Source organism: Amblyomma maculatum, chromosome 10, assembly GCF_055883805.1.
Source record: "Amblyomma maculatum isolate TAMU_Amacu chromosome 10, ASM5588380v1, whole genome shotgun sequence".
Taxonomy (NCBI): Eukaryota; Metazoa; Arthropoda; class Arachnida; order Ixodida; family Ixodidae; genus Amblyomma; species Amblyomma maculatum.
Genome location: NC_139353.1, coordinates 18101528 through 18206470, shown reverse-complemented (window position 1 = coordinate 18206470; position 104943 = coordinate 18101528). Strand labels below are relative to the sequence as shown.

Here is a 104943-nt window from a genome sequence, read left to right as displayed (position 1 = left end):
GGACCAAAACTCCGAGAATTCCCATGCACTCAATAAAGTTTTCAATCAGTCAATCAATCAATCAATCAATCAATCAATCAATCAATCAATCAATCAATCAATCAATCAATCAATCAATCAGCGAAAAGAATGATAACAGTGCGCCTGACTGCCGAAAGTGACGAGTCTGTCCAGTGCCTTCTCACAGATGCGAGTGGTGCTTCATAGCGCTTCGAGCATCGATCGGCACTGAAGCCCAATGACAAGCCACGAGAACTTCGCGCAGAAAAAAGCGAGCACTGCTTGGTACCCGGGATGGTGACGTCGCCTGCAGACTAGTCAGGGAATCAGATAGGAAAAGGTTAGGAGTCGCTTATACTTTTTTAAGTCTTATAACTGCCGAAAGTTTTCATGTTGGTATATTTTCGGTATGATCTGACTTTTGTAATTTGCGCCATATGCCACTTGCTGATGTCGATGCAACTTATTCGCAGAGCGTTCCTTCAAGCCTTTTCGCTGTTATGTGTCGACCCTTGTTAGCAGCAGCATGCTACTACAGCTACGGTACAATGCCAATTGCTAAAACAAAAGGCTCATTGAAAATCATTGGAAACGACTGACAGCTTCCGGAAGTCCGGCAGCAACAGCATCATAACATTACAAAGAAACAAACTAAACACACTAAACACATCGTCCTTCGAGCGCTGTTTGGCCGTTCGCGTTCGTCATGCCACCTACCTAGTTCGGCAAACACAAACACTGCTATCAAATACGTGGTTTCTGCTGCGATCGGGAGCGTTTCTCAGCTGGAGCTTCCTTCCTTGCGCTGTCAAAAGCTGCGCCTTGTTGCGACGCAAACTCCCCAGAGCAGCGGGCAACGGTATTCCACGCAGTTTCTGTCGGAAGCAAGACGCGTAAGTTGTGTGTGTTGTCGTTCGCTCTTGACACCGCAAACACGCCGTACGTTGAACCGCTCGAACCACTTGTTCGTATGCATGTCACACTTCTGGTATTGGCATCGTCCCACGTCCCGTTTTCTGTTCGTGTTTCTTGCTCCCTTCGACCGGCTACCACTTCAGGAACGCGCCTTGCATTGGAATACGTTAGGCTATCAACCCACTCGTGACCGTCATGCAGAAAGTCGTGAAACTGGGGGCCGACGGCTGCGTTGATTAATCGCCGCTGGGTGCCCAATTACGACCCACTGAAGGCTGGGGCGTTTAATGCTTGTTGCAGCGCTCGTAACTAACGGTTCAACTCGCAAGTGAAGGACGTCGATGTTCAACGGACCTTTTGAGGGACCAGCAAAAGTAAATTTCGATACTTTACTCCGGCAAATCGTGCGAAGAGCGGTGGTGGTGGTTCTGTTAATCTGGGTACCGGTGTTGGCTCCCGCAAGTTTCGCGGACGTGTGTGTTTCCCATTTTCAGATCGCGGTCGGGGGCTGCATGCTGTGTGCTACGTTGGCCGTGCGTGATCCAATGTGTTCTCCGGCATCGGTGTGAATGGATCGAGCGTCGGTGCGTGTCCCCGAAGGAGCGTCGCACCACGAAACGCCGCCCGATGACTCGAGTCTGAGGTGAGGTGATGATTGCTTTGCCTTTGGGTGAAAGCGTGGGGATTACATGCGATGCGCTGCACGTTTGTTTGCTTTTGGTCTGCTTACCATGTACAAAAAAAAAAAAAAAAAAAGTCAGTTTCGTTCGCGAATACTTGGGATGAGTTTAGTTGCGGTGACGACGGGCAATCATAAATAAAACATGGGGGGCGTTCGCATGCCAAATTGTGATGGCAGCTAACTACGATGCTTTCGCGTTTTCTTTTTTTTTTTATATATAATTTGTGATGGCTCGTGAATGGGAAGCGTGCACATATGTAGTTCAATTTCCCGGCCTTAACCTCACTGCGCTGTCGACAACCGAAACTAAGTTGGCAGTTTTTGGTACTCTTCACTTGTATAGTGCACAAAATTAAAGTTCCCGATTCTTTGCTGCATGTGTTCTGCCGTAAATATTTGGCACGATGTTTCGCAAGTCGGGCGCAAATTGCTGGTTCAGAGTACATTTTAAACTGAAAAGTGAATCCCTGTCACGTATATGTTTTTATTGGCTTTGGTTCTGCTGTGTTCATATTTGCAATGTCCTCCTTATTTTGCACAACTCAATTTACGGTCATTCATTTTTGACACTTCTTGCCCAGCCTTGCGTACATATATTTCCTGCAATGAATTTTCATTGCAGTAACCAGTCACAACAACAATGCCGGCCTTATAGCAACCAGTCTGATATAGAAATACGAGCCTTCTAATTTAACCATAAGAATTATACGACATAAATTTATAAACTACCCACGATCTTACACTCACATTTAGTTTCAGTCTCATTGAAATTTTGTTATATAAAAGAAGATTGCACTTGTGAATGTTTTGCTCGCAACATTGCTTGTTCACAGCACATCCTCAAACGAGAGCACCGGTGCAAAACGAAATCCCCCAGCCAAGCCTCCTCGGCGACGCCACTCAGTGACATCATTAAAAGGTCAGTGACACGTAAAAAAAACAACAAAAAAAAGGTTCAGTATATTTTGTTCCTCGTGCTGCCTTTCTGAACAACCAACTGGTCCAAATTTGTGGTTTATTGGAAACTTGTTGTTACATGTTTTTATGGCAAAAAATTTCACAGCCCACCCATTTATCTATGCCAGAACCTAGATGAGTGGGTTTTCATTGTTTATGGCATGACTCTCTTAGGATGTAGTTTTGACCATTGAATGATGGCTCTTATAACACAGAACTAAAACTTTAAAGAAGCAACATGTAAGAAACATGTTAAAAATGTAGCCCCTAGATAGTATTATACAGTGGTGGAACAGCTGTGCCATTTGTACCAAGTGGAAAATCGTGCTACAAAAATGAATTTTGCCCCACTTTTGCACTACACCCACACATTGCCAAAATCACCAGTGCTCATGTGGGCTCACTCAGATAATTTTCATCGGCCTGCGGGCTCACTCAGACTCAAACACGGTCATGCTCACCTAACTTGAGAACTCACGATCATTTGAATTCATGACTCACTCTTCAGTTCAGTTCAGTTCAGTCATTCAGTCGTGTCCGACTCTTCGTGACCCTATGGACCATATCACGCCACGCTTTCCGATCTCTCACTATCTTCCTAACATCACATAACTTCATCTGCAGCGCCTCGAGGATGCCATCTAACTATCGCATTCGCTGCATACCCCTTCTCCGGTGACCCTCAACCTTTCCCAACATCAAATCTTTCTCTAGCGACTCTTCTCTTCTCATCAGATGGCCAAAGTAGCTGAGCTTTAAAGGGCCACTGTCCAGGGAAGGCCCTTTTAAGAAAAGGAGCCCAGTGTTTCGATCAGGTACCGGAGATAGTCTGTGCAAAATTCTACAGCGACACACGCGCCGCAAAGCATCGAAAATACAATTCAAAGCTCCCTCATGCTCTCCTTTGAGAAGCCAGCTTCACCGCTCCCTGCGCTGGCCCGACGGGCCCCGATAACGACGTACGTATCGGGAACGACGTCCATTGGTCCGTCTAGCTGACTGACGGGAGAAGGATGGGTGTCTACTGCTCGCAGCGCGCTTTTCCCTCGCCACGGCCAGACTGAATCCAGCGGCGCGCTCCCTCGACCGTTTTTTTTTTTTCGCGCTCGCGGGGAGCCACGCCCCACCTCCCGCCAAACGCGGAGGAGGAAGGGGAATTTGTATTGCGGAGGCTAGACGACCTCGGGCAGGAGAGTGAAAAACCTTTGCGAGGGAACGGAAGGAGAGAGGCAGGATAGAATCGGGTGATTGCGGTGGCTGTAACTGCGTTAATAGTTACTCTTTTCAAAAACATTTTGCGGCCTTGCGTTCCAGGGGCGAAGTCTCACAGTCACCGGGGAAGAAAATATTTTCGACCGGAGGGTGGACAGTGGGCCTTTAACTTTAGAATTTGACCCTCCAATGAGCAGTCAGGGTTTATGGTCGACAGTATCGAGTGATTTGATCTTCTGGCCGTCCAAGGAACTCTCAAGAGTCTCTGCCAGCACCACAATTCAAATGCGTCAATTCTTCGGCGGTCAGCCTTCTTCACAGTCCAACTCTCGCATCCATACATCACAACTCTTACTCACTCCAATTCATTACCCATCCTGAGTCGTGCACTCGTTGCGACTCACAACTCACTGTGACTTACGTTTAGCCGGAGCCGTGTTTACGACAGTTGCGCCGCACGCTACTGCGAATACTTTACGCTACATAAATCCAGGCATAGCAGAGCTAAGCCACTGCCAATCTTTCCAATGATGCATCCTTTGCGCCCTTTAGGAATAATTAAAGACAAGAAATACGACCTGTAGGCTTTAGTGTCAAGAATATTATTCTTGCGTTTTTGTATATTGTCCCACCGCGGTTTTGCAATGGTGAGATGCCCGACTACTGTGATGGAGTACCCGGGTCCGGTCCCGACCGCCAGCGGCTGCATTTCGATGGAGGCAAAATGAAGAGGCGTCTCTGTGCTGTGCGATATCAGTGCACATTAAAGATCCCCAGGTGGTCGAAATTACTTTATAGCCCTCCACTATGTCATGCCTTTCTATCTTTCCTCTTTCACTGCCGCCTTCCTCCCTTCCCTTATGGCACGGTTCAGGTGTCCACAAAACAAGTGTGACAAATACTGCGCTTTTCATTTCCTATGAACCAATTGTATTTATTTTTGTGTACATTTTTCCATATACTATTTGTTTATTTTTCACCTTGAGAGTTTTGCTGTAATGGAACTTAAATGTAGGGTTGGTGATTTTTATTGTATTGCAATCACAGGGAAAATATAACTTGCTAGCTCTAGTAACTGCAATTTTGCTATAACCCCTCGTTTTGTGCTCCTAAAGCCAAAATTTGCTTGAAAAATTTTTTTATGACATAAAAGCAAGAACATCTGCTAGAAAATTCTATATTTCCTGCTGCAAAATGTGAAATTTCTCTTACAAAAGTTGCTATAAGAGGCTGGTTTTCAGTTCCACCGCTGGTACAGTATGTGGGAAGTGAGTGAACGGGCACCGTGTGGAACTCTTTATCTCTCTTTTATCTCTCTTTTATCTTTTATCTCTCTTATGTGTTCACTTGTGTGTGAAATGACTTTTTTTTCTGACTGCTTGGTTTTTGTGCACTGTCAGAGTTAAGTGCAGGCTGTGTAGTGTGGGAGTTATTGGGGAAATTGCAGACATCTCTCTTCTACCTTCATTTAATCGCTGTTTTAATGTGCCGCTCGAGTTGTCTTGACCACACTTTGGCTCTCTGTGAAAAGCCTCATTGCTAACAGGTGTAGTGACTGTAAGAGTTGGAAGAGAAAGAGTGCTGGAGATTGTGGTCATTATTGCAGGGGCCAGGGAAGCACAGATTACATTCCACTGATGCCTGTCAATAAGCATCAGTGACTGAACCCACTTCTGGGTCCGTATTCTGATTTTGCGTCATTATCTCTCGAATCATCCCTACCCCGAATCATCTGATTGGTGGAAACACCAGAACCAGAAGTGGTAGTGACATCTGATTCCGGTGTTTCCACCATTAAGATAACTCGAGGTCGGAGTGATGCAACACTATTGATACGCAAACTCTGAATACGGACCCTGGAATGTCGAGGCATACAGGTGACGCTGTATGCCCGTATTTAGTCTTGTCACCAATAACGGTTCATAGTGCTTCTGAAATTGCTTTTTTTTCTCGATGACTTTGCCAGACACGGAATCCTACAGCAGTCTGGGTCGCCCATCACCAAGCACGGTTTCTGGCCGCCAGGGGCGTCGGGGTGATGGTGACCCGTGGGCCGACCATGGCCAGTGGATCCTGGACCCACCACCAAACTTTGGTGGGTCGCCACCCTGTTTCTCGCTGAGCTACAGTGGCCGCAATGGCTGCGGTGGAGGGACACCAACTCCGGACAACCGAAATGACTTTCGTTCCCTGCCATTGAGCGTCGCCCAGGAGCGGAAGTCATTCCGCTCAACAACGGTAGGTGCATTGCAGATGCAAAAGCTTTTTGCAGCGATACTTGTGTTACCTTTACAAATTGATATAAGAGGAGACTGGCGAGGTGTCAGTCATGCTGCTGGCATTAGCTGTGTGAACTGAGAATGGAGCACCCACCATGAGGTAACACTCTAAGAAAAAAAATAGAATAGGTGCATTGCAGCAGCAGCGACAATTAAAAATGAGTGCCGCTAATTCCGAGGATTCATCTGATATAAAAGTAGCAATGGATATCCTGCAGTTAGCACAATAGTAAGCAATATCAGCTTTGCTAAAAGATGTGCAAAATTTGTGTGCATGAAGTGTTATAAAAAAAACACTCTGCAAGGAGAAAATTTTAAAACTTAATCACTAAAAACAGAAGCACGAGTTGTGCTCATGGAGAGTCCCGTAATCGCAGAAAAAAGCTACGCATGGTGGGCAGTCATTACGCATGCTTGGAGGTTGTTTTTTTTAATGCCTCATGTTTCAAAATGAATTCTTGAAGACCTTCGATAGCAGCAGTTTAGGAACGTTAAGTCTGTTCTCTCTTGTGGGGGAGAGTGTGTGTCTTAAAAGGTGCCAACTGTAAGCCATTGTCGCACCGGCTTCATGAATGGCAGTTGTGCTTGCTTCTTGAGTCAAGGCTCAACGTCCTTTTTTGCATTGTCAGCACAAATTATTCCCGTAGAAAGCTTGTGTTGATGTGACGCATGCCTTGCAATGAACTTCGTTACTGTCACTGTGTGCCACTGACAATGTTTCTTAATTACTCCATAGCCCAGCCATTCAGCAGGTACTCCAGCGCGCAGCATTCCACATGCAAGGCCGTCTCACCTGGTGACAAGCGTGTACCCTGCGCACTATGCCAATTTCCCACCAAGTCCTGTTGGAAGCTCGGAACGGGACATTCCTGACGTGGTCTCCCGCCCTGTCCTGGCAGCACCCATGGCCACTGCACCCGCTGGCTCACTGAGCACTGCACCCTTTCGACGAGGTTGTGGTGATGGCGAAAGGACGATGGCAGGCATTGTTGGCAGGGGGGACAATAATGGTGCCGCCACGAGCTGGCTCGCAGCGCCCCCTGGTAGCCCACGTCGGACCCACAGTGACCCCGTCATCCATTTAGATGAGGTTGACGAAGAGCAGGCGGATAATCCCGGCATCTGGATGTGCAGACCCAGGTGGGCTTTTTTTGTGTGAGGTTGTGCATAGCCGGAATATAAAGGAAAAAACAAGGCAGTAGCATTCATGAGTAGTTTTGTCACGGACGACGATTGTGATGATGATCATTGTGTAGTATTCTTGTGGCGAGGCTCAGGACCACTCCTCCCTCCTGATTACCAGCCTTATTTACATTTTATTTGCTGTAATTTAACTTCGGACCACCTCATTTTCATAAAATTGGCTTCTGCCCAGACGCCGCAGTAGGCAGTGTTACGTTTTTGACACCCACGCAACACAAAAACAGGAAAGGGTTACAGGTGCTTGGCATCATTTTGGTTTTCATAGACGAGCAATTTATACTATAGAAACAGGCTGGCATGGGTATTATGCTGAGCACAGCTTGCTCGCTGCTATATATCGTTCTGTGCAAAAACGCGAGCAAGGACATGGATCGAACTACTACTTTTTAAGTACATAAGCAGTAAATGTAAGGCAAAATGAAAGTTTTCCCAGCCCCTCCAGGGAAAATATACTTCAGCATGTCACTGCAGGCCGCCGCGAACTGCTCCCTATGCTTACAGTGTGACTAGGCAGAATTGGTGATGTGAGAGCCATGCGTGACTGGCGATTGTTAAGTCTAGTTGCAGAGCGCGCACTGTGGCAAATGTGTTGCGGCATGTAGAGCTTAACAGATTATTGCAATGGTGGTAACGTGAGGGCCATACGTCACTGCGAACTGCTTGCGATGCGTACAGCGTGGCTGGTGATCGCGGAGTAAACGATATGCTAGCAGTGTGTAGTGTCCAATATGGCAGTCGTGATTAGTGTCTTCATATCATCCATAGGGGCAAGGGAGAGTGTTCTGATCATCCGAAATTCTGCACATTGTGCACAGCCCACTCCTGCCGAGGAATTTTATGAATTCGTATCATCCAAAAATTTGTACCAACCAGATTCTCATCACCGAGATTCTACTGTACACTGTTGCCCAGATAAGTTCTTAAGCTTAGTGCAGCTATACACTGTTGTCCGGATAAGTTCTTAAGCTTAGTGCAGCTAAGTCGAGTAAAACGAGGATCTGACCATGTGCCCATCATCTGCACATGCTCTCCTGGCCATCGTGATAGTGCTCCAGATTTCCTGGCTGGGCTTCGCTCCATATTATTTTTTTTTTGGCATTGCATAGAAATCATGGTTACGGGACAAACACTTGTGTTAATTGTGTCTACTCACTTTAAACTCTCATCCAGGTCAGGCCACATGGGCGGCAAATCAGACCCTGCGACTTCTTCGCGGACACGGGCAGTGATACCCGAGGAGCTAAAGGCACTGCAGGAAATCAATGGCAAGGCAAGTTTATGGCAGAACGATGCCTTCATGGTTGAGTCATTTGGCCACTAAGTTCATGTCTTGGTCAAAGGAGGAAACCGGGGTCAGTGACCAGAGCCACTTCTTTGTGGCTGGAACACTTCCTAGGCTTTGTTAATGTGTGTATATAGAATTCTTGATCATAGTTTATGTCACGTTCTTTTTAAACAAAGGAGTCTTAAAAGCTTTATTCTCTAGAAAATGTGGCGTCAGTATAATGAGAAAAAAATCACGACCGTCTTGTGGCAGTTGGTAATTGACAGGTGACATGGCCTGTTACTTATTAGTTGACCCCTTGTGTGACATTATCAGACCGCATGACATGGCCAAGTTTGCAGGCACTATAAACTTGGGTAGCTCGTTTGAGATGGGCGAGAGAGATGAGAAACCCTCATGGAACCGTGGCGCATTTCTGCAGCTTGGTTAAACCAGCGCTTTATATCTATGTCAGGTGGTTCTTCGCATAAAGTGGTACCTTTCGACTGTTATGCTAACGAGTATGTGTGAGATTATAGAGGCACAAAATTAGGGGGACGCTCCAGCTTTGCCTTAAGAGTAGATGCAATGGCGCCTTTAACACTGCCATTTCGTTCTGCAATTTTTAAAATATCTTTTTCTTTAGTTGTGGGGGTCTCAATTTTTTTAAACAAGACCGTCAAAATGTGCATATTATAGTCTTTTCAGGGCTCCTTCATCTCCACTGTCAAATGTGCCAAACCTTTATTGTATTCAAACTCCTCATATTAGCCGGGATTTGAAAAGGGGGATTTTGCATATATATAGTAAAACAAAGACAACAAAAACACAAGATTTTGAGGTTTGAAGTTCCACTCTTGGTTCGATCAAAGAGGTAAGGAGTCGGATGAAATGCCATTCGTAGCTGCAAGATGTAGCGCATGTTATTGGCTCAGCCAATTCTCACAACAACTTGTGGTTTTGTTTCGTCAACACATTTATGTGTGCTTTCACAACCATGCTGGCTTGTCAATGCTGTACATACCTAAGCACGGCATATTACATTGGCACCCAGAAACAAGCTTGGCATTTTGAACCAGCTTTTCTATGCAAACTGCATTATTAATTAGTGCCTCATCATTTTGATTTTCTTTAGCGGTTACAGCAGCTTGCCTCAGGATCGAAACTGACGTTGTGAGAATCGGCAATAATTGTATCACAATTGTTTTTTACTGTAACTCGAGCTGTGATGAGATAGCTATTCAGTATGGCTGTCGAATTAGAACCGAAACTGCGCACGAGGAAAAAAAAGTTTGCAACAAATTATTTGTTGGTTATAGGCAAATTGCATGTAGTGGACTATATTTGGATTTTTTTTTTAAGTGTTTATAAAGGAAAAGAGAGAATGTCATGTATTCCTGTGCAGCTATGGAACCAAGTCCAGCACTTGCAGTCTCAGTTGGAGTTGCTGAGAAGAATTAAGTCTCCGGACAAGCACCTTCCGGTCGGCTCAACCAACGGCGTCAGCTTTGCTGGTTTGTGGAAAGAAATAATTTCTTCTTGTTGGCTCTTATTTATTTTTTATGCCTTTCTGATATATCTAGTGTACTATTACGAGTTGGTATTTGTGCAGCTGAAACAACGGTCTTGCAAAACCTTAATAGAGGTGGACCATTCATCATCGTATCGTGGTTGGGTGCAGATAGCACTGGGAACCCAAATTAGAGCAATGGTGGTTAGCATATTGCTAGTTTTGCTTGTGGAGTGTGGATCAAACTAAGAGCCTGCCGTAGAAGGCTCGTGTTCCCTTTTTAAGGCAGTGACTTGATACCCTTTATATTTTCTTATTGCTTTTCTTATTCCACGAAGGCCGCAGCATTAGTTTTCTCAATGCTTTTTTGTAGTTAGCTTATTCTGTTTGTTTGTTTTGACAGTAGCAGTGGAAAGGTTAAAGTTATTGCAAGGTGCAGTGGTTCAGATGTGTGCATTCTTGAGTCTTGGAATAGAATTAGATTGTTCCTTGTTACTCGCTTTGTACTCAGTTCGAAAATTTTGTATTCCATACCTTCATGCATTTGGTTATGAATTTATGGTAGTGGTATGGCAAAAGCACCTGATGATTTATTTTTTCTGGTAGGGGGAAGGCTTTGCTTTTTCTTTTTGTGTTATTGTTGTGGAATATTCGGCTATAGCTTTCTGTGGCTATGCAGCCAAGGCTACGAGGGCGGAGCTTTCCTTGTGAGAATGTTACTTCACCAGGTATTCCAGACATATCAGGCCGTGTTAGTTTCGGTTTCATTTGTGTCTTGACATTGAATTAATAGTTTTCAACCAGTCCACTGCGCAGAAATGGGCTCTTCCACGCCACTGAAGGCCTGTGTGAACGTAAATTCGTGACTATTGTTATTTGCACGGTGTTTTATACTCCTCCTGTACTGGCTAGTTTTGTAATGTAATTGTGATGCAATAGTAGCATTAGTAATTGCACAGTAATGCAATATTACAGAGCAAGATCCACAAAATTTCTGGAGGGACTATACCCGATCGCAGTTCTTTTTTTCCAGTGCTGTTAACATCTTCCATTTCCAAGTTCACTTTTCCGGTGCTGTCCATATTAACCGTGTTTTCAGTCAGGCACCTGAGATTTCATGTGAGTTTTTTTTTTTTCTAACATTATTGTTGCATCGGTTATGATGAGAAAAAAATTTGATGGCCTTTTACTTATCTTCTGCCCAGCTAAGTTAGCGAATTTGGTTTAACTTCATTTGCAAACAAAATCATGTACAGGCGTGGCCAAAACAATACGGTACACATTTCGAAGCTGAAGCATTTTTTTTGTCGTTCATTTATGAGTGCGCCAGGGGAATTTGTCTGCATGTATGTAAAGTACCCTTTAAATTTTAGCAGGCATTGTATGAGAGGAGCCTGATCACTAAAACGTGCTCCATATTACTGTGGTAATGACCGTACACTGACAGATAAGAGTATTCACTCCCTAACCAGGAGGTGGAGGGCTTTGGTTCTCCATCCTTTTAGGTGCCCATAAATTTCCCTAGCAGACGTATACTGCCCTCTTGCCCAGTGGTTTTCTTCCCTTGCGTGAAATGATTTGAATATAGGTCTGTTAACGTTGCCTCGTGCGAACAAATAGATGCATTTTTTGGGGGTCATTTGTTAGATGGCACTCATGGCAATCATTTTATCTGGGTTGGCTTTGTGAAATTAAAATTAAAGCATCATCATCCTGGGTCACTTGTAGGAAATTGTAGAAAAAAATACATCAGCAAAGAAAGTAGCCTGCATACTGTTCCGTGCCATGTGCGGCCTACTAGAGTTTTCCCAGTGATGCATTCCAGCGTCTCTTGTCGCAGAACTGCTGGCGGACGTGTACTACGCACAGCGGGAACGAGACGACTCGATCAGTGAGCGGCTGGCTAGCGCCAATCAGAGCCTTGACATGTATCAGAAGGAGATTCAGAAGCTGTCAGAAGCCAGGTTTGAACACTCTTGTCATCTCTCCACTCTCGTGTGTTTTTATGTTCTTCCAAAGTTGGAGTTCTTTGGCAGGGCGAATCCTGCTGTAGTGATGCGTAGTTTCTTCAGGGACCAGTATTTTACCTTTTCTTTTGTGGACTGTCCTTCTAATTTAAATTAGCAAACCACATTCGCAACAACATAATTCCTCTGCGTTTGTAGACTGTCCATTTAATTTAAATTTGAAAAACCACATTCGCAACAACATAATTTTAAGTGCGTGCCTGTCATAATTTACCGAGCAGTGAATGCTGGGGTTGACTCACGTTTACCTTTTCGAACTTTTTTTTGGCACCAGAGTTTTGTTTAAATTATCAAAACCCTGCGTTATCCTTAGTTTACATTCACATTTGAGGCCAGAGCTCTGAATTCCAGCGCATTCGTGTAGGTACAGCTTAGAGAATGGCATGGAGATGCACTTGGCGACAGTGCACACAGGTCCCTTTGTAGATTTATGCCCGTCACCCTCTTTATTATTCCGTACTGCCAGATATTCACAGAAAACCTGGAAAAAAAAAAAAGAAATCATGTCCTACATTGTATGCACATGCTGACATGCTGTGTGTTGCCTGACTGAACAACATGTAAAAGTCTAGAACAGTTGCTACTGTTAAAATTGATACTCAGCCGTGTCTGCTGGGGTGGCGCTGCCCCTTGGAAATGTCCACAGATTGAGCTGGTCGGCCATAATTTCTTCGTAATGCGTGTTAGACACGCCACAGAAAACATATAGACTGAATTGTACCAAGTTCTGCTGTAGCTTCAGCTGCCAGGGTGGCCAGAAACTGTTGTAAATGTCGCCATACTTGGGCTAATGACCATGATGGTTGCACAACATTTATGGAATGTTTATGTCCCATGTTTCTTTAAAAGATTAAGCAGCACTGCTGTGCCTTAGCTGTGCCTAAATGTGTTAACTAACTTGTTAACAGTTAACTAACTAGATTAACTAAAAAGGCCACTGAAAACGAATGCACTTGAAAAGGGCTTGCTACATATAGGGCCTACCAAAATTTTCAAATTTAAACCAACCAAGACTCCAAGTCTGAAGCGAGCGAATTTTGTCATAAGAATGGCGCGGCAAGGCCTATATTGTGTTATTCTCTCTCTGTGAAAACTATCCTGGACTAGAACGAGTGTGGTGATAAGTAGCCATGCATGTTTATATGTAGTTAATTTTATACGTGCTTGTAATAATCGAAATGTTGAGCTTTATCGGACTCAGTTTTGCCCTCAGCTACATTGTTTTTCTTCCTCTCTGTGTTCACCTTCACATTCTCCTTTTTCTATTTTCAAATGTGTAGATTTGTTCACAGATGTAACCACTGTCAAGGAAATGTGTGACATCCCTTAGTTTGCGCTGTCCTATGGTAATGTTTGAAAGCTTTCGCAGAAATGAATACAACCTATCTGATGGGCTCATTTTAGCTTGTACCTGAAGTAGGTTGATTTCATTGGCGCATTTTTGTTTTTTCTTCTCAGGAGCGATGGGTCGGATGGTTCAAGTGGCGAGGAAGATTGTGACAACCTTGTTCTTAGTGTGAGTCACTCTCTGTGCGGCCTTTTTCTTTTTCTTATTTTTTTGGCAGGTGCGTTAGAGCGCTGTGACACTGTCCTGGAATCCCAATTCCAACTTTCTGTTGACAAATCCAGCCACACTTTGCACCAAACTATGCGCAGCTTTGAGGTGTAACATGGCTACCATTGTTGCACATCGAGCCCAGAAATGCTTGGGCTGAGCGCACAGCTAGTGAGTAACTTTAGTACTGTAAGCTGCTCCTTTTAGTCAAATTTGTTCCTGAGAATTCCACATGCAGCTTTTTTATTCATTTGAGTTGATTAGAATTTCGCCTTCGGCTAATAGTAGTTTGTGCTGTTTGGTTCAAGTTTAATTTCAGTTTAAATTCCATAGTTTGCACTATTTGCACCCCGTGAGTAGGGCATAGTGGAAAAGGCGCATGCTTAGCCTAGCCATACTGCACTGCAGAATTTTAACTAGCAACTAATGCATCAGTGACAATTCTGCATTACCTCTCTGTAGATTACCCATAGATAAAGTGGCAGAAGTGTTCGTTTGCTGCCTGTAACTCAGTAGTTGGTAGTCCTCATTAACAATGGCGCGTGTTTGGGTGTACGAAAAAAATCTTCTGTCTCTATCCGCAGGGCCTGGACAAGATCCTGCAAGGCTTGGAGGGCAGCTGGGCGCCCGCACGGTTGTTGCGGCACCAGGAGACACTGCTGGCCTCTGTTCACCGCCTGCGCGACCACCGTGGAAAGAAGGCGCGGCACCGGCTGCGAGCCATCCAGGCCGAGCGGGACGTTGCTCTCGAGAAGGTTGGTGCTACCGCTCCTCCTCTGGTGCAGTCAACTTGGCCTCACTTTAGGGCAGTGATGGTCTCTGGGAAATGGTTGCACAGATTTAGGCCCATTATTTTAATCGTTGTTGTTTCTCTACCGACATTGTGCTTGTTCATCCTCTACTCTGAACTGTAAGAAATTTCAGCAAAAACGTGTACAGTATTAGTCAAAAGTCCCGAAGGCAAAGAATTTTTGTTTCTGCCGCAAAATGAAGCCATCACTCCATTATTAAAGGCCAAAGGGCATTTAAAATGCTAGGAAATGATCTCTTAGCACAGTAGGAAAGTGTCTCGTAGCATTTCACGGCTCTGTAGTTTTTGATGGCGCCGTAAAAGCCTCATTTTGCGGCTGAGGCAAAAATCCTTCGGCTTCAGGACTTTTGACCTAGTCTTCACTGTATTCTTTGCTTAGACTTTGCTAGAGTTTCTTTTCTCAAGTGGCTTGGCTGTGGTCCCGTCAGTGCCTTTGCATATTTGGAGGACTGTACCATTCTGTCTGTGACAGAGACCCAGTGACCTAACAGCGAGTGGGTACAGTTGATGCCAGTTACTGCTTTAATTTTTAGCAGGCTTCCCCTGCTTGCAAGCACGGTATAATGTTCCTTTCTTTTCAATGCAAGACAATAGGGATGCCATGGAGGCAAAATCTGCCCGGCCCTGGCGTCTGTGTCAAGCTGAAGCCTCCACCTGCCAGCTGTGGCAGGTGACATCTAGGCCGAATTCAGTCTTTTCGCCTTCCATGGTTGGCAGGTGGGAGGTGGAAATTCCCTTTCTCCACCTATAGAGTTGAGACCAGACTAAAACGACTCAACAAAAATTAATAAAATAATTCATTGTAAATAGAAAGGAAATAAGGATAGAGTTAGGATTGGAATAAATCGGTGAGTGAAAGACACTGGAATCAGAATCGGGATAAATAATCGAGTGGAAAAGAAATTCCATCGTATTTCATCCACTTCAATCCACTTCATTACCCCTAAATTTTGTGACCATGTTCAATCAAGTCGTACTGAGAGTGCGTACTTGAAAAGGGGCACTGTACGGTGTTGCTGTCACTTTCTTGATTTTTTTTTTTTGTTTTGTTTTTTTTAACCTGGTGCTTGGGGTCATTTTCTGTCTAATTCATTTGTATTGTGGTTGTTTTATGTTCTTCCTTTCATGGCCATCAAGGTGAAGGTCTTGGAGAAAGAGCTTCAGGAGCTGCACATGAAGGCAATATGGAAGAGTGAAAACTGGGGCTGCTCAAGTAATGTAAGCAAGCTTCTTTGCAACTTTTTCTTGCTTCTTTCTCTTCTCTTGCACTGTAGTTTTTTTTAACAGCCGAAAGGGGATGCATAACAACAAGAAAGGCAAGAACAAGACACAAAACTGAGTGTCTGTTGTTGTTGTTGAGAGACGAGGCTGTTACGAATGTTACAGTTTGGAACCATTGGCAGTAGAGCCTTGCTGTTACATTTTTCGTGGGACCATGGGGAAAATTTTTCTTTCTTCTTGAAATCATGTAGCAGCACTTTGGGTTGCCTGTTGGGACGTAAGCTGTATTGCGTATGTTTTCATTCGTATTTAGGAAGGGTGCCATCACCTGTCTTGCTTCATCCTCGTGCACAAAATTTGAATGGTCGCATATTTTAAGTGTTGCCTCTTTGCTTTGAGCCATACTAGGAATGCAGTGGAACGCCCTCTAAACTAAACGCTACTGATGCAGTGAAATTTCCGCAGCAATGCAGTGTTCTTAACTTAGCATCAGTTACCAATGTAATTTAATGCAACTCATTTCCCCTATAATGAGCACTTTTTGCTACGGGGCTCCGATGTCGATGAACCTTTTGCAAAGAAGCAAGACGTAAAGAACGTAAGGCCACCGATGTGTTTAACTTCACGATCAGAAGACGTTTGCCGACTTCACTGTCACCACTTGGTTTTGCACAAAGTACTGTAGCTTCAGAAATTGCCATGAGCCTTAAATGGCAGCAATGAAAACTTTCTGATGAGTTGGGTCCACATTAATCGCATTGTGATACAGTTGAATCCCGCAATAACGAAATTCACGGTGCACGAAAAAAAATTCGTTCTCGCGGAACTTCGTTATCGCAAAAATTTGACCTGAAACGCAGAAAGAATTGCCCAAGCAGCAGCAAAGGCGTTTAATGCCAAAAATCTGTAAGCTTGGTTTGCTTACGCTTCACGGCGAGCAACGCCGTCACGCGATTTTCGCACTCGGTCAGCAAACCCATTGCAACATCGTCGTCTCGGACAGCAACGAAATTCCTGATGACATCAAAAGCGTCCATCACCTGTACGGCGGTTGCCGCAGCCGGCGCTTCCTGTACGTCGTCGTCTTCTTCATCGGAAGAGTCCTTATCATTCCAGGCAGCTTTTATGATCTGCTCATCACTCACATCTTCGTGAACAACAACACAAGCGTCAGCGCCGATGTATTCGTCGAGCTCGAGATTAGGCGGCACGGTTCCTATTTCTCCCAGCGTTTTCCAGGCGGCCGCGATCCCCGGAGCCGGTGACGCCTCTTCGTCGTCGTCTGTAACGCCTGGTGTTAGGCCAGCAGAGTGTACGGGTCGACCTTCGGCAAATCCGGCGTGCCTGAAACAGTTCACAATTACTGAGCGCCCCAGTGTGCTCCAGGCAGCAGACATAATCTGCAGTGCCACGTACAAGTCCACCTTCGTGTCTCGGCCGGTTTCAGTGTTAAAAAGCAGCCGCTGAATTAACCTCCCGCGGTAAGCGCGCTTCAGGCTAAGAATCACGCCCTGATCGAGAGGCTGTAAGACAGACGTGCAATTGGGAGGGAAAAACCTCAGCTCCGTGTTAGTGAGCTTGACTTCGTCAGAGTGATGCGCTGAACAATTGTCCAAAAGCAAGCAAACTTTACGGCCCTGCCGCTTCATGTCACGGTCGAATGCCATCATCCACTCGGTGAAAATAGCGCGGGTCATCCATGACTTGTTGTTCGCCTTGTACTGCACAGGTAGGCTACGAGTTCCCTTAAAACAGCGCGGCTTGGCACTTTTGCCTATGACTAACGGCGGACGCTTGTCCGAGCCATCCATGTTTGTGCAAAGCAGCACTGTGATGCGTTTTTTGCTGTGTTTGCCGCCGTGACAGCGCTGCCCCTTGAAGTCGAGCGTCCTAGGCGGCAACATCTCGTAGAATAGCCCGGTCTCGTCGGCGTTGTAAATGTCTGCAGGCGCGAAGTTGCTTAAAATTCCGGCCATGTTACTCGCCTTCCAAGCAGCTGCTCCGTCCACGTCTGCTGACATTGACTCGCCGCACAACACTTTTCCAACGATGTTATGGCGGGCCTTGAAACAGTTTAGCCAGCCAATGCTGGCTTTAAAATCATCAATGCCAAGTAGGCATGCATAGTTCAAGGCTTTCTGCTGGACGATGCTTCCGGACAGGGGGACGTTGCTGGCTCGTGCTTCCACAAACCACGCATGCACTGCTTTGTCCAACTCTTCATGGAGGGGCCGCGTCACCTTTTTGTGCTTCGAGGATGTGCCTGAAGCAAGTGCCATTCTCACGCTGTCCATATTGCCTAGAATCGTTGACAGCGAACTTGCAGGAATTCCGAAGTCTTCAGCAATTGCCGCTTTCTTCCTTCCGCTTTCTGCTTGGGCGATTATTTGAGCTTTTTGCTCAAGGGAAAGAGTTTTGCGTTTTTTCACTTGCGTTGCCATCGTGTCCTGCGGATGAAAACTCGTCGTTGTCGAAGAGAAAGGCAGCGAGTGAACAACGCGACCACGACACAAAGCCAAAATGGCGGAACTGCAATCACGTGATTTCATGCTTAATGTGGCTTTGGATTTGACTTGGACTTCTCGCCAATAAAACTAGTTTCGGTTTCGATTTTGAACGCGAAAATTTCGTTGAAGCGGAAACGCTCTGCAAAAATGGTTCGTTGTGCAGAGAAATTTAGGCCATTAATTCTTATAGGATACTCGCGGGGAATAAAAAATTATTCGTTGTCGCGGAAATTTCGTTGTGGCGGTATTCGTTGTGGCGGGATTCAACTGTATCACATAAATGTGATTGCTTATCATTGTGTCATTGCTGCATATCCTCTGCTGCTACTCTGTTGCAGAAATTGAGCAGCTGTTTTCTTTTCTGGCTTTCCCCCCCCCCCCCCCCCCCTTCCCGTCTTCTTTGCAGGATGCCATACAGCAGGCGACCAATGAGAGGAATGCAGCCGTTGGGCGACTGCATGAGCTTCAGGAGAGCTTAGCTGCTCAAGCGAATGGCAGGTATGGAATGGACGTGTACATCCCTTTGGCCTGGTGACCACCTGAAGTGTTGTAGAGCTTAAATTATTCGGAAGCCTTTCACTATGGCATCTATCTCAGCGCTGCTTTGGGACACTAAACCCCAAATAAGTCAAACCTCGGTATAACAAACATGGATGTTTTAAATTATTGGCAGTATCAAGTTCTCACTAAATATTTTTAATGAACTCTTGCAATATTTACTTCATATGTTGAACAAGGTTGGTCTCAAAACGGATATATCGAACTCTTCAGTGCAAAGCTGTACCCGCTTGAATGGCAGATGACAGGCTTTGCCGCAGTGCACACAATGACGGTGGTGATTCGCCACATCAAGATTCATGCTTTTAGAGTCTCACACTTGCAAGTACCTACTGTGATAAATAGTGTCGTGGAGGTTTGGTAGCCAGGTGGTCGAGAGCGTCCCGAAAGCAGCGATATTAACCTTGCACGAACTATCATGTGCACATGCCGGCTATGAGGGAGGTGGTGAAAACAGAAATATCTCTGACTTTGGTGTGCCAGTTTTCACATGACATGGCACTGTGCAAGGAAGCCAATGTGTCAACCACTTTATTTATTTTTGTGCCTTTGTTCAGTACCAGAACTTGAAAGAAGGTGTGTTTCTTTTTCTAGTAAGGCCTGCCTGAATTTTTGTCCCTTCACTGACTAAGTAGCGCTGGACTTGTGTGTGTTTTTGACGAAATGTTATTCTTAAAATTTTAATTCTGAACTGCTTTATCATTTTTTTTTACCTGTTTGCTATAATGAGATTCAGCTGTACCATACCAGAGATGGATACACCTGGCTACTATTGTTTTTAAGGCGAGAGCTTTTCTAGGCTTATGGGCTACAGAATTGTTCGCAGGAAAAGTTTGCACGAACTGACAGTTACAAAAAAAAAAAATCTAATTTCATGGGGAATCAAACTAGCTATCTCTCCGATTCCCAGCCAAGCACGCAAACCACTAGGCCATGGCTGGCTTGTGAGAAACCGGCCATAATTCTCATTGTTTAGCATAAGGATAATGTAGTAGTGATGGCAACGAGGATGCAGTTGGCGACAGTGACAATTATGATAGCGATGACAGTGATGGTTCATTTAGTTGGTAGTGATGATAGTAGTGATAGTGATGACAGTAGGGATGACAATGCCGGTTAACTTAGTTGATAACGATGATAGTAGCGGTAGGGATGACAGTGCCGGTTCATTTAGTTAGTAGGGATAGGGATGACAGTGCCGGTTCATTTAGTTGATAACTATGATAGTAGTGATAGGAATAACAGTAGGGATGACTACGACAATGCATTAAAGGAACCAAGATGCGCTATAAAAAGACAGCCACAGGAAAAAGCCAAGGAGACAGCTTTTTATAGCGCATCTTGGTTCCTTTAAAGCAATGCACCAACTCGCCCAACAAGAAGTTCTTCTATACGACAATGCGGTTAGTGGAAACAGTCCTGTAAAATGTCTTTTGCCATATTGATTTTTAAGCAGACTTGACCGCAGTCCTGTAATTTTTTTGTTTCATTTTGAAAGGCCTCAATGCGAGTACAAAACAGCAGAGGTTCAATTATTATTCCCCTATACCTCTCCTCGAGGACTGCTTCATTTTTTATATGAGATCTACATCATCACATTACCCACTGCTCATGTCTAATACCTAACGGTGAGACTCTGGCAACGTTAGGGGAAAGCTACATCATATGTGAAACACAGAAGAGGGTTCCCCTGTATTGTACAATGTCAGTGCACGAGGTTCCTAGGTGGTCGAAATTAAGTTGAAGCCCTCCAGTACAGCGTGCCTCTTAGCCTATATCATATCATTTTGTTTGCCTTTTCTCAGCAATGGTGACCGGGGCACTGGCGATGGAGGTGTCAAGATATCGGCGGAAGCACAAACGGACTTTATTGGCGTCGAAGAGGGTGCAGACTTGGCGACGAATTCGATACTGCAACAGCTCAGAGAGGAGGTTCAACGGATTGGCCAGCGGCTTGACGAGGAGATTGCGTCGCGGCAGGGAGCAGAACTCAAGTGCCAGAGGTGATCATTGCACACGAAAAGGCACCTTCGCATGCTTTCCTCGGTACCAGTGTCCAAAGCACTTTCTGGCGAAACCCAACGGTTCGTTTAAAAAGAACAGCCGTTGACATTAGGGAGGCATGGCTCGCTGCACGTTTTAGCGGCTGGCTGTATCGGGATTTTATAGTGAGGCCTCCAAAGTGCACGTCTGACGGTGTGGCAGAACTTAGGAATTATCTTATGCTTTATTTGATAATCTTTTCCACGGCTGACTTCGTAACTGCTCACCGTACCGTGTTAAGGCTCAAACGGTGGTCTTTCTGTCATGATGAGCTCCAGGAAAGGCATTTTTGTTGGTACTTTTGTTCATGAATTGGTACTACTAAACTCATTTTGGTACACTGAAGCTTTGTTCCTCACATTACATGCATGCACTTTTCTTGCATTTCAGTTGTAGTCGTGTCGCATTCAGGTAAATGAGGTACTTTAAAAAGCGGAACCACCACAGCCATTCATCAGAAAGTACCTAACATCCATCCCAAGCATTTGTCAAAGTGTATCGTTCCCAAAGAGCTTTGGTAATATAAACCAAGTTTCCATGGCGTCAATCTGATGACTTTGGAAACCGGTTGGTTAAAAAAAATCATAGAACTCGTGGCTATAAATCAGGCCATTATGACAATTACGACCTGCTAAGTTTCGTCTGTGGTGTTTTTGGGAAAGGGGTGTGGCCTGGGGAAAGTTTCGCAAGAGGTTTATATCGTTAGCTTCGTATAGCTTAAAGATATGGATGTGCTGCTAGAAAACATTTTTCCAAAAAATGCGCACTTGTTCTTTCCGAAGAATCATTGCAGAATGAGATTTGTACAGCAAGCAGTGCATACTAATTTCTGCTGTTCTTATGTCCGCCGTGAAAGTAATACAAACAACGCCACGGCAATACTCTGCTGTTTGCTCTCATATCTATTGTGTTCTGCTATAATGTATTTAATGGAGCTTCGTCAGGTAGTTTTGCTGCTCGTTAGGTCCATATAGAACTTGGGAGAGTACAGAGAAGCATGTTTTTATGTCAACGGAAAAGATCTTTCAGATACTAGTGAGCTTTAAGTGTTCCCTCTATTAAGTATTAAGTGTTCCCTCTTGAATTGCCTAAGAGTGCACTGTAAGAAATCAGTGCTGTACAACGAAATCCTGTTTTAATGAAGCCTGATTACACAGCTTGGTTCATTTTAATTCAAAGTTTTATCAATGGAGGTAGTCACGCAAGGGGAGGCTTTTTTGATATATCTCATTCCAAGTTTAATGAAATACTTTTCAGACTGGGCTTAATTGAGGTTTGATAAGTATGTTTGTATGTGGAGTAAACAAGTGAGTAAACGAGGTGAAAACTGCCCTTCAACATGAGGACATCGCACCAGAGTAGGAATAAATGGTAACGTCTTCCAGTGTATACATTCTCCTCAGTTAAACAACTTTTGGGAGGCCAGTACTTCGAAAGACTCGTTCATATTTGTTTACTTTCTACTTTTTTGAAATAGTGCATCTGTTTGAACCGTGCAGGTTAGAGGAGTTGGTGAACGGCTTTCAGAAGCGACTCAACGGGCTCAACAACGGCGGCTTCTGACAACGGTGAACCGTCGATCCGCCAATGTAGTCAACTACTGCATTTGTTAGGCTACTGCCAGCCTGCAGTGTATTGGGAAATGTGCGGCGAAGGTCAACATTCCAAGCAAATCGTGTTCTCTTTTTGATTACTCCCTAGCCTGATGCAACAGCTTATGCGCGTTTATGTTGAATCTGGAATAAGCTTTCTCAGTTGCTATAGCCACTCTATATGGTAGCCTGTTAGTTTGGTCTTTCCTAATACTAGGGGAAATGGAGCTTGCCTTTCTCTCATTTTATGTGGGGAGTTGGCATAAATCGTTGTTTAGATCGCTCAATTTGGCTAAACATAAAGTTTTTATTTGATTACTTTTGTATTTGTTATCTTAACCACCACATGAAGTGATCACCAACGGGGATAGTCTTTGGCACTCCAAAAGTAATCAATGTGTGTTCAAAGCTTTGTTTTCTTCAATGCAAGATGAAAATGCAAGAAAGAAGTGCTGTATACAGAGATGTTTTCCAGGGAAACACCTGTTTCCCCTGCACCTCTGGACCTGCAAATGCCAACAAATCTTTCAGAGACATCTTGCCACAAGCAGCCCTGTCAGATGGCAAAGCAGACATTGCAGATGGTTCGTGCTCATTTTATAATTGCATCATGTGCTTCTGTCTGTCTTTGTTATTTCTTCCATTCACAGCCACACGAGGAATGGTGTGTGCTTAGGGACCAAGCTTAATGTATAAACCTTGCACCGCGCTTTAGCTTGCCGATGTGACGAATAGATTTTGCTTTGTTTGTCGGCACTTGTAGAGACTCATTTCTTATACTCTCAGATAGGGTGCATATTGTATGTTTCTCCTCTTTATGTAACATGTTGCACAATTCCTCAGGTATATAACATACTCACTACTGCTTGTGAATAGTACAAAGCACAGCGGCTGGGCCGTTCTTTCTTTCTCCCTCGTAACCGTTTGGTGCAATAGTGGTCGCGCAGTTAAGACACACTCAATATGTAGCGCTTAACCTTCCTTGACTATCCTTGCAGGCGAAGGGACATGCTTTGTGATAGGTAGAGTATCTTTTTTAAAAATGCACATATGCCTTCTTGTGTGTCACTAGAGCAAAAGATATTGGTGCAATTATGTGAATAATTACCAAATCGGTTGCGGAATAGTTGTCACAACAGTTATCGGGGCAGTTAGGAGGCAGTGCTCTGCGGTCCCGCACAGCTGCTCATGTGCATCATACCTCTCGAGTAATGACAGTTGCCATCCTTGCTGAGCTTCCTAGCCAAAAAATTGTCTTTTTCTTTTTTTTTTTTTTATCAACTGTACCTTGTCTTTTGTCACTTTTTTAAATCATCTTTATTTATTCGCAACATATCATAAGAGACTGTTTTGGTAGACTGTTTTATCTCCCTTGGTTTTTTCTCATTTTCTTCGTTTTCTTTTTTTTTGACACTCAGTTCAGGTTTTAAGGCGCAGTAGATGAAGGCATGAGGATGTGCATTAAACGAGTGTCGCTGCCCAGTGGTGCTTGAGGACAAAATGGCCGAAGACTTTTTTTTTTTTTTAAGTTTCTCATGAAGAGTGAGGTGTACATTTAAGTGGAGAAGGAAATGTGGTGCTGGTTCTTTGTAGATCTCCCCAGTAAATCTCATTTTATTGACCTAATTGTCAAGGTTTTTCAGCAAGGCTTAATTACGATGTAATGATTGCTACAAATTATAAGCCCTTGGAGGTGAAGATTACATGCATACCTTTGTCAGCCACAAGATAAAATCTCTGACGTGCTTGCCAACGCTTTGAAGAATAACCGCCAACTGAGTACATTTCACATTCCTGTTTCAATGTCAGTGGTGAAATGGAGCTGTCAACAAATGATCTGTGTTAAGCAGAGTTGGTGGCTGGGACAAATGTTTCGGCAGGTAGCTCTTGCACAGCATGAAGCTGCACAAGTGTGCAATAAATTGTAGCAAAACTTGCATAGTACTCGCAACTTTTTTGATTACTATCATTTTTTGTCAATTTTGTACGGATCATTTCGGAATCAAAAACCAGAAGCCCAGAGTTTGTGCCCTGGAACATTTACTTGAAAGCTTCCTCTCAATGAGACATTCAATGAGAACAGACATTCAACGCCATCAAATGTACCCAAGGCGTCGGGCTCACAGTGTAGCATATCATTTATCTACAACTATGCGCTGTAGCTTCTGTTCTTGTGGTATTGTTATTCATTGTGGTGTCGTCTTCTCATTTTAATTTTCTTCCACATAGATTTTATTATATTTCTAACAACATGCCGGGCATGTGCACGTTGCCAGTGCATAAACAACAAACTGTCAAACGTCGGTTTGGCTTACAATCAACTTCTGAAGATAGCCATTTTAGCTGTATCTAATAGCATGGTTTGGCTAACACTTTCAGACCTGCCTTAACGGAATGTTGCTTACTATTTACCGCGCACTTAGTGCCTTTCGATGATTAGCTGTAGCATACTGTGCCTGGTCGGTGCCTACACCAAGTGTGGCTCTTGAAGTAGTGGTAGGCAGCATTTGCTTGTTAAGTGTGGCATATTTCCAGCCCTACTTGCTAGGAATAATTTGATTTGATCAACTAGCGCTGGAAATGATGCTTTGTTATGTGCATGCTGTGCGTATACTTTCCTTCTGTGACAATGCTGAAAGTAAGTGTTCTCTTGTCATTCCGTCCCGACAAATTTTTGAAGGCATCAGCATTTGTAACAGTGTCTGCCTTATAGTACACAAATTGGGGACAGCAATATACGTTTCATGCCGAATACTTGCCTTCCTTGCATCTCAACGAGCCATGGATGTCCATGGGAGATGTGCACGACATAGTAAGCTTCTCTGCCGTAAAAAATTGTCTGCAGAATATCCCTGCAACCTCCAGGTTTGGAAATCTCCATCAGAAGTTGGGTGTATGTCCTAACATGTCAAGCAGTGACATCTGTTGGTGCCTTTCTTTCTGGTAACATCGAGAACAGATGCTTTCCAGGTGCTATTGTGACATGAAAGCACTGCCGTCCATACTGGTGCCTGGAACCATCATTCAGCATCATTTGCAGTGTTCCATTGTTTTGTACTGAGTGCCTAACTATTGCATACCAAGAATGGCATAATTTTACTTTTTACATGTGACTTATGCACTTTTATATGTTCAGGGGCTTTGGAAGCACATTACTAATTTTTTTCGTAGACAAAATATGATGCATACTGCATTATACTTTTAGGATGTTCTTTTAGTGGACATGAAGAGAGAAATTTTATGAGCAAACGCATTTTGGTATGCCATGCAGTGCACAGTGTGAAACATTTAAGGCAGTGATCTTAGCTGCAGGTTTCCACTGTCGGTGGTAGAGGCTGTAAGCTTCTGAGCACTCATAACGTTGGTGCACGCCGATCTCATCTTTGCATCACGTGTTGCTGTCACGATACCTGTGCAATAGTTGATTGGGATAATGTTTCCTTATTTTTGCACTTCAGTCATTGTTGCAACATGACTGTCTTTTTCTCGTTCATTCAGCATTTCTCCAGAAACAGCATTTCAGTGATAAATTGGCATGAACATGGCCATGTACGTATATATTGTAGGAGTGTTTTGTTTTGTTCTAATTGGCCTAAAGTAAACATTTCGGCTGCCGAGTAGCTGTTTGGCATGGTGAAGCTGCTATTGCTCTGGGGCTCTGCACATTTGAGGGCACCAGTTTTTTTCTCTGGAGCCTCTAAGCCGTGCTGCGCTCCCTCATGATCGCATCAGTTAAATGCTGAGTGGTCTGTATACTTCTGGCAAAGGCTGTATGCTTTTCTACAGTGTTTCGTTAATTTGATTTTGTGATGTCTAGGCACTCGTGATAAGTGAGTGAGTCCACTCTTGCCATAGTGTTGAAGAGCACTTCTGCCATTGAGATCTGTACACTACCAGGGTCCAGAGGGAATTCACCGTGTATGTTTCTATCCAAGGTTTGACTTGTTTGCTTCTGTGGTGTCAAAAGTGGTGGCACATTTCACTATGCACACCGCTGAAATTTTTCTTGTGTTCTAGTAACTTTTATGGTTATTACATGTGACAGTACGGCTGCACCTTGGAGGCTTGCTTACCTTGCGCAGCATTAGTATTTGTTGGTGCTTCACCAGTGAATGCCCACTGAAAAGTAGTGTACTTGTGATCTTGTATACAGTGTATTCCAGATGACCCTGTATTGATAAGTTGGGGTATTTTTTTACTTGTATACAATCTATAGATTGGTAAGATGTTTTGCCCATTTTGTTTGTTATGCAATTGTAGGCTAATCATAAAATACAAACTGCAAGATGATTTGCTGCCTGCTTGCATTTCTTCAAATATTATTGTCGCCTGCACACATACTGCGCACATACACACCGGATCTTCAGCAAATGTGAGAGCACAAGTGTGCATCCCACTTCCAACCCTCTAGAACGTGGACCCAAACAATGGCCTCAAGAAATTGAATGGAAGCTTGTTCCACATCCGATTTTTTGTAGCTGGTGACGGTGAAGAAACTAATTCTAACGAGACAGATTCGAGAAGGTGACCCACAAGTTGTCGTTGCCAGTGTGAACATTAATGCAGTAAGTAGCCATCTTAGTCATCACTTTCAAGTTGTTAAAATCTGAAACCAATATTTGAGCTAGATTCAACAGCACCTTGGGGAAAGACAGTGCACACAAGACAGCTCACAAGAAAAACGACACAACTGAGAACAAAACACGGAGCATATATGCTGGAGGCGTGCATAAGGTAACAAAAAAAACGTAAGGAATCATGCAGTCCTGTCTAGACATAAAAACCGTCTTTTCATGGAGCGCAATTAATGAACATAACACAAATGAATTCATTCTTGCTGAGGCCTCTCGCTCTTCTTTGTAGTCAATTTTAACGCCCTCTTAAATACATCCAGCGCGCATGGCCCTGCTTGAAACGAAGTTGATGTCTAGGAACCTTCCACCGTGCTAGAAACTACAGTCGAACTGCAATTTTGTTTTGACATCCTACCTACCACTACCTACATGTGTTCGTGACCTATCAGTTGTCCTGCATGTAAGGAAGTTTTTATATCTAGACGCGTCTGTGTTATTTGTCATGGTGGACAAGTGCATGACCACGGTAATCACGGTGCATAACCACTATGATAACCACATGACTTCACTGATTGTGTGTCTGATAGCTTATTCTGAGCACAGTGATTCTGAGCATAATCTCACTTCTTAGTGAATTGTGATTAAAAATTAGACTTCTCACTATAGCATCAAGTCATATATCGTCGAACAGCTTATATGTCGAGTATGATTTGATTACCAGGTTGTACGGGTAGTGGACAGGTAGAATTCGAAAATGTACATTGTCGTACAGCTAGAGCTCCATAAACAACTTTGAAAAACTGTTGAATTCAAAGTATAATGATAAAATTATCTATTCAAGGAGTTGAGAAAAAAAAGTTGATTTTTAACTCTACGCTATCGCCTCCTAGTATTGCGACAACAGCATGGAAGTGCCAGCTGGTGCCAGGCCTTACGGTAGTCGCAAAACTGCAAAAGCGTTTGTTATGCTGCTTGCGAGTGAAAGTTGTTTCTGAACTGGTTGATTTTAAACTACTTAGGCTGAGTTCTGGTAAAATGCACGGGTAGCAAACAATAATCTGACTCCTGGGAACCAGAAAACTTCTAGATGCGATGGACGCGACTACTAAGTAGCATGTGTCCATCCTTCATCGTCTGCTCGAAGACGCACGTATTGCATGCAATATTTTCGCTCGCGCCGGTGCCGATGTGACATTTCCCGCATTTTCCTGTTCAAGGACCGATTACAGCATGAAGAACATCTATCATTACGGTAAGTAGTGTCAGCCTTTGAGGAGCGCCTTTGTTCGAACGTCTGGACCATCGTTCAGACCACTCTGCTGCTATGCAACTGATAGGTGTAAAATAGTTTCCTTTTATTTGCGGTTTCGCAGAGAGGAGCAGAACTCACTGCCCTGGACTGTACTGCGGCCGCATCGTATTCAGCAATGGTTCCTACAGTGACTGTGGGGTACGTAGGAGTGCTGTGTGCAACGTTCCCATGCTTGGCGGGTTCCCACGCAGTTTTTCCCCTGGAAATTTAGCGAGATGGGGCCGCGTTCCCTATGATGTCGCGGGTGAGTGCTAATCCCGTTCAAACTCGTCCGCTGGAAACTAGACAACTCCGGCAGTACGTAGTTTGCGACAGACGCGCCGTATCAACAAAGCAAGGTGCCTGCGTGTTTCCACGCGTGTTACCATCTCAGCTCAGTTAGGTACCCTTCCCATCTCCCGCGCCGCTTTTTTCCCGTTTTTTTTTTTTTCTTTTGCAGGATTGTGAATTTTACCTTACCATGGCATTGTTTGTAGCGTACTTTAGATGGCTTAGATTTCAGTTGATTAGTTTGGGTGTTTTTAAACATTCTTATTATTTTATACAAGTTAACTGCACTGCAACGTTTTTACACATTACCTGGGTGCTCAAAATGTCTGCATATCTTGCTTACTTCACTCTAACATGACAAGAATGCCAAACAGTTTTTGGTCACCCAGAGATTTTACTATATATGTACACTGATTTTAATTACCCTTCAGTCGAAGTTCACAGAATTTTGATTTGCTGTAGTGATCAGGCACCCCTGTTCGTTTATTACATGTTTTTGTAGTGCTAAGGTCACAGGCTTTACACGGGATAATTTCACAGGATTATATTTCTAAGCAGGCGTGTATGTGGAATACGTGAAAGGTACGAGGGAGAACATTCAAGTATTGTATGTTTCCTTTTGGGAAGAGAGTGATCCGGGAACCATCTTGACTGTGTGGCCAAGCCTTTGATCTTTGCCACGAATGCACTTGCGAGACAACCTGCGAGACAAAAGCATATAGCCTAGATGCAAGTATCCCTGGCGTAGGCTAAGGATTATGAAAAGTCATCAAATGGTTGCTTGTCCAGTGATTGATCATATGCTGGGAAATTGTTTGATAGGTATTGACATAAGGCATAGGATAATGCAGTTTATGATGTTTGCATGTTTTCAAAAGTTTTAGGTGAGTTAACATTACCGACTTTCAAGTCATTCTCTTCAATTTGCCAACAAAACCACTATACATTTATCAGCTTTTTTAGACAAATTGAGTTGACTTTAGCATTTGCACTTAGTAATTTTCAATATCATTGGAATAACTCACCTACCATGTAGAGAGTTCATTTGAAAGATTATTTTAAGCTAGCTTTCCATCTTGTGCATGATAGGTCATTCGTGTTGTATACTTTATACCAGCTTGTAGCCTAACGTCAACTAGCCGAAGTGATTTACCTAAAAGAAAACCGATGGACAAAAAGCAGTGGTTGTGGTTTCGACCGTGGATTGGCTTGGTTGGGACTGGTGTCTAGTCAAGAGAAATGGAGCCTGGCTTGGGCTCTTTGCAGGCCTGTCCCCGGGGGTTCCGAGTGCCGGGGGAGAGCAAGATGTGCTCGCCCTGTGCTGACCTGCCTCAGTTCTACGACTGGCTCTACTTGGGCTTCATGGCACTGCTGCTCCTGGTGGTGGAATGGTACATCATTGACAAGACCATGCGTCGCCGAAGGTTGGTTGGCAACTGGTGGTCAAGATGAAACAAAGTTACGTTAGTTAACACTCGTTAACTTAGGGGTAGCAATGACCAGCAAGTTTCATTGGAGGGTTGGTTGCAAGTTGCCATATCTTTCCTTTGCTTTTCATCTTTTTACAGTAGCAGTCTGTAATTTCTGTATTCCAGCTTTACCCCAGAGGTGCTGGCACTGCATGCGTGTGCCCTGTTTGAGACTGTGCTGGCAGCGGTGGCGACCCTCCTCTCAACGCCCCCCGTCGGTCAGGTGCTCCTCCACACCTGCCGTGTGCAGCGGCTCTCAGACTGGTACACCCTGCTGCACAATCCGACGCCGGGCTACAAGAATACGCTGCGCTGCACCCAGGAAGCAGTGTACCCACTGTGAGCACCGTCCCGTCTTGATGAAAAGGCAACTCCTTCCCATTAGAATCAGCCTCCATGACATTAGAATCAGCCTGCCATGACATTTGAATTCAAGTTACCCCTATAACACACAGTCACGTTCATACAGCTTACTTAAAGCGAGGCTTTTTATGTGGGCTGGCACCCTATGCTGTTGTGTCATACCCTTAAAGGCGGAGCTTAAGTGTGAACCATAAGGTACACTACGCTACCCTTGAGCATTTCACCTGTGCCTGAAAGAGTACCAACTTGGGCCTCTCCTTTCATGTGGGAGGGTGACATCAGGATCAGCCTGCCATGACATTTGAATTCATGTCACCTTTATTCCACGCAGGCACATTCATAACAGGCATGAAAGTGAGTTCTGCATAGAACACCGCTGAACTGCATTTGATGCACTGGTTTGATGCATTGAACGGAACGCTGATTATGTTTGATGCAATGCTCAGTCGTCCGCAGCCAAAGCTTTCACTTCGCATTCGGTTCAGCAGCTTTGAATCCCTATAATTTTGTACCTGATGGCAAAGGACACGTTTATTGCCGAGCCACTTGATGTGAACCCATGATGCCAAGACTTTTCTAGAAAAGAATCTTGTAATCACCATTTATAATTGAATGAACTGGATCCGTGCATCAAACTGTTGTGTACAAAAATCTGAAGGATTGAAGATTTTCTGTCCTCTGGATTATAGTTTGTAACTGAAGTGCTAAACAGCTTCACAAGACCAAGGAAAGCTTGGCTATGTTCCTGTGGTTTACTTTAGGCACTTAATACAGTTGTGACAGCAAGCAGCACTTCACACTACCCGAAAAAGCGACTTTCTCTGCACATCAGCATTGCAGAATGCCAATAATGAAAACTCATCACATTCACCTGCTGTTCTTAGATTGTGCTGTTAATAATGAAAACACAAGCGGGGAGGGAGCATAGTATGTTTTGCGCTAAAATGAATTGTTTTTGTCTGACTAATGTTACTGAATCTGGAGTACTTGTCCAGCGTTCTTTTACTTTTCTTACTTTCTTTGACACTTTGCTTCAGGCATGAAACAGATGAATTGTAGCACCTTCTGCTCGCACTTTATTTGCATTTTTTATGTATACTTCATCGCTATTACTGTCCCTTTTTATTTATAGTGTTTGAGAGGGACAAAGCCAGTGGAAGAAATGGAGAAGTTAATGAAGTTCTGCGAACACTGTAAGACACAGACTAGGTAGCTGTGTCGCATTTGTGAAATGAGGGGACTTATTTTGTAAATTTACTTATTTTTTTAACTCAGATCTCTCTTATTGTTTTGACAGATTTGCTTGCTCTACACCTGCTGAAGATTTGGTTATGTTGTCAAGTTTTAATTAAAGCAAGAATTTATCACATTGACATAAAACACACTTGTTCGTGTACATGCGTTCACTAAAGACATTTGAAAGGTAAAAAGCATATTTAAACGGTAGTGATTTTAATTGACTAGAGCTTAGTTTCCGGTGTAAAACAGAAAATACTGGATTTTTTTAGTACTAGATTCTCGCTCATTTCCTTGCATGATGTGATCTTTTACACCGCAAAATATTTCTCTTCATTGCGCAGGTTTTCGATGATATTTGTATTTTACGGCCTCTGCTTGGCCTCCCTGCTGCTTCTGCGGCCACTGCTAGTCTACAAGGTCTTCTCCGGCCAGGGGAAGAAGTCAGTGTTCCTGACCATGTATGCCATTCCTGCATTGGCTCTCATCCATGCCACAATGGGCGGACTGCTATGTGAGTGAATCAAATTGTCCATATGCCTTGGACCATCATGGTATTGTGTGCGTCCGTTATTGGCATTGGCTTTACTATCTCAGTTCATAATAGTAATGAGCTTGTACTTCATACCGATGCAAGTACCAAACCAATATGGGCACTTGTATTCATGGATTTAAATTCATACTGGTAACTATGCGTTGCTTGTTCCCGCTGAAATTTAGCACACAGATTACACGTGGCTGTCTGTAATTTCCACTATCACATTTGGATGATATACATGCCTGGTCTGATCAGAAGTGATTAAAAGTCTGCGTCGTCTGCAGTATCGGCAAGCAAAAACCAGCAGCTTTCACATGGTTGATGCTGGTGGCACCTCCTAGTGCATACCCAGTAACGATTTATTTTATTTCGGCAGGCACGAACCAGACTTGTTAAACTTTGGCAGTGAACATGCAGATAACGTTTTCTGGGCTCAGCATTGTAAAAGCATGCCAGAAAGCACCTTCAAACTAGCCGCTCAAGAATGTTGGCTCACTCCCAAACTAATCATAGCTGCTTCAAGGTTAAACAGTCATTCCGCGGATAGACACTGGATGATGTCATGAGTATATCAACTATGCGAAAGCTACTTGTGGGTCGCTGACACTGCAGACGATAAAGATTTCTAATTAATTCTGTTTGAACAAGGTAATTAAATTATTCAAACTATTGAAAATTATAGATGACTGTATGCCATCTGTGCACCAAATGAATAAGTGAGTGGCTTAACTGACAGAATCATTTTGTGGTTTGCGTTTTGTATCGAAACAGTTAGTATTAGACAGTATGGGATTGCAGCTTAAAATTTGGATGAGCTGTGTGCTATGGCTCCGGGATTTGATCTTACATTGAGTACTGGCTTTGATTTTAGCTACAATTGGAGGTGGTTAACACATGCATTACACATTTGGTGTTCACATGGTTTGAAAGAAGCCACTCACCAGTCCTGTAAATGAGGTGCATGAATAGGCATGTTACAGTTTTTATTTGAAGGCTTGAGTAAACTGCGGAGTAATGTTGAGCATAACTATGCTTTACAATGCACAATTATATAGATTGCTATATATTAGCAGCTTTATAAGAGCAATGGTTGCGAAGGTGTTGCATGCAGTACCTCATTTTTGTTTCAGATTATGCGTTCCCTTACATTGTCATCATTCTGTCTGTGGTGTCCATGGCTTCTCACTTTGCATTCAGGCTTGATCAGGTGAGCCCACTTCTCTTAGCACCTCTCCAGATTCACTGAAATTCGTGTCCCTTGCATGAAACAAGTGTGTTTTGAAGATTGTACTGTAAAAAGCAAAGACAGGAAGGTAACTGAACCAAAGTAACCAAAAAACACACACAGACATGCCCTCATGTGATTGTTTTTCAAGGTGTACATCGAAATATGAAGTTGTCAGCATGTTTCTGTGCTGTACAGATTAATTTTTTCTTGAAGTGATTCCTTCTTAATATAGCTGTCACTGGTTTACTTACAACTTCCATTTTGTGGGCAGTAACGATATGAGACTATGACACCTGCATATTTGCCTGCAGTGAATGGCAGCCAGTTTGTGTTGGTAGAGATGCAAAACTGTAAAGTACTTTGAATCGTCCATACAGTCTTTGTCGAGTGCTTGAATATTGCTGCTTATTGCAAGTGGAACGGGTAGATGTTATTGAGGGCATGAGGCTAAAAACAGCTAGCCTTGTGTGTGTTTTAGATAACAGATGAACTTATGTATTGCTTCTGGTGGTATGGTCTAGCGGAGGTATATGTACTAGTCAGAGATGTACACTATCACGCTGCAACCAGTGAGTGAGTAAAAAATTGCAGAAATGTTTTGATCAGAGGTTACTGAAGTTTCAATGGTAGCTGCTTGAGTGTAATGCTTCCTATCAGTTTTGTTCACAGTATGCTGAGGTGTTGCATGACAAACGATGATGCTGTTTTGCTAAAGGTTGCCACATATGCGTTAATTGCATTCCTTTTATGCTCCTTCTTTTCAGTCCATGTGCTCCCTGTTCTCACAGACTATCAAGGAATCGCGGAACCTGACGATACTGATCGGTCACTGGTTCCTCCACGCATATGGAATTATAGCCATCACCCAGTTGCGAGATCCGGTGTTCCACTGGGCACTGCTTGCTGTTGTTCCTTTCCCGTCGCTGTTCTACATCCTGACATCGAAGTTCACAGATCCTAGCAAGCTACATGTGGAGTGACATGCAATCTTAGTCTGTGCTACGCGATGCGAGTATTATCGAGCGTTGTTTATTTCGTGGGACTTCGTCACGACGTTGATTGCATGATCCATGGGATGTAGCCTGCTATGGATCTGGTGAGCATTATTTGCTTATTAAAGAGACGTGTTGTGCATTTGCATGCTGCTGAAATCTGATGCCTGGCGTCTTATTTTGTAATAAAAGACGTCACGGCCAATTCACAGAATTGTCATACGCGGTAAGAACGAGACTTGGCACTTCGTCGACGTTTATGAGCCTAATTATATCGACGTAAGTGTGGCGGAAATTAATGTAAATATAGTAGCTGTTCTTTCGTGATTATCATTGTGTGCCATTTAGAGTGTATATAATAAAGCATCCAAACGTCGACATTGTTAGTCGTAACTGTTTCTGTCGCTATTCAGCCTAGTGCTGTGATTTTTCTGTAATATCTATGCGTCTGGACGCGCGCTGCTGCAACGTGCGCGGCCGTGTTGTAGCAGACGACAAAATAGCGACAAACCGCGCAGATGGCGCTTGCGTCGCTGCAACATAAAAGATGGCCGCCTATCATTAAATTCGCGGCGCCTTTTGGGCCCCTACAAGGAACATCCACATTTTACACGACTTTTTCAAAATTCCTGCGGATGTTATCGGTGCCACCGTGAACCTCTGTGACGTAAGTTCCTGTGCATCGCGATACTGTCGTCGAGGACAACGAAGGCTTTTTGTTTACATTCGGTTTGCTTATCTCCGAGCCTGCTGGATAAGATTCGCTGCGTTGCGTTCTGCGGTCGATACCAGGCACACAAAAAATATGAGCGATGGACCGACCCCCTCCGCCGACAAAACAGATGGTCAGTCAGCTGTCTTTCATTACCGACGACTGCTTCTCGTCGCAGCTTTCGGTTGACAGGCTGCGGAAACGGTCATCATGTTCTGTCGATTTTGAAATGCTGCGTAGCGGAGAAATCCCGCCCTGACGTCGAGATGCTTTCATTTTATTCAAGGAAGTCGAAGCGTAAATGCGTCTCGCTCCTCTGAATCTCCCGCTGTTCAGAAATGTGGAGGTCGCCATCCAGCTCTTGTTACCTCCGGTTACGTAATGCCCCGTTGCGTTTGCGCAGCTACTCGGTTGGTAGCACGTGTACGCTGCGGACGAAGCGTTCTCGCGCCGTGACCTGTGGATGTATCGATCGCTGCAGGTCGTCTGCGATCGTTTACTACAGTGAAACTGTTAGCGGTAACATTGTTCGCATCAAGAAGCACCTCGGGACGGATCAGCGTCAACTAAAATGAAGTACGGGCGTTTCTCACGGTATCTATGGAATCCCTCGCAGTCTTCGGTGCCTGGTTGTCCCGATTGTTTTCTCCTTGCTCTAATGGTTTGCGATTTGAACGGTACCGGACGCCCGTGCTGGCTTCATTGCGACCTGCGTAGGCGTTTTTCTTTATGAGGTCACTGGCGTTTTTTAAATGTTGCCCGTGCTAGTGAAACCAGCTATTTTGCACTGCCGAAACCAAAAAAAAAAAAAAAAAAAAAAAAAAAAAAAAAAAAAAAAAAACAAATCGCGGAGACTATACCTAACAAAACTTGGGACGAGAAAAATTAATTTTTGAAACAGTATGCGCATTAAGGAGTTTGACAAACAAATAACACTTAAATTAGGTCCATTACCTTGAAAAGTAGTGCCTATTGGTCTGTCAGATTCGCATTTGTGGCGATCACAGGGACGTAATTGAAAGTAGAACATTTCAGCAGTTTTTAAGGACAGACATGATATTTCTCGAGGTTGGGGCACATGGCGCGAGTATCGTGAACTGGAAACTCACGAATTGTAGCTTGTAAAGGCAAGTTGATGTTTACCTTTCTTGGTATCAAAAACCATCTGTGAGCGAAAATCTGTCATTAACCTCCCACGTACACATCAATGCAAAGAAGTCTGCATCAAGCCATGCAAAAATTTGTAAAGGAAAACCACTTTTCGATGAAGGCAAACGGTGCAGTGTAATTCAGTGCACACTGGATAGAGCTTGAGAATAGGGAAGAAAAGTGAAGAAAAAGAGAAGACATCAAAGGCAAGACTCAGTAAAAGTAGCCAGTAAAACAAAGCTGGAATGCTGCTTTCGGTGCAGACGAAATCCTCTTGGTAAATGCTAAGCAGAGGATGGTGTAATGATCATATGTCACTCAGTATTAGGTCAGATTTCAGTGCTTGAAAAACGAACAGAACCGAGTTTGTGGGAGCTGAGGTCCTTCATTTTGTCAAGCTTGGATGACTTTTGGTGATACTGTTACTTCTAATGTGCATAACTGCGTGCTGTGGGCTATGTTCGTAACTGTAGGTTTTATCCAGGCAAAGCAGCCCTGGACAACCTCTTTTTGCAGCAACTGTGACGGCATTAGCAGAAGCCTGCAAGCAGCTGAACATGGCGTCCTCTCTTCACCCCATATAGAACTCCCTCCCTCCTTCCTTCCCCCCCTCCCCGAATTCGTGAGAGGTGCTGAAAATAGATGGCAGGCATTCAGCCCGGATTTAAAAGTGGAGGCAAGTAGAGGTGCTGTGCACTCTAAAGCACTGTCGAGTTTGACCTCTTTGTATGTGCACTGCAGTTGTGAACTTTTAAGGTGTGCTTTTCATTTTTTAAAATTAATTTTTCCAAGAAAAACTCTCAAAGTGATAACGCATGTTGCTGCTATGTGTGCCATGGTTGTAACACAGTGCCGGTAAGAGTAAAGGAATGAGAGCCTCAATAATCATACAAACCAAGGAAGCAAAGGGGAAGTAATTGTTTTTTGGTGTTATTGGATGAGGGGTGGAAATCAATTTTGTAATCATTCTAATAAAATTCTGCAGTGTCTTGCACTATTCTAAATTGATTACCAAAAATGTGCATTAAAATGACTGCACAATCCTCTTCTTATCAGCACCATCATGGATAAGAATGGTATCTTGTGCTTTCCTTAGTTTCAGTGACTGTCTGCATATTTAATTAGTATGGGGCATGTTTTTGCTAGATGAGAACTTCTTGCTACAGGCTTCATCTGCTACTGGGCAAACCTCATAAGAGCCCTAAAATTGATTTTTACTATAAGCAAGAATAGTGTAATCCTCAGTGGGAGAGGGGGGGCTGGCTGTGCCCGTCTTCTTTCTCCTCCTGTCTGCCTACCTTCATTGATTCATTGCAATTTTTCGGCAAACCTGTCCTCATCAATCTATTGCCTCTCTCCCTCTTCCTTGCCCCCTGGCCAATGCAGGCGCTGATGGCGGGGAGAGTGGCAACGCCAGAGCTGACGGAATCCCTCGGTTCGGCCGGGGTCGTGCGCGATATCGCCCCGTGCCAACCCCACAACACTGTCCACTGCCGCGAGTGCAGCCGCAGACGCCAGCCATGTGGCCCAGCGCCGCATGCCGTCTAATTCGGCCCCCTCTGTTTGTGTTGCCGTCCGCGGCGGGACACGGCGCCCTCCTCGCGCACCAGGCCAGCGCGTGGCATCTCAGTGCCGTGGTAGCTGCCTCTCCTATAGCACAAAGCTGGATCAGCCAAGGTCAGAGCCTGTGGAGGTTGAGCACTTTCTGTGCTTAAAGGACCCTTTGCAAAACCATGAAGTCAGCTTCCCTACAGAAGAAAAATCAGCATTACCACAGCGGCTCAGCTGCCATTTTGGCAGGAGTTGGGTGCAGTGCTTGCTGGAGTAGTCGGAATAATACCATGCGTCTTTCGGGCCTCTTTTTCAGTGTTTTTCAGTGTGTTGTTGTCAGCATAAAGGGAGGAACCCTTCAAGGCGGCATGTTTTTGTTTCTTCAAATGCGCCCAACATTATATGCAGGCCTCATAAGAAAAAAAGCCTTGTTGGCTTCTTTTTAGCATGAAATACTGGCAGTGCTTTTACAGGGAAGTGTAGATCTTGATCAGAGTGTTGTAGTTGATGAAAATAGCAACATCGAAATACAAGAACGTGAATAAACATCCGTAAAATCACAGAATCAATTTGTTTCAAAGATGCACATTACGCTTCATATTGGAAAATATTTATTATGTTATTGCTTGTGGCAAGTTCTGTCAGCATAAAAATGGTGGACGGCATGCTACTGTGCGCACTGGTTAATAAAATATTTACGCGATAGCTGTATGACATCGAAAACCAGGTTTGCAACGTGAAGGATTCTAAATGCACTTCAAGCGAACAAGCCGTTGTTAGGTTTACCACTACCTACAGAAAAAGCTGTTAGTTGACTTTGTATGCATCTGTGCTAGTTGCTGCTTTCCAGGTGTGCGCATGTCATAACGCTTGAATGACAATCGCTGCACAAAACTTCATTGCTCTTTGGGCTGGCCACGCTGCCACAGGAAGGAGCCTTTGCTATGCAGGAGAGCTGGCTTTCAGAGTTTTGCAAAGAGTCTACAGTGGTGCTGTTGTGCTCTGAAACCTCATGCTATGCAGTATGGTGTGGGATGTGGATATGATTTTTGTTTCATGCTATATCATTCTACTGAGAGATTTACTGTATGTTCTTCTGAGTGTTCTCATCTTGTGTGCCAAAGTTTGCTGTCAGGTGTTATTTTATTTTAGTACACATTAATTTTGAAATTTGCACATTGGGCCTAAGTTGTAACAGTTTCTATGTGCAGCTTTGCATGTGTGAGTTTATGAGCTGTCCGCCTGTAGATATCCACTCTTCACCTGCATTCTTCTGGAGAATAGAAATTTTGAGCTTGTTTTGGCTATTGCATGCAAAATAGCAGGTGGAATTGTCGCTTACTGTCGCCAGCTTCACTTATTACTGCATGCATGACATGGTTCTTGGTAGTATTTGTGACATTACAGTGACATTATGAACCCAGATACCGTCAATACAGGATACATTGTACTTGGTGGCGATTGCAAAATTGTTTGATATACAGGGTCTTGCATATTTTGGGACCTGACTTCAATAATTTTTTGTTCGTAATCTACTGCCCTATTTGAGCAAAATATAGTTCACGAAACAGCATGATATGACCTACATTATTTTACGAGTTAATTAACAACGCTACCTGGTTAGATTTTCCGGAATCGACAAGAAACTGCTGTGTGGCTTGTAAAAATCTCACTGAGGTGAGCCATGCAGAGGACCTGACTGGCTGCTCCATATGATGAAAGGTGAGGGAACTGAAATGATGCTGCAAATAAGAGTAATCACATATATTAATAAAAATAAATGGAAAGGTGATATCAGTACTAGCATCATTGGCGCGCTACCCGTCCAACCACCAATCTGAGCTGTCGATTGCCACGTTTGTCAAATAGCACAGCTTGCCAGACTAACTGCTTGGTTTGTCTTTGCGAAAACTTTGCACTCTGCTGAGAGCAGTTTTTTGTTGATTCCAAAAATCTAGACAAATACCGATGTTAAGTCAAGTCACTGCTCTAGTAACGTGGACTGTGATATTCCTCTGTGGGAACTATATCTGTGCTCCAATCGGAGAGCAAGTTTAGCATAGAAGTGTTTTGAAGTCTTGCTCCCAAATATGCAAGACCCTATATAAAGCACGGCAATGAATAAGATTCCGTGTAACCTACATGTAAAGGTATGGTGATAGCCCACTGGGTGCCTCTAGGCGTAGTTTGCTTTGTAACTGTTCTCTGCCTAGCATAAGAGCTTAAGCATGTTACCAGTTTAACTTAAGGGCAATATTTTTTATTGAGAGTAAGGATGCAGTAAGGCCAGTGAAGCTAACGGGGTGAGAGCGGCTGATAAGCTCTCAGTCAGGTATGTTAACCAAATTGCATGATGAGCATCGCACTGAATTCTGACTTTGCCTTATGGTACCAATGTGGCTTGCAAAATGGCACTGCAACAAAGGCCAACGCCTATTTCGTTACATATTCCTCTTGTCATGCATTTTTACGGTGCCCTCCCGTGTCTCGCCCGGCCAGTAAGTGCCCAAGGCCACGCCTGACAGTTCTCTGTGTGCAAAAAATGATTGCAGGAGCGCCATTAAGCGAAGCATGGAATTTACAAGGGAAGTCTGTGACTGTACGTTATAAGCAGTAGTCGATATATCCGAGTTTGACTGTCTATTGAACTTGAAGGCGGCTGCAAAATAGTTTTATGCATTGGTAATTTGATATATGAAGAGTTCTTAGGCAGTGCATTACCTGGTTTGTGATAGCATCTTCGTGAAGTTACGTCCGGTTTAGTCGCTTCCGGTTGGGCATCATTTCCACTATCGTCGGGATGCCACTTTCGCTCTGGTGACTTACGTGGCTTTGAGCCATGATTGGTTACGTGACTACATGTACACTAGATCGCTACATAGCTTCTGTACGTAGCAGTTACCACCAAACCAATTCATGACATTCTTGTCATGACCACGCATTGTGCATCATGCTTAGTCGTATGTCTCTCCATATCACCTACATGCACTCATTGCTGCACGCAGCAACAGAACTGGGCAAATGCCTTAAAGAGCTTTTGTATAAATTGACAGTAGGTAGCCTTTATAAATGATAATAGATAACTGCTCGCTGCGTGGAGCTTGACCTAACCTGCCTTACGTTGAAACGGCAGTGGGTGGCACTTCTGAATTATTATTAGTACACTGTAAATGGTATAATTAAACATAATTATTAAGGCGTACTTGGTTTTTGATGATGCCTTTTGCAGTGCAGCACGTCAGGTGAGCGTCACCACTAATCTTTCGTTAGTACGGCTTCACCACATGCCAGCAATGGGGCAGGGTTGGCCCCTAAACCTTCTTCTACCCCTATTGCAAATCAGCGAACATTTTCACTCTCCCCATATTCTCTGCCAGGCAGGGCCCAACTGCATGCCAACGTCCACACAATGGCCGCCAGGCAGGACTCGTTACCAGATGCGAGTCAACTCACTCTCCCCATATTCTCTGCCAGGCAGGGCCCAACTGCATGCCAACGTCCACACAATGGCCGCCAGGCAGGACTCGTTACCAGATGCGAGTCAACTGGCTCCGCCCTGCAACAAGCGCAGGCCGGAGCCACTAGCAGTCAGCGACGCCGCCGATCCCTCCGGGGCCCATCCCAAGCGGCGCTTCCCAGACCAGCCACCTGAAGTGCCCGTGGCGGCTATGGAGATGATGGTCAGTGACTATCACCTGGATGGCACCGCTGGCACCCCCGAAGTTCCAGCCTGCTTTGAAGCTTATGACCCTATTGCTGCCGCCGGTGAGTGTGTGGGGCATCTGTGTATTTTGCTCTGATACTGCTGAGACATTTATGCAAAAGCATACGGACACGGTCAGCAGTTCCAGTATTAAAGCAAAGAAAGAAATCCTGATAGGAAACTCTGCTTCATGTCCACAGTGGCTAAGGACAATACCAAAATGGCTTTTCAGGCTGGCAGCCTGATGGCTCGAGTTTGTCCTCGCATCGGAGCAGCGTGGTTGTTATTCATGTGTGGTGTCACAGTCGTAGCAGTGAAGGTCCAAAAGGGTCGGAAATCTCGTGTCGCATTGTACTTGGGCTCCTACAATTTTCTGTTACAACTGTGCTTGGGCAATGCATGGCTGCAGGAATAAAAATATAAGGCGCTTCTCCACGTGAGGCATCCGTATACATTGTTATAGCTACCCTATATGAACGTGACGGGGTAATTTGGTGATCCAATCTATGCTGTCTTCCCAGGGTGCCACTAGTTGTCTCTGCATCGTCTGTGAGCTTATGCATTTAGGTCCTTCACGTTGATGGCAAGGACTGCTTACGACTGATCATAGAACTGGGTGTTTCATATTGTAATGTCTGTTCAGCATCCACCAAAAAAATCCCAAGTGCTGTTAGCTTCCGCAGCAGTGGTGTTGAGGTAAAATCAGTCTATTGTGCAACACTTAGTGTCGACTGGAGAAGTTAACCGGAAGGTGAGGCGGAAATATGCTGCATCCTTACTGGCTTGTGATATAATGGACTGAACAGACAGGGGTTAAATATTGAAATGAGTGTTATGACAAGCTGTACTTCTAAGCCGGTTTTGAAGTAAATGAAATTGATATAATGTTGCTCTCTTGGCCAAACAATGCTTTCAATTTGACATCTGATTGGTTCTATCCGCTGCAGGTCCTGGGAGTTCAGGGCTGCTGTGATTTGAAGTGTGCCTGAAGTGATTACTAGTGGTGATAGTGATGGTGATAGTCTGTGCCACAAAATGCTTGCTAAATGTTGACCGACAAATATTTTGTGTTTCAGTATCAACATATTCTTACATCGCGGTTAGCTTGGCACACCAGGACAGTTGCTTTGCAGCCTGCATAACAGACAGCGCTAATCGCATGCAAAGAGATGGCGTTGCCTTGTGCATCCACAATGTTGTGGCCTCTTCCCAAAGACAGCTCTGTTCAAATTTTGCTTCCCGAAAAATTTGACTTCGTTTGGCTCTTTATGGCTACGTTGCCGCCTGTTTGACAGCCAAAGGCACAGCTCATTACCAAGAAATTTGTACTTGAAAATTGAGAAATTTTTCCCACATTTTGTTGAAACTTGTGACTTGAGTGATGCAGTCAAAAAAGCCATATAGTGCATGATCACTGACTGGCTAGAACTGGGGAGTGACGTGGTCTAGCCACAGAGCTGTGTGAACAAAAAGTGCCTGACAATATTGTAGCTTGCATGTGAAAATGGTCTTTGCACATCAGTTGTAAGTGAAAGTAGCTGCATAGCATAGGCCAATATTAATTTTTCCTCAGTATCCCTTCAGTGCTGAAGGATATGTATGCACAGTTTCTCTTCTTCCTCCGTATGTCCTGCACAGCAAATGTTCAGCGGAAGATTCGCCAGAGCCGGTACTGGGTGCCCACTGACCTGGGCCAGCTGCATGGTGGGCAGGGTGGCAGCCGCGGCAAGAAGAGCGAAGACATGGTGTTCACCGTGCTCTCGTACAACATCCTGGCCCAGGGGCTCCTCGAGGACAACCCATACCTCTACCAACATTGCCCCGAAGAAGTCCTGCGGTGGCCCCTGCGTCGGCAGAACTTGCTCTCCGAACTGTGCGAAGCCAATGCGGATGTGAGTGCACTGAATTCTGAAGAGGTTGTGGCCGTTTAGGCAGGTGTGGAAGAACCAGTGAGCTATGGATGGGGAAATCATAGGTGTAACGTGAGGTGACAGTAAAAGAGCAGAGTGGGCTGGGAGCAAACGCAAGTTAATTATTTTCTAGCCGAAATCAAGACAGAGAAATAAACACGGCAAGGGCATGCAGTGTGAAAGAATATAACCAATGGTTGTTAAGGGAAACTGACTGGTTTTCAAGAGAATGCAAGCACTGTAAGGGGCAGTAGGAAATTAAGTGGACAAATGAGATTAGGAAGTTTGTGATTAGGTGGGTATAGCTGGCACAGGACTGGGTTGACTGGAGGGATATGAGAGAGGCCTTTGCCCTGGAGTGGGTGTAATAGTCAGGCTGGCAACTATGACAATGATTATTGTTGAAGAACCGTAAAAATGGCAAAAAGAGGGGGGAAGTGGAAAAGCCCACCGGACGTCATTGCTACAATCTCACCCTTTCAGACGTGTGATTAATTCCTGCATTGGGGCTGTGACTGCTCAGTTCATGGAGTGCTGGTGGGGTAGGAGCATTATGTCACAGTAGGGGTGTGCGAATATTAGAATGAATCGAATACATTTGTTATTTCATTCATATTCGAAAAATTATTATTTGGAATATTTGAATATTCGAATATTAACAAATACACCGAAATTTTAACCAACTGCGTGCTTCCCTACACTTGTAAAAATCTCATATGCAGAAAACCAATGTGTAGGTGTTCATCAAATAAAAAGTTACTGTGATGCAAACAGTTTTCAGCAGTTTTTTCAGGTCCGTTTGGTAATTCAAGCTTTTTGGTTCCTTGGAGGCCAAATTTATTATAGTTCACTGTATTCAACAGCAATATGACAGCTCCAAATGGCTTCATGCAGGTCTTTCCTGTATGAAAAAAAAAAAAACTGTGTGCAGAATCCTGTAATAAAAAATTTTCTTGGTTTTTCAGTGGAATCTGTGCAATTCTAGTTTAATTTTATTTGTAAATACGATGCAAATTCCGAAGCAAACAAGACAAAGAATGTTTGCTTTTTTTAATTTCAGCTTTTCTTTTTCTCTGATTAAGTATTTGTATTTGGTTTGTACTCGAAAATTTCAATATTCGCACACCCGTAGTCACAAGCATTGTTGTTGAGCAGGCAAGCTGAAGGGATTAAGAGTTTCACACAATCTGAAGCGCCTGTTTGTGCGTGTAAACTTGCCTTATTGTGCAACTTGTCGAGCTGACTTTATTCTTGAGACATGGTTTTGCTCGAGTATTTGTGTGTATTCCATCAAAGGCTTAATGTTATGCTACAGCAGTTTCTAGTCGCTTTTTGTTAGCTGAGCAGACAAATTGGTGTGTTCTACTGTTCCGTGCAAGGGATTGCACAAGAAGATATGTTAAAGAAAAAAATGTGGATTTTAAACATAGCATTGGGAACAGTTGGCTGTGCGTGGCTTGCCTGCAGGGCAGCTTTGGTCCTTGTTTTCGTGTGAGTCCCTCTCATTGCTGCTTATTCCAGATCCTCTGTCTACAAGAGCTCCAGGAAGACCACTATGAGGAGGACTTTAGGCCTGAGCTGGAGAAAATGGGTCAGTGCATACCGGTTCCTATCGGTTTCTGGCATAGAGCTCAGGAGAAAATGAGTCAGTGCATACCGGTTCCTATCGGTTTCTGGCATAGAGCTCTGGAGAAAATGGGTCAGTGCATTCCGGTTCCTATCGGTTTCTGGCATAGAGCTCTGGAGAAAATGGGTCAATGCATTTCGGTTGCTGTCGATTTCTGGCATAGAGCTAAAAAATTTAGGGGAAGACTGCTCTCTAGCACAGTGTGATGTAGTGTGTCAGGTGTCTTGAGTGACTCAGAGTGACCACTCACATTCGAACGGATGCAAATTTAGAGCATCTGTCGTGGCACTGTTCTTCACAGCATCCGTTAAAACTCTCCCTATTCGATCTTGCTTTTGCCTCTAGGCTATGGCTGCCTATACAAGCAACGTACGGGTGACAAGCGAGATGGCTGCGGCATCTTCTTCAAGAAGTCCATGTTTGAGCTGGACTGCTTCGAGCCGATTGAGTACGCCCGTTCTGAGGTGCCCGTGCTGGATCGTGACAATGTCGCGCTCATTGCCATGCTGAAGCCACTCGGTAGGGACATCAGGCTTGGTGGAGACTTCCGGCTGTGTGTGTCAACAACCCACCTGCTCTTCAACCCACGCCGTGGAGACATCAAGCTTGCTCAGCTTTGCCTGCTGCTTGCCGAAATCGACCGGCTGGCAGCCTGTGGACAGTCACCGGATGGCACGCCACTCTATTTTCCGATCCTGCTGTGTGGAGACATGAACAGTGAACCGCACTCTCCACTCTACACCTTCCTTACCCGTGGAAGTCTGTGCTACGAGGGCCTTCTCTCTGGTGACGTGTCTGGGCAGAGCGATGGGGCGAACCGTGGAAGATATGTGCCCCTCGACGACTGTCTCCACCAGCTGAACATCTCTGGGGCATCACGGTACTTTCGCAAGGCTGCAAAGGATGTCGGTTTGGAAGGCATTACAGCTGCTGGTGCGGATGCGGCAGTCAAAGATGTAGTGATGGACAATGCGGTAACTGGTGACAGTGCGAAGAATGAGTCTGTAGGTAGTGGTGGCACTGTTAACAAGGACTCAGCGGTAACTGATGGGAAGGATTTGCCAAAAAATGATGTCAATTCAAACAGTGCCCCTACGGAGGGCTTGCATCCAGAAGCTCCTTCTGCAGAAGCCACCACTGCGGAAAAGGGTTGCAACACTAACTCCTCGCAGTCGCCAAAGAAATCTCGTAAGAGCAGGTCCCGCATCGTGAGCCACTGCCTGAACTTGGTCTCTGCCTACAAGCACAACATCCAGGGCGGCAACGCAGAGGTGACAACGCATCATCAGCGCGCGAGCTGCACAGTAGACTACATTTTTTATTCGGTGAAAAGGAAGGAGACTGCAGTGAGAGAGGGTCTGGTGGTCCACGATCGTGTGATAGAGGGCCCACTGCGGTTGCTGGCAACGTATCGGTTGATGTCGCAGAAGCAGCTCGTGTCTGTTGGTGGATTGCCCAATGAGGTGCAGTCATCGGACCATCTTCCTCTCATGGCAAAGTTTCTTTTGCGACCGCCAATCTAGCATCGATGTCTCAAGGCTTAGTGACTGCTCACCATAAAGCTCAACAGTCAGTGTACATAGTGTCACTCACAAAAGACTTATGCCAATGATTTTTCTCACCAAGCACTGTGGTGGCAGCAAACAGTGCTGCAAGTCGCGACTCTCTTGTGCAGCCGGTGGCATTAGTCGTGTGTTTCATTTTTTAATCACTGTTTAACTCTGCCATGCGAAGCTTCTTCAGCATTTTAGCACCTTTTTATTTTATTGGGCACTGCTGATCACTGACTACTCATCACTCTGAACGCACGCTTAGCCCAGATTGAAATTGATGATTACTTGTAAACGAAAATAAACAGGTAATCAGGGTATTTCTTTTTACTGGGGTTAGACGTTGGTGTTAGGGTGTTCAGTGAAGCTTTAGGTAATTTTATTAAAGCATGTTTTTCATGGTTAAAATAGTCTGGTTTGTTGAGCCATGAAAGGAAATCGTTCGCGTATATGAACGAAAAATTGTGAAACATGGCTTCGTCAAATTATTGGCTTCTTTATACAGTTAAAACTTGATTCAATGAAGTTGAGGGGAGCCATGAACTGTTTCGTTAAATCAGGAGCTTTGTTAAATTGAGTGAGGCATTTCTTGGTAACTTAATTCGACGTATTTGGTACAGCGGCAACCAAAAAGCTATGACGGCATCACATCGGCAAAGCGTAATTGCACCGAAAATGGTATCGCGTATGAAAAGAACGAATAAAATTGTTACCTCGAAAAAAGGTGCTCCAGGGAGCTAGGCCTTCATTTCCTCACAAAAATTTAGTGATCTTTGGTTAATCACATGTGCATTGTAAGCAACAACCGCACAGAATCCTCAAGTTTGAAGTGTGTCCAGCACATCTTTCGTCCCCTTGTTTGTTTTAGCTAACTGTCGCAGCAGGTAAAGGGCATCGTCCACTTCTGCCATCTGGTCAATTCAATTCAAAATTATAAATCTTGTTTTTCATGGTGCAGTTCGGCAAAAGAAGATAAAGGTGCTCTGTGGTGTTACTGTTGACTTGCAATCACTTAATTTTGAGCGTTCTCTACACAACAGGTCAAAAATTACCTTTTTCGGCTTCATTTATCTAAAAAGTTTTGCTAAATTGGGACAAATCATGAAATTGGTTTCGTAATTTCGAGTTAAAGCATTGGAGATAGTATGGACGCCTGAGAGGGAATCGGGATATATTCGTTAATCAGGTTTTGTTAAATTGAGTTTTGGCTATCTTTTACTTTCACTTTAACAATCAACCTGTACTTGACGCTGTCTTTGATTTTTGGAATGCAACTTGTTTCAATCAAACAAATTGCCAATAGTGCTCAGAATTGTTCAGAGGACAGGTCTCTTTACCTGAATATAATCATCATGCGGCCTCATTCAAGATTTGTCTGTCATTTTCATAGCGTTTAGAACCTTGTTTTGTTGAGATGCAAGCAAAGTTATTTTTCTTAAATAAATTGTTGTATGTGTTTGACCCTTGTACCATTCTTCATCTTGGAGTGCAATTTCTTTTCTACCTTGGTTGTTGTCCAGTTGGCTCAACATAAGTGCAGAAACAACTATCAAAACTTGTGGAAACTGGAGAAAAAGATTTTTTGCAGTTTTATTTGTGGGAGCTAAACCTTAATTGTAGCCCCAGAAAAGTCTATGAGTATTTGGTTGCATGCAGATTTTGCACACCTGCTACCATAAGCACTGTAAGCATCAATTGCAGTGTGTTGGTACTGTCATGCTCAAGCAGACCACAACCCTTATTTAGCGAGCTTTCAGTTCGTTTAAGTGCAGACTTATGCGTGAACACCTTTCATCCAAGTTCATGCATCTCGGTTAACATGTTGCAAAAAAACAAAAACTATTCCAGTGATGAACACACTATTGCTTCATATTTGATGCATAAATAATTTTTGCTACTGATGGGTACGATACTATACGGGCCATGGCAGAAACGTGCAAAATCAACGTGCAGATCAGATAACATTTTTACTTGCTTCAGCCGATATGATAATAAAAATGGTCTTGGTAATGAACTTGGTCAGAAAAACCTGTTTATACGTGTAGCGTTAGTGCCTACCGTGCCAGTAAAGCTCAAGCTCGGGACGCGACAGTCGAATTTTCGGAGTCTCGCACTGAATGCCTGTTATCCCGTGAGAGAGGACTGTGAGGAGGGCAGGTGCCACAGTAATCAATGTCAGTAACATATACAGTGATAAGCTGGGGACTTGAATCGCCTCTTTAATGCAATGCTCACGTTTGTCCAGCAGTAAAAACGCATGTATATTGCTGAGAAAAATGGGTGTAGAAATTTTCGCGCCAGTCGATTCAAAATCATATATGACGTCATTACTGAAAGTGACAGGTGCCTCGGTTCCATGCCCAACAGTAGCTAGGTGTCAATTATAGTGAACTAGTTCACTAGAGTTCACTATTTGCCTCTAGAACGCGCTACGTTATCAACACAAGCCACGCACGCGCGCGTCCAAACGCACACACATTCTCAATGTAAGATCACACTATATCGGGCATATGTTTACGCGCCGCCTCTTTCAAAATGTTACCGAGGTATTGAATCCTTGCAGCTTATTAGGGACCGGCTGCGACTGTCCTTCAAATGTTGACAGGAAAGGAAAGAACCATATATCTGTCACTTTAGTGAGCGGACACCTGAACCGCGCCGTAAGGGAGAATAGAAAGGTGGGAGTAAAGTGGAAATAAAGAGGAGCCGTTGTGAAGGAGAAGTAATGTCGGCCACCTGGGGATCTCTGCAGTAATACAAGTTTCGTCTCCATCGAAACGCAGCCACGCAGCCGCCGCCGGCCGCAGCGGTTTCTGGCGCTTATGTCCTTTTGTTGTGACAGCGTTCTCGAATGCCATGCCAATGCCCATGCGATGCCTCGAAACCGTTTCATCTTGTGACAGATACTGCGCCGTTCCCTTCCTCTGAACCAATTATTTATTCATTTGCCGCGCACGCGCAAGCCAGCCCTTGACGCGCACGTGATGGGCGCGACGACAGCGGCGAGTGGCGAGCAGCTGCAGCAGACCGGTAGTCGCGTCATCGCGCTGTTTGCGTTAACGCCCTATGGCCCTATCGCGCTATCGCGCGCGCCGAAACAAACAAAACTGACAAAATCAAAGCGCAGAGCGGGCGGGCGGGCATGACTCACTGTTGCTGCGGTGTGACTGAATCGGTTTCGACGAGCGGTGCCGCTTGCCACATCTTCCGAGGTGCTTTTGGACTACTACGACAGTGCGAGTGGGCGGCACAGGACTGCAAGTCGCGAAACGCGGGAGTTCGTTTCGGCATTGTTTCGTGTCGTGCGCGATCGCCACTATGACTATATTCGTACAACTTTCGGCAGCCCGATTCCTTAGGTTGCATGCCCGGAATGTCGCCAGTCGACCGTTGAGCAGGTATTCACTTTAAATAGTATGTAGAAACAAACAGCCTCTTCAGTACACGCCGACCGATAAACAAAAAAAAAAGGGGGGGGGGGGGGGGGGGGGGGCACCTATCTATCTATCTTTTTCTGTGTAGCTAAGCGCTCAGTTTGTGACAACGCTTGTCACAGCCCATGTTGTGCAAAGGTAGAATTAAGAGAATTACAAACAAAACCTGTGGACCGCAGGTTCAATCATGCAATTCTTGTTATAAAATAAGCAACTCGCTGGCCGGTGTGAACGCTGATTCTCGTGAGGATAATTGCTGAGATGAATATGTATCTTAGGGCAGTTGATGCACGCGCCCTGTAGTGCGTTAATCGCATAATTTAACTGTTATGGAATATACGAAAAATGGATACAAATTTGAGTACAGTAAGAAAATAGGAAGCAAAATTCTGTGCCCGAAAGGATGCATATGCTTTTAGTTTGCCTTCGTTCTGAGCTACTGCATGGGTAGCAGCATTCTTTGCTATATGCATGTAATGTACAACGATAGTCAAGATCGAGTTTGCGTAGATTGAATTGCATTGTATTGATGAGTATGTGCTTAAAATGACATATCTTGTACGAGCAATAATGGTATAATAATGTAATGCATTCAAGCAAGCGACGCATCCTGCCTACTTGTGGGGACTTGATTGATTTTCTGTAAAGAGAATACTGAAGGTGCAGAGTGTGCACTACACATACTGTTAACCCTGCATTCTAAACTTTGATTTTTTTCTGTTCACTGCACAGGTCACTGAGCTAGCTAACTTGTGATTTTTTCACCATATGCTTGTCACCGTGCATTTTTGGCATTATACTTTTGGCTGTGTGTTTTGCAACCTTTGCATTGCTCGTTAAAGACATGTCCTGAGCTATATGATGAAGCTTGGCCCTCTAACTTAAAGAAAAAAGCATCCCAAGCCCTCAATGGGATGAAACTACTCTTACGAAAACTCTGGGGGTCCAATAGAGCATGCCTTTTATATATTTACCATTCGTTAATACGCTCTAAGTTAGATTATGGCTCAATAGTACATGGCTCGGCAAGACCATCCTACCTAAAATGGCTAGATCCAGTTCATAATCTTGGTTTACGTTTATCATCCGGTGCTTATAGAATTTCTCCAATAGCTAGCCTCTATTTGGAAACTAATGAACCTGCTTTAAAAGATCGAAGAACTGCACTAACTTGTACATACGTCCTCAAAATTCGTTTTATGCCTAAACATCTCTGTTACTCTATTATCACGAAATGCCCTTCCCGAATACTCTTCAACAACAAGCCTCAAGCAATTAAGCCTTACTCTTGCACTTCGAAGAAAAATGCAGAGACCTGGACGTACCAAATGAAACTGAATGTATTGCACCAAGACACGAACCACTCCCTCCGTGTTATACTCACTCCGCAGTTTTTGACCTCACGCTAACACAATTTCAAAAAATGCATACTCCACATGAGCACATATTGCAAAAATTCTTGGCACTGAAAGAAAAATTTACGAATTACATTGCATTTTACACAGATGGTTCAAAAACGAGAAGCTATGTTGGAACTGCAGTAGTACAAAATGAAACAGAAGCAATAACAAGACTACCTCTTTATACATCAGTGTTCACTGCAGAGTGTTACGCTGTTTGTACTGCAGTAGAGAAAATAAGGAATCAAAACATCAAAAATAGCTTTATCTACACCGACTCTTTAAACGTCCTCATTGCATTTAAACTCTAAAAATGCAGTTGAACCCCTAATTGGCAACATAATACACAACATAGTACAGATAATGTCCCAAAAACATAATATAACATTCCGCTCGGTCCCCAGTCATGGGATTATGGGTAATGAGAGAGCTGACTCGTGTGCTGCACAGGCAAGATCCAGAAAAATAAAATGCGAGAACATACCCCACAGGGATTGTATAAGTTGATGTGCAGGAAACCAAGAGCTAGGTGGCAAGCTGATTAGGAAAATGAAGAAAATAACAAGCTACATTCTGTAAATCTCTTTTTAGGGGAATGACAATCGTGCCGACATCAGGAACATTTTATCGATGTTATTTTATGTCGTCTACACATAGGACACACGCACATTACTCATAACTTCCTCTTGATAAATAAAGAAAAATCAGTGTGTGAATTGGGTGGAGATGAGCTCACGGTCAATCCCATTTTAATCTCATGCATGCAACTTGAGAATCTTAGGAAAAGGTATTTTACTGTATTTTATAATGAACATATTCCATTTCATCCTACATTGCTTTTAGGTGAACAAGCATTTGTCGATCTTTCTCTAGTTTCTACATTTCTTAAGAAAGCCAGTGTTTTAAATCACATAGGAGTACCATAACTCTAAGCACTTCACATAACAAATCATCTAACCTTGCGTTTGGTGCAATATAGCCATAATTGCTCTTGTGCCATAAAACCTCATTAACTAACTAAGCTTGGCCCTCTTCTTAGCTATTCCATTTTTGTTTTCCTTTTCTCATTTGACAATGTGCATGCAGTCGGGGTCAGAAAAGTGTTTGCGACATAATATCTTTTACTGCCATGTAACTGGCAGTTTGATACACCTAATATGACCAGAAGGTCTTATGGGACATCGAGGGTTTTCAGATTTAGATTTATAGCTTCAGAGGAGCCATTGAGTTCTGCACAGTGAAAAGCAAACAGTGGGATTGTATTATTATTATTTTTATTATTCATGTGTTATTTATTTCTTCTTTTGAGTTCTATCTGTGTGTGTAAAACTTGTGTGTGCATTTTCATTTTTTTTTTCATTTTTTTTTTATTTGCGCTGCAGCACGAAGACCACATGGTTGTTCCTGCGCAAATTAAATAAAGATTGATTATTATTATTATTATTATTATTATTATTATTATTATTATTATTATTATTATTATTATTATTATTATTATTATTATTATTGTGCTTAAGAGGCAGTTAGAAAGGTTTAGCTGCATTTGAACAAAAGAGCTGATGTTCTTTTGGAAATGTATGATCAAAGATCATTTTGAGGCTCGAGTTCAGGCAGTCTAGCTAATTCACCATGGCATTTGCCGAATTACTATGCTTATCATGTGAAGGTCATAAACACATCAGTTTGCATGTAAGTCATGTACAAAAAGTGAACAAAATTGGGCGTTTCTTACACGTGCAGCCAACCTGCAGCCCACAAGAAGCTGCTTTCCAGCCACTGGCTTGAGCTATGTGCCAAGCCGTTGTCTCAAGATACTCTGGGCACATGCATCGATGCAGCTGCCCAAAAATGGGGAGAACGCCAGGGTTGGGCCTTTGTCCAGGAGGAGAAACTTTGCAGCTATGCCGAGTACAAGAAACAGGCAGGCAGCCTTATTTTTCTTTATTCATTCTGCGCATGCAAGGAAAGCATGGCATCAGAATGCCTTGCGACATCCTCGTTTGCCTAATATGCAATTCTCTCCTTTCACTTTTGCTCTATCCTTCGCTTCTTTCCTTGAGTGAAGGTGGTCAACCCTTTGTCTCACTTCTTTTTTTGTTTGTAATGAAAGGTGGCTCTGGTCATCGTAAAAAGAGTCAAGAAATAAAAGAATAATGGTATTGTGAGGTTATGGGTGGCTGAGAATGATTATGTGCACTGAACTTGGTGTGTGTGGGGATTACTCCTGAGTTTCACAGTCTGCTTGCAACACTAGTGTGAGTGGGTAATGTGAAAACTGTTGGCTGAAGCAGGATTAATCAGGCATGTTTGTTTTTTAATGTCTCATGACTGTTTGCTGTATACTGAGCAGAAAAAAGAAAAATGGGCCCCTGTGGGTGCACTTTAAAAAAGTAAAAAAAAAGTTCAGTGGTCGATCAAGTAATATGATTTTAGCTTTGGCATCGTCTCAGTATGTGGTGCGAAGAATAGCTTTTACAACGAAAGGTGTTCCCAAGTTGCTAGTTTATTCAACTTTATAACAGCGTCAGTCAAATCAGTTATACGACCTCCGAGTCATATGACCTTGCTATGAGATGATGTCATTAATACAGCCTGCAATCATGCAAGCATTGAAGAAGCTTGGGAGACGTGTCGAGCTACAGCATCTAATGATGTAAGAAAAATATGCTGCTAAAAAGACCAGCAGAAGTGATCGTGGCTCAAAACCAATTGTATGTCTAAGAACTGTAGCTCTTTGTTTTTCGGGACTTCGAAAGTAAATTTTAAGCCATGCCTGCAACTCTCAAAGACCCTCAAAATTTCTTCCGCATAGCCCTTAAAATCCTCAACCTCAACAAAAGTTAAATAATCATCAACATACTTGAAGACTTGTTTTATGCATTCAAAAAACTTAATATCGAGCGTAGCCATGTGGCATGCTCCGTAACTTCATGGGAAAAGAATTTTTGGTTTATGTGTAAAGAAAAATATGACATGCTCTTCACTGTCATCACTACTGCTGTGTACAACTAGCACGAATATTTGCCTGGTGTGTGTGTGTGTGTGTGTGTGTGTGTGTGTGTGTGTGTGTGTGTGTGTGTGTGTGTGTGTGTGTGTGTGTGTGTGTGTGTGTGTGTGTGTGTGTGTGTGTGTGTGTGTGTGTGTGTGTGTGTGTGTGTGTGCGTGAGAGAGGGAGAGAGAAAGGTTTTTGCAAGACCACACAGATTTCGCTGCTGGGTTTTGATTACAGGTGGACCAGTTGGCTCGAGGTCTACTGTGCGCTGGTTTCAGCAAGGGTGACCCCCTGATGATATGGTCTCCAAGCACGTTCAACTGGATACTCATGGCTGGTGCCGCTGCCAAAGCGGGGGTTCTCTCAGTAAGTGTCTGGTGGGTGTTTCTGCTTTGCATAGCATTAAGTACTCCAGGTATGCAATAAAATTGACCGGAGCAATTTAGTGAACATGGCAAAATAGGAATTGGAACAAGCCTTCCTTTGTTCATATGAATTGTGTCCCATCTCTTAACCAACCAAGGTTAACTTTCTTGCCGACATGCTGACCGCTGAATGAATCTTTGTTTGCTTTTAGTTCTTGTTTGGCTACGGCTTATTGTGGAGCTAATTGTGTGGATATGCAATTGTGTGAGTGTGTCTTTACTTGTAATATTTTTTGGATAATCTCTCTTGGCTGGTACAAAGGTAGGAAGTTCTTTACATCTTCTTGGGATCTAATTTCATCAGGAGACTTCTACTGTACCTCATAGTTCATATAAGTAATGCAGTGTAATGTATAATAAATGACGTGCTAAGTTGTAGACATTTATGGCAGCCCACTGTGATACATTTAGGTCATAAATTGTGGAATAACCTCACTTTTGTAACTCACTCTGTGAGTACTGATTTCTGCACCAAAGAATCACTAATAAAATTTTCTGTGAGAAGGGGCTTTTTTCATTCAAGATCAAGAATTCGCATTCCTTTAGTTACTGCTTGTTTGAGGGGTGGTAGAATTCACCTTTCGTGATTTTATTTTTTCATCTCTTAACGTTGTAATTGCGTTTTCTTAGTGAATTTGAAAAAAAAAAAAAAAGAAAAGGATTTTGAGGGGTTCAGTCGCTTTTGACTAATTTTTTTTGTCACCTCTTGCAGGCAAGTACTCATTTTGGATTCACACCGCCCGAATTCGAAAAGTGCCTTTCAGCTGTGAGTAGAGCACACTACTTGTTTGTGTGTCGTGCAACTACTTGTGTAGTGTTTTTTCATGAATGAAACTTGCTTTCAGCGTGAATGAATGATTTTATGATACACTTAAACCATCGCTAAGGGCTTAGTGTCTGTGTTTAGTACTGAAGATTTCTGCCAAACAAACTTTATTTTGTAGGAATTAACCGTTGGTTCGCCACTAATATGTGTAATGCTTTGCAAGGTTTGGTTTGCACCGATTAAGCTAGATTAATGTTGTTATGCATCATACATGGTTTTTCATTAATAGCAAGGCTATTGATGCCAGAGCTTATTTTGATTGCTCTGTGGCAGCTGTTCTAAACCACATATCAGAAATCCCAAGTGAATGATCATGAACAAGAATCATCAACTTAACCATGTAGTCAGCCTCGAGGGCATCATATTGGCTTCGTTAAAATTCCCGTCACAGAAGTTTTCACTCATGTGACAGCATTCCTGTTCACTTTTCTTCAATAACTATTGTTATCACTTGTCATTTATTTGCTTTTATTGCATGCAAACTGCGCTCTTTTCTAAAATGTGCATCTGGAGATGTAATTGAACTGTTTAACAAGCTGTGTGAGCTCAACATGTTTTATGGAAAGCCATTTACTACATATACATGCAGTATGTTTAGGCAGGGCTATTGACTAAATGGAAGTTAAACAAAAGCTATGAACATGCAACAGCTGGTGTGGAATTGCTGGTGACAGATGCTTGTTTGAGTGATGGGGAAATGCTGCAGTTGTTTTGATTCCTCTACAGCTGCGAGATAACTGGTGGGAATGTGGAACACTGCTTGTAGCTGTGTGAGTGCCTCACAGCCTCGCATTTTTGTTTTAATTTGCGCGCTAATCCTGCGACAGATCGTGGTTGTGTGTACATTCTGCTTGTAGTTTCAAGTAGACGTACACAAGTGTACGATGTATGCGCATGGTTTCTCAACTTTGATGCCTGTTGGTCAGGCTCGGAAGAAATATGTAAAAAAGCTTGCTTTCTGTTTTTGCTATATAATTGAGTTGTAGAGTAGCAATTACTCAGAAGAAACTGTCGGAGCTTCTAAAAACATAAGTAGAACTTATACGAGTCTGAATAGTAGTAGTAGCTTAAATTTGTTTTCAATTTATCCCAGTTGCACATTTGGAAGTTCCGATTGCCAATTTTCAACTGGGCATATGAAGAAAAATTTTATTTAAATAAACATTGCAAAAATTCACCTTGCTTTCCATGGGGCGTCCTTGCATGAAATACAAAACTTGAGTGGGGTCAAGCCAGCTTCCCACATAATTTGGAGCTGTCAGTGAACAAAGCTATACCGATTTATAATTGTGACTGTTAAGTTGTACAGTGGTTGGAATCTCTGCACTGTATCTTTTGATAAGGTAAAAAAAATGCAAGGAATGGATGGCAGCGATTGCAATGGTGTTGATATGCCAAGTGGCAGTTTAGAACTCCACTAATTGGCTTACTGACTGGCTCTTTATATTTTACCTGCATAGATTGTTCACTGCTGCAAATTCGAAGAAGTTTGGCCGTTATTGCTGCAAAAAGATACCTAAGCTTCCTTTTTAGGCGAAGCATTTCATTATCTGTGAATGAAAAACAAAAAAAGAAAAAGAAAGCTTCTGCATTAGGTTTTAATGAATGTTTAAAACTAAGTTAAAGTTATCTGGCATCTTTGTGCCATTTTGTCTCAGTACATCATCATCATCATCATAACCATCATCATCATCTGGCATCTTTTACTATTGCATATCGATATATTGTTGGTGTGAGACGTGTGGAAAGCAGATACTTGTAATTTGATAATCTTCTCAGTGTATCAGAGGTAGGATTTAGTTTAATTTTTAAAACTCATTTGCTGGCCTATAGAAAGCATTTGTAGGGCCCACGTTGTAGGCAAATTGTATTTTATGTTCTATCATAGCATCCTCTTCGCTTTGTGAGATAAAGCCCAGCATTACTTTATTCAGGGTTATTTGTATGTATCGTCACTGCTTGATACAAAGAGTGGCTATGAGCATGAAGGGAATTTCTATGCCTTCTCCTGAGCAGTGTGTTTTCTGGCAGGTGGACTTTAAAGGCATTTACATTCCTCGGCCATTCAAGAGTTTCAACTACTATGAAATGCTCTGCTCCCTAATTCCCGAACTCAGAGACTCACAGCCCGGACGGCTTGTTTCCAAAAAGTGAGGATTCCTCTGTTCTTTTTATATTTGACCGAAGGTAAACATCATCTAGTGCTGACTTCATCATTTTTTTCGGGCTTGATTTGGTGGGATTTCCTTTCTTTTAGACCTGGCATATAATTACACTGACATCAAAAATTCTGAGGCAGACACCAAGAGCATTGGTTCAATATATATGTTCTTAAAAACGTTGCTGAAAACAAAGGCAAAGTTTCGAGCTCTTTGAAAACATTTTAGCACATTGCAGATGGCGAGAAATGGTTACTTCATAGAGCGGGGAAGCGTCTTCTAGTTGATGGCTGTTTTTCTCTTCATTTTAAACCGCTCTTGTGTTTCAGGTATCCATCCCTTAGGACAGTCATCACTGACAGTGACCAACAAGTGCCGTGAGTGCCGTTCATTGATCGCAACTTTATTTTGTGAGCACAATTAGTCAGATATCCTGAACACGTTAAGAAAAGGTGACGGTTTATCACGCCAAGTACACGTTTACTCGCATTCATGCCTTAAAGTAGCCTTTCATGGTTTGAGGAATATGCAAGAGCTCATATTTGCTTGGTTTCGGTGTTCTTTTTCTCATTTTTTAAAAATGTGAATTCTTTCGTGTAATTCACATATGGGCCTGTGGCTATATTGCTTAATGCCTTGGCACATCTAAGGGTTGCAAATTTCAAAAAGCCCAGCTTTCCCACTTCATGCTCTATAGCTATGGCTAGTTATATGCAATGATTATGGCTGTTTATGTATGTTAGGGTGCTGTGATGGTAAATATTTTCTCGCTTTATGTTTACCATCGACTGTACGTTGGCTGCCTGTTCCTCAGAGCTAATTTAAAGCTAATATCCACAGACTAGTCTAAAGCAGCTGTAGAAATTCTCGCAAGTCTGTCTAGGAAAACCTATCACCAGCCATTTTTGACAAACGATGTCTACATCGCCTATTGAAATGCGCCGCAGGGCACTACACAGGTTGTCTCACATAACTTGAGTCAAGGTTTCAGGAGTGAAGGGCACTTCAGAGATGCGAATAAAACAAGAAGAATATGTTGGCACTGGCCTAGAGTTACTAGGGCTATTTTTTTAATTTTCATTTAACTTATTCAGTTCAGTTCAGGCGTTCAGTCGTGTCCGACTCTTCGTGACCCTATGGACCATGTCACGCCACGCTTTCCGGTCTCTCACTATCTTCTTAACATCACATAGCTTCATCTGCAATGCCTCGAGAATGCCATCTAACCATCGTGTTCGCTGCCTACCCCTTCTCCGGCGACCCTCAACCTTTCCCAACATCAAATCTTTCTCCAGCGACTCCTCTCTTCTCATCAGATGACCAAAGTAGCTGAGCTTTAACTTTAGAATTTGACCCTCCAATGAGCAGTCAGGGTTTATGGTCGACAATATCGACTGATTTGATCTTCTGGCAGTCCAAGGAACTCTTAAGAGTCTTCGCCAGCACCACAATTCAAACGCGTCAATTCTTCGGCGGTCAGCCTTTTTCACAGTCCAACTCTCGCATCCATACATCACAACTGGAAAGACCATAGCACGGGTTATACGGATCTTGGTTGGCAGACTAATGTCTCTGCTCTTTACTAGGCGGTCAAGGCTAACCATTGCTCTCTTTCCCAGAAGCAGGCGTCTCCTAATTTCATGGCTGCAGTCTCCTTCCGAGGTAATCTTGGCGCCCAAGAACAGAAAATCTGTCACAGCTTCCACTTCTTGTCCATTGATGCTCCAGGACTTGATAGGGCAAGACGCCATGATCTTCGTCTTTTTAATGTTCAGTTTAAGCCCAAACTTCTCACTCTCTTCTTGTACGCGCATCAGTAGTCTCTTGAGTTCCACTTCACTTTCTGCCATTAAAGTGGTATCATCCGCATATCTAAGGTTGTTGATACGTTTTCCAGCAATCTTCACTCCAGCTGATGACTCGTCCAGACAGGCGTTCCTCATGATGCACTCTGCATATAGGTTAAATAGGCAGGGCGACAGTATGCAGCCTTGCCTCACCCCTTTCTCAATCGGAAACCAATCAGTAAGACCATGCCCAGTTCTGACTGTGGCCTCTTGCCCTTCATAAAGGTTCCTGAGGAGACAGATGAGGTGAATTGGAACTCCCATCTCTTGGAGAGCTTGCCACAATCTGCTGTGATCTACGCAGTCAAACGCTTTCGCATAATCAATAAAGCAGAAGTAAATGGGTTTCTGGAACTCTCTTGCTTTTTCCATGATCCAGCGAAGGTTGGCAATTTGGTCTCTAGTTCCTCTGCCCTTGCGAAACCCAGCTTGCACGTCCGGAAGCTCCCGATCCACATACTGCTGCAGCCTACCTTGCAGGATTTTTAACATCACCTTGCTAGCATGCGAAATAAGCGCAATCGTGCGGTAGTTGGAACAATCTTTGGCACTGCCTTTCTTTGGAATGGGGATGTAAACTGACCTTCTCCAATCCTGTGGCCATTGCAGGGTTGTCCAAATCTTTTGACATAATGTACGCAGTGTGTTAACAGCGTCGTGGTTGAGGTTTTGAAGCAACTCAGCTGGAATACCATCAATTCCGCTAGCTTTGTTCTTAGCAAGGCTGACTAAGGCCCATTCAACTTCACTCTTCAGGATGCCCGGCTCGACATCAGTAATCACAACCGTCCTATGTTGGGTTTGCACATCCGGGTCCTTCTTGTACAGTTCTTCTGTGTATTCCTGCCACCTCTTCTTTATCTCTGAGGCTTCAGTGAGGTCCTTGCCTCGTTTGTCCTTTATCACGCCCAGCTTAGCACAGAAGCTTCCTTTGATATCTTTGATTGTCTTATACAGAGCTCTTGTGTTCCTTAATTGGCTGTTGTCCTCAACTGCTTGACACTGTATGTTCAGGAAGGCATTCTTATCTCTCCTTGCTATTTTCTGAAAATCCGCATTGAGAACCTTGTATCTTTCTCTTTCCCCCATACCTTTTGCCATCCTCCTTTCCTCAGCTATTTGCAAAGCCTCTTCAGATAACCAGTTTGCTTTTTTGCATTTCTTTTGCTTTGGAACTACCTTAGCAGCAACTTCTTGTATTATATCACGAACATCAGTCCACATCTCTTCGGGCTCTTTGTCTTCTAGATCTAATTCTTGAAATCGATTCCTCACTTCCACAGCATATTCTAATGGAATCTGATCCAGATCATACCTGAAAGGCCTTCTAGTTTTCTGCGTTTTCCTCAATCGAAGCTTAATTTTGGTAACAAGAAGCTGATGATCGGTGCCACAATCGGCCCCAGGCCTTGTTTTTACTGCTTGTATAGCGCTTCTCCATCTCTGCCGGCAAATAATATAATCGATCTGATTCCTGTACAGACCGTCCGGTGAAATCCATGTGTACAGGCGCCTCTTGTGCTGTTGAAAATGAGTATTCGCTATGGTCAGGTTGTTTTCTTGACAGAACTCTACTAGCCTCTGCCCAGCTTCATTTGGCTCACCAAGACCGAACTTGCCTGTAATTCCGGATATTTCTTCACTCCCGACCTTAGCATTCCAGTCTCCTATGAGAAAAACGACGTCTGATGATGGGGTGCAGTCTAAAAGGCATTGTAGGTCCGCATAAAATCTCTCAACGTCAGCTTCTTCAGCAGCAGTGGTCGGTGCATAGACTTGGATAACTGTTATGTTGAAAGGGTGACCTTGGATCCGAAGTGAGATCATTCGGTCGTTTTTGGGGTTGTACCCTAGCACTGCTTTGCCAATTCTTCTGTTTACTATGAGAGCGACCCCATTCCTTCTCTTGGATTCGTGCCCACAATAAAAGACATAATGGTCGCCGGAGTTAAATTCTCCCATTCCGGTCCACTTGAGCTCGCTGATACCCAAGATATCAATGTTCAATCTGTCCATTTCTCGCTTGACGATATCCAGTTTACCTTGCGTCATAGATCTTACATTCCATGTTGCTATGTGATATATCTCCTTGCAACATCGGACTTTCCGGTCGCTTCCCGACACATCCACAACTGAGCGTCCTTTTGGCTTTAGCCCAGCCGCTTCATTCGTCCTGGAGCTACTAGGAATCGCCCTTTGTTCATCCCCAGTAACATGTGGGACGCCTTCCAACCTGGGGGGCTCATCATCCGGCGCCATATCGATAATGGTATTGTGACTGGCCATAGGGTTTTCTTGGCAGGAAATACTGGAGTGGGTTGCCATTACCTTCTCCAGTGAATCACATTTTGTCAGAACTCTCTGCCGTGACCTGTCTATCTTGGGTGGCCCTACACAGCAGAGCTCACGACTTCATCGAGTTTCGCAAGCCCCTCCGCCACGACAAGGCAGTGATCCATGAAGGGGTTTAACTTATTAGTGTATGCTTAATTACTCACCTTTTTAAGTATAGGCTGCATACCTCAAGTATACTAATAATTTGCAAAGTTGTACCGTTACAAACCCCTCAGTAAATTGTTTTCTATATAATATATCTCATGAGGTCTTTTCTTCTAGATTGTTGCACAGAAAGCCCTCAAAATATATATATATATTTAAAAAAAAAAAAAAAAAAACATGGCAGGGCACTGCTGTTGTGTTGCTCTACAACATTCAACGGATGAACAAAGTTGGCTGCAGTGTACTGTTAGTATGCTGGTATTCCGAGCATCGTCTACTAGGCCGCGATCCGCTTTGTTTTCTAGTGACTCCTGCACGGCGGTACCGTACCGTTGGGCAAGGGGTGAAATCCAGACAGGCTAGCGTAATGTGAGCACAGACTGTGGTCCATCGCACAATTGATGCTATCGATGAACAGCCCTATGTAGCAGTGTCATGCATTGAGCATCATATTTTCCTGTTCGGAGGACATTGGATCAACTGACAGATTTTGAAAACCTTTTCGCGTCCCCCTTGATATGTATTCACCAGGCACTGAACATTTTCTGTGCCCATCAACATTGAATTAGACTTTTTCACTAACTTCAAAACTTTTCTACATGCTTATTTGATGTATACTTTCACCCCAATTCAGGGACTGCATATTTTTATTTCTCGTTTTAGTCATTTACTTCATTATTTTCTACGCCCTTTTCTTTTAGTCTTCCTGCTCCAAAATCCTCCCTGTATGCTGAATAGTACGTCAGTCCTGCTTCAGTGCGGACTAAGTTCTCTGTCATTGTTTATGGTGCTTCTTTGTCTCTTTTTCTTGTTGTTGTTAAAAGCCTGAAGGAGGGAACACAGGAAATACAGGGAATACAGGAAGATACAGGGATTTGATTAACTTGGACGTGCACTGACTGCGTATCTCCCTATGCCCTGATTATGCAGTGGCTGTGTTTCCCTCCAAGAACTCATGCACGGTGGAGAAGTCGATCTGCAGGCAGCTCAGGAAGCCGTGACTGCGGGTGATCCATTCACAATAGTGTTCACCTCAGTAAGTGGCTGCCTTGGATACATGCCTTTATGTTAGGAGTAACAGGGGTGAAAACTGACAAGGGTGGCTAGTAAAACATTGCCAGAGCCTGGCTGTGAATGTTTGAAGACGGTGTTGAGTGGTTAATTTGGTCTTCTGCAAGTGGTTTTATTGCTATTCTTCGCATAAATGGCTGTGACATTTTAATATGTGCATTTAAAGGGCAGAGTGAATGATGTCTAGTGACCGCAGCTACTAGTACGGTTTGGTTTGGTTTGTGGAGTCCCAAAGCGACTCAGGCTATGAGAGATGCCGTAGTGGAGGGCTCCGGAAATTTTGACCACCTGGGGTTCTTTAACGTGCACTGACACTGCACAGTACATGGGCACCTTGTTTTTCGCCTCCTTTGAAAAGCGGCCGCCGAGGCCGAGATTTGATCCTGCTTCCTTGGGAACAGTAGTCGAGCGCCGTAACCGCTGCGCCACCCCGGCGGGTGACTGCAACTAGTAGTGTGGGGACAAAAAGTGGTTGTGATGTTATTGTGGAGCAGATATTGTGAAAGTAGACATTGTGAAATTGAGCAAGCGTGTCTGACTTTAGCTTCTTGTACAAAGAACTGCATTTGATTTTCATGTGAAGAGTCAAGATTCTCACCGCATGTACATTCACTGACTGCCAGGACAAAACGAAATTTCCTGCAAGAATTACGGTGAAGCCTTAAAAATGTGCCTAGTTTTGTTTTATGGAGACAAAGTAATAAATTCGCTGCGATTAGGTTGTGTACAATTCATCAGGCTTATCAGAATTGAAAATATCTGATTGCTCTGTTATGGTTTTCCACCCTTGCTTGAAATTATAGTTTTCGAGCCGTCAATGACACAGAAATAACTTTCTATGGAATACTGAAGGCCTAAATGAGCATAAATGTGTGGTTAAGGAATATCGCGCGCTGCATATGTTTTCAAAACAAGTTCAGCGCGAAAGCGTGCAGAAACCAGCGGGTAGACGCAACAGGAGCAGCCAACTCATTCTTCGGGAGATTCTCGACAGATGGTGCAGCCATTCTGTTTGCTCGGCGGGCCATAGTGATTTTAAAATGCACTACAATAATGTTGTACGTGTTTATCTCGTAGTACAATCGTGATATATTAATAACGTCAATATTTCAGTAATTCCAGAGCACGTTCCGGGAAATTTACGAAGAGACTATATTTTTCTGCCCAGTGAGCTGATGCGTTTCAGCTCTGTTGCGTTGGCTGCTTAGCCAGAAAAGGTTGTTCGGGAGTATAGTTTTGCTCCATGCTAGAAAGGAAGGCCCTTTTTTTGCACTGAACTTTCACTTCTGCAATTTTTCACTTCACTGTTGCATGTGGGAATAACTGTGCTGCCTCTGCTACTTTCTGGTCCTGTCGGCCTGATCTTTGCAGGGCACAACGGGCACACCCAAGGCTGCTGTGTTGAGCCATGCCAACTTTGTCAACAATGTGCTCACCTACGACCAGAGAGCAAAGCTGACCCAGGTCAGTTGGCATTTTGGTTAGGTTTTTAATACTGAATCAGTTTTTGGTTTTATGTGTTCATCAGATGTCAGTCTGACATATAGTCTGTGATGTTTCTGTTTGACTCCCTGGGCAGCTTGATGAAAAGTTGGCTTTGCTGGAGTGCACAAAAATTCTTTTAGTCTGTGTTTTCAAGGATGGCTTTTTTTGTTGGCATAATTTTTCATGCAATACAAAAACTATGTGAGACTTCTGGACTAACTGAAATTTGTAATTATGCGAAGTAGTTCTGAGCCAGAAATTTGCACTGCAGTCATCACTTGCCTTTCTACACGGGCTGTAAACTTTAATGGCACTCGGCGCAAATTTGCGTGCAGTGATTCGGCATGCCTTTGTTATCTCAGCAACTAGAAAGGCATCAATCATGGAATATTGCGTGTTGAGTGCTTTTGAAGGGTTTTGCAAGTGTGGTACTATTAAGTATGTTTTGGCACTTAAAGTGTCAAGCCTTGCCCTTTCTTGTCTTCTTTTGTGGTAACTGCTGCTGCATTTGCCTGCAGTCTAAAGTTGAGGCAGTGTTGGCAATGTTAGAAAAAAAAAAATTTTATCTTTGTCTGTGCATGTTTTCTGGAATAGATTTGTGCAGCCTAACTGTAACTGTGTAAACAACGTTGTGCGCTTGTAAATATCAAACAGCTTGCATTTTTTTTATCCAATGAAATTGAACTTTTTTGTCAGAATTCACCTCATGTAAAGCAGAGGGAAAGCATGTGGAAGAGGGCTGTGTATTTGTCCGCACATGACAGTCTGTCCAAGCCGTCTTCTGTTTCCCATGATCCGGGAGCTACATTTTTACCCTGATTGTTGAGTTAACCTTATATTATAGATATTTACGGCTGCGCTCTAATCAGTCGCTATGGTTGGCACCACTTCACCCCATCGACACTGTCTGGTGTGTGGGTGCCTGTGCAGGAGACTGTGATGTGCAACCCTCTGCCCTTCTTCCACGTGTACGGTTTAAGCGTGGTGCTAGCCCGGCCACTCGTACTGGGCGCCAAGGCCGTAGTGCCAGCGCCCGCCTATGATGCCACCGCCGTCCTCAAGGCCGTCCAGGAACACAGGTGGGTTGACCGTACCCTAGCATTGTGGTGGGGCTAGCAGTCATTCAGCCTGTAAGACAGTTAGGTAGACATAGTAGACATATAAAAAATCACTTCGTCCAGTGGCAGTTGATTGGTCAATCATCAGATAGTTTCTTGATGTGATTTGGTCGGGCAGAGTTCAGACCTAGCCCGCAAGTTCAGTAGTGGGCCAGTAATACAGTTTCTTGGGGGATGCATTTGAAAAAGACTTTTATTATCAGTCGACTGATTAGTTGAAGCAATTGGTCGCAGGAATTTTCCAGCCGTGGCACTCTGGTGCAGAGCAACAGCTCTCAGCTGAGGTTACTATACATTGTGGTATAGTGTGGTATAACAAAGGAGAATCAAGAAGAATAACTAAAAAAAATAGAGAGAAAATATCCTTGCTTACTCTGAAGCATTTCTTAAGCAATCTGATTGATTGAAACGATGGAAGGTACACGTGACAATGACCCTTGTAAATTTTGACATGGCCTTGTGACACAGTGTGTAAAGCAAACAATTTAAAGCACATAAAATGTACTGATTCATTTACATAATAGCTTATTGTCACAGAGATGAGCCAAAAGAAGTAGTACACTTGAGATCTTTCAAATAATGTGTAGTCAAGAAATGGCGGTGTAACGATCCAACAGAATTAACGTGATTAATCACAAGAGAAGGGGGCGGGGGGCATCTGCAGTTCTGAATTTTGAAACTATTTTGTAGGAAGGGAATAATGTAATTACTGCTACAAGTTTCGAAGGAAATCTGATTAAGAAGCAAGAGGACCATGCCGAAAACTAACGTGTGGCATGCTTGTCACTGGCAGCGCATTGTACTGAGTTTTTATTGAAATTTTTGTTGTGCCCGAGCTAAGAGCAGTGGAGATAATAAACCTGCTTTTACTTTACTGCTTGCTACACTGGTATTACAGCAATTTTAGGCTGCCTGCTGTTATGCTGTGTAGTCGAGCTGTACATATTTCTGTGCATGTCATGCTTGCTTTATATGGTGCTGTGTTGGTGCATATTCATTAAGTTAGGCGGAAAAGATTATAAGGTTTAAAAGAAATAAGACAGGAAAATTTTACTATTTACTTTTCCTGAAAATATTTTTCTCACTGAACGGATATTTTTGGTATTTATTTTTTTTCGTACTCATATTTGACTCTTATCTGAAAATTTGCCATGTGGTGAATTTTTTGTGATGATATAGTTCTGTCAATAAATAAAATCCAAAGCATGCCCCTGGGATAATGTGGTTCCTCCAAAACAATGGTTCTAGTAGTGGATTTGTTGCATCTTCCAGGTGTACAGAGCTGTGTGGTTCTCCGACCATGTTTCTGGACATCATCAATTCTCCTCTGAGGAAGCAGCATGACATCTCTTCGCTACAGCAAGGTCAGCAAAGTGAAACCGAGACGAAGTGCAGCGCTTTGCATCTTTTATTGTGCGTATATTATGCGCACATGTTTACGGAGCTGAGTCGTCTTTGCAGGGGAGTCTGGTGGGAATGTTGTCACCCCTGCGGTGCGTAATCTGGTTCGGGAAAAGCTCAACATTGGCGTTCGGGTGAGTCGGCACACATTCCTTTGTACATTATTTCATAGCTTCATTGATTCAATAGCTTCAATGGATTGATTGATTTGTGCGGAAAAAAGTGCACCATCACAGTCTGTCAGGTGTGCCAAGTTAGGTTTGTTGGCCCCTGTGACATGTCACATGCCAGTGTTGTGAAGGGGCAGGAAGTTAGGTAACTCAGCATGCTTCTCTTTTGAAATCTGGCTCCTTGTTCTGATTCTGGTGTTTCCATTTTGCGTGTCCTTGTTAGGTGGGCTACGGCACCACAGAGCTGACCACAGCAGCGATGGTCACGAGCATCGATGACCCTATCGATAAGCAGCTGAACACCGTTGGCCGACCATTGCCCCACCTAGAGGTGAGGACTACTCTGTCAATGCTCTAGAATTTAAGCAGTGACGGCCACCAGAACTCAGATAACAACAAACTTCCATACTTATCGTCCTCTTTTTGGCAGAAGGAGAGATGGTTAGGTTAAGGCGCCAGGAAATGTTTTTTTTATTTGCTTGTGTAGGGCAGTTGCAGCTGGTGCAAGTTGTAGGGGTAGTTGGCGACCGTTGATTAGGTTTTTATTTTGCATTAAGATGTATATTGCAGAGGGCATTATGCAGGTTATAAAAATACAAAATGGTCGCCATACTGTGGCCTCGGTTAGTCAAAAGTGCAGAGGCATTCCCGACATTTCAAATCTTTTAAAATAAGAAGAAGCCTTGCCTCTCTGAAAACTGGGACTTCCACAAGTACTACAGGAACCCCATTACAGAGCCTAGAAGTAACTGAGCCTCTACGACCTTTACTGTTGACAAAGGTTGTATATGAGTGTTGTCCTGTAGTAACCATCTTAAAGGGTGGATCTGGGCCCGTACATTTTGGTAGGCAGTTTCTTCCTTAACACGGGTAACAAGGCGTGGGAAGGTGTACAGACACATGTACAGCCTGATGGTTTAGGTGTTTTTAACTGCTCCCCACAGTAGTTTCATTGTGAAATAAAACCACATGAATGTCAACCCACAAAGTAAAAGCATGCAACCCATTCGACCACCAGTCACACAGCCGTTGCTGAATCGTGACGCTCTGTAGCACTTGTGAAAGCTGGACAAAGGTGCTATTTTTTCGAACAGACAAATTAAGCGCCGAAGACAATTCTCATCGGTAACATGCTGGTTGGCTGCTTTGTTTGAGTAATACAGCTTGCACAGTGTGTTCCAAATGAGTTTCAGCAGAATTGTGGGTCATTCTGCAGGTGAAGATTGTCGACCCCTCCACTGGCAGAGAGGTGCCGGTGAATTCGCCTGGTGAAGTCTGGGGTCGTGGCCCCAACGTCTTTCTGGGTTACTATAATGACGATCGGAAGACCCGAGAAGTGATGACTCCTGATGGGTGGTACAAGACGGGGTAATTACGATTCTGAATACATACAGAAGTGTATCGGCACTCCCTAAATGACGGTTCTTTGCACTTTAGAAACAAATGTAACATTCACAAAACTCTTGGTAATAAAAAAAATCAAGCCCCTTTAATTTCTTTTTTAGATGACGAGGCAGTTGGAACCAGTGGAGCAGTTGGAACAAGCCAAATGATTCATGCCTGTTGAGTGAATTGTTTGTTTCAAAATCAATCATTTATTTAAAAAAATGGAGTGCCACAGTGCTTTGCCAGAGCGCGTTAGGGGTGAGCTGATAGAATAAATTGTTGTGGCATTTCTTGCGTTTTTGTTTTGTGCATGTCTGTAAAATTAGTTCTGTCACTTCAGTGTGTTGTTTACGGCACTTTTAGCACTGCATCTTTTCACCTCTTGAGCTTTTCAACCCTCTCTTCTTGACGGACCCAATATGTTTGTCGCCTAAAGCTGTTCCACTATACAAGATTTAAGGCTGGTATGCAACAATTAGCTTGTGCAAAAATTGGTATCATTCATCAGACTGAGCTACCTTGGCGGGCTTGTCCAAGTAATGGCAGCATTAATGTATTTAAGCCTCTGTGTCTCTTGCGCTACCAGCTTTTGTGCTGTTTTGTATGTTTCTTATTTCATGGACAACACAGGGATGTGGGGGTGATGGATGAAGATGGCTATGTTATCATCGTGAGCCGTCTCAAGGATGTGGTGAACCGCGGAGGAGAAAAGGTGTACCCCACTGAAGTGGAGGAGTTCTTCCATACTCACCCGGCAGTCCAGGAATGCCACGTGAGTGGGCTTCTCCAGTCATAGTGTCTGGGTTAACTCATCCCATAAAAATGGCACTCGTTGATTGTGGTTGCAAGCGTATATCTCATGCACACAATATGATTTCGGCAAGGGTGTACATGGGGGAGAAATCATGGCTGAGGAGAGCTGTAGCAGGCTAGGAAGAACGTTCTAATAGTTAGCCGAACCTGGCCTTGGAAACTCTGTGCTCGTGTTGTACACTTGCAGTTAGCTTGCACGCATTTACAGGGGTTAAGGGCACTGTAACAGGTGTTGTAGGTTTGTGATCTTAGTTAACCTGCTGTAAGAGGCGTTCGAGCTGTCAAAATTGGAGTAATGTAAACTATGCATAATCACTAAAGTTTAGCATCAAATGGTCGAGAATGGGCAGTGTTTTCGTTGATGTTAGAAAACAGCTGGTGCAAGTAAATGTGAGAGATATGGGATATACTAGTTCACTCAGCAGCCATCACACTAGCAGTTAATGACCCATGGATATACATATTTTACGTGCAGTAATGTGTTCACAGTAGCAGAGGTAATATAGCGACAACAACATTTTTTTTGCCTAATAATAATCCCGAATGTTTTTAGGTGTGGTGTGGCAAGGGAGTTACAGAAGCAAAAATAGAAGTACCTAAATGCTTTTTATTCTACACAACATGTCTGATATTTTAAGTAATATGGTTCTGGTTATATAGCACCTTAAACTGCTTGAAACAGTAAAAGTAAAACTAGACCCCTACAGTTTGTGTTCTATTGCTCAGATTCGACTGTTGCTGCAAGATGTGAATGCATTTCTCTGCTGTTCTGTACATCACCGAAGCACCCATGTTGATTGACGAAAGTAAACCTATAAGCAATGTACTCAGTACTCGCCGTGAGTAGAATTCTGGTACTGAAATTTATCAGTAATTGATGACGCTGCATTTTAGCTGAGATCTGACATTGTTATCACTGTAAAAATGAAATATTGGAATTCAAAAATTGCATCAGCTTCATACAGCCTCCTTTATTAAATAAAAAAACATAAACATGCGTGGGCCGCAGGTTCTGTGTAATTTTTAGAGGGTGCACTGCACAAGGAACACAGTTTACCCTATCCTCTGTTCACCACTGGCAGTTAGGTACTACAGATTTCACCTGTATCTCTCCATTATAACCCATCCAACACTTGTAGCAGATACAGCCACCCAAATCTTTAGCTAGCTTGCAAGACGGCCACCTTTTCTGTTCTCCTGGACATTACAAAGGAGATCGGCTGCAAAAAGATCAATCCTAAGCAGAAGCTTACCAAGCTCTTGCCTAATCTTGACCTTTCCGCAAGTTTGATCAGTGTTAAGGCTCTGCAGAGGCACAGAAAAAGCGGCCATAGTGTGAGCTAGTTAAAGATTTGGGCAGCTGTATAGTCAGCTGGGCTTGCAACCCACTCAAGCAGTTCATTTATGCATGGTTATTCTGACTCACTGGGTTTAGTTTTCTGGGAAAAAAAGAGAAAGAAATGAGGGAGTGTCTTTTTTCTGTGCTCTTTCCTGATCAGGTCATTGGTGTGCCAGATGAGCGGCTCGGTGAAGAAGTCTGCGCCTGGATTGTGCCCAGAGCTGACGCCAAGGTCACCGATGAAGAGCTCAGGGAGCACTGCCAGGGAAAGGTGTGTCCAGAGTGCAAAGCTGTCGCTACACCTTGATTCGACAAGGTTCAAGTGGGCTGCAAGATATCCCACATAATGGGGCTAGTGTTTGTCTATATACAGGCATTTGAAATGGAACTGCAGAAAGTTGTTGAATATAGAGATTTGTCAGTGTAGTTATGTTTGAGTCAGGTTTATCTACCCACTTCCTCATCTTCTGAATAAAGAGGAATAACTAAAAGAGTTTAGACATAATAAAGTATGAAATAATAATAATAATAATAATAATAATAATAATAATAATAATAATAATAATAATAATAATAATAATAATTTTAAAAATAAAAGTTAAATTGGTTCACAGGAAAGGAAAGGCGCAGTAACTGTCACACTTGCTCTGTGGACACCCGAACCGCGCCCTAAGGGAAGGGAGGGAGGTGGGAATTAAAGTGGAAAGAGAGAAAGAGGAGCCGTAGTGGAGGGCTACGGAGTAATTTCGACCACCTGGGGATCTTTAACGTGCGCTGACATCGCACAGCACACGACGCCTCTTCGTTTCGCCTCCATCGAAACGCAGCCGCCGAGGTCGGGTTCGAACCCGGGAACTCCGGCACAGTAGTCGGGCGTCTTACCACTGCACCACCCCGGCGGTGGAACACAAAAATATGATGTTTAAGAATTAGAATGGTTTGCATTTGACATAACAGTGATGCAACTCGCAAGTTGTTGTGCAATTGAAATAATAAGGGTAATCATGCATTGAGTTGATGGAAGAAAATAGGTGATATGGAAGATAATCTTTTCATGCAATAATTGCCACTGGTAGTGGTCACATTCCAGTGTTGATCATGACATGTAGTGTATAGGAAGATGTATTTTGATTTCAGCTGAGATTCGTTCCGAAAAATTCACGGTTTTCTTTTTATTCACATTGGAATGTATAACTTAGTGTGTTGCAGTATAATTTCCAAAGAAATATGCCTTCTTCAAGGCATATATTGTAAATATGAGAATTGTAAGGAACGTCAGAAAGAAGTTAACTGTCTTACTTTATTTGCAGGACAAACAACTTATCTAAGTTAACTGCTGTTGTAGAGCTCCGCACTAGAAAGTAATAACAGGAGGTATTGTGGAATATTCGTTGCATTAGCAACTATGTTTCTGCCATATGGGCCTGATAAAACCCCTTGCACCCTGGTGCAGTGATGTGTGACCTGTGGCAGTGTATTCTTAATACGAATGCAAATAATATTTTCCTCTCTCATAATTTCGAAAAGAAACGAGGTATCCAGATACTGAAGTAAATGTATGGAATAGCCTGAACAGGATGAATGAAGAGATTTAGCCAGCAGTTACTTGCAGTGCAATTAGTGTATTTGCATTTATTTGCTGTAATATACTGAGGTTGCCAACTGCTACGATGTATGTTCTGGCAATCTATAACTTTTCTTATGCACTACATTTGACCTACCTTTTAACAGGCAATAGTGGTACTCCTACCCACATGCAGCTCTTGTAAATGTAGCCACTGAATGCATGCAGCTTGTAACTTAAATTTTTCCTTTCTGCAGCTCAGCCACTTCAAGATTCCTCGCTACTTTATTTATGATGCCAAAGTGCCCAAGACTCCAATTGGGAAGCCACAGAAGGCATTAATGCGGCTGCTTGCAGCCGAAAAGCTTGGCCTTACGAGATGAGCAGACATGTTTTTGTGATCTGTAATCTGAACCATACGTTCATATTTTACATGTACAGCATGTTTAATAAACAAATGTGAATTGCTCATCAATGTACACTCCTTAAATGCTTTTGAGGCACTGAGGTGTCTTTGATTTGGAATATTCTACAAGTCCACTAGTCAGTCATGTTGATGTTTTGAATTTAATTCTTAAACCCCGTTTGGGAAGCATTGAGGTCTAAACACTTTCAAGAAAGACAGTTTTTTCTTTTTAGATATCTGTTAGTGAGGCTTGTGAAACTCTTAGCACTGTTGTAGTAAGGCATTGCAAACAAAAACTGAGTTATATATTGGCACCGACAAATGTGGCAAGAAGCAGAACAACCCAGCTGGTCTTTTTAATGAGGTGAAGCTCGAGAGAGATGAAGACGACGCTCGGCCATGTGCCAAGACATGGTTTGGCTACTTGGTGGCGCCTGAAGAGGGACAGCAGTGTGGCATTGCCCCCTCCCTTGCAAGAGGCATCACCTGGTGCCGCATACGTGGGAGAACGATGGGTAAGCGGGGCAAGTTATATGGGCGGGTCTCTGGCTCTGGCTTGGATCCTAGAAAGGGTTTAACGGCTTCATTCTGGTGACGTGAACTACTTCAGACTTTGGCTGTCGAAAGCAGCGGACAGTGCCTTGGAGGAGAACCTCATAGTTCACTGCACTGAGGTGGCGGAGAACCTCGTAGGGGCCAAAATAACGCTGAGGAAGCTTTTCAGAGTGCCCTTGCAAACAGATTGGGCTCCATACCCAGACTAGGCCGCCGGGCGTGTGTTGGTGATAAAAATACAAGGGTTCAACGCTGCTGAACCAAATATTGAGCGAAAGCATTAGCTGCGGGTGACCGAGCGTTCTTCTTCTCTTTTTCTTCTTCCTCAGCCCACATGTAAAGCCCCACTTTAACCAAGTCGTATGAATGTGCCTTAGCGGCCTATAGGTGTAACGTGAGTGCCAGGGTCCTAGCAGGCTGATTCTGACATAACCGTCCCATGTGAAACGACAGACCCCAGTTGGCAGCTCCTGTCAGCCCACGTGGTGTGTGACGTCACAGCGTCACGTGGGTAAGACGTGGCTACCGGCCGCGCTACGCTGAAGGCTCGAAACCTAGAGTAGTATTGCTTTCACAATAAAAACATTTATTGAGGGAACCAGGCTATATTGCAAGGATTGGGGCGGTTTCTGATCCTGGCTGGTGTCTGTCAGGTCGTGCCTGGCAGGGACCGCTTCAGCCTAGTCAACCAGCATCTGCTGCGTGGCTGCATCCGAGCTGGAGACCGCGATCTCCCAACGCTCATGATCCGTGAGGCCCCAATGGGGCGGTGGCTTGAAATCTTTGCATATAAACATTATGTGATCGAAGGTGGCTCTAGGTGCGCCACATAGCATGTGGGGCCATACCGGCCGGGTGTGCCAAGGCCAATCAAGCTGGGGAGGGAAAGATTTTGGCTTATAGCTGTCACCAGACTATTTGATGAGGTTTTGTAAGTCGCCTCTCTGTGGCGGAGGTTGTAGCCTCGGGCGTCATGTTCTTTTTGGTGCCGAATTCGCTGTCGGGCAAGTTGGCGTGCGGCTTCTCACAAATAAATTGGTCAGCACCCACGACAGCGGAGGGAGCAGGATTGGGAAGAAGCATATGGCATCCCAAGGCTTCACGTCCATGAATTAAGTGAAATGGAGTGAAGCGTGTATAGTTTCGTGGAGATCAGTGTTTTATGCGAATGTGATGTACGGTAGGATTTGGTCCCATCTCATGATCGTCGTCTACATACATCTTGCGATGGGTGGTGCCACTGAGTCGAAGTAACTCGCTTGTGAGCGCTAACGGAATCGTCGTCGGAGCCCTCCATGTGGCAGGGAAGAGGGGCGCGTGACAAACAACATCGCTTGCTCTTTTGGCCGGACTTATGCACGATAGTAATGTCAAATTTTTGCAACCGAAAACTCCATCGAGCAAGCCATCCCGATTGATATATAACGTGCAATGATATCGCACAGCACACGGACGTGCGTCCGTGTGCTGTGTGGTGTTACTGCACGTTAAGGTGTATTCTAGCCCTCCACTACGACTCCTCTGTCTCTCTTTCCACTTTCACGCCTGCTTCTCTCCCTTCCCGTACGGTGCGGTTTTCAGTCGCTATGACATAGAGCAACGGGGAGAGGGGCCAACCTTGTCGGACACCTCTTTCCACGGGAAAAGGCATTGAGATGCGCCCCTGTACAATGACTGCTGCTTGTGGTGCTGCATAAAGTGTCTTGCACATATTTATGTAGTGTACGGGAATGCGCGCGAGCTCAAGTGTCCTAAACAGGTACTCGTGACTCAGGCGGTCGAATGTCCTCTTTTGGTCCAGGGAGCAAAGAAAGCCATTGAGGCTGCGCGATTCCATCCATGTCAAAAGGTCTCTCAGAGCCCTGCCATGGAGTTCTACCGAGCGGCCTGGGACACAGCAAGCCTGGTGCGGGCCTACTATTTACGACAGAGCAGGCGTCAGGAGCAAAGAGAGACACTTGGCAATTGCCTTGGAGTCCGTATTTAGAAGGGTTGTTGGTCTCCAAGCTTTAAGTTCGCTGCTGGAGGTGTTCTTGCACAGGAACGTGATGAGACCTTCGTTCATACTTGGAGTTAGTTTCCCTCGCTCTGGGGCGTCGTTTGCTAAGTTGGTGAAAGCGGTCTTTAGCGACGGCCAAAACTTTATGTAAAAGGATGGCGGGAGTTGCTTCCTAGCAGCAGCGAGGCGACGCGTCTTCTCTTGCGGAGGCATGGCGATTGACAATTGGCAGACGGTGAACGAGAGTATATACCCCCGGCTCCGCCATCTACCTCTCTATAAATTGTGACATCAAAGCCAACGCAGCGCCTCCAACAAAAAACGCAATGCGCCGCGTGCCGCGTCTTCACGCCTGGCGTCTTCATGCCGGCCGTCGCTACGCGACGACTCGGACTTGCTAGCCGAGCTAGCCCGTCTCTTGCTCCTAGTATGACGTCAGAGGTCTATCGCGCAGCGTCTCTAGTGGGAGGAGCGCGGCGCGTCGTGGATACCGGCCGCCGCTACGCGACGAGCGACGACTCGACTTGGTATGACTCTCACTCTAGTATGACGTCAGAGGCCATTCTAATGGTCAAACGTGGCTACCGGCAGCCGCTACGCGAAAGGCCTTTCTTGGGTGTAGTATTTAGCCGAGCTAGCCCGTCTCTTGCTCCTAGTATGACGTCAGAGATCTAGCGCGCAGCGCCTGTAGTGGGAGGAGCGCGGCGCGCCGTGGCTACCGGCCGCCGCTACGCGACGAGTGACGACTCGACTTGGTATGACTCTCACTCTAGTATGACGTCAGAGGCCATTCTAATGGTCAAACGTGGCTACCGGCAGCCACTACGCGAAAGGCCTTTCGTGAGTGTAGTATTGCTTTCGCAATAAAAAAGTGCCGCTGAGGCGGCGCGTGAATTTTAACCACACGTGCTGGAAAGCCCACATTCGCAGCCACTCCTCTCACCATATGTCTGGGGCGCCGTGAGCAGGCTGAGGACTCGCGGGTGCACGACCGAAGTACAATGCTGAGTTCGAATATTTAATTCACGGCGAGATATCGTGCAAGTAATGCCCATGCATGCATGCATTGAGCTTCCGAGCATGCGACTGGGGCACATGTGCGCGGTCTAGCCTGCTCGCCGATGGACCACAACGCCATGTCCAACAGAAACGCGACCCATGTATGAGTTCGTGCGCATCAAGAAGCGCAAAGTTCTGAACCAGACGTTGCAGTTTACGTGCGTTGAACATCTGCGTGTGAGTCTACGACACAATTAAAATCGCCCACTGTTATTGCGTGGCGACCATCCAGAAAGTAAACATCCTTTTAAAGAAGTTATTTGTAAGGCTTGCGTCCGCCGGCGCATAAATGCACGAGATGCACAACCTCACATCCGAAAATGAACGATCGAACGTTAGCACATGCCTTAACCCGTCATATGTGAAGTGATGGTCGCGTAAAAGGCATCTGTTCACCACCACAATTCCTACGCCACTCGGGCGCGAAGTGGTGAACGAAAAGAAGCACTCCAAATGAAGCTGGCGCTTGAAAGCAGTGCATCAGAAAGAGTAGAATTTTTTTTTTCCTGAAGACACAAGATATCACATTTTGTTCTTAAAGCCAAATCTAATATTTCTCTCTGCTTCCGTTTGTTCCAAAAACCTTGGGCATTTAAAGAAAGAATTTTGAGTCCTAATACCATATCGGGTGTTGAGTTCAGGAAGCACCAGTAAGGCAGATGCGCGACCAGAGGGGGCACCACGAAGGTGCTTTGCACTCACATTAAGCGGGGCTCCCCTGTCCTCCAGGTGATGAACGGTACTCCTTGGGAGGACGTTCCTCCGGGCGACCTTCTCGTGCGATGTCCGATCCCGAGGGCGACGAAACACATCGCTTATTCCCGTCTCGCTGGAGCTCCATAGAAAGCGTCAGGGAGTGTCCGACACCAAGGCTGAAAGAGCCGCTGGAATCATCCATATCCCGTTCTTTGTTCACAGCCACGGATATGCCTCCGTTAAGTCTTTTCGCAATGTCGATAGCTTCTTCATGCGTCCCGTTTGCTTCTCCAAGGCTCCGCGAATCTTTGAGACGCCAGCAGTGGCGGGCGTCGCCGTAAGCTTCATGACACGTCCATCCGGCGTTCCAAGGGCACCACGGGTTTTTGGTGCACCAAAGCCTATAGACGCCGACTGCAACTTCTTTCCCCGAACTCCATGCTTGAACTGGATGCCGTGAACTTTAGACGTGCACAGCGGTTCTGGCTACGATGTGGGAGGAGCTACTTCGATAGCTGAAGGCTCACCCGAGGATCCGGGGTCAACCGTGGCGTCAGCTGTGGTCGCGCATGCAGCCACAACCTCGGTTGGACCGGCCGTGTGCTTGTCAAACGGCACGTCACCACTGCTGGCCGTTTCTTCCACCGGTGCACTAGGTGTAGAACTCAGCCCTGTTTCTTATGTGGCGCCCTCCCCAGAGTCTACTTGTATCTCCTTCTGGCCTTTAGCTGACTCAGCTGGCTTGGCAGAGGGGGCCAGCACTGTAGGCTTCACGGGTGTAAGCGTGGGAAACGCACTTGCCGCCGCGTCCGAATAGGAACGGCGCACAGGGCATATCACGGTCGGGTGGTCATCACCGCAGCGTCGGCAGGGCAGAGCACAACCTTCGCCTTGGTGACCATGGACATTACAGCGACCACAAAAAGGCGCTGAGCACTGCGCTCTAAAGTGGTCCAAGGAGCCACACCTCCGGCAAACACGCTGCATACCTCTGTAGTAAAAGGTAACGCGATGGCCAGCGACGCGTAGGTAGTTGGGTACTGGTGACGTGGATGACATCTACATCCGCACATATCTCGTCCCAGTCAGAACACCATTACGGGAGCCCATCTGGCCCGCAGTAACGGACAGGACTTTGCCATATTGGCTCAGGACCTGGACGAGCGTTATAATTCGTTTAAAGCATAGGACGGTAGGAACAGGCAGGCCACAGTGGTCACTTGTGGCCCCTACTGGAACAGTTGGATACTCTCGCTGCCGATGACGAGGTAGCCAGCGTCGACGATTAGCGTCATGGATGCCATGCTCTTCACTGTCACTTGAAAGGACTGGGCGCCCATATGCTGTATACAGTAGACTTCAGGTAAACCGACTATTGAGGCCGCCGCGTCAACGATGGTCTCGGGACTGGTACCCGCAGGGACAACTATATCGAAGGTCAAAGTCTTCGATGGATTCCAAGGCGTTGCAGGTGCCATGTCGACCAAACCACGGGACGCCCCCAACGTGAAACACGCAGGGACGCCCGCTCAATGCATGTGACAAAACCAATGACAGAGAATCAACAACCGATTACCAAAATCTAATATTGGCATAAAGTAACGAAAGACAGTTATGTTGATGCTGAGGAACCGTCCAGTGACTGTCTATGGAGTCAGTTCGGATAATTGTTGCGGCTGAAGGCAGAAGGAAAAGAAAAATTTGCCGACGATTACGTTACTTCCTAATGGGAAATTTGAGCGCAGATCGTCAGCTGTTTCTCCTTTTTCGATAGATTGAGGCAAAGATTTTGTGCAAGACATTTATGTGCTATTACAGACAACTATTTTATTTTTCACACATATTCCTTCAAGAAACACTCTACTAACAGTTCTTGACTGTCGTGAAGGAAGCTTTGTGGTCGGAGAAATGAGAGCAGTTAGCGGGAGGTTGCGGGAGGCAGCGCGTGGGCCCATAGAAACGTTGCGTGGCGAAGAGACTAATGCCACAAGCTGCAGACGAGAAGAAAGAACCTTCGCAAGTATCTTAAATTGGCTTGAAAACGCCGTAGCCAAAGTTAGCAAGTGTCGCAGTGAATTTCTAGCAATATATGTTTTAAAGGAAAATGAGGGCGGGATAGATCCGGGCCAGGCCTTCCTCGAAAGCCAAGGGACGATCGGCTAGAGATCCGGACTGTCAAACTAGCTGTATATACGCAACTACATCAAAATATGATGCTTTCCTCTGTGAGTGTGTGAATTCTCGGTTACTGCACATGTCACCCTGCAGTTCACTTCACTTCACTTCACTTCACTTTAATACCTTAAAGACCCTCATTAGAGGGTATTACATAAGGGGTGGGGCGCACAGAAATAAAAAACAGAATTGGTAACATATATGTGTAAGTAAGTTATACAAATACAAGATTTTCACTGCGCAAGTACACGTGTGATTTGTTCAAGAAATAAAGACGGACATGTGATAGCAGCAAGTTCTCGGGGTGTGGGCGCTCGCAATATTCATGAATTATCTTAGCAGTGTGTACCATGTGTTGTCACGTCTTCCACTAGAGCTTTGAAGCGTGCCTTTCATGAAAAATTGATTCACAGGAATGGAAAGGCGCTGTATCTATCACACTTGCTTCTGTGAACACCTGAATCATGCAGTAAGGAAAGGAAGGAAGGTGGGAGTGAAAGTGGAATTGGTTACAATGGAAAAGCGCAGCATCTGTCACACTTGTTTGCGTGGACGCCTCAATCGCGCCGGAAGGGAAGGAAGGAAGGTGGGAGTGAAAATGAAGCTGGTTACGAAAGACAACGCCGACGCCACGAAACCCAGGAATGGGAGCTGCGCTCTAAAAGAAAAGGGGGAGAAGGACGCGCGTTGCAACAGCCGTCGTCCACCGCCGAAACTGTAATGGGTGCAACGACGGCCTACAACAGATACAAATATGGTGGCAGGCTAGCCTCCGCCGCAAGCAGCAGCGATCTAAGCCTTGTACAGCCAGGATAAACCACCAAAAAATATTGGCATACAGTAACGAGAGACAGTTACGTTAACGCTAAGGAACCATCCAGCGACTGCCTATGGAGTCAGTTCGGATTCCCACATACATGTAAATGCCATGCTAAAACACGCGCGTAGATGCGCCACATAGTTCTGCGCCTGCTTTGAGCGAGAAAACGATCATCCCGGGCTAGTGTGACCACTGTGCACAAAAACTATAGCCTTCCAAGTATGTGCTCCTACGCGCCCCTCGCCCCTCGAATTGGCGAGGGGGACAGTGGCAGCACAATTGCTTATTATAGGTGGTGGTGGTGGCAGTGGCTATTTATTGAATAATCAAACAAAACGAAGGAAAAGAATGCTGCCGGCCGAGGCAACTGCTATCAAAAATCTGAAGCACCCGAGCTGCGACCGGCGAGAAAGCAAAGGGATAGGGAGATGATAGCGAGGGGAAGTGCGGAGGGGAGCGATAGCAAGAAAGGACTGGGGGAGCTTTGTACATCATTTGCAAAATACAAAAATAAAGGAAAACGAGCTCGCGTCGCTCGCGTGCAAGTGTCCGAGCCTATTATAGTGCGCTGGGGCGAAAAGTGCGCTTGGTCTATGGCGACCCAGCCTTTCGCCGTACTGCAAACATTTTGTGAGACGAAGCATCACTGGCAGTTTCCTAATGAATTTTGGTTGAAATCGACACTTTCCTTTCATATCCATCTTTTGAGCTGTTATCACTCTTGAAGTTATAGCTATTCTAGTAGGAGTCTCAACATTCTTGCGAGTCCTCTGGCGCAGAACTACTTGTATCAAACGTTATTGCATATATAATGCAATGTAATAAACTCCGTTTCAATCAACAGTCATCATACTTTTTTTCTTTAGTTCGGGTTTTTCCAACTGGACGCCCTACTCGATCAAAGACGTGGTGTTAGAAGCACGCGAAACAACTGGTTTTTAGCACAAGGAGGCATACCGTACCCACTCAAAATGGAAACATGAACAGCGCCGTAACAAAGGGATGATGCTTGACGGGGTGAAAAGGTTCCTGCTGCAAAGCTGAAGTGAAGTCTTGAAGACCATAAGTTGTTCAGTTTCCTGCATGAAATCCCAGCGGCGCTGCTTTGATTAGCAGCCAAATGTGGTAATTATGGCAGCCAAATATAGGAAACAGGTTTACTCTCCGCCAAAAGGCTGCAGGAATTAAGAGACATCAACACGATGTGTTGTCTCGTCTTTCCCCTAATCCTTTCACAAATATCATTTACAAAATACAAAGAGAAAGGAAAACTAGTTCGCATCGCTCGCGCGCAAGTGTCCGAGCCTATTATAGTGCGCTGGGACGAAAAGTGCGCTTGGACCATGGCGACCCGGCCTTTCGCAGTACTGCAAACATTTTGCGAGACGAAGTATACATCTCTGGCGGTTTCGTCATGGACTTTGGCTGAAATCGACACCTCGACTGTATACCGCATTCATGGCGCAGACATATTGCATGCAATTAGCGTCGTAGCGAGGCCCGATGAGACCGTGATAACCAGCACTCAAGCTCGAACATAACTATCAGGACGTGTTAGACAGTACGTACGTATATAGCTCTTAAGGGTGACCAGTGCGCACTTCGCAGAACGCGAAGGGTATGCGCGAGTCTCACGGGAGTTCGTGAAATTCGAATTTTCACGTTGTCTTCGCGTTACTGGTTACGTAGCGGTAACTTAAAAAAAAAAAAATGACTCGCTTCACAGCGACACAGCTTCGTAGCTAATCCCCCGATGCAATATCGTGTTCTAAGCTGCTGTATTCGTTTTTAGTTTGCCCTATTCTGTTCTCTCAAGTTTCAAGGGACAAAATGAGTTCTTTTTAGAAGGGAGACTTTTAGGCGGTTAAGCCTGACGAACAAGCGTTTGTAGTCGTCAACGCAATGATCCTGCAAGACCACGGGATAATTACCTGTCTCCTTACCTTTCATGCCTAGCTTCGGCTGCAGAGCCACAGAAAGCTGTCCGCTTTTCGCGCTAGAAACCGCACCACACGCGCCGTGTCACACGTATATGTAGGCTACGTAAAACGTTCACATGCGCCAATGTGATATGTGTACGTATACCCAACTAGTTAGACGTATGCGACGTACGCCGCGCACGGTTTCAAGCGCCAAAAGCGGACAGCTTTTCTTGACTCTGCAGCGAAGTGGAGGGCTCCAGAAATTTGACCACCTGGAGCCCTTTAACGTGTGCGGAAATCGCCCAGTATACGGGTATACGGGTGAATAAACCCTACGAGTCATAACCCCATACAGATTTCTCATATTAAACTCATACTAAACTCTTAAAAATCTCATGTCATACAAATATCATTCAACATATGAAGAAAATAAGAGATTGTATGATATATATACGAGATCCTTGGGTTCAGCAGTCTAGCGTTCAAACCACTAAGTCACCGCGGCGGGGCCTGGTGATTATTTAACGTGCATTAAAATCTAGAGCATGTTATTTATGCTGATCGCGCTATAGAAAAGCACGAAACTCTTCATCAGCGCGGACATGTGGGATAAATGGAACTCAGAATTTGCGAATGACTAATGGTTTATTCACGAGAACATGTTAAATGCCCTAAAATACGCGCAGGTCGCGAAATGGTCTCATGTCTATGAACAAATGTGTACGTACAATGATGCGCATTATGACTTCTACTAGCGAACTGAAGTCTGTACAGAGACAATCTGACAGGAAGTATGACACTTCTCGCCATTTCCTTTTCTTCAACACGAAGGAAATGCAAGTGCACACTTGCGTCACAGTCGGTCATCTCTTCCGCATCGCGCACGTTGGTTGTCTCACAACGTGCTGTCACTAAGAGGAACCACAGAATACGCATATACACGATGAAAATCAAACAGCGCACGACGTAATGAAGATGGGAACGATGAAGTGTGAGTAATATGGATTTGTACAATGAAGCCGGAACAAATGATTCCTTAGAAAGGTGCGCCTGGATAAGTCCACAACGTCACTACGATGAATGATAGTACACGGCTGCAAAACGCAGCAGTCTTCACTATCACGACATATACGTTGTGTTCGTATACTTGTGGATTCACACTTGGCACGAAAACCAATGCATCGGTGAAGACGACTAGAGATTCTACAGGGCGACCCCTCTGTTCAGCGCTGTAACCTGATGGAGCATGCCCATGCCGGAAGCGGAGCAGAACCAAAACACACGATGTTACAGAGGAGGGCGAAATCTTCGCGCTCTTCGAAGATTTTCCACGACGACGGGCCCATGATGAATTCTTGCGGCGTGAGGGCAAGGAACCTGACCAGGGGCATGAAGGGTTTCATGGCGGCCTTAATGTCTTCTAACGGCGTCGGGTCGTCGTCCCTGCGGTCTATCGTGAGACTCTTGATGACTTTTGACCTGGCCCACTCGTGAAGACCATGCACGACGCAACTCTCAGGAACGTTCTTGATGTTCCTGATCACATACTCAACCGTGTTGTCCGAGGCATCCACGAAACCATCGGAAGAGACGACGGCGACACCATCTTGTTGCAAAACGGACACTACCACGTCATCGACGTGACCTCCGTCGCTCATGGAAGTGTACTCAATGAGCCGGCACACGTTGCGGGCGTTGACATGCGACAGGATGTACTCTGAGCAGATCCTCTGCAGTTCGGGGACCATGTATTTCTCGGCCGCGGTGCGCGTGTACATGGCGTCCTCGATGCTCGCAAGTCGGGGCTTTCCTGCGTAGAAGTACCTGCAGAGCAGTGTCACTTGTCAGTTTATCCACTGCAACCAAAAGCCGGATGGTATTCAAGGGGAATACTTTAAGGGTGTGATGCGACAGTGTTGACTCGCTCGCATACTCTCACCCCTCACATCGACAAGCAGGGCACTTCACAACTACGTAATCGTCGGTAATTTTTTATTTAATTTATTTCAAGAAAATCCTGACGACCCTCGTAGTGAGGATATTGCATAGGGTGGCAAAGAAAATCAAACATGAAGATTTCCTTCACCGCTTCCTCGTTATCCTTTTATTTACGCCGCCCCAGTTCAGGTGCTTCAGATATCAGACAGCAGATACCGGCGCTGGCAAACAAGCAGCATGGTTTTGCTCGGATTCGATGTTATATTTTATGTAGGGTTGATCTGGGTCCCATGTGCAGAAGCATGGTCAATTTTAGGTAGAATTAAAGTAATATAAGCAAGTTTACGTATAGACGCCGGAGCATGTCGAAGGTTACGTTTTAAGCGGTCAAGTGAACCATTAGCAACTGCTAGAACGCTGCTAGAGTCAAGATATGCTAGAGTCATGTTAATATGATAGTTTCAGGTCAAGTCTGACTGAAGGTAAACTCCTAAATACTTATAAGAGGAAGCTGTTTCAATTATTATGTCATTAAGAGAGTGGTTGGCATGCGATAGAATTTCTAGTCATGGGGATGAGCTTTGTCTTAGAGGGGTTTAGGGTCATAACCACAATTGGCACCAAGTGGTAATAGACTTGAGGTCAGCTTGCAAAGATTGTTGGTCAGAGTCATTTGAAATGCTTTGGTACACAACACAGTCGTCAGCAAACTGTCTAATTTTGGAAAATGCGACTTGGTTAGTCATTAAATATTAGAAAGAGCAGCAGATCAATCACACTTCCCTGGGGTGCACCAGATGTGACATAGACCAATGTTGAGTTAGAATCATTAAAAGAAGTGAACTACGCGAGATGAAATGAAGCATTTGGTCTATGCTAGTGCCTGAGGGTAGATATTGAGATGCGATAGCTTGAGTTGTCTGTGGTGGGGAACCTCATCAAATGCATTAGAAAACTATAGAAACAAAGAATCGACTCGAATTCCGGCATCTAATGCAATCAATAAGTCGTTAGTAATTACGACGGGCTGAGCGTCGCAAGAAAATTCCTTGCCAAAACCGTGCTGATATTTAAATATGATGTTATGATCTTCAAGATAATTAATGACCAGAGTGTGTATGACGTGTTTACTTACTGCGACGAAAGCTTAAGAAGAACATTCCTTTGGTTTAGTTTATTGGGTTTTATGTCCCAAACAGACTCAGGCTATGAGCGACGCTGTAGTCAAGGGCTCTGGGAATTTCGAGCACATGGGGTTTTTTGACGTGCACTGACATCGCACAAACACGGGTGCCTTGCTTTTCGCCACCACCGAAAAGCTGCCGCCGCGGCCGGGATTCGATCCCGCATCCTTGGGCACAGCAGTCGAGCTCCCTAACCACAGCATCACTGCGGTGGGCTTAAAAAAAGCTTGGAAATAAGCTTATTACCTGTCGAGGATAAGAGCAGACATACGCAGCTCCTATAGAGTTATAGAGTACCTTGTGTAGCCCATATTCTCTTTCATCTAGCATCCTAATTAGAAAGATACTCCAGGTCTGAAAAAATTAAAGAGCATTGCAGAATCTGCACTGGAGTAATGCGAAAGCACGGATGCTGCTATTGGTTGCTTCTGGTTGCTTAATTCACTTCTTGTTTAACCATTCTAATCTTTGGTACTTTCAAATTGCGCGCCAATGCCTTCCTATGCCTTTTTTTCCCGGTTCTACTTCCGGTTGCGTGACGTCACATCCTTGACGTTACATTAATTCACTTCTTGTTTACCCATCTTATGTTCGGTACTTTCAAATTGCGCGCTAATACCTTCCTATGCCTTTTTTTGGCTCGACAGGTTGCGTGACGTCACATCCTTGACGTCACCTTAATTGACTGATTTAATTAACTATTTTAATATTTGATACAATCAAATGTGGCCATTGGCTAATCAGACCATTTTCGCCTTTACTGTTACATTTTTGCCTCTAGTTACCTAATTAACTTCTTGTCCTAATTATTTTTCGTACACAAGATTACGTCACCCTATATCGATAGACCCCATTCATTAACCTTTACCACTTCTGAATTACTCAACTGCTGCGGACACGATAGTGCGTGTTTTTCCTCTAATTAATTACCTAATTAACTTATTAGTCTAAGTAATATTTCGGACACAACATTACGTCACCCTCTATCGATTGACACCACTTATTAACCTCTACCACTTCTCAATTACTCACAACTGCGGACCGGGCTGCGGACAGAAATCTGTGAACATAGCGACGTAATAAAAAATTTAGCGCAAAAATAAAACACAATGGACAGAGAAGGACACATAAGACGATTGACGAGCGCTCGTCAATCGTCTTATGTGTCCTTCTCTGTCCATTGTTTTATTTTTGCGCTAAATTTTTGACTTATTGGATCAACAAGCCCGGCAACATGCTCTCTTCAATAGCGAAGTAATGCTTTCGAATTAATAAATTTCTTGTTCAGGGTGGTGACAAATGAAGAATCAGAACTCTGTTACGCATGTCTCGCAAAGCCATGGACCCCGCTGGGTGTCTCTGAGAGCGATTGGTGCAGAAGGCGTGGTGAAAGTGGCACTCGCCTCAGCATGCAAGCAAACCCGTCCGGGTGGATGTCGGTGATGACCACCTTGTCCTTCTCGGGAAGTTTGCCGAAGAACATGACACCGAACACCTCGTTCCTCATGGCCAGGAACTGCTTGTGGGCCCTGAAGGTGCGCGTCACCGGGAAACGCTCCGGAATCACCAGAAACTCGACGTCGGCAAATTCGCCGCTCTCGAGGAACTTGAGGAACTTGAAGTGCTGTCAGGCAAGATGAGACAGCATTACTGGAAATACAGCAGTGCGAGTAAGCGGAGCTGTAGCAGCAACTGTTCTTATGGGGGCTAATATGAGTAGTTTGATGGGCCGGTATCAGTACAATGCAAAGACGCAAGATCAAGGACTTTTGTGCAATAAGAAGAGCTAAAACCGCGAAGCCTGAAGCAGGTAGAAAAGAACGTGCCCTTCTAATCCTCGTTCCTTCCTTGTTGTCGCGTTTTTTTGGCAATGAAATCATTTGAGTATATATAGGGTTTGAAAATAGGCTGCTCCTTCCCTTTGTGTGCATAGTGAATATTTGCAGTATCGCACACATAACAGAGCAAGTTACAGACGAATGAATGGAAAGAATTAGCATATCGTTGGCTTACAACGTTACCGTGTCACTCTCGATACCGGCATCTGCCAACAGCACATGCGCGGATGCTCCGGAGGTTTCCAGTATGTTTGCACCTGGCCCACCAGAGCCATCGGAGACAGCTGTGCATGCTGCTGTTGGCGTGCTATGTTAAAACTACCGACATGCTAAAACTGCCGAGCACAGGTAGGCTGCACGTCGCACACATGTGGACGACGTTTAATTTTATGCCATCCGGAAGAAACATCAGTACAATGAACTGCCACATTAGCGCAGTATCGTCACGCGCCTTTTTCTGGACCCTTTCTTACGAACGTCCACGAAAGGAAATGAAGGCAGCTTGTATACGACTGCTAACGTTGACGTATACTATACCTTTTGGGCGTTTGTAATTGGTCCTCTGGTCCCTGGTGTATGTGGCTCAACCGAACGTGATGACGCTACATTACTTAAGGAGAACGAGCCAGAAAAATGCGGCGCCAAGAGTTGATAAAGGATGTTTATATAGAATCAGCCAGGTTAATCAGACGGATATACGGGAGAGGCCTTTGCCCTGCGGTGGGCGTAGTCCGGCTGATGATGATAAAATCTGCTACGATCGAGGTATAGATGGGAACGGGGGGCATGCTTCTCTTTGTCGTGCACGAGCCCAGCAAACAGGCAACGATGTGTTATCGGTTACGGTTACGTGGTTAGTGCAAACTTTACCCATTGCATTTTGAACATGCGACAGCAATAATTACCAAACAATGTCGAATTAATCGGAAACATTTGGAGGCTGCCCAATATGCATTAGCATTCTTTAAAGTTTAATTCGAAATAGAAAATGTGTCAGGGTGGTTTAGTGTATTATTTCTCATACAGAGGTAAAAGAAGGCCACTCCGCACCCTCCCCTACCCTCCTTCCTTAAATTCGTCCCCGAGTTTAAATCAGATTTATTGGCACCCGCAGAACTCACCGATACCACCATTGTGCCGAGGGCAGCAGGACCGGCAGGCACGAACACAGAAGAGGTATTACACGAGTGTCGTCACTGCGCCGGATGTCGTTGTCACTGCGGAAACAGAACACATAATATTCAGGGTTATTATAGAAATTAAGCTTTTGGTGAATGATCACGACGAAGGAGGAGGGGGGATGGCAGCCTTCTGCAGTCCAAATAGTGCAAGCATAGCACTATGTTCTATAAGTAGGAGTGGTGATGCTGGAGAATCGAACGCAAAGCAGCAATACTGATTAAGAGGTGCACTTGAACGCGCAGAACGAAGCACTACTTTAGGCAGACGTCTTTGCCTGCATTTGCTTTGTTTTTCTAAAGTGCACAAACAGCATACGCCATGCTTCTACGTCAGCTTACACTACATGGCCGCGCTTTCACAAATAGGTTCATGTGCTTTTCCACTTTGGTTTATGCTATTTAGCGTCCCAAGCAACTCAGGCTATATGAGAGGCTCCGTAGTGGAAGGCTCCGGCAAATTCGACCACCTGGGGTTCTTTAACATGTGCTGACATCGCACAGTACACGGACGCCTTGCTTTTCGCCTCTACAGAAAAGCGGCAGCCGCGGCCGGGATTCGATCCAGCATCCTTGGGCTCAGTACTCGATCGCCCGTTATAACCACTGACCTACAGCGGCGCGATAGTACATGCTATCGGTAACATAGTGTTATTGCAATCAGCCATTGCGCTTGCAACAGAGCATGCAGAAATAGCAAGTAAACGATGTATCAGGCTGTGGCTCGTCGCGTTATGGTAAAGGCTTTGTAACACAACGACAAATTAAGACCACAAGGATGAAGTAATTGTTGCTTGGTTTGGTTTGTGGTGTTTAACGTCCCAAAGCGACTCAGGCTATGAGAGACGCCGTAATGGAGGACTTCGGAAATTTCGACCACCTAGGGTTCTTTAACGTACACTGACATCGCACAGTACACGGCCGCCTTGCTTTTCGCCTCCATCGAAAAGCGGCCGCCGAGGCCGGGATTGAATCTCGCATCCTTGGGAACAGTAGTCGCGCGCCGTAACCACTGCGCCACCCCGGCGGGGTGTAATTGTTGCGGCGTGTTCTTTTTTAAATGAGTGGTCTTCACCGTCGTCCTAATCACTGATACCGTGATGGGAACTTTACTATTCCTGAATGTGAAAACAATGTTGCGAGACCTATATATATATATATATATATATATATATATATATATATATATATATATATATATATATATATATATATATATATATATATATATATATATATCTTCTTGCTGCGAACGGTTATAGGCACACGTGCAACTATACGTTTCCTTTGCTGCGGGAACGTTTACGTGAATCTGGACCACGGCTACCAAAACAAATAGCAGAGGACGAAATGTAAAAATGTGGGTGGATATAGAGCAATTAAAGTAAGAAAAAAGATTGAAAGGGTGGCAAAGCGCCGAGCGAGCGACTGCTGTGAATTCTTTGCGAACGTATGGGATACCACTGGGAGACATGCAGTATAACACAACCAGTACATTCAACGGACATTCACTTTCCCAACAGATAGCATGACCTCTAGCTCAATTAGCAGTGACTGCCATAAGTGGTAGTAGTGGGCTGGTAACATGCGGTTTTATAACGAATCTTTTGGCTGTGCATGAGGCTTATTGCTGGCACGATCACGGATATAGAGCTTCAGTTTTATGCCAGTCAAAAAACATCATTGCCATGATAACAGTGGGCCAAGTTCCACTGTGTTGAAAAAAACACTGATAATGTGAAGGTAGCAACATAACGTTATTTGTAAATTGTTAACATTATGCTAATGACAAAAAATTCCGTAACTGTTCTAATATTCGGCGTGGCCTGGGTTGCCCGTGTCCATGGTGACCGGAGCTGCCACTACGGAACAGAGCGCGAAGGACTTGCGGCGACGATGCCCCAAGTTATTTTGCTTGTGTTTTGTCCCTCAGCAACAGCTGTCATCAACATTAACAGTGGAATTAGTCTTGCGTAAGTTAAGGAAATGCTGCGCACCGGGCGGCTTCTTGACGGAGCCTGGGAAGAACAAAGCGCGTGTCCGCGGCAAAGAAGAATGAGTCGTACCTGCTGCACAATGTACTGCTGCAGTCTGTCTTGCAGTCGGGCGCTTCCGCATTAACAACTCCACTTATGTTCCGGCATGGACAGCAGCGACGTTCTCAAGCAGTAACGACGACGCTCCTTGGTCAGCAGTACATTTCTGTGCCCGTTGAATCCTGCTTAGTTGTGGGGTCGAGGATCCTCGTTGCAAGTGAGCCTGTGTCGCAGCACGAGTCTGATTGTGCTACGAGCGAGTCGCTTTGGTGCGCGCGCATCACCAAGGGACGTTAGCTGTGACCGATCGGCGCAGCCTCAGGTGTCGCTACTAGAAGATGCTTTCTGACCGTCGCACGAAGCGGCTGATGACTATACAAGAACAAAGGAGTGGAAGCAGCGACGAGAAGCGCTCGCTTAGCATAACATCAAGGGAGGTGTTGCGGGCTGATGGCGCAATCATCGAATATTGTCTTGGTCCCTAGAACTTATGTAGTATGGCGATAAATGCGATCGTGAGTACAATTTCCAGTGCTCGACTCTTATATTGCGCGTGCGCGCAAGGTCGCTGATAACGCAATTGGACAATGTAACTGTTACCGATATACTAAAATGAGTCAAGGACCCGTGCATGGGCAGTGACGAGGGTGTCATGGCGCAGCGCGAACAATTATGTTATTGGATATATGGCGGACAACAGGACAGTCTTGCTGACGTGGCCGTGACCAACGTTATAGAACAGCCGTGACGACATGATGAGACCTCCATGTTGCCGCATCATGGTTGCCTGCATATGCATATGCATGTCGTGCCGTTGACGTTAGTGGAATGAAGTCCGTACGTATACCTTCGCATGACCGCTGCACCATTACGAACAGAATGATGGTTTTGTTTTATTGCGAAAACAATACTCTGATAGCCAAAGCGAGATCTCGGGTGGCCGCAGCTACGCCGTGAAGAGGCATAGCTAGGGTATCCTTATATATAATAATAATAATAATAATAATAATAAAAAAACAGCCTGCCATGACATTTGATTGTATGTTACCCCTATGCCACGGGCAGGAGATGCCAACTCGGGTCACTTCTTTCACATGGGAGGGTGATATCAGATTCAGTCTGCCAGAACCGTTTGTATTCTCGTTAGCCCTACAACACGCACGCACGTCCGTACGGCTTGGCTGAAGCTTGACTTTATATGTGGGCGGATGGCTTACGTTCTCGCGTCATACCGTCAAAGGATGAGCTTATGTGTCCCCAATAATGTAGCACCTTACACTGATAGGCCGCGATAGGGGAATAATGTAGCAGGCGAAAGAAGCTTCTGCCGTTGCTTTCGCAATTCAACTAAGGTTAACCAGAGCTAAACCACAACTAATTTTCATTTGTAAAGTGTAATGTCCCAAAGCGACTCGGGCTATTACGGACGCCATAGTGGGGGGCTTTGGACATTTCAACAACCTAGGGTTCTTTAACGCGCATTGACATCGCACAGAAAAGGGGCGCCTCGTTTTTTGCTTTCATTCGAAAGCGAAAGCCTCGGCCGGGATCGTGTTCTTGGGTTCTGTGATCGAGGGCCGTTGCGGTACCCCAACCTAATTTATTCCGCTGAAACGGTAGCTCATCTGCTGCTACTACTAATCTAATTTATAACCGAAGCACGGCGGAAAAAGGCGAAAGAGACACGCCCACGAAGAATAGTGAGATACGCCTCAGTAGTGCAACTTGTAAAACTTCCGTATGTTTGACTGATATCGAGAATTTAAATTTTTCATCCCCTCATTTGGGCTTCAAGATAATCTTTTTTGTACTTTTGTTTTCATTTGCTCGGGTGTCAGGTGAAGATTGATGTCTTTGTTTGTTTTGTATTTATTTGTTGCCGGTTGCGTTCCAATTCATTCACGTGCCTTTCTTGGATAAACTACAGTTGGGAGCTAGCGCCCGTTCGTGTCGTTATATTGTTTTTCCGCGTCATGTCTGCGTTTCGTGCTTTTTTTCAGCCATGCATCTCAACAAACTTGCCCAAATATCTGCTGGTACTCTAAAGTCGTGGGTTCGATGTCAACCCGCCTCTCCGAGTCGGGTTTCTCTGCAGGTAGGTGAAATGTTAATAAGTTATGCTCATATATAAAGTACTCTACGGGTGCACACGCTGTACAATTTACTGCATGGATCAGTGCCTGTACTGCACTGCATTATATTACATTGTGAAGGGTAGATACTTGGGCTTGTTGGTACATGATCGAAGGAAACAAAATACAGCGCACCAAGACAAGGACACAGAAAGAAGACACACACAGCGCTAACTTCCAACTAATATTTATTCAAGGAAGAAAGCATGGTTTAATACCACCGCGTGTCACATGCGCCAAAAGAACACGCGCTAACATTACATTGTGCTGGGCTAGCAACCATGATATGTGCGACAGCCAGCACTGTCCGAATAATTTAGAAACCTTTTAAAAATTTTTTGAGCTAAATTTTTACAGACTGCCGCGTCACTGCTAATTTGAAAGGTAATAAAATTTGCAATATGGTAGCGCATAGCACGACAAAGAAGAATGCTGTCCTTTACCATGTTGTGATTTTTATTGAAATGTTACCTTTACTTCCAAAGAATGAGTCACCAACTAGGCTATCATCAAGTTCTACTGTATGAGCTGCTTGAGCGCAGCAAACTGTGCCAGCATCGCGAACAGCTATAAAATTATCATCATCCTAGTCATTAACCTGTCATCATGTTACATAGAAATACTTAATTACAGCCTGCAGATTTAAGGAGCGACCTGAGTTTTCAGAGTTCGGTTCTTATCTCGCATTACTTAGGGCTCACGACGGACTCAGTCTGGCAGTTTATGTTCTGACTCACAGTTGGTCCCGCGTTACGCGGCTAACGTTGTAAGCAGTGTTTAAGGGTTAAATCAAGCAAGCAAAACAGTACTACGGAGTTTGGCGATGACTGAGGGCATGTGCTAAGCTAGTATTGGACTCAAAAGTATTCAGTAGCCTCCTAATAGTTGATTAACTACATTGCATTCGACGTAAACGCGCAATGTGCGTAATCACAACAAGAAATGAGTAATTGACTATTTGATTTTGTTTTTCCATTGCTCCGACAGGTAGTGCAGTGCAGATACTTTTTGGCTCATCTATAAGATTTATTTAGGAAAACTCACATACTCTTTCTTATTTTACAACGCAAACTGCAAGCTTGTTTCGACAGCTTGCGTTTCACCCAAAATCAGACTATTCGCTGACGATTGCGTTATATGCCGTAACATCACTAATGACTCTGATTGCCAATTTTTGTAAACTGATTTAGATTCCATTAGCAACTGATGTTCACCCTGGTTAATGACTCTCAATGCAATTCTTCTAAAATTAAACTTCTCTCTTTCACTCGCAAGTTATGCCGCATCCCGACATCTTACACTCTCCATAATAACCCGGTTGAACTTTATACTTCCTACAAGTATTTGGGACTGCATCTTCAATCTAATTTATCATAGAATTACCATCTTAGCCAAACTCTGCAGCTGCTAACCGTTCCTTTGGTCGTTTAAAACGTAACCTTAAATACGCGCCTTTTCAGCCAAAAAAAAAAAAGAAAACTAGCATTGGTTACCTTAATAAGACCTAAAATCGAATATGCGTCGGCCATCTGGGACCCGGATCAAGCATACCTTATAGATGAGTTGGAATCATTTGTGCGGTTAGATTCACCTTCTCGGATTATTCTCGTCATACTAGCCTCACCGTACTGAAGGCTCGCGCCGAACTTGATACGTTGTCAGATTGTCGCAAACTAACAAGTTTGACTATTTCCATAAACTTTACCGTCATGTTTTGCTGCATGACGATTTTTTTTTTTCAATCACCTGAAATTTTTTCCACGTCGGTCGCGGCCACCTGCTGAAAAGTAAACGCATATCATGCCACACTTCTCCTTTTGCGAACTCTTTCATACCTCGTACTATCATCGACTGTAATGGTCTACCATCACATATCGCTTCAGAAAGGAACAAGTTTCAAGAACTTCTAACCCAAACGTCTGTCTAGCATTACTCATTGATTGTGCCACATGCTGTATTCAGCTGTTTTGTTATTCTGTTTTCTTCCAGCAGTTTTATTAAGCCTCTAATGCACTTTATGTTCCTTTTGCGTGAATTATAATGTATATTACAGGTTATTTTTAGTTTTTCTACTTGCGTTTTCTTCTGTATTTATTAATTGCACCTTGGTGCTTACGCAATTATGTTTTGCATTCTTGTGTGTTGATGCTCCCCCCTATGTAATACCCTCGACATAGGGCCTTTAGGGGCTTATTGAATAAATAAAAAATAAATAAATAAATAAATAAATAAATAAATAAATAAATAAATAAATAAATAAATAAATAAATAAATAAATAAATAAATAAATAAATAAATAAATAAATAAATAAATAAATAAATAAATAAATAAATAATGTAACTATCCTCCAAAAGTAGACTTCTTCCTCAAGGATTCTAGAATTAAGTCCACTGTAAAAGTGCCCCTTCTCGCTTAATTAAATTACTGTCATATAGGAGTGCCCGGCGAGGCTCAGGGTGACGTAGATGTTGGCAGGTGACACTAAAGGGACAACAAAGACAACTCCACGGCAGGTAATGTTACAGACAAACATTGGTTATCTGGCTCTGCGTGATCGCATTGCTGTTTTTCCAGCATTTAAGGACCCATTTATGTCTGATAAAAACTATTTTAAATGCCCTTTTTTTTTTTCGTTACTGGTTTTTAACTCATGATGTCTGCGCTTAAAAAGGGCTGCCTGCCACAGTTTTGAAGCGAAAGACTGTGTGACGTGGCCTATGAACACACACAAAAAAAGTAAGGAAATGACGATGTAGACTCATGAATTTTATTTGCGGAATCGGCGGGTGAAAAAAGAAGAAAAAAAAAATAACTGCTATTGAGAGTGTCCTTTTTTATTAGATCGCGGTACACTCTCAATATAAGCCAACTCATGTCAGTTATCAATGTCTTTTTGAAGAGTGGCTATCTCCTTTAATCACTAGCTAGGATGAGAATATCAATAATAATAATAATAATAATAATAATAATAATAATAATAATAATAATAATAATAATAATAATAATAATAATAATAATAATAATAATAATAATAATAATAATAATAATAATAATAATAATAATAGTAATAATAATAATAATAATAATAATAATAATAATAATAATAATAATAATAATAATAATAATACTAAAAAAATGCTTTACTCGAACTATTTCATCACTTCTCGCGTAAAGAAGAAAAATAGGGCGACCGATTCGATTGACGTGGAGGAATTTCTAGTTTTCCGGAGACTTTACTGGGTTCCCATGTTGGAAGGTTTGACGTTACACCCATACTAGCTTCTCGCTGGTTTCTGCGGTGATGACATCACTCTACTTTCAGCCAATCAGAATTAAGTGACATCGTCGGTCCCTCCATTTATTTCCTCGAGAAAAGAAATGGAGGGACCCGGCATTAAAGGACGCACAGTTACAAGAAGTTCGTGATCTTTGTGCCAATTTTGTCCCGCGAATCCACTAACCTTATATCCTCCCCGTTGACCCCTCCGTCTCGCTTTCCCGTTCCTTTTCCCATGGGACTCATAGGCTTACCCAGTTTACAACAAGGGGCCAGTTCTGCGCGTTACATATCCTGTCTTGCTTCATTTCCTATTATTACTCTTCTGCATGACTTTTACCCCTCATTGTAGTGTGGTTGAACCTGAAAGAAAGAGGCGACAGCTTCCGCAAGTCGCGGTTCCCCAGCGCTTGCTAGTTAAGCGCACATTCTCGAAGCCGTTGCCTCACGTGTTTAGTTTTCACTTCACGCCAAACAAGCTGTGACATTCTTTCACTCGAGTTTGAGCGCTCTTAATAGATAACTCGCTCTAACAAGAATACTACAATTAATAACCGAGGTGTCGTTACAGCAGCTCTATTGTACTGCCACAATGAGGTGACGTGACAAGGAAGGTTGGCGTGTATACTTTCAGCTTTGCTGAACTTTTGCGTCCCCGTTTCCACTTGGTTCGGCCTAATAGCCGCCTTATGGGCGTGCATTCACGTGAGACGACACCGCGTACGCGTCCAAAGCGAAGAGAGTGTTGGACGCGGAGACACACGAAAGAAGGGGGTCGTATGCAAAGTGCACCACTGGCGGTGTCAAGACAACCGGCAGAGTCACAGCACAGGCGCATTAGGGTCGCGATGCGCGGCTCAGAAAAAATGGCAGAAGTTCGTCTCTGGTGTAGCCGTCGTACTGTGGGTTCCTTTGAGAATAAATGTGGGAAACGTGTAGACGAGGACTGTGTGTCTGCACGGAGAACAGTGTCTTAACGAACTTTTTGTTTCTTCCTGTGGTCTCGAGATTGTTCTTCAGAAGGGTTGGACTTGGAACTGGTCATTTCCACTTAATAACGCGCTTTTATCTTCACATATAGTAGGAAGCGGCAAATATTTAGATTTTTTTTTTTTACCCGCAGTAAATGTGCCGGTGAAAACTCTCGAATGCTGGGCCTTGAAGGTGAAGGCCAGACGCATACGGTCAACAAGTTCTTGGCAAAAAACAAAAAACAAACAAAAAAAAAACACATGTGACAGCTATAGGACACGTGTTCACACACGAAATAAAAAAAAAAAAAATGTGGAAAATTGTATATGGCATACAGGCATCTTCCCAACGTCGTTAATTCGCTGAGAAACTGAGAGAGGCTGACAATTCGTAGCAAGCTACAAGCGGATTTTGCCTGCAATTGCTGTACGGTAACGACACTTAGATTTTAATTAAGAGCAATAATTTAGGCACATATCTGTGAACTTATGGTAGACAGGACGACGCGCGTCGTCCTGCCTTCCTCTCTCGCGTTTTTTAGCACCGCTATTTCATTCTACGAATTTTCGGCATTGAAGAGCTGACACAGAGTTCGGAGAAGCGAAGTGTGACAGATACAGCGGCTTTCCTTTCCTCTAAGTAATTTACAATTTAAAATGTCTTTAGTTTTGTTGGTTTTGGGGAAAAGAAGGCGCAGCATATTTGTCTCATTTTTTTGGTGGGCACCTGCACTCACAGTGAATGGCACGCAATTTGAGATACAAATATGTCTTCAGTTGTAATCCATATCGCAAACTCGTCTCCAAATTGACTAGCAGATGAATAATAAATGGGAATCTAAATGAATGTGATGCAACAGTGAACGCTGTACCAAAGAACGAATACGTCACAATCTTGATACGAAGTCATGGTTATGTTTTTTTCCGACATGCTTTTCTCGAAGCTAGGCTACTTCGATGAAAACGCGACGCTTTTTCGGCCGAACGCTTTTCGGCGAGAAGAGATCTGTATACGCTGTCACGTCAATCAATCAATCAATCAATCAATCAATCAATCAATCAATCAATCAATCAATCAATCAATCAATCAATCAATCAATCAATCAATCAATCAATCAATCAATCAATCAATCAATCAATCAATCAATCAATCAATCAATCAATCAATCAATCAATCAATCAATCAATCAAATAATCAACTGACAAAGAAAAAGAAAGCACCGACGCCATTGTTAAGCCCCAAGAAAAGGCGCATCCGGCGGCGGTACCTGCGGCTGTTTTATTAAGCAATAACTTGCACAGCTCGTTCGGTCCAAAGCCATGGGCGTAGTCAGCACCGCGTGGTGATAAACTTTAATCTCAACAGATACAGGATAGGTATCTGTGATGTTATATATGGGCCCAGGTCCGTTCAGGAGCTCTGGGCAGGTAGCAGAGCAGGTTCACAGACACACGGACGCTTTTCTTTTCTTGACCAATTAACGTAACTGGCAACAGACATGCATACAGCCTAGCTTATCCTAATAGGATATGTCCCAACACAAAACCGTCCTACTTCTGGTTTTCCGCTCGTGGACTAGATGCCGGTGCAGGCGAGTCCGCCGGTGCTCCGTTCACGCCAGTCGCCCGAGGACTCGGTAGCGCGGCAGGCCACGCTCCGGCGTCTGTGTCCGGCGTCTGCTTCACAGTCCGGGGTACTGCGGTGTACCGCGGGGTACCGCGTCACGCCCGGGTACTGCAAAGTGCGGCACCAGTGCGGCAGCACAAGTGTGGCGGCCAGGCACGATGGAGCTGGGTAGTACCAGACCCGGACCAGGTGCCCGGCAGGTGCTGGCGAGCCGGCCTTGTACGCCAGGCCCAGGACGATGAACTCCACCGCCAGCGACGCCCAGGAACGTCCGACCCGTTCGCTTGTCGGAACAAACTCACGCGCACTGGCCCGCCCCGCACGCGGCCACACTTCACTTCCTTTCGAGCCACCCGCACACTCGCCACAATCACCATCATCACAACCTCCCCCCGTTCCAAGACAGTTTCTTGCAACTGTTCTGGCGCCGGGAGGGGGGAGACGTGGCGGGAAATAAATGCACAAACTACACAAATAACCACAAAGCAGAAACACACAAAAATTCGTCACAATCCACACACCATTCACAATCCACAATGCAACACACGAGTTCGTTTTTTTTTTTTTTCTAAATCCCGTTCCAGTCAGCAGAACACACTACTACACCTTTCACACACGGCTCATGTAATCGGCACCAACGTTATCGCTCCCTTTTATGTAGTCTATGCTGAAGTTGTATTCCTGGAGGAATAAACTCCACCGCAACACTCGATTGTTCATATGCTTCGCGGATTGCAGGTACTGGAGCGGCTGGTGATCAGATTGGATGGTGAAATGTTTGCCATACACATAAATATGAAACTTCTGCACTGCCCAGACAAGAGCTAGACATTCTCGCTCAATCGTTGAATAGCGTGTTTCTCGGGCCGACTTTTCCGGTTATAATACAGTTTCTGTTTCTGACGTGCTCGTGCTAGTTGTTCGTGAGCAATCTGGCACGTATCCTCCAAACGGTTTCTGAGCTCGACGAGGTAGGTGTACGTTGACCGAGTATCTCCATCGATATGCTGATTGGTCCAGAGCTCCTTCAGTACTGTTAGTGGTCCTCGCACATGACGGCCGTAAATCAACTCAAAAGGAGAAAACCCAAGGCTTGCTTGTGGAACTTCTCGGTATGCAAACAGTAACGGTGCCAGATACCGATCCCAAGACCTAGGTTTTTCTTGGCACATCCTCTTCAGCATAGTTTTCAATGTTCCATTGAACTTCTTCACAAGACCATTTGCCATGGCATGGTAAGGTGATGTCTTCAGAAGCTTGATGGAAAGAAGACGACCAACTTCACTCATGAGCTCTGAGGTGAACGTGGCTCCTTGATCGGTCACCATTTCTTTCGGTATGCCAATGCGGGAAAACATCTCAACGAGCGCTCCAGCAACATGCACAGCATCAATAGCTGGAAGGGCGACGGCGTCTGGGTACCGTGTTGCAAAGTCAATCAAGGTGAGCACATATCGGTTTCCTTTATCAGACGTAGGTGAGAAAGGTCCTATGAGATCGACGGCCACTCGTTCGAAAGGAGTGGTAATCAGTGGCATGTTGCCTAAAGGGGCAATGCCAACTTTGCCTTTCGGTGTTGTTCTCTGACAATTATCACATGACTTAACGAATCGTTTAACATCTCCATGTATGTCAGGCCAATAAAAGTCCTGAAGTATACGATCAGTAGTACGTCTGATCCCTTGATGTCCGGCCATAATACTTTCACGTGCTATTTGTAAGACTGATTGCCGGAGTTTTTGTGGAACAACAACCTGCTTGAAGATCCTTCCCGATGTCATACAGTAATATCGATAAAGAATATCCTCTTCTTCACAAAAATGGTACGAATTACCTTTACCTGATCGGAATTCCTTATCTACCTTAAGGAAGAGCCGTTTTAAGGATACATCTTTCTGCTGCTCTTCTGCTAACTGGTCCTTTGTCATGTCACACAGAAGAATGGGTGGCACGCACAGCGGTGTTTTCTTTTCTGTTGGCTTGGCCAAGGCTGCAACATATCGTCTAAAATTCACAGGTCGCTCCTGTTCTCGGGAATCTTGCGAGGTATGAAGCTCTAGGCTGCTTGAGGTCATCCAGTCGTGATTGGGATCATCTGGGGCCCTGACACCTGGTATATTCCCAAGCACGAGATCATACAAGGGCCGCTTCATGCAAAGCGCGGTCACCTCGCCTTTGAAATATGGCGTGTCCACTGGTACTCTTGCCACCGGTAACTGGGTTACCGTACCATTGACAAGTACTATCCTCTCGGTCTGCCCTGTGAAGCAGTTCTTTGGGACCAAACCCCGGCGGACAATAACGACATTACTACCAGTGTCTCGAAGCACGCACACTTGTTTCCCCATCACAAACCCTTCTACAATGGGCGTTCTTCCTGTTGAATTCTGAGGTGCGTTTTTACTGACCTGTGCCCAACTGCTAGAGTCGGATGGGCTCCGGGCCGTATGCCAGTCAAGATGATCAGCACGTTTGGGAGCCTGAATTGCAGAGCATGCGGCACTCTGTTCTTCCTCTTGGTGTCGATTCCTGCAGTTTTCGGCATTGTGTCCGACCTTTCCACACGAGTTGCACTTGAGCACCGGTCTAGTGGACGTGCGGCAATCGGAAGCCCGATGTCCTGGACGATTGCATAACATACACCGCAACTGGGGTTTATTCGGCAGGCTGACGGAACTCTTGATATGAGGTTTCTCTTCGTCAGGGACTTTACCGATGTTCGAATAGTTCTGGGCTTCCAAGTATCGATCGGTTGCGTCTGCCATGATGTCGAGTGTCTTGCACTCCCGTTCTTTCAGAAACACAACGAGTTTCGGGTGGCAACACCGCAGGAACTGTTCACCGATCACATGATCGCGCAGGTCTTCAAATGTCTTGGGAACACTTGCCATTTCGATCCAATGGTCGAAGTAACCCGAAAGCCTGGCGGCTAACTGCCTTCCCGTCTCGCCATCTTCTGCTCGAGCTTTTCGATATTTCTGATGGTAACCTTGAGCCGTGAATTTAAAGCGCTGCAGAAGAGCCTTTTTGACCTTTTGATAATCTAATGAATCTGCAGTTGACATCCTGCCGATCACGGTCAAGGCTTCCCCAGTTAGGCACATACTTACGGCCATCGCCCATTTATCTTGAGGCCAGTCCTGTCCCACTACCACACGCTCAAACCGTTGCAAATAGGCATGCAGGTCATCTCGTCGCTCGTCAAATAGGGGTAGCAGTTTCTGAGGGTTGAAAAGCTGTACTTGTGGCGCTGACACTATGGGCTCGATATCATCTGTCGTGTTGCTCCTCGCTCCTTCTTGGAGTCTGAGTTTCAATTCCAAGATTTCTTTCTCTCTCTCCGCGGCTATGCGACTTTGCTCTCTTTCAGCAGCACGTTCGGCCCTTTGCTCCGCGCGTTCCTTATCTATCCAGTCTCTCAGCTCGGAGCCTGAGAAACCCAGCTGAGCGCCCAACGCGGCTAGACGCTCTAGGTCCATCTTTGCTCAAACGTCGCGATGCGTGTGAACCCGTCCTCGACTCTCTGCCCTCTCTCTGAATGATTAGTTCCTTGAATCTACTAATTTCTAGGATCCTGGCAGGCTCGCCAAATTGTGATGTTATATATGGGCCCAGGTCCGTTCAGGAGCTCTGGGCAGGTAGCAGAGCAGGTTCACAGACACACGGACGCTTTTTTCTTGACCAATTAACGTAACTGGCAACAGACATGCATACAGCCTAGCTTATCCTAATAGGATATGTCCCAACACAAAACCGTCCTACTTCTGGTTTTCCGCTCGTGGACTAGATGCCGGTGCAGGCGAGTCCGCCGGTGCTCCGTTCACGCCAGTCGCCCGAGGACTCGGTAGCGCGGCAGGCCACGCTCCGGCGTCTGTGTCCGGCGTCTGCTTCACAGTCCGGGGTACTGCGGTGTACCGCGGGGTACCGCGTCACGCCCGGGTACTGCGAAGTGCGGCACCAGTGCGGCAGCACAAGTGCGGCGGCCAGGCACGCTGGAGCGGTTGAGCTGTCTCCGCAAGCTGTTCGCCTGATGGCGAAGCGCTGGGCAGTACCAGACCTCGGACCAGGTGCCCGACAGGTGCTGGCGAGCCGGCCTTGAACGCCAGGCCCAGGACGATGAACTCCGCCGCCAGCGACGCCCAGGAGCGTCCGACCCGTTCGCTTGCCGGAACAAACTCACGCGCACTGGCACGCCCCGCACGCGGCCACACTTCACTTCCTTTCGAGCCACCCGCACACTCGCCACAATCACCATCATCACAGTATCAACCTATCCCGATGGCGGCCTGGAGCCCTTGGCAACGAGCGTCGGAAATAATCGGGGGCTGCGTAAAAAAATCATAGTAATCATAGTAATTTGTGGTTCTAGTGATCGCCGATTGATTGATAGGTGATAGGCGATGACGAGTTAGTGAAATCGTTGTAATGAATGGATTAATGAAAGAAATGAAGAAAATGAGAAAAGAATGAACAAAAATAGATTCAAAGCTGACAAAATGCTCAGAATAAAGAGTAAAATGGTTGATGATGCTAATTAAGAAGCTGTAAGCTGCTAATTAAGAAGCTGTAGTTAAGAACCTGTAAGCTCATGCAGGTGGCATAAAAACGCCCTACGAAAGCGCACTAAAAGTATTTGCTCTTCTCACTAGGCTATGTGTTACGGCGCGGCGATCGCCACAGCAAACTTCATTGCAGGGTGCCTGTAAGAGTTAAAAAAATGAAAACATCGTCCGTCTGTGAAATGCTATCGCGTCATACCCTTAACGGCGAATCTTAGGAGCCCCCTAATTTTCTGTTTTATTCTGGAAAGTAATACTGAAATACATTTATTCAATTATGTATTTTTGTGCTTTGAAACTACACAGCATGCTATGCGGCAAGCCGTTCCGGAGGGTGCGCCTGTAAAATAACTACCTCCTGAGGCTCCTTAACATGCCCAGGAAAGGAAAAAGCCGTGCCGCGTCATTGGTTAGCTTTTCAAGCTGTACTATTATTAACCAGGTGAAGGGGGGGGGGGGGAAGTAAGTAATGGAAGCTATCATCTACTTACTGAAATCTGTGTAATTAAGCGTTTAAAACAGCTAAATAAACTGAAAGCAAAGAGAGACGAAAGCTTGTCACTTCATACCGACAGCTTTAAGAAAGCGCTTACTTCGGAAGAATGAATGACACTATTTTATTAGCAATACTTATTGGTTGGTTGGTTGCAAAACTTTTATTTCCATCGGAAATGGGCGTCCTCTTCCCCGCTCCCGGCACGCGTGCCGGGGTAGACGGGGGGATTACAATCCTACGTCACACTGACCGCCATTTTATGGTGCATGTAGCACCGCGAAAGGCCGCAGGCGTATCTAATCGCCTGATCTAACCGCCTGTTTCGGCTTGCGCTGCTGCTCTGCACCGCTAAATGGAGTCTGTGACGTCACTTGGATACCTCTTACAAGGTTAGGGCGTGACATGCATAATCCAAGTTACCGCTAATCCCCCTTATCTTTTTTTTTTACTTTTCTTTGAAAAATATATTTGGTAGTTCGAAGAAAAGCAACCCCAACAAAAAACAAAAACAAAAAAAAACAAAAGAATAAAAGAAACGACAACAAATTATCGTCTCGTGACTAACCTCCTCGAGTTCTCCCTTGAACCTCACGCCGACCCACTTGGAGAGTTTCCGTGCACGCAACACACCGTTCTTTATAACCGTAACTAACAATCGCCGAGTCCACTCGCCCGACTCCTGGAGTGATGTGCATGCACGTGAAGATCGTCGAGTCGCTCAAGCAAGCATACCAGACGAGTGTTCGCGTGCTCCGTGCTGTCTCGATCGTGCCAACAGCCTCAAGGCAGCACACGCGCGTTTGCAGTATCGCGAGCGTTGTGCCGCGGCTTTTGCCTCCGTTTTAACAGTTTTTTTTTTGGCGCCGCATAGCGTGCGAGGCCAATTCAGATGACGACCTTGGTGTATACCACGACCACCGCGAATGGCAGAGACCACTTTTGCTCGCCTCGGTGAAAACCGAAATGCGAGCATCGTGAGTAGCCGCACGCATTAGATGGAGCCTTGGTATAAGACAGAGGTGTGCGTGAGTTTCCAGCTCAGTTTGTTGCAAAATCGCGGCTGGCTACTTTGGTCGGTGTTCGGCTTCTGTAGAAATGGCGAATGTTCACAGCGCGAGATTAATACGGGTTTGCCCCCCCCCCCCCCACCTCCCATCCCCCATTGCATTTGAGAAGGTTCATAATAATATTCGTAAAAGTTCTTAGATGTATCCTCATCATTGCTGTGGTTCCAGTTTTTCAAGCGTTTCGCTCCATCTGTGTCTTGGCCGCCCCAGCAGTACTTTCCATCTTTGTGTCTGGTCAATAGTTTAGTGCCCAGAGGGTTTGCTTTTAAGCCGTATATTATGACTTCTTTTACAATCGCGAAGTCCTAGCCATTATAGAGGGTAGGACGGAAAATCTGCATGCCTTCGGCAAGTTTGGAAACCTGGGAATGCATTAACACATTAACGAATGCATAAACACATTAACAAAAACGGCATGCTCTCCTTTCCGGCAAAATGCTGATTTGGAAATAGTGATGAAGGATCGTAAATAAGTGTGGTTAATGTTCAAGATCGATCACATATCGCATCACCCACGCTATTTAATTGTTGTGCAAGGATGTCGAGGAGGAAACGAGG

At 44.6% G+C, this 104943-nt stretch overlaps 5 protein-coding genes, 1 long non-coding RNA gene and 1 pseudogene across 16 annotated transcripts; 4 read left to right on the top strand and 3 right to left on the bottom strand.

Moving 5' to 3' along the window:
- The first annotated feature begins 655 nt into the window (after positions 1-655).
- LOC146175724 (uncharacterized) lies at positions 656-25312 on the top strand. 2 transcript variants are annotated; one of them, XM_084582090.1, is made up of 14 exons: positions 656-893; positions 1410-1558; positions 2431-2516; positions 5733-6004; positions 6782-7185; positions 8419-8518; positions 9918-10026; positions 11863-11986; positions 13508-13565; positions 14189-14359; positions 15553-15633; positions 18550-18641; positions 20507-20704; positions 22244-25312. In XM_084582090.1, the coding sequence occupies exons 2-14, from the start codon at positions 1485-1487 to the stop codon at positions 22305-22307; spliced, it is 1833 nt and encodes a 610-aa protein (XP_084438216.1). In that variant the 5' UTR covers positions 656-893; positions 1410-1484; the 3' UTR covers positions 22308-25312. The 2 variants fall into 2 exon arrangements, with proteins under 2 accessions (XP_084438216.1, XP_084438217.1); XM_084582091.1 differs by lacking the exon at positions 656-893 and adding an exon at positions 1271-1289.
- A 2491-nt stretch (positions 25313-27803) lies between these two features.
- Positions 27804-34696, top strand: LOC146175723 (JNK1/MAPK8-associated membrane protein). Its single transcript, XM_084582089.1, has 7 exons — positions 27804-28162; positions 28284-28360; positions 29759-29916; positions 30088-30300; positions 31905-32074; positions 33229-33305; positions 34091-34696. Exons 1-7 carry the CDS (start codon positions 28141-28143, stop codon positions 34304-34306), a joined length of 933 nt encoding a protein of 310 aa, XP_084438215.1. The 5' UTR covers positions 27804-28140; the 3' UTR covers positions 34307-34696.
- Positions 28665-35812, bottom strand: LOC146175722 (uncharacterized). Its single transcript, XR_014701458.1, has 3 exons — positions 35624-35812; positions 33246-33388; positions 28665-29193 (listed from the first exon to the last, which is right to left on the bottom strand). It is a non-coding gene; the product is annotated as an uncharacterized LOC146175722 (long non-coding RNA).
- On the top strand, positions 34833-47995 carry angel (protein). Of its 9 annotated transcripts, none has more exons than XM_084582083.1 (7): positions 35025-35163; positions 36664-36855; positions 37566-37856; positions 41112-41495; positions 43072-43325; positions 44865-44934; positions 45316-47995. In XM_084582083.1, the coding sequence occupies exons 2-7, from the start codon at positions 36822-36824 to the stop codon at positions 46491-46493; spliced, it is 2211 nt and encodes a 736-aa protein (XP_084438209.1). In that variant the 5' UTR covers positions 35025-35163; positions 36664-36821; the 3' UTR covers positions 46494-47995. The 9 variants fall into 9 exon arrangements, with proteins under 9 accessions (XP_084438214.1, XP_084438211.1, XP_084438207.1 ...); XM_084582082.1 differs by lacking the exon at positions 35025-35163 and adding an exon at positions 35192-35606; XM_084582088.1 differs by lacking the exons at positions 35025-35163; positions 36664-36855 and adding an exon at positions 34833-34985 and having other exon boundaries at positions 41209-41495.
- A 1588-nt stretch (positions 47996-49583) lies between these two features.
- Positions 49584-72918, top strand: LOC146175720 (medium-chain acyl-CoA ligase ACSF2, mitochondrial-like). The gene is made up of 16 exons (XM_084582079.1): positions 49584-49918; positions 53095-53275; positions 54584-54712; positions 55484-55537; positions 57629-57747; positions 58086-58133; positions 63033-63138; positions 64545-64637; positions 65589-65737; positions 67049-67140; positions 67238-67311; positions 67571-67678; positions 68564-68715; positions 69364-69505; positions 71046-71156; positions 72707-72918. Exons 1-16 carry the CDS (start codon positions 49839-49841, stop codon positions 72830-72832), a joined length of 1764 nt encoding a protein of 587 aa, XP_084438205.1. The 5' UTR covers positions 49584-49838; the 3' UTR covers positions 72833-72918.
- Positions 72919-77842: 4924 nt separating this feature from the next.
- Positions 77843-78642, bottom strand: LOC146175719 (uncharacterized; annotated as a pseudogene).
- Positions 78643-82713: 4071 nt separating this feature from the next.
- LOC146175718 (BTB/POZ domain-containing protein 6-like) lies at positions 82714-90723 on the bottom strand. 2 transcript variants are annotated; one of them, XM_084582077.1, is made up of 4 exons: positions 90286-90723; positions 88163-88258; positions 86607-86827; positions 82714-83905 (listed from the first exon to the last, which is right to left on the bottom strand). In XM_084582077.1, the coding sequence occupies exons 2-4, from the start codon at positions 88172-88174 to the stop codon at positions 83305-83307; spliced, it is 834 nt and encodes a 277-aa protein (XP_084438203.1). In that variant the 5' UTR covers positions 88175-88258; positions 90286-90723; the 3' UTR covers positions 82714-83304. The 2 variants fall into 2 exon arrangements, with proteins under 2 accessions (XP_084438203.1, XP_084438204.1); XM_084582078.1 differs by lacking the exon at positions 90286-90723 and having other exon boundaries at positions 86607-86853.
- Positions 90724-104943: the final 14220 nt, after the last annotated feature.

Coding starts and splice junctions, on each gene's coding strand:
- LOC146175724 (XM_084582090.1), top strand. CDS start 1,485: ATGGATCGAGCGTCGGTGCGTGTCCCCGAAGGAGCGTCGCACCACGAA. Junction 6,005..6,781: donor AGTCATTCCGCTCAACAACG/GTAGGTGCATTG, acceptor ATTACTCCATAG/CCCAGCCATTCAGCAGGTAC. Junction 8,519..9,917: donor TGCAGGAAATCAATGGCAAG/GCAAGTTTATGG, acceptor ATTCCTGTGCAG/CTATGGAACCAAGTCCAGCA.
- LOC146175723 (XM_084582089.1), top strand. CDS start 28,141: ATGAAGAACATCTATCATTACG. Junction 32,075..33,228: donor CACAATGGGCGGACTGCTAT/GTGAGTGAATCA, acceptor TTTTTGTTTCAG/ATTATGCGTTCCCTTACATT. Junction 33,306..34,090: donor TTGCATTCAGGCTTGATCAG/GTGAGCCCACTT, acceptor CCTTCTTTTCAG/TCCATGTGCTCCCTGTTCTC.
- angel (XM_084582080.1), top strand. CDS start 35,602: ATGAAGTACGGGCGTTTCTCACGGTATCTATGGAATCCCTCGCAGTCT. Junction 37,857..41,111: donor ACAAAGCTGGATCAGCCAAG/GTCAGAGCCTGT, acceptor TCTGCCAGGCAG/GGCCCAACTGCATGCCAACG. Junction 44,935..45,315: donor GCCTGAGCTGGAGAAAATGG/GTCAGTGCATAC, acceptor TTTTGCCTCTAG/GCTATGGCTGCCTATACAAG.
- LOC146175720 (XM_084582079.1), top strand. CDS start 49,839: ATGACTATATTCGTACAACTTTCGGCAGCCCGATTCCTTAGGTTGCAT. Junction 63,139..64,544: donor TCACAATAGTGTTCACCTCA/GTAAGTGGCTGC, acceptor TGATCTTTGCAG/GGCACAACGGGCACACCCAA. Junction 69,506..71,045: donor CGGCAGTCCAGGAATGCCAC/GTGAGTGGGCTT, acceptor TTTCCTGATCAG/GTCATTGGTGTGCCAGATGA.
- LOC146175718 (XM_084582077.1), bottom strand. Junction 83,906..86,606: donor GGGTTTGCTTGCATGCTGAG/GCGAGTGCCACT, acceptor ACTGCTCTGCAG/GTACTTCTACGCAGGAAAGC.